Here is a 104,466-nt window from a genome sequence, read left to right as displayed (position 1 = left end):
GAGACTAAGCAGAGAAAACAACAAGAGGGAAAGCCCTGGTATAGCTCAGTAATTGCTTAGAAGATAAAATTCAAAGTACAGGAACAAATCACCAGTTCTCACAATGGAGGGAGGTGCTGGATGGTGTAGAGTTCTGCAAGAGTCAATGTTGCAATGTGTGCTGTTCAGTGTGCTCATGCCTTACCTGGGAAGGGAGTCAAACAGAAAAGTTCATCAGTGGTACTCATTTGGCAGTAATAAGAGGAAACATTGTGAAGAACTATACCTGGACATTATGAGACTGAATGTGCAATATAAGAAATCCAGTATAGGTAAATGTAAAATGACACACATGGATAAACAGCCATTAAAAATGGTGGGCTCTGAGCTGGCATAAGTAAAATCTCAGGGTTATGACAGGCCATTCCATAGAAACATCACGTCCTGTGCTCAAAAGATCCTCATGAAGTATTGTCAAGAAAAAACATAATTCTGCCACTCTATGAAGGCATGGATTGATCACATCTTACATCCTGCGTATTTCTTCAACTCAAAATTAGATCTATTAGATCAGGGTCATGCTCAAGAGTGCATCAAGGATGGTAAGAAGTACAGAACAGTCTGTGGACAAAGGTCCCCATGAGCAACCTACAGCTCTTCAGCCAGGAAGTGTATGATGCCCAGTGATTACCGTGGAGATCTACAAACCCATGAGCAGCTCTAAGAGAGGGTTAACTGTTCCCCATCTCGAGCTGCAAGAAAGGGTTAGTTGTTCTTCATCTCCAGCACAGGAGCTGAGGGGATAATTAAGTTTGTATTGAAACCAAAAATACAAGGCAGAGCTTCTTCATAGGAAGGATAGCAGGCCAATGGGAATCTTTGCAAGCATATTTGGGTTCAAGGCGATATTGAAGAAGCCCAGGACAGTCGTACTGTCTATTGAAAAAAAAAAAAAAAAAAAGCCAAACCACACCAATAAAGCGGGGAAAGAAAGAAAATCAAACCAAAACCAAACAAAAAGAAAACAGCCCGAAACCCGCGGTATGGAAAGCCCCGGAGCTGCCGGCGGAGTGGAGCTCCCACCCTGCGCGCTCCTCGGAGGCGAGCCGCGGGGCCGCGTTCCTTCCCTTCTCGACGGGGCTCGGCCCCCCCGGGCCCGGCTCCCTCCCCTCCCGCCCGCCGCGGGCATCGTAACAGGAGAGGCTCGCAGGCGGAGGGTAACCCGAGCGCGACAGGGCGGGGGCTGCGGGGGCGGTCGCGGAGCCTCCGCACGGAGCGCTTCGCCCCGCGGGACGGGACGGGCGCGACGGGACGAGGCGGGGCGGGGCAGGACGAGGCGGGCGGCGGCTTTGCCCCCCTCTTTCGGCGTCGGCGAAGGGGGCGGGCGGGGAGGGAAGTGGGGGGAGGAGGAAGAGGAGGAGGAAGAGGAGGAGGAGGAAGGGGGATCCGACGTGCCGGAGCTGCGCGCGGAGCTGGCAGCGCACGCTGCGAGCCGGAGGAGCGGGAGCGGCTTGGATAGGTACCTCCGAGCGCCAGGATGCGCGTGTGTACGCGCGGCCGTCTGTCTGTCTGCCTGGCTGTCTGTCTGCCCGCCTGTGTGTGTGTGAGTGTGTGTGTGTGTCTGTGTGTGTGTGAGAGCGCGGCTCCAGTGCGGAGGGAAGGGAGGCGGCGGTGGCTGCGGCTCCGGCGAGTTGGCCCTCGCAGCGTTGCGGGCGGGAGAGGGGAAAGCGGACTAGGCAGGGCGAGGCGGGGGAGGTAAGGGGGTGTCGGCAGAGGTGCGAGGAAGGGCAGGGGAAAAGCGAGGAGGGAAGATGGAATCGCGGGGAGGGAGCGAGGAGGAGAGGAAGGGAGAATGCAGATGCGCGGAGGGGAAGAGGCCAGGAGGAAAGAGGGGATGCCGAAGGGGGAAATTTCTGCCCTCGCCATCGGCAGCCCCGCGCGGTGTGCCCGCCAGCCCCGCGGGAGCCCCCGGCGTGCATGGCCCGGGCGGGGGGCGGCGCGGACCGCCGGGAGCTGCCGGACGGAGCGGGGGGCGGGTACAGAAAGCCGGGTCTGTGCGCGCATCCCCCCGATGTCCGCGGGTCGGGGGCGGCTCTGCCCCTGCCTCGGCGGTGGCCGGGGGCGCCGGGGGTCTCCGCTGCCGTCCCTGGGGGGGGGGGGGGGGGCCGCTGTGCATGGGAGACGGCCCGGTTGTGGGGATGGAGGGGGCGTGTGGAGGGGGTTCAGCAAGATCCTGAAAACCTGTGACGTAATTATTTTTTAATCAGCATGTTTTTTTCATGGCGATCTCAGTTTTTCCTGGACTCCCCTTTTTGAACAGAAAATCCCCTGTATCTTTGTTCCAAGTATTTCTATTTTTAGATTCCTCTGTAACAGCAAAGCATGAGTTCTAAATATTTTATTTCTTTTTTATTTGGCCTCTGCTGAAGACCACTGCAGTGTAAACTTTTTTGAAACACTGGTGTCTCTTCCAAAAAAGTTATTGAAATTATTACCGAGGTGAGCGGGCCGGCAGCTATTGTGGGTATACCAGTGTGTTTGAGTTCCTGATAACATTAATCATTAGCCGTAAAGAGCAGTCATCATGCTGAAGTTAGGTTTTTATCTCAAAATGAAGTGCCTGTCAGGTCCCAGAAGATGTACACTACGGCAATAAGTACCAGCCTAATGTTAGAAAAGATAGAGCATATTCCCCTAGTTGTGATTTTACCTATGAAATAAACGTGTTGTTTTATTATGAGCGCTGATTAACAGTTCAACGTTGTAATGATATTCTCTGATTCTAGCATTGTCTCATAGCTCTGGTATGTCAATTTGTATTCATGCTGTGTAAGTGTTTTGCAGAGGTTTTGCCTATCTGGCAGGGATTTATTTCAATTTCACAGTTACATTTTCTGATCTCCACAGCCTCAGGAACCCAAAGAAGTTGTATGTATACATCAGTATCTGTTAAAGCACGTGACTTTTTTTTCCTAAGAAATACAAGTTATTTCGTAGCTTTTATGTCTCTGCACACAACAGAAGTTACAGCTGAAATTGTGTTCATTTAAGTGTATTCATTGCAAGCATTTCTGACCACTCAGTATTGAGTGTTTTTTATCGATTTATCTTCGTTTTATATTTGAATGCCAGTCCATTTGCTGCCCTGACATAGCCTCTGACAAAGTAAGTTTTCAGAAATTTAAAATGTTACATACAGATATTGGCATTTGACAACTGATACCTTGTTTTTTATATTAGTTTTCCTCGCTATCCAAAGAGTACAGGTCCCAGGTGAGCTCTTAAGTAACTTTAGCCATCTTTATAGATACCTTGTAATAGTGCCAGTAAAAAATAGCTTTTGTGGCAACTGGTGGTTATTTCCCTTCACTGTGAATGTGCAGCCTCTGTAGGAAGGGGAGTATGCAGTTCTTTTAAATTACTCAAAAGTCCTGTTGACTTCAGCCAGAGTTTTGTTTAAGTTAAGAATACAGGATTGTATGACTTACAGCATGAAAAGTACAGCCAGCAGAACCCTGAGCAGTTTGATGTATACTTTGATCATAAGACAATTTGATTCATGCCTGGTTTGTCTTCTCTAAACTGCAAAATTCACTTTTGCTACTGAAAACACTTGCTGATTTAGCAACTGCTATTGATACTCCATTTATAGCAAGACAAGAAGAGCTACATAAAGCAACATCTAGAACTGTCCCTATTATTACTATTCACAGTGTGATTTTTCTCTCATTGATGTGCTGCTGTACTGATTCTCAGGCAGTTCTGACTTCAACTGACCAGCAGTACATTTCTGGTTGTGGGATAAAGCGGATTGTTCAAAAATGGTATCTCTCTCTTCCTCCCTCCCCCCTTTAAAAAATGAAAAGCCATGGCAGCTGTCTCTTCTAGCAGGCTGTGCTGAAGAGGTATATCTTTGTTCTCATGTGCACCCTGTTTCTTGGATGCCTAGGGTTCAACTTAAATTTTGTGTTATTTTGATACAATTTTCATTGCTTGCTTCCCATTTTTAGGCTGGGGTGGTTTTTTTTTTTTGTATTTGTTTCAATGCCAAAACTTAGTGAAGATTCCCTAGGAAATTATGGACTTACAATTCATTGAGGAAAAGTTTTTTCCAGTACTCCCACCCACAAGGAGCAAGTCCATTGAAGTTGATGTGGATAGGCTTGGCATTGAAGTTATGGGGGAAAAAAAAGTTGGCCTGTTTATTTATGATGATGCTGGCTTACCTAAGTATTGCATTAGTCCTGTAGAGGGATGTTCTTAAATTGACTGCTGACCTAGGCGACTAGAGTATAATTCTATAAAATTAAGTTTCATTTTGAAATACACCAGCAACACTGAATGAATGCCAGCAGATGCAGCTATAATTTATGTATTTTCTTTGAGCCATATGCCAAAATGGTGTTTTTTCTCTTCTACAGCTCCAAAATTTTAAGTCATATATGCTTAACTAAATGTAAGACTTTGGTGTGCATTGCTCCAGTAAATTAGTATTTGAAGTTGAGCAGAGTCCATACTCTGTGGACTGTCCTATCTGGGATTCTTCTGCTGCTAAGAATGTATTTCACAGTACGGCTTGATGGGGAGGGACCTGGAGAATGATTCTGCCAGTGAGTCTTTAGTGAGGAAGCAAACCTTGCAGTCTTCCTCTTGGGGGAAGTCAGTTAGGGATAGTTTCTGTCTCAGCCATCTGAAAATGGCAGATGTCCAGTTGTAGTTGGTAACATTAACTATCCCCATATTACAACAAATGGAAAGATTTTTACAGAGAGTGAGATTGGGAATTTTTGGGTTTTTTTAAAACCTAATGGTAACTTGTCATCGTAGTCATTTTAATTGACTGGAGGAATCTAGATGTTCACTAAGACTGCATCTAAAGGCCCTTCCAGTATTTTCTGTCATCAAGTTAGAGTTGTGGTTATTCAGTACTGAAATGTGTACAAAGCTTTCAAAAATACACATTGCACACAATAACTTCAGGAGACCACAGGTATATCTCACTGCATCCAGAAAAACAAGTGTGAATCCTCAGTGCTGAAGTTTTTCACCTGTAAAACAGAATTCTTGTTTCTTCTTTTTTCTGCTCTACATTGGACAATCTTCGGGCTTTTTTACAGTTTTTGCTCAAACACAGTATGTTGAAACTGTAATTTCAGCTGCTACTGCAGGCTTGTTTCTCAAGTAATTACATTCACAGTGCTTGGCTTTTAGGGTAGTATGACAAAATTTTAAAAAAGAGGATACTTTTTTTATGTTACAATTCTGCATTGTCAACCTAAATTGTTATTTTTGGTGGTGAACAACCTTCATTAAATCTGTCACAACTGTAAATCATGCCATCCTTAAGTTTAAAAATAGATAATTTCATTTAGGTTTATAATTAGTGAGAGTTTAGAGTTCACTTTTTGTTTATTTGATGACAATAAGATACTGGATTTATGGGAGAAAAGAGAGCTGTATCTTCAGAATAATTCCTGAGAAATGTTATTAAAATACTGAAGTGTAACAAGACTCAAGTGCTGCATTGTTTAATGTGAGACTAACATACAACGTTGTGTGAAAGTGAAAGTTTTCCCTTGATACTGTACTGGCAGAGAACGATTTATTTAATCCCTTATTAATAACAGAGAAAAACAATATTGTATTTAAAATAAATCAGATTTCCTCCAAAACATATCTACATCTTTAGAAAGGTTAGGAATATTGCTTTAAAAGACGTTCACAAGCTCTAGGGAAAACTTTGGTATGTGCTACTGAATCACGAAAGTGTATCCTGTTCATTTTGGAATTTTCTTTCCGTCTTTATCTAATTGACTAAAGAGATGAATCATGATTCAGGGGAAAGAATGCTTCCAAAGCTCTCAATTTTTTTTACCTCAGAATCTGTTGATTCTGCTGATTTCTTTCGGGGCTCTGGGCATCATAATTTTCCTATTATCCCTTGTTTCTGGGTTTAAAAGGGAAAAAGAGCAGAAAGCTTTGTGTGTAAATTACTAAATTCACATCACCACATGTACTTTGGAAGGGAAGGGTTCTCCATGTTTTACCAGCTTTTTTCTGCATGTTTTTGTGTTCCTTTATGTAACATCTGTTTGTATAATTTCTGCATGAATCAGGAAAAGTTTTTAAGGGTGCAGTGGATGTAGTACTGGCAGGGAAGGGTGGCTTATATCTGTCTCATTTATTCCCTTTCTAGCTGCTAAAGTTTACCACTTTAACAAAATTGCAAAAAAAAAAAAGCCTCCTGCTGTGGTAATTGTAAATTATCTTTAAACTGGCAACTTGTTAGGGTTAGACTCACTTACACACACAGACACGCACACTCCCTAAAACAAACAGGCAAACAAAACCAACCAAGCCAATAAATAAACACCACCAAAACCACAAACACCACTGCTTCAATCACTGAGTAACTAAGTAGGCATGACTGTTGACTGGGCCTGGATGCAAATGTACTTGAGGACATATGCAGCTTCCTTCCTAACAGTTCTTCTCAGAGAGTGATACTTGACAAGAGAGATGTTATTTTTTATCCATGAAACCCAAGAATTCAAGTGGACATCTTGTGCCTCGTTGTCTGGGACAGCTACAACAGCATGGTCTGAGTTGAGCTTAGTATAGCCACTTTTTCCCCAGCACTCTAGGGAAAAATACAGCTCCATCTGTATACATGCTTAGAGTGCCCTATTTCTGTGTCTCCTTAAATGTGGAGCAAGTTTAGTAGTGCCAGTTGAGAAGAATTCCCTAACAGAACTGCTAATACACAAACCAGATCTACCCGTCTTTGAAAAACCTTCACTTTTAAGAAGTTCCCTTTTTTTAAAAGAAGTGCTCTTCTAGGGCAGGCTTCAGGAAGATGACAGACCAGACACAGGAATCAGGTGAAATGTACACCTGTATTAGCATCCTGAGCCTAACTCTACTGGCATACTAATTAAATAGATGTACATATACTAATAAAGCTCGCCGTTTTCACACAAGTAAAGAATGAAAGATTGCTTTTGTTAAAGTCAGTCAGTTTGTACAGACCTTTTGTCTCTCTAATGCTGTTCTGTTAGGAGTGTATCACTGTACTCTTGTAGCCTTGTAAGAAAGACAGTGTGAAGCCAATCTCAAACCTTTAAATATTATTCTATCAGCTTTCCTCAGAAATAGGTCATTTATTTCCAATTTTAGAGTTCTCTATTAGCTGCTACCCTGCCCCAAGAGTGAGTGCAGGCAGAGGTTTTTGCTGGCAATGCTCTTGAGAACCCACATGCTGGTGTGGGAACCCACAGAGTCATTTAACCTGATTTTAAAACAAAGCGTGTGCAAGGTGAACAAACCATTGTGATTTGTGCCATGGTTTGATGTTCTCACTGTCCCTATATTTTGAAGACATGTGTCAGTGGCTCAGCTTGCTCGCACTGAGGAGAGGATGACTATGGCCAAAATACCAAGGAAGGTCTGGAGGACCAGGTGCATGAATAGGAAATGCAGCCACAGGAGTTCAAACACATTCAGGCCTCAACACCATGTTGTTTCAACTGTTCACAACGTGTGGCTGAGACAGGGGCACACCAGGGCATGTTCCCAGCAGCATTGTTCTGTCATGGCTTCGCTGAGCAGAGACTGATCCAGTTCTTCATTGTTCCTTGTTCCTGCTGCTGGTTGCTATCATTAAAAAGAGAAATTGAGCTAAAGTTATGGTCTGGCTTTTCCATCTGCTTGAGTATTGTCAGCATTTTCATAGAGTCATATATTCATGTAGGTTGGAAAAGGCCTTTAAGATCAACAACGGTGAAACTATTTATGACAATTCTGTATTTTTCTGTTGTGAAAGCAGTGAATATACTGAACACACTGGTCTGTGTATCAGTGGAAAGTTGCTTAATCAAACCAACCATTTGGATCATTTAGTTAGATCTGAAGAGCAGCCCTAAAGAACCTGTTTTCCTCTAAGGGTGATCCTCCTAGAAATTTCAAAATTACCTGAGCTATCTCTAAGCTAACTAGATGGAAAAAGATTTTTCAAGAAGTTTAAGGGCTTAAAATAGATCCCAAAATGCCAAAAATGTCAACTAATTAAAAGATATTTTTAATTTAGAGTGAGAACTATTTAGATGCTGTTCTTTCATTTGATAGGTGCCTGAGCTCTCCTGCATCCATTTGATGTTCCCAGTCTCCACGATGCTTCCCATCGCTATCTTACAACCTGTACTTTCACTTGCACTCTTCTGTTTCAATTCCTGGCCTTGTTTAATTTAAAAAAGTCTAACAGAGACATACTAGCTTCCTCTTATGTACATTATTGCCAATGAAAGCTTCTTCTTCCTCTCTGATTCTTAAATCCGTGAGTCCCCTCTGAATCTCTGGTGAACTGTGGCTCTGAGGAAGCAGAGCAGCAGCCACACTTTTGGGGAGTTCTTTGAAATTTGAAATGCTTTGAAAGAGGAACCAGCCTAGACTGAATAAGTGCCCATTCACTTTCTGAAAATGAGACCTTGTAACAACATTTTTGATGGGCGTTCTGAACACCCCTATCCTGCTGCCTGTTCAGTTTTCTGGAGTGATACATTTGTAAGGCCCAGGTTTCTGCTCATTTTGATGTATAAAATGTGCTTATCAACTTGGTTAATGAGAACAGAAGTGGCATGGCGCAGCGGCTCAGAGTGCATATTGACAGACTTCTAGTGAATAGTTCTCACTTTAAATTAAAAATATCTTTTAATTAGTTGACATTTTTGGCATTTTGGGATCTATTTTAAGCCCTTAAACTTCTTGAAAAATCTTTTTCCATCTAATTAACTTAGAGATAGCTCAGGTAATTTTGAAAATTCTAGGAGGATCACCCTTAGGGGAAAAAAAATCACATTTGGAGTTGTCACTGAAAAGCTGACAACAGCTACTGGCATATTTAGACAGTCTTGAAGCCAGTTTGTGGTAAGATCAGCACATAAGCAGGACTCCCCAGAATTTAGCTTTGGCAGTTAATTCCACAGACTTTTTGCTTACTTCTTGGGTCTGGATGCTGGTGATAAGCAGTACAGTTGGATTCCAAATAATATTTGGTGACTGAGCCAAACTAGCCCAGTCTTTCAGAATCAAGTGTGCTGAAGAGACTGCAGTAGAATTAATGTTTCTTGTAGGGAAGTTCCTTGCTCTTCTCTTTTTGTCAGATGTCATCAAATGCCTTCTGCTCTGAATAAAATGGTTTTAGGCTATTCTGCCTGTCATACATTCTCTAGCCCGCTCCATTATTCAGGGGATTCATCTGTATAGCAGCAACAGTTCAACAGCAAAATTGCTTTGTTTCTCTGGTTCTTGTGGGGTATGTGGAAAACTCAGAAATTCAGCTGTCAGGCATGTCTTGCCTACTGTTGGTGTTGACCCTGGCAAATCAGTGTATCCTGCTGACCTGGGTAAGGGATGTGACTTTGCTGTGGTGAGCTGGATAGGGTTTGTATTAAACTGTCTCCTGCTGGAAACCTGTTTTCTTTCTGGAAGAAAAGGATGATAGGACTGTTCTCTTGTGTGCTCCAAGACTCTGTATTATCCAAGATTTCTGAAGAGAAATCAAGCCAACTCCCTAAGTTCTTGGCAGTGTGAACTGTCAAAAAGGGACTTTCCAAGGGGATATTACCAACTGATCACCAGCTGCCTGGGATGTAGGTCCTTGGGGGCAGAGGAGCACGTACACATTTCCCTTCCTGTGCCTTTGGGACGTGTTTCTGCAGAAAGGAAAACAGGACTGGAATCCTGCAGGTGCAGATGGTAACGTGTGAATGTATCTGTTGTCATGTTAGGTACTGGTAAGAAACCCAGAGGCAAAAGAGAATAAATAAGTCTTGTCACATTAACTGCTCATTTTCTATTAAAAACAGTGGTGAGTGTGGAAGAAAGAGAGTGAGAGGAGGTTACTTATGCTAGTATTCAGAAAATTGAGAGCAAGATGGCATTTAAAGCTGTGGCAAAGTTGCATTGGCCAGAAGTGTTCATCTGCAGATGCAGTGGATCTGAGATAATTAAAGACTAAAGCACTTCTACCAGTATAATCTATGCAATCTTTTCCTCTGTGTCAGCCAGTGACACATGGACAGCACTCATGCTACAGTTCATGATCTCAAGAACATCAGGGTTGGGCTCAGGTTGAGCCCCACTCTCACTTTTGTGCGAAGAAATTGGTTCTTGAATGTTCCACTCATTGCAGATGCTGACACTTCTGCAGAAGAAGTGTGAAACATCAGACCAGGGTTCACTGCTCACACCTTGTTTTTGAGGGTTTATGTCTTCCAGGCACAGATACAACTGCTGGTCCAGACTGGGAGAGTCAAGAGTAAGCACTGAACACCAAAATGCCAAGTTACCTCTGCAGGTGCTTGCCAGCTCTTAGGCTATGCATTCTTAAGTGGCAAGGACTTGTAAGCCTAGTAGGAGTGTAACAGCAGGATGCAGTTGGATAGCTGTATTTTATGGATGGGGACTGACTGTGGTCAAAAGGCATGTATGTACATGGGTGCTTTGCCCAGTATCCCATTGGTATCAGCCATCTGTCAGAGTGCAGCTGCACTGGGAAATGCATCATTCCATTTAAATTATCTTTCTAGATGTTGGATCTAATGAATAATTTCCTTTGGAGGCAAAAGGGAGGGGAAGAAATAAAAAAAGGAGACACTGAAGGGCTTGCAGTTTTTATTGTGGCAAATGTGAGTTTGAAATAGTGTACCTGAATTTTTTAAAGAAGAAAAGGGGACCCAGTTTCACTGCAGGAGAACTTCACTTTGCTAGGCATGATGCCAAGATTTTATAGTGTCTCAACAGTTTCACTCCTCAAGAACATGGTGGTGGGCTCCTGTTGAGAAATGGTTAAAGGATCAGGGGCATGGATCATTGGAAAAGCTGTGGGAAACAGAACTTTAAAAGAGCTGTGCAAGCAAATGCCTACATGAGAAAAAGCCTGCGTGAGAAACAGGCCTGACAGCAAAAAAAGGAGTTTTAAGGATGTAGCACTGTGCTTATAAGATGTACTAACCATGAGGTAGGAGGTAGAACTCCGATTTCTCAAGCAGTAACATTAATGTATCTAATATAGGCAGAAGCTTACCAATGTAGTCTTTTATCTAACACCAATCAAGGAGAAACAAGAAAGTGTTCTCATAATTGTAAGCCAATCAAGAACTGACAAGCATATATACTAATACTATATGAAGTGCCTCTAGATTACCAATAAATGAAGCTTGCATTATCAGTCACGTTGATTGTCTTCCCTCGCCTAAGTCAGCGACAGGCTCCAGCAACAATGGAGCTCCATTTTGGAAGGTCATGCTGACAAAATTTCTCAGGTTCCTCCTAGTCAGGCAGGAACTCAGGCATTTTAGGTAGCTGGGCAGTACAGAAACAGGCTTATGCTGCTCTGTTGCATTTAACGTTTGGGACTGGATGCTGGGCGATACAGTTTGCATTGGTTTGGTGAAACAGATTTTGTGTGTATATTCTGTTACTGGACTTAAGTTAGTTTATGCTGTAGAACAATATTTGAAATTTTCTAGTAAATTCATATTTATTTTGATTATGTGGGATTGATATGGAGTTTACCATAGATGATAGGACAAAAGTCACAAGAGACTAAAACCAAATTTTTCTTTCCTCCAGCTTTCGGGAAGCCCTAAGGAATGAATGAAATCCTCTCTTACTTAACTATAGAGCAGCTTCACTGTTAACAAGTTTTGGCTAGTTAACTGTAATTTTTTTTTTTTTTTAAGCTTTAAAGTTTTAGAACATTTCCTGGACTGCAGAATTAAAAACTAACAAAGATATTTAGATTCAGAGTGTATTGCAAAGATCAGAAGAGTCAGAAAGAATGACTTCTCTGGGGCTTTTGTTGTTCTTGTTCAAATGATGAGGCTTATACCCTTCTCTGAAAAGCTCTGATATATGCTAGCCCTCCTCCAAATCCTTCAAACCCAAGGCCCAAGCTTCCAGTAATGCTAATGGGTAAGGATTGGCAGGAGAAGACCCTGTGATTTTCCTCTGTACTAACAAACACAAATAACAGAAATATGTTATTAGTCTCTCTCTGTATTTCCCGCAGTCTGTGTCAGTGTTGCCAGGGTTTCTTTGGTTTGGCTATTAAAGGGATAACAGCAAAATATAACTGTCCTGGGAGTGGCAGGGCAGGATCCTGGTTCTCCTGAAATCTGTGGTGGGAAGGAGATGGTGGGTAACATCATTGCCCTGGAGCAGCTCTGCTCAGGGGACTGACCAAGCAAGTCAGCTTGGCCAGGGCAATGGTGCTGGCTCAGGGCCTTGTTCAGCAGGAGGAGGCAACTCTTGTGTTTTCCAGTCTGGGTTGCCTTTGCGATGTCTGTCTCACTTCTGCATTTCTGGCCTCTCATTCTACAGGGGAATCTGTGTCCTCCCTCCACCTTTAACCTGTTTCTTGTCTTGCTTCTCTTCTTTTGGTGTTACATGAAGGGTTTTTTAAAGTGTTTGCTGGTACTGGGTGTCGAGAGCCTAAATAAAAGTAAAGCATATATATCCTAACTCCTTCCCAGCTCTGGTCACTTTTTGATTTGTGTGAGGTTGAGAGGAAGGTTGAGTCATTTTCTTCAGGGGAGAGGTCTGAGTGTTCAACTGATACTGTCAGTTTCTTGCTCACATAAAGCTGTGTGTTTAAAAAGAACCATGATGTATGACAGGAGTGGTGGGAGCACCCACAAGAACCTTGTCAGCTGAACTGAGTTCTGCTGCCAGCTGTGCACCAGCGAGTGTCCATAACTGCCTGAGCTGCTGAAGAGTTATTACGGATCTTGTGGTGTGACAGAGTAAAAGATTTCAATCCTTGTCACCATGACAGTCCTTCAGTCTGATTCACTGTTCACACTGTACCTTGGGCAGCTTGACTGAGGTATATTTTTGCTCCTAAGATATTGCCTACATTTACAAAGGCTTTCCTGGAATGCAGTTACTAGGCAAGCCTTTTCACTTTGCTGATACTCTCCTGTATCCACATTTTGAGCCTCAGATGAGTATACATGGCATGCATAACCCTCCTCCAGAACAGGAAGCCAGAAGGAGACCTTGAAGGCTAGATCTTACTGCTTGTCTCCTCCCAGAGTGCTGCTTCCCCTTTCCAAAGGGTAGAGCAGGAGCAGTGCCCTGGTTTGGGGGAGTAAAGCCCCAGGGTGCCACCTGACACAAGCTTATACAAGAGTTGATTTAAGCAGCCAAAAAGCACAATTCATCTATGCCTTTCTGTTTCCTTCTTGAATATAGCCTTCTCAAACAGCTGTGTGTTACTGCACTACTGTTGGTTCTTTCAAAGAAAGATCAGAGCTTCCCAAGGAAGAGCAGCAGTTGGCTTTTACTCCATCAGTGGAAATTACCAGGAGAAGCTGCATCAGAAATAGGTTTTCACTAGAGAAAACCTCTTAAAGAAATTAATAAGAGTAAGGGTTTAAATTTTGCTCTTAAATTCTTGCTCTTGCCAGTTGCAGTATTGTTGCTGCAGACCAAGCAGTTTATTCACAGGACCTTTTAACAACCAAAATTAAGAAGGTATGTATGAACCCCTGTTAGTCCCAGCATAAATTGGGAATGCTGCCCATGTCATTTTCTTCTTCCTTGTGGCGGTAAATTTGTCATCCTTTCAGAATGGAATACCTTGCTACTCGCTACTTTTGTTGTTCTTTGGTGAAGTCACATATGCATTTTCTCACTTTTAAATACAAGTTGCTCTGGTCTTGTGTTTATACATTGCTAGGATCTTCTCTGAGCATTGTGTGGGTACTTTTACTGAGATCAGTGGGATTTCTGATTTCTTATGTGATCATAGCTTTTGCCTTTCCTTTGCCTTGTTTTCTTTATAAAATTAAGTCAACCTCTGTGATTAAACTCATTGCATAGAAGGAAAAAATGTGAGATGTTTCCTGCAAACAATTGATGACAAACTCATTATACTAAGCTTGCTGAAAAGGAACTTTTTTTTGGAAGGTGAGAATAAAGGAATTTCCTCCTCCACCCTTCTGTTGTTGAGCTGTAAACTGATATTGTTGAGGGGGAAAAAAGTTGCTCTAGTTTTCCTCAGGATATTATCATGTGATTTTAGTGAAAACTTTTAAAGATATAACTGCCACTCTGAAGGTTTCAGTTTCATGCAGGATTGAAAAATTAGTTCCTGGTTTACTTTTAATTTCAAGCATAGTCAGCTCAGTTGACAGCCCCTTCTGAAGGCTCAAAGATTCCCTGGGTTAACTTTATAGTTCAGTGAGAATCAAATCTCTTTCATAGCACTTTTCATGGAACAGTTTCATAATTATTCCAGCAGATAGATGGGTTTGCAGTGGCAGAATAGTGAAGCCACACAGAGCAAAGTCGTGGGGTTTTTTAAGAAGAGCATGGCTACAACTTGGTTTTGTTAGTCAGTAGCAATTACGTACTGAGCACTCTAACTTTTTATTAGAGGCTTCTTAACCAAGTCAAGTATGACTGGCATCTGACACCTGGTGCAAGAAGTTCATTTTGGATCCAGCCTGACTACCAGAGAGGGAATGGGAAAATGCTTTCTAAGGGTGGTAGTGGGCTAGGGCATATTCCATTTTTGTATTTATCAGGCAAGATGCCTAAACTAGGGCTTGACATTACCTTTTTTTAGTTTGTGTTTAAGTCACTTTTATTGAAACACTTGCTCAGCATCAGGGTCTGAGTCCTGTGATGTCCTGTGCATGTATTTTACTTTATCAGACTGTGAGTAGGTCCACTATCCCACCTTTTCCTGTTTTCCCAGTACCCATGGGATCTCCCACAGACACAAGCTGTTGCAGCAATGTAGATCCCGAGCTCTTGTTCTGACATTTCTCTCAAAACTCAAATTGTCTTTAATTTATTTCCCTGATGGTCTAGTTCCTGTTACCATTCAAGTGAACGAGCAGGGATAGATTAATGCTGCTCTGAATATTATTAATAGTTCATCGTTACATCCCTAATTAAGATTGGAAATTGGATTTAAGTAATTATATAAACCCGTTATAAGTTTGTGTCCCAAAATCTAAAGTAGACAAAATAGAATAAAGACAGCAGATAGAGCTCATTGCTTAGTAGACAACACTGCTACTGATAAACTCCACAGAGCTCTCAAGTACTAGCAAAGAACAAAATTACCTTGTCTCTGCCTACTAGTCCCAGCAGAATTCAAACCTAAAGCATTTTTAATGGTTGTGATTGACAGGCCGCAATTTCTACAAGTCTTGGTTTAGGTAACAAGTCACCTCCTCCTCCATGCATGAAGAGCAGGAGGATGTAAAATGTGGGGTAGATCCTTAACTGCAGCCTCCTAGGTTAACTCTTAGGTTTTTTTGGCTATACTTTTAAAAGTCAGCTGTATCCCTGCCTGCAGGACCAACCAGTCCCAGAAGATAAAAGAAGCCTTCAAAGGTTTGCAGCATTTTTTTTCCTATTGCAGCACGGGAGGATCACCCATACTGCTTATTGCTTGTTCAGACTTCTACACTGCTAGAATTAGGTATTCCTTGGCTCCTGGTGGAACAGGTATTCATAGTTTAAAACATCTAGCCTTTTTTGTGGTTCTGGACTTGTATTCTTATAGCCTGAAACTGTCACAAGATGAAGCTTTGGGAAATGGTTAGAGGAAAACAGTGAGGCAGAGGCAGGGTGAAAGGAAGCTCTTATGGTTTGAGGCTGGGATGACGTCAGGAAGAATAATTGTTTTGTACTCTTTAATTGCTAGCATTTACTCATGCAGCCTGAGTTGACATGGGTGGGGAGAACGTGGTGTGCCACATCTGCACTGACTCACGGGGCAGTAGTCACCTGCCCCCTCAATTATTTTTGGCTTACCGTGAAAAGTCCAAGGATGACATAAGCAGGGAGAGTGAGATCCAAAGTCCTTCATTTTGTTAGCTTGGACAGTGGCTCAGTTACCAAATGCAGCGATATTTGAAGCAAAATGGGAGTTCAAGGTTTTTTCTCGCTTATGTGGAACAGTGGTAGGACAAGCTTTCAAACAGCCTCTCTAGAGGCACATGGATAGCAAATAACACCACCTTGTATTTGGTTCTTAGGTTTTCCTAAAGCATGCCTGTTGTCTACCAGATGCTTTGATCTATTGAAGAGGAATTTAAAGAAATATGGCACATTAAGTTCAAGGTGGTTTTTTTTAGTATAGAAGTTGTAGGACATCACCTATATATTGCAAAAATATGAACATATGCAAGTAGAAACAACCAAAAGTTAGCCTTTTTTATGCATGCTATTTGCTCAAATTGGTGTGTTTGCATTACCTTACTTGCGTGTGTCGTGGTTTAACCTCAGCCAGCAATCAGGGACCATGCAGCCGCTCACTCATGCCCCTACCCGCAGGACTGGGGAGAGAATTGAAAGAATGAGAGCTGGAAAACTCATGAGCTGAGGTCAAAACAGTTCAGTAAAGAAAGTAAAAGCCACATACACACAAGCAAAACAAGGAATCATTTCACTGCTTCCCATGGCAGGCAGGTGTTCAGCCATCTCCAGGAGAGCAGGGCCCCATCACGTGTAACACTTACTTGGGAAGACAAACGCCATCACTCCAAATGTTCCCTCCTTTCTGCTTCTTCCCCACAGCTTTATGTAGTGAGCACGATGCCATATGGTCTGGATGGTCTGGAAATCCCTTTGGTCATTTGGGGTCACCTGTCCCAGCTGTGTCTCCTCCCAGCCTCCCATGCACTCCCAACTTCCTCACCAGTGTGGAAGTACAAACAGCAGAGAAGGCCTTGGCTCTGTGTAAGCCCTGCTCAGCAATAACAAATACAACTCTGTGTTATCAACCCTGTGTTCAGCCCAAATCCAAAATACAACCCCATACCAGCCACTGTGAAGAAAGTTAATTCTACCCCAGCCAAAAATGCACAGCATGTATCAACAGTTCAACTAAAATAAAGTACTGAAGCAAGCAGATTTTGAGGCTGAATCAGACTCAGAAGATTTAGCTAGAACAATTTGGAAGGGCTTCCTGTAAACGGAGAGTTATTTAATTTCAAAGTAAGTTCCCTGTAATTTCCTTGTTAGAGGCTAACTATTACAAAATGTGAAGGGCTTCTGGCTCCTTCCCACACATATGATTTCCATGTCAACTCATCATCTTGATAAAGCAGACCACATGAAGCAGATTTGTCTCCATGTCAATGCAACTGTCTTCATACAGCTGTGTGTATACAACTCAGTTAATATTTTAGTGCCTGCTGTTGAGTACCAGTGGTTCTTTTGAGTTCAAGGAATGCAGATAAGTATTTTTTATTTGAAAGCATGTGTGCATGGTACACCATTTTGTTTGATCTTCAGAACAGTCACATAACTGGAAAAAGTTTTAGATGCCAAATATTTGGTTATCAGCATTGATAATTTCCTTTATTTATTACTCATTTCAATGTATTCTTTAAAGCCTGTTTCATACTAAAGAAGAGTTGCTTAGCTAACTGTGTCCATGGTATGTCATACTCTGGAATAATTCCCAACAGCTTTGACAGGCAGTGAAGGCTGTGCAGGAACAGTGAGGCCAACAAAAAGTTTTCTGTTGATTTCAGGTTGATTTAGTTGCCATTTCCCTACAGATGGCATGACTGATTTCAGAAAAGAAGCTGAAATTGGTGAGGGAGGATGGAAGTCTAATATCTAATTAGGGCCACTCTGCTTTTCATCAATCTGCTGGTACTCTAGATGAAAAATAAGGCTGATCAAGTTTATAGGAAGAATCTAAAGCCAGGAGAAAGTGTTGTGTCATATGACCCTTATGTTTTTTAGTCAATTAAGACACCTTACTGGCAAATTTTGGAATTTCCCTGGTGATGCATAACTGGGACATTATTGAACATGCAGGGGAAAAGAAACTTAAAGGTTGACATCTGTCAACAGAAATTAAATGGAAAATATGTGGGACAGCACTTGCAGGAGTGGTTCAAAATCCCTGGGGCACAGCTGTGAACAATACAAGTTTGGATCAGTGAGGGGTTGTAAACTTGTAGCTTTAGCAGTTAGCTTGATACGGGGAACAAGGCAGTGATGGAAAGGATTCTACTCAAATACAGTTTCACTTTCCTTGAAACTTAAGGCTTTTTATCTGCAACTTCAAATCCTATTAGATTTAATCCTCAGCTGTTTGGAAATTTCACCATTGTCATGCACATGTTTTCCAGCTCAAAATCTTACTAGCCCTTGATACCTCCATTACTTCTGAGTAGTTCTTCACAATTTTTCCGGATGGAAATTCTCCTTGAAATCAGATCTGAGTTTGTGTTCACTTGAATTTCAAATCATTCTTCCTAGTTCAGTTGGTAAAGAATATCATGGTCAGAATCCATATGTAATAAAACCTCAGTTTGACCTGGTCACCATTAACTTGGAATGTATCTAATGAGGTAATTATCTTCTGGTGGTCATTTCTACACCAATTTCTTACCATGTACACCCTACAGCTTCATGTGGCAGCATTTTTGTTGTTGATATAAGTGAAATCTGTCAGTGCTGCTGTAAAGCTAATATACTCCCTGCTTAGACAGCTAATTAGCATGACTGGCAAGCTGCCTGAGGTCTCTTGAGTCTGAATTAACTCACCTATACCCACTGCTTAAAACTAGAGCATCACTGAAATAGCAGTGTAGGGGTAGACGTGAACGACTGGGTGACAGAAGGGAAGAGAAGGTCTAGGGGAAAGGCATTAGCAGAAAATAAGCACTTTCTTGTTCAAGTCCATTTTGAAAGAGAGCAATGAGTTGTTAGCTCTTCTCAAAACGTGTTTTACTACTGTTGGTTCTTCATCTGCAGAAGGCAGGAAATAACATGTTGGCAGAGGTCATTCTTCCCTAGGCTTCTGTGCACACTGGAAGCTTACCCCTCAGGTCCAACATTGCCCAGTTTTAATCCTTGGGATTGATGATCACACTTTCTTCCACAAGCAGCTTTTGTCACTTGAGGCAGCCAAGGGATAGCTGATAGCAATGAAAAATGGCTTGCACAGGATGGGAGGGAATGTCACACACCCTAGATGAACTGTGTCTCCATAGGGATAAAGGCAGTCAAGGAATGCAGCCTGAGCACACTGTCCAGCTTTACACCGATCTGAAATGCTCACATATGCTTCCCAGGGTGAAATGGATCAACAGATGGTCCATAATCCATTCTCTACAAAGACTATCATATACATCTCCTAATCTGTTAGTGAGTGATAGTAACATGTTTCATTTGCTGTTCATAGAACTCCGATTGTGCCTTCTGGCAAGCAGGAGCAGACCCCCTGTTCTTTGCTCTGTCCCTAGGTAATACTGCCTTTATGCAAGGTCAGAAAGGAAAGAGCCATGGTGTTCATAAACAGAGATACTGCTCTGAGAACCAACCAGAATCCTTTCTATTGCTTTGTCAAACTTTTGTAAGTTTACAAGCATGCCGCTTCTCACTTCAAGCACTCTCTAGGTCTTGTGGAGCAGAGAGGATTCTTTGCCATTTATAATGAAGATTAATTTCTGTTGAATTTTGCTGCTGGTTGTGCTGCCATGACTTCAGTCAGCATCCAGCCCTATCACCCAAATGCAAGCAGCAGCCTTGCCAGGCACTGAGAGAAGCAGATGTAACATAAACATCATATTTTGTCATGAATGCAACTGCAATAGCAATCGTCCGCATGGAAAACCACTGTTCTGCCAGAATTTTGGGTTTTATCCTCTGTACTCTCTAAGGGAGGCACTCACAAGTCTGTTTCACCTGGTTTTGACCATGAATAAGTTCACAAATAAGAATGTAAAACCAGAAATGCCAAGGAGGGTGGCAGCAGTTGTTTGATGTTTTATGGGGTTTTTTCCCAAGTGGTTGGGAGTTTTCCTAAAATGTGTGAGGTTTCAGAGTGCATGGATAGGAGTGGGAGAGGTAGAGTGAGAGGTCTGCAGCCTGCTGCTTCCCAAATTGAGCTGGTACCAAGGCTTACTGCCAGCATTTGCTCATTTTCAGTGGTGTGTTAAGGAACAACGGTTTGCCTAGGTTTTGAAAAAAAGAGGTGAAAGAAGTTTTGCATCCTTCAAAAATTGGAGATAGCATCCTTTCCTACTTGGGCTTTTTTCTGTGTTCCCAAATCACTCCCAGCTTATATACTGCATGCTGTGGAGTTTTTTAATTCCTTTTGATGTGCTCAGCTTTTTAAGGATGGTGTCAGGTTCACCGTGGAAGTCACCTGCTCTGCCTGCAGGAAAGTCTGGCACAAAGAGCTATGGGAGGCATAGCTGATCATGGCAGTGGCCACAATAGGTAACTGAATGTAGACCAGCATCTAGGGAGGAATGTCTGTGAGGAAACCTGACAGCTGGAGGAGGCATGGTTGCGTTACGTCAGCGTGAGTGCTCACATGGTGCCTTTTTCCTCACTGGAAGAAACTAACAAACTTTGGAAATAAGTGCTTGCTGTCAATTATTTGGCTACATTAGCAGAGTGGGGAGAGATGAAACAATGGTCATGGTGTGTAAGAGTTTCAAGAAGGGTGTAGAAACATAAATAGGATTGACATTTGAGCTGGCGAAATCCAGATCCAAGTCAAAAACCACAACCAGAGGCTTTTATCTTGCCATGGTGCAAACAGCATCTTTCCACTCCAAACAGCCACTTCCATGAATGCAAAGGAAGAGGTTATCCCCACAGCCTCCACCCCTACTGTGTTTTCTCTCCCCCATGACAAAAGTTAGGGGGAAGCTTTTTCAGCTGCCTGATAATGCAACAGAGTTTGGACCGGTGTCATAGCTTTCATCTGGTTTAGTAATTTGTTGCTTAATTAAGTTAATACTGTGTTCTGCACTGAAGATACGGCTGTCAAGTCATTGCTCAGTTAAGTTAATATCTTGTCCTGCACCGAGGCTGTGGCTGTCCTGGCACAACCAGCACCACAGCTGATGGAACGAGCAAGGAACCAGTGTCCAAGGGGTTGAAACTCTGTGCAGACATGCTCACATCCGTGTGAGTTTGCCCTCAGACCTGGGAGATAGCCTCTTCCCGGCCTGTCACGACCTCACGCTGGGCTGTGCTCCCTGAGAACCCAGCAAATCTTCTCCCACATCGCTGATGGCCTCCGGGAATGGGCTGAGCAGGAAGGGAGCTTTCCTCCCCAGGGACACATCTGAGATGTCCATTTCACTTACTGGAATAGTTCACACCCTTGCCCCAGACAGTGCAGAGGTTTACACCGCATCGGACGCTGCTGCTGGGTTGCTTGTGCAATGTTCTCCTCCCTTGCCTCCTGCATTTACCAGCCGAAGCAGGGCCTGGCCATCCAACAATCCTTTTGTTCTCCCTCTCTCTGCAATCTCTTTGGCCCTTCAGCCGCAGGTGAAGGAAAGACTGAGCAATCAGCAAAGCCATCAAGAACCTAATCTGTGTCTAATCGTGTGCCATCATTCACCTAGTTCAACGGTACAGCCTTGCAAAGGTCATCTACAGCAATAGGTCAGGCCCATATTCCTTAGTAAGCAGGAAATTGAAAGCAAACACATCTTGCCTCAGTTACTGGAAGCTTTAAAACAAAGATGCCCCAAATGTGATTTCATTTTAAGTAGAGCAATTTCATTCTGCTTTTGGGTTTGTTGCCATGTTTGGGGTTTGATTTTTTTTTTTTTTTTTTAGTAGGTAAATATTTAAACAGTTTCTGCATCTGAAGTAAAAATTTTATGACCATTATTTGCATGTGTGCAGTTTTGAGTAAACTGTACCTAAAAATAAGCAACATTCCTTTCCCTGAGGTAGATTTAGTGGGCACAGTGTTACTAAAGGTTACACCACTTCAGTGGATTTTCTGAGACCCAAGGAAAACACTTCTAAGCCCTAAGTTTTAATTTGTGCTATTAAAAATATACAGATTTAAGCTGCAATTGTTGCCTCATAAAAACCAGTTTTGTTCCCATCTTCTAATTTTTTTTAATTAATTTGATTCACTTGTGGCAGTGGCAAATTTTAATGGGATTTCTTTTTAATTAAAGCAAGAACATGTGGATCCCAGAGGGTAGATCCTGCTTTTGTTGCAAACTTCCCTCATACAAATAGGATGCTGTTCCATTAACAATGCTGCAAGAAAATAGATTTGAGGATTATCAGCAAGGCACGATGATAGCACAGGTCTGCTCTAAAAATGTCTGAGAGAGGCCCTTCTCCATATTGATGTGCCTTTTATGAGAGAAGATAAAGGCAACTAAATATAGTGAGGACCATAGCTATAGCCATTGATGAATGAAGAAACTAAAATTAATGATCTTTGGTATTTAGGAGAGCTTAAATGCTGGGTTATCTTCTCAGTCCCAGACTAAAGGCAAACCTGAGTCAAGCCTGAGTGTCTCGTTCCTGTCCCTGGACTAATTTACATGTGTGTTTGTGTGAAGTTGTGAGAGTGAACTTCAGGACTGAGTGCTTAGAAGGCAGGTTTTAAAAGCAAAATACTGTGTCGGGGGTTTTCTTCCCTCCCCTTTCCGCAACAACCCCGCCCCCTAAAAATATAATCACTTCATTTTGAAGAGGAAGAGAGGCAAGAAATAGGTGAGTTTAGAGCTGGAGGAACGTTCCCAGCCTTCCTTCTTACTGGCTCTTGTGTCTCTGCCCTGCTGCACTGCTGTGGAGACCAACAGAAACACGAGGCAAAGCCCCCACTCTGATTAATCATCACTTAATGGCAGATACCCCATCAACTGCACGGTATCACCTGTTACCTTTCTCTGGGTATTTTGTTGTTATTACCATGTGCCTTTATGGAGCTGTATGCCACTTGTGTACATTGTTCAGCCCCAATTCCCAGAGAAAGGACTATTCTAAGCTTAAAAAAAAAAGTTTTATTAGATAAAAGGGAAAAAATCAGCTTACATATATGGGAAAATGCAAGATGAAACCTATCAAAAGAAATTCTATTATGTTTTTGTGAAGCTCAAAGAAATGTGTTTTGTATTGTGAAAACACAAAACAGTTTGCTCTCTTCCTGCACAGCTTGCCATCTTTTTTTGTTTGCTTGTTTGTTTTTAATAATGTTAGGGCTTAAAACCAGCATGTTTTCTGGAACGTTGTTATTTTACTAGCTACAGATTAAATAAATCAAGAAATACTTATCTCAGGTGCCTTTTTTACTTGGACTCTGGCAAAGTTAAGAAGTACAGTGATTCACAACCTGATTTGCTTGTATAGCAGCATCCCAGTCAGAAATCTCAAATATTTGTAAATTACTCTGATAGTGAAGTAAGTAAAAATAAGTCTGTCTGAACCTCATCAGCTTCAAGAGCTTGGTTAGGAAGGAAGAAAGATGAGAGATACTTATGTTTTGAATTTTAAAAACTAAAATCTCATCTATGAGTCTTTGCTAAAGCAGAACCCAATCTTCTTGTGTATATCCCAACGCTCATTCAATAGCAAAAACAAAATTAAGAACTTTGCTAACTAGGTGTCTTTTGTAGGTTGGAGAATAGTAAGACTGGGGGGGGGGGGTTATATCTATCATTTCTGTGACTATTCCTTGTGCCATTAATGGTCTTATTAATCTAAATTCCCTATATCTCCTTAACCAAAATGCCAGATAGTGCTTAAAAAACATAAATTTCTTCCTTGATGGAAAGAAAGAATCAGTCATTGCTGAGCCATGCCTCATTTTCCTCCAGTCCCATCTGCAAAACTGTTCTTACTAATCAAGCAAGAGAGACTTGTGTCTCAGCATGTTTAGACACTGGCAGTGATGGAAATCCTTCAATCCTTTGTGTGCTACTGGGGGATTTTTATCAACATCTCTCTACTGTGGTTAATGGCTTTGGTTGGTGTTCACAGAAAACTCACAGATACAGAAGAGACACCAAAGCAGAAAAAGTTCACTTTTGGCCAGCTTAGCATGCGGTTGTAATTATGTATTGCTGTAATTAATCCAACATCATCTGCTGCAGAATCTCACCCAAGCGAGTCAAAAGCGAGAAAAGTCACTGACCAATGTGGCCAATCAGTTGCAGACTATAGCAGACTATATATGAGCTTGCTGATGTTTCTCAGTGCTTGCCAAGAGTGGGACACAGCGTGGTGATTCCTACTCCAGCCTCAGAGAGCCCCCTATGCAGTGGAAGACCCCAAGAAATGTGGTCTACATCCTTTCTGTTGCAGGTTTAGAAGATGGGTTTGGCCTCTAATACACCTGAGGGCCCCGAGATAACTAATTTGTATCTGCCCCTCAGCTCTTGAAGAGCCTTCAGCATAACATAGGGAGACTCTTGGGGGGGAGTCATGGCTGTAAAACTGGGACAGGGAAAAATGCTGCAAAGCCATTGACCACAGGCTGAAATTAAAGCAAACTTGAACTTTTCATGCGCTTGTGTGCATGAAGTGTTTTTAACCTTCTTTGCATTCTTTTAGTGAAATTCTAGTTCATCCTCCGGTTGTAAGTATCCCTCAAACAGATAAAATCAAACCATGCTCTTGATTCAAGGATATATGAACTGAGAGCAACTTGTCACATAGGGCAAATGGTGGACATGCACTGAGGATTTTTGGTGTGCTTATGGAGCAGAATTCAGCAGCAAAATATTACCATTATGTTAGGCAATGATACAGACCTCCAAGATAACTGCTGCTCACTACCTCTGTCTTACTGAATTCAGGGGGAAAGCTTTGTTAAAGCACGGCATTATGCACCATTTAGAGGTGGGAATCACTGTTGGGGTACTTCAGCACAAGTCCTGTCATGCACTTTTTGTATTGTTCTTTGAAACTGGAGACCCAGAGTTATAGCATATGGCTGAGACCTCTAAATTTACTTGAAGATGCAGGCAGAAGCAGTTCTTGAAATATATTTGAGAACAAAAATAGGTCAAGACAAAATGTTTTGCCTTTGGGCTTCCATTAATCATTTGGTTGCATATGTTTAATATTACAAACCTGATTTTATTCCATAAAATTACCTTTACACCCTCTGGGTTATGTTCTCCTTTTGCATATAACATTCTCAGCTTCTATAAGCATGCTTTAGGTTTGGAGGGCTCAGCTTGGCCATACAGACGGCTGACGTTTACACACAGTTGATTTCGGGGTGCTCGTGAAGTCTATCTGATGGACACAAAGATTCCTCTAATTTAAGGCATGCTTAAAGCATATGCCTCACAGAAGATTTTATTTCTGGTTTGGAACATACAGTGTATTTTTAAATAGAATGGATAGCTTCTCACTGAGGTGACCTTAAAGACAAAACCTCCTGCACTTTGTTGCACAAGGTAAGTTCGGACTCTTCACGTGGAACATGTTTTCTTAGTTGCTTTCTGTGTGCCCCCAGGATTTATGACCTGATTATTACACTAGATCTACACCTATGAATTTTCCTCAAAAACTGCAGCCATGGAAGTGTCTCCTTAGGCAGGGCTTAATTGCCTGTGGAGTTGGGTTGCTTTATTATTTTCTTTTTCAGAAGGGTTTTATAAGTACATCAGATTTGTGCAAGAATACTAATGGATCTTTTGCCTTTGAGTTGTTTTCAACAAATACAACACCTGTTCATGGCGGACCAAGAGCAGTGCTTTCCTGGTGCCTGCTTCTGGGGGCATGGAACAGTTTTGAAAGGGCCCTTAATTCTTTATGAGTTCAGGGTTGACTAAATGCCATCAACAGTTACAGCAGCTGCTAGCGTAGTCTACAGAACCTACAGATGACCTTTTCTGCAAAAGAGGATGTTTGCAGCAGGTCAAGTGGATTGAATAGGGAAGGCTTGAATGTTTCTGGTTCTCTGGGGAGAATAGTCCAGATTGCACCCTTAAGCACAGGTGGTTTAAGGAAGAGTGACTTGTGATGCCTCCTTTGGAAGCAACACCCCACCTCCACCACCTTCAAGTGGGGAATGGCTGTAGCAGTTTTCACCCTGCTATCCAGTGGGACCACAGCCCCTTTCCCTGTCACACATTTCAAGGCACACTGGTCATGAGACAAAATGGAAGGATCCCATCCCTCTGTATGCATGTCTGTCCCTTCAGTTTTTCGAGTTAGGTGATAGGAGATGCTTCTGGTGCCTTTCACATGCCCTGATATATGTCCAAAATGTGTCAAGTGTAAGAATATAATGAGAAGAGGAAAGACAAGCTGATTAAGATGTGCAGCTTGCTGTTTGTTGGTCACAAGAGGATCATATCCTGCCGCATAACTGCCACATCACAAAAATTTAGATGTCCTTTGTTGTAGGAGCAAGTATGAATTTCCTTTGTGTGCCAAAGCACATGCTTTGTGGTGGATACTGTTCTGGGCTGGTAAGTGAGGAGGGCTCAGGGCCAGCTAAGGCTAAAGGTTGTATTTTGCACATTTGCATGGTGCATAGGTACACTGCAGCTGCATCCCACACAGAACACTGGAGAATGTGTGTTAACACCTTGCCATGTGTTTACCACCAGTAAAGGTTCACACAGGACAGGCAGAAACACCAGAGACGTATATCTTTGGTTCAAATGGCCTTTGTAGAAGTGGGTTTTGGTTGCTCATTGCTTTGGCAGAGTGAGGAACTATTATGGGAGGAATTGTTGGAAAATTACCGGAGCTTTTAAAGTGAAGAGGATTTGGGCTATAGTATTTAATTGGAGAATTGTTCAGTGTGTGAGAAGCAGCATAAAGTAGTTGAAGTGCTAACTAGGGGTCTAAGAGGACACAAAAAGAGCTACCACAACTGAGATTCAAGGTAAGATAGTAGCTTAAGCAGTGTGAGAAACATCAAGCTATATATATGTCATCTCTGTCAAGCAAATTCAGCCACCTTGAAGGAGACCTGTTGGCTGGTTGGAGCAATGCTTTTTGCAGATTGGAGATGATACACTGGGCATCCTCTGGATATTTTTTCCAGAAAGGTGTGTGCTGGAATAGACTCCAGGTGCTCTGGACAGCTCCATGAAGAGGCCAACCAGCTGGCAGTGCTCCATCCAAAAAAGTTTAGCTAAAGCTGGGTAACACCAGGTTAAACATAGGTTTTCCATATTCATAGTTTAATTTTTAGCTCATCTTCCCATATCTTGTGAAGGTCAGACAGGCAAGAACAATGCCAATCAGACACTGAAATATTACAAACTGTAGAAATACTTCCAGTTGCCAGAGGGCTCAAGCAATGAAGAAGTGGAAGGTTCTCTAGATGGCTTGATGCAATCTTTCAATCCTTTGGAATTTTTCTTCCATTAGCATCTTTAGCTTTCATTGTCTATATATATGTATATATAATTTTTTTTTTCTGTAGTGTATGAAACTCTGGAAGAAGCTAAGCGAGACAAAAAAAAAGCCTGTGAAACAAAATTTCCAGGCTTTTAATTCATACAGAATGGCCTTCTGCAGAGAACTTTTTAGACAAGGCAGCCAGATCACAGCCAGCCTTTCACTTCAGCCTTTGTTCTCCTTTTGTATTTGAAGATTGTGATTCATTTACAGATTTACAAAAGCACTTTTCCCGTGAAAATAATTGCACAGAAAATCAGGGAGCAAATGCTTGCTTTATCTCATCATCCTACGGGAAGGAGCTATTTACAAGCATCTGCATATCAGCTAGTGAAAGTGGAGGTCCTAGTCAGGAGAGGAGGATGTGCCCCTTGTTAGGCAAGATTTAAAAGTGCATTTGAAGATAGTTCACCTCTCTCCAGGTAAAGTATTTGAATGTAAGTCTACCAGAAGAAATAATAAAATCATTTACTGAAGATGCTTAAATAACAGCATGGAGCTTTCAGAGACTCCTTGATTACCTGTGCCTTGTTGAAAGGACCTTGAAAGAAAGAGAGACATTTTGAGGAAGATAGATCAGTCCACCCTTGTGAATTTTCTTCTGAGACTTAAATATTTAGACCATTCCTGTCTCCCCCCATTCACTGGGAGGTGGTGCTGTGCTTCAGTCCCTCACTTCTGCTGCCTTTGCAGTTCCAAGTGCTGTTATCCTTGAAGCAGACACACCGTCATCAAAGTGAATGGTCTAAGGCAGACAGAAATTGTAAAAGGAACAGGAAGGAAAATAAGGCTAAAGGAAAAGAGTCAGCCAGTTGTTTCATGCCACTGTCAGTTTCATCTTGAAAAAGAGTGGATGAAAACACTTGAACAGACAGGAAAGATCAGCAGTGCACTGCAAGGACATGCAGAAGATCTCTCCTGTCGTTTTTGGACTTATGCTTACTTGCTTTTCCTAAGGTAGTGTTGCCAACATAGGGATTGGAAATGGGGCAGAGGAAACGAGATGAAGTTTCCTTAGATCTAAGTATTATATTGATATGACCCAAGAGAAGAGAGAAGGAAACCAAATGAGAAAATATTTTCCTAGCACATCTGTGAGTTGTGAGAAAGTGTGAACCTTGTTATTTAGGCTTGGTTACTGACTGAAAATCCTAACCATGTCTGGTAATATGCATGTTTTTTTCTGTAGTGTCACATCATTTTAGTCTTACTGTTCTGTGTCTTCAAAGTAAAAAGTCTCAAGAAGATCCATCCTTTTCCTAGATTTTGTGCTGTGCTTATGACTGAGCTTAATATAACCAAAGTCGCAGGTATCTATGTGGTTGCTCTTTTAAGTAAGAACTTTTTTCTAATGACATTACTTCATGTAATTTTTCAAGAATGTTTCCTTCTGTTTTCATACCAGTTATTCCATAGAATACATTCTTTTTTAAACAAAAAACAACATATGCTTTTTCTTTAAAAGAACATGAAAAATGTCCTTTTTGAGTGATATAACTAATGTATGCCTGTTGAATTATTTTAATGGAGCTTAAGGAATCATAGAGGATGCCAAACATAAAATGCAGCATGAGAGCAGAGAACAGTAGAACATTTGTCAGTAAGGACAGTCATGTGAAATACCATTGCTTTTTAATTAACCTATTAAAATATCTTAATCACACTTTAAAAATGTTTCTCCACTTTATCTTGATCTTGGAGACAGTCACACAGGTCAGTCATATGCTTGTGGATCAAGTGATGGTTCACATTGGGGATGCATTGGGAATAATTTAGCTCAGTTTAGCATGAGTATGCGGTGTGGGGAGGAAGGACAAGCCTAGACAGCAAACCATGTGTCTCTGCTGCTGTTTAACATGGATGGACCTTTGTCCTGACCCTTAACAACATTAACAAGCTAGCATCCCCCAGGACTTGAGCTCTGAAAGGATGTAGGCAACGGGAAACAGGACTGCTGCTTGGATCCACTCCTGCATTTTCTTACAATTCTTCAGGCGTGGCTTTTCGAATCTTGCTTCAGGTATTCATTTCATATGGAAAAAACACGGTGTGGATGTGCCCCAGGAGTGCCACAGATGCTCAGGAATTCATACTGCCTTTGCCTGTTTCTCCTCTATAAAATGCGGTGAGGGTTTAGCAAAAATGCTTAGCATTTCAGCAGTGCCTTTGCTTTGTGCCCACTGAAGTCAGGTGAAGTTCTGCACCCAGTTTCAATGAGATAAACTGTGATTAGGCAAAACTGACCGATATTGGTGCTTTTGAAAAGAATTGTTCTCATAGTGCGTCTGAGATTTAGCAGATAGCATCCCTTACGTCTGGCAGGGAGATCTCTGCCTAAGCACTAAGAAAAGGCCAGTGAAATTGGAGGGATTAATAGTCGTGATAAGGAGACCATCAAAGAATGAGAACAATGGGGAGGGGCTGACAGGCTTATCAGCAGGCTTGGCTGGGAGTCCTGGGACACAGCGTTTTGTATTTCTCCCTCAAATGGGTCTCTGTCACATCAGATACACCCCGACTTTCCTGCTTAAGTTGGGACAAATCTCTGTGCTTGCTCACAATGCAGCTTGCCTTCCAGCACCTCCAGCTGCTGTCTGTAAACACAGGACCGAGTTCCACACCTTCATGCAGTGCAAACAACCAGTCCTTCCCTTGTGTGAACATTTTTTTGATAATTGTCCTTTAGAGTAAAATAGAGTAGCTTTCCTTTTGACTCACCAGCAGACCTGCTTATGCTCAAGATGGAGCGATAATACTCTTTTATCATTCCATTGTGAGAATGTGTGATGAAAGTGCTGCCCAAGTCCTTCATCCTGATAATCAAGTTGTGAAAAGTTAACAACAATGTGATAAATAGGAGGAATTGAAGGACTTACGTGTCGATACTTTACAATTTGAAGTAGCTACTGCCCCTCCTAAACAGGTGGCTGAGATGCTTGTAAAGCATTTCACACGAGTCCCTGCCCTTTGTGGCATGATGCCCCAAGGCCATCCTTAACCACGGAGCAGCTGCGAAAGAGACTGTCATTATTTATGTACAGCTCATTAGCCACCGTACAGAAAAGAATATTATCAAAACACATCCTGCTCCACTCTCCCCAATGAATGCACCATCTTAAACTCTTTGACTTTGTCTGCTGAGCCTGCTCTGTCTGTGAATTACGTGTCCTCCTTGTTCCAGTCACTTGGGCAGTGCACCATCTCTCTGTGTGGATGTAAGCAGCGTTTGCATCACCTCACTTAAGTCTCTTGAGCCATTTCCACGCTCAGGCATTCACAAAGAACCAGGATACTCCAAAATGTCTGACAGAAAAACTTATAAAATTCACAAATAGGTACAGTTTAGCCAAAAAAAAACAACCCATAAAGTGGAATATGTTCCCCATTTTCTGTTTGGTTTTCAAATGCTTCTCTCCAGTTGTCTGGTGTTCTTTAATACCTTAGTGACAACTACATACCGAATAAATTTGGTGACAAAACTGAATGTTATGGATGCTGTATCTTAATTAGTCTCTTGCTTCCTGTTTTCCTGCTTGTACACTTTTACAATCTTAGCATTGGCCTTCATCTCTGAAGGGAAGTTGCTGTGTCTGTTCCCTTTTGAGCCTTACACATCTGTAATACTTGCTCCAGTTTGAGCTTCCTCCCTCTGCTTCTATTCTTTAATTGGGACCTTCAGAAGGAAGCAGAGAAAGGTATCACCACCACATCCACAGCATCACAGACTTTTGAAATTGTTCTGCCATGCAGTAAGATATTAACCTAAGAGAAAGCACTCGAGGAGCCATTCTTGCAGCCTTTCTTCCCAGAAAGGTTTCCATGCTTAACTTACTAGAAATAAGGACGTAAGTTAGGTTCAATGACAGCCAAGGAGAAGTGCTCCAAAAGAAGTTCAAACAGTAACTTTGTTTCATGTACTTCCATTTCTTGCTTTTTCTCACCAGCACCATTTGCAGGCAGACGTGTTACTGCCTAATTGAAGAGTGCTTCAATTAACTACACAAAGAAGCTTTGCACTAACCTTAAATTTCCTTTGCTGCACTTGATACAAAAAGCACAGGAGTAAAAGCACCATTAAAAACAAGCCACAACTCTTGATGAATAAATACAGGTGGAAACACAAATACAGTTTGGGCAAGATCTGTGTCTGAGGCTTTTAGCATACGTTAAATGGGGTTGGATGGTCCCTCAGAAAGGGGATTGTTTCCTAAAATAGGGAAGAAGCCATTGAAGAAACAAAAAAAGCTGGGAAATAGCACTTAAGAACACGGTTTAGTGGTGCCCTTGGCAGTGTCAGGTTAATGACCGGACTCAATGGTCTTTAGAGGTGTTTTCCAACCTAAATGGTTCTGTGGTCTCAGAGAGAGAATATAGTGGCAGTCAGGTAATGTCTCTAAAGATGCGGGTGATTCCCTGCTGCTTGCTGTTGTGTTCACAGGCTGGCATGGGTAAACTGACTTAGGTGTTTAGCCTCATTTCAGAGGATCTGGTTCCACCAGAGAACTGTTAAGCAACAAAAATGTTTCACTTCTCCCAGGCCACATGTGCGGCGCCACTACCAAGACATGCTTCATATGGAGAAGACCTTGCTGGAAGCAGTGTATAGGGAGTGAGGAGGGAAGCCGGTGACTTCCAGGCAGGGAACAGCAGTGGGTGGGAAAGGAGGGTGTGAAAGTGTTGCTGTGCCTTCAGGATGGCCTTTGGGTGGGCTTGGCACACCTCCGTGCTGGGCTATCCGGGCGTTCCACCCAGCGCTCTGGAACAGTGCCCATGGAGCTCTGCAGGCTGAGAAGGGCTCTTCAGACGAACCCCCTGGAGGGAGAGGCTTTCTCCCTCCGAGGTCCCTGTGCCCTTGGCTTGCAGGGTCTGCCTCAGGCACCATCTGAGTGTCAGAGCACGGTGTGCAGGCTTTACAGGAGTACGAATTTGCACATAGCTGCGCAAAGCTCATTCACGTAAGTGGTGTACAAGTGAAAGTGTGCCTCCCAAGCTGGGTCTATCCCAGCAGATGGGTCTGGAAGCATCGGTGAGACCAATTTCGCAAGAGAAATTCCTAGGTGGAGTTACGTGCCGAGAAACTTGCTCAGGCTGCTACATTTATCTTGTTTAGATGGTATTTTGTTTGGTGGTGCTCCTTAGAAACCAAATGTCTGCTTCCTTTCTGGCTTAACAAGGCACTCTTAAACAATGCCAATGAAAGAGTGTCAGGGTTTCCTTTTAAATGTTGCTTTTGACTCTTAAGAGGTGGGCTGCTGCTCACAGCCAGCACCCTGGCTGGTTAGTTACATCCAAAGGTGCTGCAGTTAGTCAAACATCTGTTTCCACGCAGCTTTGACTCTCACCTGTCCTTGGCTGTTGTTTGCAAATTACAGGAGGTAGAAATGTTGGTGTTTTGCTTTCCTTGACAACGGTAGGAGCACGCAGCACCCTCTCCTGCAGGAGGGCAGAAGTGTCTGATATAGATTGAAGGCATCTATGAGCAACTCACAAAACTGCAATGCTGCATTTAAGATTAAGGAAGAGAGATCAGTGAATTGACTTTTTTTCTTCTTTGTAACCAACCTTTCAAGTGAAAACGAGATTAAAGTACTTGCATTTACCTCATGCTTCATCTGTGCTCAGTGATTATTGTGTTAGCTACCAGATTTTAAAATGCGTGTGTTTGGTTTCGAATGAGTGTAGCTGAATGATCAGCAGCAGGTCTCTTGACTTTCATGGATTGGTACTTTAGGATTTGTTTATTCTTACACCTTAGAGAATACCTTGAAGTGAAATGTAGCTGTTTTCTAAGGACAAGGGTTATCTCCATATACAGCACCATCAAGTTTGGATCTTACCAGAATGTAGGTGGTTGTCTGTGAAAGATAAGTAAGATCAGTCTCTGTCTAAATGGCTCTAACCTAGCACATCTTCACTGTCTGTGTTACACCCCTCACTGTGAATGGCAGCTGCAAGTCTGCAAAAAGCATCATACCTCAACCCAAAACTGTTGAATGGACAGAAGCAGTATCATGAACTGAATCTGGGGTTTTAGACTCAGTTTTCAGCATCTCTCTTCACATGTGCTCTTAAGGCATTTCAAGACATGACAGACCTCTGTGAAAGGCACAACTGGTCTCAGTGTCTTGAGCCAAACGAGCATTTAATGCACAGCCACTCCTCATAGCCCATACAGCCCACCCACCCAGCCAGACGGACGGAGGAGGTGGTGCAATAACCATATGGCTACGAGTTCAATACCAGTAGCAGGTATTTTGTCTTAGTGCATGGTGGCTAATCAGTGTGGGCAAAAAAGCAGCATGTAACAAGTGATTCCAGAAATGCATCCTAGTATGGTATTAGTCAGAGAATTAGTCCCACTGCTGGGTTTCTAGGCAGTTGCAAGTGACTGGAGTGCTTTCATCCTTGAAAGTGCTCCATATCTTAAGTGAGATTCTTGCACAACAGCAGCCTTTATCCATCCTGGCAGGGACAAAGTGACATTTTGTGCAACATGAACTTATTGTTAACAGTGCACCACCAGAAACCCACTTGTGGGTCTACACAGCAGGAATATATCTCCTTGTGCACCAATGCAGGCATACACGCACACGTGTCTGCGTGTTTTTGTGTGTGTGTGAGCACTCAAAGACATCTGCATGTGCACCAAAGCGGCCTTCTGCCTCCCCCTCCCCCCCAAGGGTTATTTCCCTTAGTTGTGCCCTGCAGCATCGACATCTGGCATAAGAGAAAGCTGGGACAAGCTCAGTCTCTGCCTGATCTGGGCAGACACCCGTTAAGCACGATTAACACCAGGAAGGGAAAACTTCAGTTGCCATAAAGAAAACTCAGATTGTGTGGCATGTTGGAAACACTGGAAGTGGGTGAAATGAGTGCGACAGTCTCACAGTGTCTGTCAGCAGATGGGAGCAGGGGTCTCTGCACAGATGTCCATACTTATTGTCAGAGAAAGCCTTTTAGTAGAAAGCTTTCAGTGTAAGAAGAGTTCAAGAGGCAGTGCAGTAACTTTTCATAGCTTATATATAAATGTTGCTTTATTATAACTAATTAATTAACAGAAAATAAGGGTATTTGTAGAAATCCAGTACAAAATTTAACCGTTTTTAAAGGGATTGAGCTAACAGGAAGAAGAAAAGAAGCATTGTTTGGAGAATTCAGAGAAAAAGAGTGTGCCCTGGGGCAGTTGAGTGCTTTGCACGTGATGGGAGGCTGTTGTAGCTTTTGAGATTTAAAATGGGACAAGACTTTGTGAATTCATAGAAAATGAAGGAATGACAAGAGCAGGCTAAGGTAATGCTGACCCTTCATCAAAACTCTGCATAAAATACCTGACACACCTGGAGGGATATTTGACCAAAGTAAATGGAATATTTATTAATTGAAATGACAGGTAAGAATTTGACACAGCTGGAATTAAATAGGTGTTTCTCCTGCTGCTTTTTACTTTTGTGAAAACCAGGCTACCAGAACCGTGGTGTTCTCATCGTATCTCTTCTTCTTGAGATGTATTTCTATATGCAGCCTTGTCGTGGGGTGAATTCATGGATCTTTGTTCTTCATCCACCAGTGGTTCTGCAGTGATCTTTATCAGAGGATACAGTGCCTGAATATGTCCTTTGGAGTCACAGCTTGTCTTCCGAAGACCTGAGCAGGGCACAGACCATTAGCTGTGAGAGTGCACTGCTGAAAGGACAAAACCTAGGCAGTAAAAGATACAGTTTTGTAATAAAATGGAAGATCAAAGCAAGGTGGGAAGAAGCTGTAAAGGACTTAGGAGGGATGAGGCTAATACATTGCAAGTTCCTAAGATTTTTTGGATTGAGTTGAGCTGGTCCCCACTCACCAGACTTATCCAAGTTGCATTTAGAAACTGTTTTTTATGTAGAAGGACACAACGTCTACCTACTCCAAGGAAAATCAGATGAGTTTCACACTAATATTTCAACTGGCAGTTTTTTCTCCAATCATTTTGTCGTGCGACACCTTATTTGGCACAAATATTTTTGGTATTACTCCTATTCCTAAGGAAAAAAGAAAATGTAACATAAAAGCCATGATAAAGCCATGCCATATAGCTGCTGAGCTTTCTCAGACAAGCTGGTGAACAGGAACATCTTGGTGTGGCTGGGGCTGCTGGGGACTTTCTAGTTGGGACTGTGTCTTTTTGTTTTCCCTCTTCCCGTTGTAGTGCAAAAGTCAGTGCATGTGAGACCTAGATGTAGGCTTTATAAGAAGTTTTAGGAGGGAGGCTGAGACTTGAGTGAGCAAAGAAGAGCAGTTTTCCTCCATACCCAGTTTAGCAGCCATAGCTGCAAAGAGTTTTTGCCAACGGGTGCTGTTCTGAAGCGCCAAGATCTGTGTACCCGTGCAGGGGTAACCTCTGTTAAACCTTCCCAAGGCTGTGCAACCCCAAAATCAGCAGGACATAGAGCCTCTGAATGCCTGCAGATAGTGCCAGCAGTGCCCCAGCCATGCTCAGGCATGCAGAAGAGGTGCTGGCAGAGGGGCCGGGACACAGCAGGGAATGGGGTGCCAGGAAGAGTGGAGCTGGTAGGGGGCCAGGATGTAGGGGGGTGCTGGTAGCTGGTAGCAGGGCAAGGGGTGTGACGCACGATTCAGAGAGGCTTGGATCCATATTTCTGAAAATTGTTTGTTGCATTCTGCAATTACTTGTGTCAGGGCAGTGCCATGAAACCGACGGTCTGAGAGGTGACCGATTTTGTGGTTGTGGTGGTACTGACTGCTGCAACACAAAGAGTTAGAGCACGGTGCAAAGGGAGAAGGGATTTTCTCCCCGAGTTCCCCACTGAGTTACTGAAACTTTCTCTCCTGTAAACAAAGTGGTTGCATGAGCATCCTCAGTTTCGTTTTTCCCTTCTGATGACATTTCATGCAAAGGAAATGAGCTGCAAGTGTTTAGCTTGGCACTGTAACTTTGGTAATCGTATCCAGGGCATAGAGTAGCATGGGCTGGTGCTTAATCATTCACTCATTAGCTCAGTGTCGCTTTAGCTTGGAAGACAATTAGAGGGTAAAGAAATTGTGTCGGGCCGTTTGAGAGGAGCAGGTGTAAGACAGTCCATGAAGGACGACATACTTTCTGTGTTTGGTGGTGCACTGACTCACTGCCATTTCAGCACAGCTGTTGCTGCTGCTACCAGTTTTGGAGAAAACGTCTATATTTGAAATGCCCATCTGCTTGCAGCTATTGTCATCTCTTAATTGGTGTAATCCTGTTAGATGAGAGGGGTACAACTGTGAGCGGCTCCTGCACTGCCACCCACTGCCAGCACCTCCTGTGCTATGCACCCTTTTTTGCCCATATGCTTTCTGTATAAATACCTTCCTTATGTGCCCAGGTGTTTCCCTGAGGGCTGACATTACTTATGTGGCAATACAAAGAGGATTTCTTCCCTCTTTGGTTGTGATTACTCACCAGTCAGGGCATTTCCAAAAGGGATAGGAGCATGACTTGACACTGAAGTGGTTGCACAGGGGTCTGCATGGACAGCCAAGAGATGAAATCCTGACATACAATTTGAGATTAAAGGAGCTTTACTTGTTTAGTCTAGAAAATTGCAGACTGGGATATATCAAAAGTTTATATATGCATCAGGGAGAGAAACAACAAGAAGGGCAATAGGTTACTAATCAAATGGTCAGTACTGGAAAAAGAACAGAGATGAACTAGATATTAGTAGATGTAGATTAGAAACTAGAAGCCAGCCCTTGAGGATCAAAACTAAAACTGCCATGGCAACAGTGGGAACAAATTTTCTTTGTTTTTTTAAAGCCAGAGTTTGAAGAATTCCATGAAGATGATAAGCTGTCGTGCTTTCCTGCCGCAACAGGTGATGGGACCAGATGCCACAGGAAATCTTGTTTCCTTCTTCTCTCAGTCCAATTCATAACATGCATTTGTTAAAGTTCCTGAAGCAGTTTTGCAGTGGGGTCTGAGATACTGCAAATGGAAAGCATATTTGTGAATTTGAACGGCACACAAACATTGTTTTGAACTGTGCGCTGAACAAATTTCACAGGATTAGGAGGGGGGATGCTGAGCTGGTGGCTCACTAGCTGACCATTCAAGGTAAATATGATGGTTAGGATACTGCAGTGTCAATTTATGATGTGTAATATGGGTGTTTGTTCAGTTGGAATCTGAATTTAGACAAATATGAACCACTCTTTCCATTCTTTTTATTGAGATTACTCTTCAGCCATATCATCAGACAGACAAGCAAACCCAGCATGGCCAGGGCAGAGGTGGGCAGGATAGCAGCAGCTCCTTTGGCCTGGCTTGCACTGCCCTGTAACTGTGGCTGCCTGCTCTCCTTGCATCAGTATCAAAACCACAGTGCCAGCACCTTTCAAGTGCTGTTGGGCTAGTGAAAAGCCTGTTTTTCCATGGTGAGTTACACATGATCCCAATTGTTGTCATCTAAGTGCTTGTGATATTTTCTGCTAAACCACAAGAGGTTGCAGTTCCATGATTAGTACATAATTCCTTGTGTAGACAGCCCAGGGACACACTTGGCATATTACCTAGACAGGGACACCCTAGAAAAGCTGAAAAGGAGAACTGTTGGCCAGTTCTCAGTATTTTTCAGGACAGACTATGTACTATGTACTAAATCCCACTCTATCTTCTGTTCCTGTTGTTCCTTTTACATTGTGTGTCTCAGTTAGGATGATCTCTCTCTCTTTCCCCCCATAGCTGTTCCAGTGAAGATTTTAAGGGAGTTTCCTCTTCTCCTAATAGTTTCAGGACTTTTGTCATCTTTCCCGCTTGTAAAAATGTTTGGCTTTTGGTCTTTCAGAGGTTAAAAGGTGGTCAAGCAGCAGTTGTATTTGTTTTGAAAAGAATGTGAGTGAAAATTCAGGATTTCCTGCTTAGGCAGAGCTTTGTGATTACCAGTGAATGAGCCCAGTCTAAAGCTCATTGCACTCTACAGCCAGATACCCACTTAAATTCCTTGTGTTATGAGCCATGCCTTAGCAGCTAAACTAGAGAACCTGGAGCGAAACTGGGGGTTGCATGATGTCTTCTTCCCGTGATTTTGGTGGTAGGATTTGTTTCACAACATGCTAGGAAGCACCAAGCCAAGTAATTTTCTGTATGATGTGAAAACCTCATTGATCATGCCTCGATATCATCACTAGTTGTTTGCAGTGCACAGACTGATGTATTCAAGGGAAGTTTTGCAATCAGCGACTGTTAAGATCTTAGCCTTCATGATCTCATGCATTCCTTCTGATAAATGCAGTCAAGAGTCACATTCATGTATAGCTGCAGAGCATTCGTACAAAATACCTTTTTCTTACACCCTTTCTTACTGCTTTTCCTTTCAAACGGAAGGTAGAAAATTGTGGTCCTCAAGTTTCTTTTGTTTACTTGAATTAATCTTTCTAGACAGTTAGTCCAGCCTGTAGTCACCTAGTTAGTATTACTTGTTCTCACTTTAAAATATTCTAAAAAAGTCTTTTTCTTGTGATGAAACAAGTTTTTCTAAGTATTGAGGAAACAATTTAGTACTAGGCATTTAGTACACTTCTTGTATATGCTCTTACTGAAATAGTCCTTATGTTATTACTCCTTGGATCACCTAGTACTAGCTGATGGTGTAACCACTACACATTCTTGTTTTCCCAGAGATGGCACGTTTTTGTAAGGAAGATGGACATTGAATAATAGCAACAGTGTTATATCCACAGAAGTTTACCAGAAAACAGTGGAGATGGGTTTTGTAAGAAGAAACAGTTTATTAGACTGACTAAAAAAAAAAACAGGGGGGGAAAAAAAAAAAAAGAAAAAACCCTAATGTTTTGGGCTCAGCACCCAATCATTAGCACACCTGCATAATAACTTGACTTTTTTTCACAAAGCAATAGGATGTTTTCTAGCTTCTCATGCTCCAGGCTTCACATCCAGGGTCCGGATAAAACTTTCCTGCTTTTTTTCACGCTTCTCCATCTGTGTATGAAAATTTGCTTAGCCTTTGAGATATATGATTGGAAAAGACAGGCTTCTCATGTTGCTGATACTACATGTTTTGGTGTACTATCTGACATCTTGCATATATTGTCTGATGATAAAGATAACTTTGAATCTGTCTTTTATGTCACATATAAAATGGGGATTATGAAATGTGCAACAGAAGAGGTAAGATGAACAAAATGATAAATTTAATTCAGGAGATTTAGAGACTGGCTGCTTTAAAATTTCTATCTTACTCCTTTCCGACCTGGAGGCAGGAATGGATAATGAGGTTTTTATACCTGTAGGAGGATTCTTGCCATAGGAAGGGAAGAGCAGCAGTACAGTAGTACAGAATAACAGTAGTAAAAATAATAATAAAAAAGCAACAATACTAAAAATACCTGTCACTCTTTCCTTGAGGAGCTTACCAGGCTGAATTCTTGAACTTTCTTGTTCAGTTCTGCAGTTCTTGTTTTTGCAGTAAAGTGCTCATGACATTCAGTAATTACAGATGGAGACTATGCAGAATTAGACTCCCAAGTACTTTTGCCCAAATTTCATATCATCAAACCATGTATTTTGCAATTGTCAAACCTTGTGGTTATTTAAAGTCTTTGAGTGCTCATGGCCAAGACTGAGAGAGCCTCTGGCTTCTATGTGGCAGTGGCAGTGGCAGTGTCCTTTGCCAGCCAGGCTACATTCTGTACGACAAGTATGAATTGTTCCCTACCTTTTGTAAGGGAATAAAGAGCACAGTGATGCCTTATTCCTCACACCACTTCTGTGTTTGCACATGCATATAGCATGGACAAAACCAAAGGCATTTCAGGGAATTTCAGATTCCCCTCTGTCAAATGTCAGAAGTGGTGAGCAGAGGAATGGAAGCGGAGGTCTTCCTCACACTTCTGGGACTGCAGTACACTCTTCTGCATGAGCCATTGCATTTCAGTGGGGCACTGAGGGACCAGGAAAACTTAATGAACCATTTCAATGGGCAGTAAAATGAAAAAAGAAAGTTTAAAATCTTGGGTGCCTTTTCTTCTTGGGTTCTTTGGATACCAAAACGAAAAAGGTACAATATGGATCAGTCTCATTCACTAATGTTATGTTAGGGATTAGTTCTGAAGTCTTCAAAGGAGGAAATAAATTAGCAGATGTCCTCATAAGCACACTCTTTGCACACAACTCACAAAATATGCTATAGATACCTCTCTGATAAAAGACACTGAAATTAAGTGATTTTTTCCGAGACGTCAGAGCCTGGGATTGAATTTGGTCTCCTAAATTCCAGTCTAATATTTTAGACACATGAGTTTTTCACAGCAGGAGGTTTTATCTCTTTGATGCAGTGTCTCATCTTCTTTACTCTTGGACAACTGGGAGATAAACAACTTTCCTGGCTTCATCAGCTTGAATAAGTTCTTAACCTTATCCTAAGGCTCTGTATTTATTGGGAAATAAAAGAAGGGGTGGAAGTGCAGCACTAGTAAATCCTGTACTGTCAGAGTCTCACAGGAAGTCGAATGACCCTTGCTTGAGAAACAAAAACCACATAATGTGGGTGTGATATTTATTGGTACGTGCTTTGCATTCTCCTCCAAGGACCAATTGCATTTTGCATCGCTACTGTAAATCTTGCCTACCTTTTCCAAGAAGATTTCAAGACTAACTCTTCTGACAACAACCTGCTGGAGGGAAATGCTGTGAGTGTTAGTATTTTGACTTCTGAGCCCTAGAAAGCTCTCCCCTGGTGTTAATGATTTTTGGTGAAAGGGAAGAATGACGGGCTTTCAGACACAGTAGGCATTCATTAGCATGTACTCTCTGTCAATAGATCCTGCTTGGATGGCACAGTCCCTTCTAGTGTGTCTGTTTGTTCGCTGTTTCTCCCTGAAGACAAGTCAACAATGGCATTGGCTTTCTGATCTTCATATGCAAATGTTTTTATTAACATCAGCGGCTCTGTGATCTCACTTAAAATTGGCTGTGGGCTGGAGATGTTTTAGTAGACCTGTTTTTTCCTAATTTAAAAGAAAGGGGGGAAAGCTTAGAGTGAAAGGGGAAAAAAGATGGCTTACTTCTGCAGAAAATAAGCAAATTATATTTGTATGTGTGTAAGGTCATAAAAGTTCAGATTATGCATTTTTAACTGTTTACTTGCATGAATTCTCTTTTCTTAATGCAAAAGATGTAAAAGCAGCTTCAATGTGTTGTTCACAGTTAATTAACTGTTCTAAATATGGCTGATATATCACCATATTTCCAGCTAGCTGGTTTCTGAGCTGTTCAAGAGCATTCAGTTGTTCCACTATGAAAATCAAAGATCAGAGGTCTTCTTTTTAAGAAGCTTGATTAATATTCTATGTTAAGGTAAAACATTTTGTCATTAGTATTTTCCTTACGATCTCCTGGGTTTCAGGTATTTTTGCAGACTTAGTTCATTGTCAAGTCTGCAGAATTGTATCTTAGTACTTAGGTTGATCCATTCTGTATCTATATTCTCATTTAAATTCGGAGTTTAAATGATGTGGTATTTAGAGTTAGATACTGTGGTATAAACTTCATCATATAGGTAATGAGGAAAAAGAAAGAAGAGGAAAAAAAGAAACTTACTAAGAAGGTACAAGATGAAGATGCATGCAGACCGGCTTGTTTGTTTGCCACATCATTTGTTTGCAAATCTGGCCATGAGAAGGTTCAAAGGATGTGTATAATGACCATTTCTCACCAAAATCCACAGTCCTACCCTTGGCTGTACTGAAGTAACTTAGTGTTGCTTTAGCAGAAGGCAGCATTTCCTCTATCTTGTGTTTTAACTTAAGTTCTCCTGTATCCATGTTAGTCCAGACCTCAGGTGTGTGTGTTATTGCCAAGTACTTGGTCAAATCAGTACTTTAGTAGGGTCTGGCTGTTTTCAGTGGCTGTCTGTCCCTGCACTGTCAAGAAAGACAAAATATTTATGGGGAGGAACATTTTTTCAGAGAATTTTCCTCACAGAACAGTAGTGTGTGCTCCAGTAGGACTCGCAGAACTCTGTTATGACTGCTTTCTGTGCATTGAGCTGAAGGGGGAGCAGTGCTGAGCCCAGCCTCTGTTCCCTGGTAGGAGTGGCTATAGAGACAACTCTTGTACAGTTCTTCCTGCATCCCTGTAATTTATTTGGGTGGCATTGCTGCAGTACAAGTACTGGAGATAAAATACTGAGGTACACTGAGTCAGATTTGAGTCGATATAAATCTAAAATTACTTTTTCTTTCTCTATTGAAGCTAAAGAAAGAAACCAGGACAATCTAGTTGCATGATCTGTTTGTATGGACTTGCATCTGTGATGGTTTGTGCATACAAACAACTGCAATAAAAGAAAAGCAGATGTGGCAGTGGTATGTGTACAGCATCCCACTGTTTTCTGGGCAGGAGTAGGGTTCACAAGTGTCTTTTCAGTTCATCATTGAAATAACATAAAAGTAGAAAATAACTGAGCTTTGCTCTTTTACCAGTTTAATATCTCTGAGAATAGGCCTTATTTTCTAATTGAAAAAATGATAACCATTGAGGAAAGTTAAACCATGAGCAAGGCTGCAGTATATCTTATTTTCAGCGTTGCAAAGACTTCACTCGGAGGGTATTTTGGAGGAAACCTTTCAGTCTAATTTAGGGTGGTAATTTTATTTAATGTAGTGACTGTAACATGAGAGTGATCATAGCAGCTTCTGTGTGAATTTATTATTTATTATTATGCCGATTGCCAAGTAGAGGTCAGGATGCCGGAGACAGGGACAGGAGGGAATCCCTCCTGACAGGAGGAAGAGGGATTTCCTTTCAGTCAGGCTAAAAGGTAATAGCAAAAATAAAGAAGGCAAAGCTACAGATTGTCTCTGATAGCTGCTTCTGGACTTGTGAAGTAGAGTCAAATGCCTGCAATGGAAACACAAACAAACCCAAGATTTGCAGGAGAAGGAGCGACCCTGCCATGACATGCTGTCCCCCATCCTCTCCTCTGAGAGGTGAGGAGTGGGAGGTTCAAAGGTTGTCATCCTATTTATGCTAATTGAGTTTGAGCTAAGCTCTTCCCGAGGAAAAAAGCCTCTTACTGAATTAGTTATTCAGTTCCTCGGGGTGCAAGTGGAATGGCTGTAACACTGTCTTAGAGTCTGCTCGAGTGGCCCCTTGAAGAGTACATCTAAAAATTTCTCTTTATTTAAGCATCCCTCAGATGCAAACCAACCCGGAGACCTGAGAGACTTGTGTGCCTTTTGCTATTTGTCTGTCTTCAAAAGGGGCCAAACATGTTCAGGTACACAGCACCCTGGCAGGTCCTCTGCTTGTCCATGGAGCAGGGTTTGAGGGTAAGAATGATTTATTTTTATAATATTGTTAAACAACCATAATTTGTAATTTCATGAATGTGCTGTAAAGGGGAGGCAGCATTAGAGCTACTTACACAGAAAATGAAGGATCTGTAGGGATGTGTCTTGTTCATTCCTTCATTGCATATTTTCAAATAGCTGTAACTTGAGGGAACAAGTCAGAAGTTCTGTGAAAACATATCGTGTATGTTTATATGTCTCTGCTTTTGTATTCATACATCAAACATACATCACTGTGTACCTCTGTGTAGGAAAATATTGTTAATAATTTTAAGTTCCATTGGCCCTTCTATCCTTAAGCTTTTGAAAGGTTTATAGGGATGGATTAATGAATTAAACCTCATAGCAGTCTTAGGAGACACATGTTAAGGTAGGATTGCAGTCTGGGTAAGTTTTTCATTCAAGGTCATGCATCAAGTCAGCAGCAAATAGGAGAGTGAAATCCAGAACTTCTGATTCTAAGTCACTCTAGTTGCTTAATAATTGTTAGTTGTCTTCTAAGTTGGATTTTCTTCAAAACCTTTAGTCTTGAGGATTCGCGAAAGTACAATTAACTGTAGCAGTAGAACAACTATGGTCAAGATTGTCATCTGAAAAGTGTAACCTTAAATTAATTTGGGTGTCATTATTTCTACACTTATTCTCACAGTACATGGCAGTATTCTTTTCCATGAAACCAGTTTACTAGTCTCTGATGGCATTTAATATGAAAGAGTTAGTTTGCAATTCAAAAATACCTATTGCATTTCCTCAGCTCTCCTGATTTTATCACAACTCTTGAAACACTTGGTACGGGTTTTCTTTCCAAAAGTGCCAAATGACAGAAGATCTTTAAACTTTGAAAATAGGTTTATAGCTTCAGAAGTTGCAACAAAATACTGGAAATTATGGTTTCTAAATAGTGTCTCCTGATCTGTCTTTTTCTGTCTCCCTCCTTGAAAGAGGTGAACCAATATTAAAATGTTATCTGCACCATTTTGTTCTTACAACTAGCAAGACTTGTATCTCACTAGCTTTTATGATATCTGAAGTTTGATTTTTTCTATCAGTCTCTCTAGAAAGTGCGTACTTAAAAACAGAATGAGCAAGACCTCTGTACACCTATATTTTCTATATGAGGACAGTTTGAATTTGTTGTTGCTAAGTCCATTTTGACTATTCCCTTTCTAATCCTTTTATCTTAAAGGATTCAACTATACAGATTGTATAGATCACTTATCAGTCATTACATAATCTTCTTTGGGATGGAGGTGGGATTTTGTGCTGTAAAAAGGGTGGCCCAGGACTTCCAAAGGGCTGGTATTTGTGAAATTTTCCAGCTGGAGCAGGTTCTCAGCTGGGTCTGGGATCCCTTTCAGCAGAGACTTTAGTTTCTCAACTATTCCTTACTATATCATGAAAGCTTACTTCTGGATAAATATGAATCTGCAATGTATGGTTTGCAAAATTAGCAGTTATCTAACCACAATTTCTGCAGAAGTTTCTCCCTTTCCCCCCTGGTGTCTTAATCAAGCATTACTGAAAAAAATACTCAGAAAGTCCATGAAGTGGTTTTTTTGTCCTGTTTCTATTTTAACATAGACAGATTCACAGTCATAAATTACAGCATATCTGAGACACCCAGTATATTACCAGAAGCTATAGATGAAGAGAAAATTTGGCCATGTGTCTAGTGGGTCCCTGAAGGCATGGCATTCTTCATTGAATTCTATGCTGTACAGAACTATGCAAGTACTAGAGCAATGATAATAAATTTTGGATGTTTAATCCAAATGCATTAAGGTGTCAGAAAGCTGCCAGCACTGGCTGCAGTTCAGTGTCTGGGCTTCAGCTCAGGGTATTGCCTAAGCCAAAAATTAAATAGGGTGCCTGGGGAACACTCACATCAAATGAAATCAAGTGCCCACTTGCTGTCAAAAAAAGGTTAAAAGATTAAATATATTTACTGCCCTTGCAGGACAATATTGTGGTTGTGATACCAGCTCAGATAGGAATATGTGTATTTCTGTTCTAATTGCAATTCCTCAGGAGGATGGCCACTTCATGGAAGTAAGTGATACTCTCAGTGATACTCTCAGCTTTCTTTCCATAATTGCTTGCTCAAAATCAGCCAGAGATGGCTTCTCCCAGAAAAGTGGTACTGCATCCCTATATGGATGAAGTAATGACTGCTATGACTGTGCCAGGCTATGAAGTCGTAGCCTGCTGTCTGCATACCAGCCATTCATTGCAGATGTGCATGGACTACTAGCCAGGATCAAGCTGTGAAGTGTTTTATGTAGAGCTGTGCTCAGAATGTCTGAATTCCACAGGACTTTCTCTGGGTAATGCTGGACTGGTTTAAAACTTCAAGTGTGGCAGCAATATGGAAGGTGTCCATAGCCCCGCATGTACAAATCTGCCTTCTATGTGTTTAAAATAAACAGTGCAGTTTAATATAAATGTTTGGATTTGTTACTTATTTGCATTTCTCTATTGCAATGAGTTAATCTAGTCAAGCCAGTGATAAGTTTCATATTACCTTTTGCCTGTGCAGACACTGTTGTACATTAATATTTATTAAATCATATTAATTAGACAGCTGATTAAAGTATACTGTCGACCTTGCTGGAGGAAGACTGCAGTATTTCTTCTCTCTTAGGCCCAGCCAAAGTCACCATTTAGCATTTCATACTTGAAAGACTGTCCAGCTCACCATTGCATGTGATCAGCATTCAGGCTTACAGCATGCTTCTGCTGAAGTCCACAGCAAAATTCTCCTTGATTTGGACTAGTGCAGGGTTGAGTGTACAAAGATAATGTGACGGTAGTTTGAAGGTACTATTTATAGTGATGCCAAAAATGGAGAAGCTTTGCCGAAACATTATTGCTGGGGGCTTTGGAGTTAGCACAGGTATGATCAGTGAAAAGGCAGGGCTGCCTCTAGTCTCCTGGTACATAGCAAACTGCTCTAAGACTCATTAGGGGCACATCCAGGCAGTGCTGCAGTACAGATAATTTGTTTTAATGAACGCTGCTCATTTAAAAAGCTGTAATTTGTGCAAAGCCCTTAGGAAGTAAGGAGGAACTGCAGGAACATAAATTCCCTAAAGCAGAGTCGCAGTCTTTCCAGGTGTGTGACTAAAGGACATCATAAGCCTTACAAGAAACAAATAAAGGCTGTAAATCATCAGAGTTCTGCAGTTGCTCCATCAGGCTTGGCATTCTGATTTTTACTGAACTGTTGAGTCTGTATGTTTGCACTAAATTGTTTTGAATTAGATCAGAAAAAAAATGGAAAGGTCTTAACAGTAAAGGTAGATGTGATCCTTTAATATTGTCGAGGTGCATTTGGCTGGGTGGGGTGGTGCTTTTCTTTTACACATACATCTCTTAGTTCTAGCGTCTCTAGATTTTTATATTTTATCAAGTGATGTGGTAAAGCCAGGATTTGGAAGAAATACTCATTATGATTACTGGAAATAATAGTTTCTAGCTGGTGGTTCCTGGATTCCAACTACCACGTATTCCTAACTATGGCACTGAAAGCCAATACTTAACCAAAAGTGTTCTCAATATGTCTCCAGTGATTCAGATGAATCAACTCATGGCTGCTTGTCTTCAGACTAAAGAGCTGATACAATTTCCTGACATTTTTCAGGCAGGAGAAGCTTGAGCGTGGTATCTAACATAACTCCCTAGCTCTTATAAGAACCTGTGTTGCCAGGCAAATAAGCAGAGCACTGCACAGTGAAAAACAATCCTCTTGTCTTACATCTGAAGTGGTGTTTTCAGACTGATAATCTGTCTTGATAGCAAGTAGATACAAAAGCATGCTGCAAGGAGCTGACTTGCACTTAATATAATGCAGTAGCAGAAGATGACTCCAGTTGCATAGACTTGGATCACATACTGTCCGTTCTCTTCTCAGCATAAAAGGTCCTAGCAAAGAATCTCAGTGTTCTATAAGGTAAACTTCAGAAGAGTGAGCCGTGAATGCCCACCATGGCTGGATGGTGCTTGCTTGCACAGAAGTGTTTTTGTCCTCTCTGTACTGCCTTTTTTTTTTTTTTTTTCTTTCTTTTCTTTTTGAGTGTTGGAAAGTGAGCATTTTGCTGGAAATCAGAGTTCATGTGACTGAAGGAGCATCGAAGAATTTTTAAAGAGTAACTATCTAAAAGAATTTTTAAAAGTAAAGAAAAGATTCTAGCTTTTTCTGGTAGCAGAGAAAAGCTTGGAAAAAAGTCAGACTCACTGTTAACAGCTTAAAAACATGAGGAAAATAAAAAGGCCTATATAACCACATTTTTGTGCTGGCAATTCTTGGCTTCCTGGGACTTTAATAATGGCATCTGAGCAAATGGGATTATTTTTATTGCTGTTTGATTAGGGAGCTTTAGTTCCATCAAGTGCCAGCAGTACCAGTTTGTGCACATTATTATAGTAACCTGGGTCATTTAATCTCTATTAATTGCTAGTCACACTGCTACACACTGCACTTAAACCACTTCTAGGCTGTTGTTTCTGTTCCTATGTGATGCCCTTCTGCCTTTCAAAAGTGTTCCCGGTTCTCTTCAACTTCTTTTTCCCTTCTTAGTTTTCAGTCTTTTAATGCTGACCCAATGGAACACAGGTCTGCTCTCACTGCCCTTGGTTTTTCATATGACTGAGAGATTGGAGACGGCCGAAGAAAGGAATGAGATAAATTGGGGAAAGGAGGAGTGATGATATCACCAAATTCCCTGACCTGTAAACAGAAGCTGTCCAGCAGAAGTGTCTTAAGCTGTTTTGAGCTGTCTACCATGTTTATTGTCCTTGTTCAGTGAGAGAGACTTTCAGGACTCCTTTTCAAGAGAGTTACAATGGTTGTGTTTGAGCTGCTGTGTACCTTCATTGCCGTCTCCTGGCAGTAAATTAGGAATTCTGATTATGTGTTTATGAATTTATTCTGGGCCATTTTGGTATAAATTCTAAATAATTAAAACTTGTCTACACTTCCCATTAGAATATCTTTGCTCATTTTGTGCTGGGAAAACATACATGGATATAAATACAAAGACATTGAGCTTTTGCTGAAGTCAATTTTTTAATCATAATTCCTGGAAAAAGAACTTGTCCAAGCCATGGAAATCATCAGGGAAAACAGTTCTTGAGCAAAGTCATAGTAAAATATATCATTAATCATAACCCTCCCACATCTAGGCATCGTATCACCAGACACTTCACTGGGGGAAGGAACAGTACTGTTGATATTCATGACTCACTATATTCATGGGTTATAAAGTTAAAAGCATCAGCTGTGATCCCATTATGATTGGCATTGTGACACAGACTAGTGGATTTCCCCAAATTGATTTTTGTTTGGATTACATCTTATCTTTTAGAAAAACATCCAGTTTTGATTCCACATGTCCTATAAGGGAGTATTAATCACAGCCCTTAATAAATTGTTCCCTCCATTAATTATAACCACTGCTAAGGTCTTCCTGTTAGAAAATAGGCATTATTTTACTCATGCTCTTCCTGAACACTCCCCAGTGCAATCAGAAATGTCTTGTGCTCCTTCCTGCTCTGAGAGATAGGCTTTGTCTGAAAATTGCAGATTGGGAGGCTTTTTTGTTTGTTTTTTACCTTGCATAACCTGTGAGGTTGGAAGAAGTTATGGCTTATGGCTTTAATTACAGTCTGTCTAACTACCTGGAAAACATTCTCACTCTCTTCCTTCAAGTCTTACCCTTGTGATGCCAGCACATACCTGTGGCTGAGAAGAGTAATGTTGATGGCATGTGCGTGACCTCCACTTTTCATTCATACTGCTTTCATCTTGTTGTCACCTGATATTGCAGCCTGCCTTCATGTGTCCACCTCTTTGCTAAGCTCTCGTTGGAGGCTGTGACGAGGTTATTATTGCTGGTTTAGAACTAGGTTTTTATCAAGAACATTGAGGTCCCCATCTGAGCTGTGCTGAGAGCTTCTGAGCATTTATCAGATTTCCTGATGAAATGGTCAAGGTGAAGTGCCTTAGTTAAGAGTTCTTTTCGCAGTTTCAGCATAGTTTAGGGCTGTACTTATATTACCATTTCCACTATGAAATTGCCGTGTGCGTTGACATCAGACACATGCAGACTCTTACTTAGGGTTGGATGAGGAGCACTGGCAGCCACTCACACCAGTTCCGAGATGAACCCAGGATCCATGTGGCCTCCAGCCTGAATTACTAGGCCAGAACGGTAGTTCTCCCAAACCCAGGAATGAGGCATCTGTGTGCAAACCAGAGCGGTGGTGGGGTCTGCAACACAGAGGTGTGAGTCTGGGTGAGCTCTGCTTTGAAGACATTCCCTTAATTATGCTGCAGGTTTGGGCAGTGCTTCTGTCAAATCACCTCACAAAGCTATGATCTTTTCTTTATTCTTTTTGAGACGCTAATTGATAAGAAGAGATGTCGTTGCTAACGCACTGATAAGCACATTAGCCATGTTGTTACTTAGTTGCTGAGATGTTCACAATTCCTTAGTTGAAGGCATATATTTCCTTTGGGTAATTTCTGCTTAGCTGACTTACTCAGCAATGCTCTGTCCACATGTGTTTCCTGAAATTATCAGCTGACATAATATGAAATACTGCTTCATGCATGTCTATACAAAGTTGGAAGGTACAGCAAAGCATGATGGTTTCCACTGAACAGAATACCAGGATGGTATGAATGGCGTTTCTGGGTAGAAAAACAAGACTCTTTCCATACCCTCATAGAACAACACAGAGGTCCTACTCAGGGCCTGCCTAGGTCAAGTTGAATTATCCTTCTACAAGCTGGGTATTTTCCCTCGTAGTGGACAATGTGAATAATGATGGTCCTTGGTTAGGAGAAATGTCAGCCCTTGGACTGTGGTATGGGTGTTTTAGACTCAACGATCAGCAAACTCTTGAAGTAGTCTTGGCAACTTTCCTATAACAGGCTGTGGTGAAAATCAAGTAGTATTGTACTCCTTTCTTTTCAGAATCTGAGATTTTTAAGCACTGTAAGTTAGCGATTGGATTGGCATTCTAGTGTATATTTTATTTTTCCTCTTGATGGGACAATGACAACCTCAAATTTGTCATTTATTGAATACTTGAAATTTAGCATTCAGATCTGAATGTATATACATCAGTAACATCTAGATCTATCTGTCCTAGAAACAGGTGTCAGAAACCAGTTCTGGGAGTTTGACTTTAAGCATCAGGATTCCAGCAGTTTTCTTTTAAGCGCCTGGTCTGTAGTGTTTGTGGTTCCTAAAAACAATGAGCTCTGCTTTCAATACATCTGGAGCTGGTCCAGATCTCTGCTGTTGTCCATGTGCAAACTGCCACTCACCATTCCAGAAGAGAGGCTGATTCCCACGTTCATCCCACTTGCAAACAGCAAAACAACTTGGTTTTCCTTCAAGTGGCTTTTTTTTCAGCAAGTGACTTTTTAATGGTACACTTGTATCCTTGTATTCACAGAATTGTTCAAAGTTCGTGGTGATTCTGAAGTGGTGCTGTGATTATGAGTTTAATTTTATTTGCCTTTTAATACTGCTAAGAGGATTTTTTTTCACCGGTGATGTAAGAAATGTTAAATGCTATCTGATGAAAATGCATTTGTTATTTATAGGTAAATCCAATTATTTAGTTAGTTAATGGATCTTAAAAATAGCTATAAGAAATGGTCATTCATATATTTGCCAACAACTGCTTGCTATTTCCCTCCTGAAAAACATCCATTGTGATTGATTTGTGAGTATTCAGCTTTGTGAAAGGAAAGCCAGACCTGTTAGCATAGCTTTATATTGCATGTCAGAGAGAACAGACAAATCAGTGCTTATTGAGCCACCCTGTAATTGCATTAGTCTGTAAACTTCTGGTGGCCTGGTTTCCTCTCTTATTAAACGGAATGAGAAGGGCTGGAGACATGCTTGAATACTTGCACTTGTAGATTAGACATTTCCTTTTTTGGAGGTTGGCTTTACTGGCTTGGGTTTTTTTCCTTAAAAACGAGACATGGCTTTGGTCTGGTGTTATTTTTTGTTCTGCCAGAAAACTGTAATGCATTATGCAAAAATGTTCATTTGTTCTAAGCTAAGATTATTTATAGGTCAGAGTTCTCACATGATGAGTACTGCCAGTTTTAGGTCCTCATAAGGAATACGAATTCAGTTTTGAGATTAGCTGTTGTATTTCTTTTTTTAGTTACAATAACTAATTTAGGTCCCTGCCTCATTTTGAGTGTGTCAGTTTTGATAAATGGTATTCACCTCACAAAACTCTGCTGTCTGTCACTTTGTGAGTTACAAAGTACATAAAAAGAAAAATAAAATAAATTTTCTTCTTCCTCATAAAAGTTCTTTTTGAACACTGAGTTCTTGTTAAGCTGTCAGTCAGAAAGGGAAACCACCTAATGTCAGTCAGGGTGGGGAGGAGGTAGGGGGCAGGCAGGGATTGCTGTGATGTTTTTGTTGTGTGAAAATCAGCTTGAGTTTTTTCCCAGTATCCTGAGTTTCTAAGGTCCTGCATTAAAACCAGAGAAGCCAATTGGGGGCAATAAAGTTAGACAGGTGCTTAAGCATTTTTTAAGGAACCTGCAGCAGGAGGAAGCAGTTTTGGGCAAGGGGAAGGAGTTTCTAATGGGATGCCACAGGCATGTATGGCTGCTTCAGCTGAGAGCTGCCTCTCTCCTAGTCTCTTCCCCAGGCCCTGTGGCTGCTCCTGAGAAAGTAAACAGCCAAGGTTTGCCCCAAATCTGCTGTATGACCTGTTCAGACCAGAGCTAGGCAAACACCAAACAAACAGCTTGTACTCCAAATGTTAGGCATTCAGCCTATAAGTAGTTAGAGTTCCAGCCCTTTTACAGTATGTATTAATAATGCAAAACAAATCTCGATGTTAACTCTCTCTAGCAAGCTAAAGCCCTGTTTACGGCCCAGTTGTTCAGAGAAACAGCACTTAGAAATGAAAGCAAAGCTGAGATACTGTCTAAGGCTGTGATCCTGGAAGGGCAGATGGTGTCCTTGGAGTGCTCCATGGTTACACTGTTGCCCTTTTCTAAGGGTATATGTTCGGCTGTGGAAGGAAGAAAGATCAATACAAAACCCCAAAAAAGGACTGATTGCAGCATGAGTGTTTAGTTTGGTAGACAAAGGACAGCTGTCATAAGATATTTCTCACATGCCCCACACTGTCTCTTACTGACAACAGTCCTTGCCCTCCCTATGGTTGTGTGCAGAACGGTTGTCTGTGGGGGAAGAGGTTTCAAAATGGACAAATGTGTTCGAATTTCATGCTAGAGTAACGATCTTACAACAGGAGCTGTGAGTTGCATGGTTTCCCCTGTTGGTGGCTCCCTTTCAGTTGGTAATGCTCCACAAGTAATTCACAAGATGGTAATCCAGTTCTTCCTCTCAGAGTTTGAAGCTGCTCTGCCTTTCCCCCTGAACCGTGTTACAGTTTTGTGTGAAATTTTGGGCCAGTTTATGCTATGTATTGCAGGAAAGGACAGCTACACTGGAGGGTGAGGAGGTGTTGTCACAGAACCATTCACCAGCAGCTCCCAGGTAAAATCTCAGAGCCTTTACAAGGCATCTTGGGTGCGGTGTCATACTAAGGCATTAATGCCCAGGCATCTAATTCACAAGTTTGTTTCCTTGTCATGAGTCAAATATTTGACACGCTGCTTAATGCTTATTATTTTTTCAAGCATTTCACCAGTTTTAGGTTGTCCCAGTTTGGTGACCTCCTTAATTTTACAAAACCTTCATGGTTTTGTAAAATGGACTGAGAGGGTGGTCTGCTACAGAAAATATTTTTTAAAATACTGATTGCAAATACTCTGTGAAATTAAGGTAATTTCCTGGCATGTTGTGAAACACCTAGATGCCTACAGTGTGGTTAGAGGTACTTGTATGGTGGGACTAGAAATACACAAGGTGTTGTTCTGCCCATTATCCCTGTAACAGCAAAAGAATGACAGAAAGGCGTTATGTATTTCTTCTTGTGCCTACACTTTCCAGACTGCATCCCTTAATACATGCAATTGCAGTGCCATCCCATGTTTCTCCACTTGCCTCTGTGCAATTTTTCCTACAGGAGTATAGGCTGGGAAGACAATTCAAGCTGGGCAGCCTTTCCTTTGCTTAGAATTTGCCATGAGGTAGGATGTATTGTTAAGTGCATAGATGCAAGAGATGAAGCTCAGCATAAAGTCATCCTCTGGCCCCACAGTTACCATAGTGAGAACTGCTCCCTGTCTGTTTCCCTCTAGACATATAGATAGATATAGATGGATAGATGGATAGATGGATAGATAGATAGATAGATAGATAGATAGATAGATAGATAGATAGATATAGATAGATAGATAGATGCCACAAAGAGGAAGGGACAAGCTTGTTCTCCATGCAGGTGTGATTACTGCAATTCGTGAATGTTCACTGCAGCAGAGAGCTTCTCACTGCTCCTACAGACAGCTGTAGACAGGGGACACAGGCTAGAACAACATTTGCAATTACTTTCCAAAACCCTGCATTCTTGTCATTGTTAGAGCCCTCATTTGCTGAGCAGTTGATTTGAGCCCAGGAAATCATTATGGGTTGATTTTATTGTTGCTATTATTGTAATAGGAGGAGGGAATTAAAAGCAAATGCCTCAGTGCTGATGTTTGACTAGAGTGAGAGACTGATCTGTAAACCCAGATTGTAGCTGAACACTTGGAAAAGGCCGGGCAGGAGGACTGCTGGGCAGTTGATGAGCTGTGTTTCAGCATTGTGTTCTGAGTGGGATCCATACACAGAACCTCAGTGGAAGCCAGCTTGGGCAGAGGCAGGATGAATGGGCTCAAATCACAGGATGTTGCTATTACAAGATGCTACATGGAAGGAACGTGGCTTGATGCACTTAGCATGACCTTTTTTATAAAGATGCAAGTAGGCAGTGGATAGAAGCCAGAGGAAGAAGAGGAACAGCTGACACTGAACAGAAAGCTTGGAGAAAACCAGTATCAATAGAAGGAAGAGAAAACATTCTGGAAAAAACTCAGGAAAGAGAAATTTCAGACGCACAAGTTAACATGTGTAATCACAATTGCAAGTTCTCCAGTCTCCAAGAAGGAGCAGCTCCTGTTTGTCTCTCACAAGTGATGGAGCAAAGAAGGCCTCTGGCAGATGTCCCCCATGGAGCATCTGTAATACTCAAGGCTGGCCAAGAGTGACAACAAAAGAGTTTCCTCTTAAGTGACAGCAATGATGGGAGGCCTCCTGTCACTGATTGTTGTCTCAGGGTCTGGCCCATAATTGGCAAGTGGTGAACCTTTTCATTAATAAATTAACTTGAAGATGTATCTTACAGCACACTGACGGGGCAGAGCACTTGGAGGGTAGGCTCCAGCAGCTAGGGAACCACTGTGTGTCTTCTCATCTGTTGCTTTAAGCAGTGTAGACTGCTGCAAGTGCATTTGCTATGTCTTGCAAGCAGAGGTAATGAGCTTAAGATTAGCAGTATAGCAATATTTGGAGAGGTAATTAGCAATATATGGAGAGCTTCAAAATGAACATTGTGTGTTCACAATGTGTGTTCACAGTGTATTTACAACTGCTGCAATGTCTTTTTGTCTTGGCAAAAGATGTAGGCAAGTCTTAGTGTGAAGGAAAATCAACCCTGTAAAAAAAAATAAAAACAAAAGAAAAAGGAGATAAACAGTTGCCCCAGATAATTCTGAGATTAGTAAACTTTCAACCAATAGCACAGTATTTATATAGAAAGATTTGAAGTCTGTCAATACGTAACAGTTTGCACTGTCCGTGTATAGGGCCTAATTCATATGTTTAATTTCTAATGACAAGAAACTGACAGATACTGCAACACTGCCCAGTTAGGGTATCAGCAACAGTCCTAAAAGCTCTCTATTTCACACAAGAATACAGATTTACAGAGAGCTTTTCACTATCAGTTCTTAAATGAGGACTTAAATAAATTTGCAGGAGGATAATTTTTAGAAAACGAAAATCATGTCATTAAGAAATCATGTAATGTTCTTATCAATAAAAATAGGCTCTTCCACATGTGCTGTGAATTAATTATCACACAGGTAAAAGTTATCTGTAGCCAGCCCTTTAATAAGGCTTTGGTATTACACATCTTTTATTCAAATTGATATTTCCTTTGAAGTGCACATGAGTTTCACAGTCTCAGACTTCAAGATTAAGTATGTGCAAACCTGTATGCACATGTGTTGATTTTCAGAGTGCCTTACCTTTTCCTTTATTTATGTGAACTTGAGCATCTACCTTGTCCTAGGACAAGTTGTGCTGCTTGGGAATGTCTTGTATTTGTGAGGGGTTTCTGCCTCACTACAGTAAATCTCCTTCGGCATTCTTCTTCACTTCCCCCTCCAGAGTGTGAAAGACAGTTCAGATGTTTCCTACCCAGCATTTTTTTAAATAAGAAAATATTATTGCATCAGAGGAGTATGCTTATAGTGGAACATGGTGCTTGTTTCACTGCATTTACTGTCAGCAAGCTCATTCCTATTCTCGCCTGTTTAATTTTATAGTTGAATCTTGTGTCTCAGAAAGCAATGGACTTTCAGGGGGATCCTGAATTTCAGGAGAATTCATGTTGTTGTATTGCATTTCACTTGCTTAGAGAGAACCTAATTATTTTAACTGATTAATTACTTGAAGAATGAGCTCAGTTTTAATGCTGAACTTATGTAGGATATTATGCTGCAATTGTATCTACACTTCTTTGCACATTGCCATCAATTCAGTGAAGCTTAGTTTTATAGCAGGGAGCATTAGAGGAAGTTTATAATGACTTGGAAGATAAACCAGCCTGACACAAGCTTATCAGTAAGACACTACTGGAAAAATTTAAGTAATTGCCTCTAAATGCTAGAAAATCACTGTGATCGGGGAATGCATGTTCGTGTTTCTTTTGTAGTTGAAGATGCCTTAACATTTCCTGAAATGTCATTGCTCATTTGATTAAGCATCACAGTTCTTATCTTTGTTTGTGTGGAGTCTTGCTGGATGGCATCATCCTCCGCTGTTGATAGATGTATGTCTAAGACTTAAGCTTGTGACCAGTAGACATCTTCCTTGTGCTTGCATTTCCCACATCTTTCTGGAGTCATAGGAAAGCAAGAATATTCATTTCTTGAAGGTTTTTATGAAATGAACTTAAGCTGTGTTTTTAGACCAGAAATGGCCTGCCTGCACCTCCTAAGGTGTGTTCAGCAGTTCTTCAAGGAAAATGCAATTGTTTGAATCCTGAGCTCTTGCAAAGTTTAGCCTCAGAATTCGCTGCCTGTCACAGGAGAAACTTAACATCAGTTGGCCAGTCAGCATCGTTGTGGTGCTATGCAGGATTCCCTCTGAACACTCTGCTGGTGCTGGGTGATGGTGATGGGCAGGGGGTTCAGGGTTTGGGGTGAGAGGGAGGAAATCAGGGGAAAAGAGTTTGGAGGATCTTTTCCCTGGCATAAAGTAATTTTATTGCTGCTACTGTTGTTCGATAAAGAGAGCTACCCTGTTTAGAAAAAAACAGCTACCCTATTAATGAAACAAATGAATTGTTATAGAATAAAGTTGGGTGTGTTTTGACCAATTTGCCAATATTAAGTGTAGAAGAAATAACAGCTGAGTAATTGCAGCAAAAGAAGCATTAAATGCAGCTTGAAACACACACGTATTTTCTAAGCTTGGGGCCGTTTGCCATTTTGTAGTATTAATCTTGGTTTGTAGTAGACTGCTCATAATCAATTTATGTTGATAAGCTGTCCTGTGCTTCTTACTGGTCTCCTTTAGGCAAATGGCAGATAGCAGTGAGTGCTGTTATTGTAAACAAGTGTTCTTTTTTGTTCTAGATGGTCGAGATCTCTCCTTTCCAATCTTCTGTGTATGTGTTTAGTTAAAGTACTGTGTCTGTTCAAAGCTACAGCAGCTCGGCGTCTAGAAGATCACCACATGGGAAAGAGTTTGACTCCACAAAGAAATTATGCTTCCCATAACTCTGAACATTACTCTCTGTTTTGCAAGTGCAGGACATGTAACTTCGCAAGATGACAATAGTTAAAAAGCTTAAGATTTTGGCTGAATTAATAGAAATTAACAAACATAACTCCATCTTGCAAGACTGGGAGTCTGGGAGTTACCTAAACATTTTGTTCTGTTTAAAAACAAACATTTTTCTATCAGCTTTTTCAAAATTCCTGAGGATCTTTGTTTCCAGCCACCTTATCTAAACAAATCAAAACAAACACTGTGCATAGGTTCCTTGCTACCACAATAAATTGCTTGTTTTAACTGGGGTGGTTGTGGACTGGTTTGATTTGGGATATTTTTCCTTGTCTTTTGTGTTTGCCTGAGAAACAGCCTCAGCGTGTAGGATGACAGGTCATCTCAAGTGCTAACGACATTTAAAATCATTCCAGAGAAAGCTTCTTCAAATTACCTTGTGTTTAGGAGAGGCAGGAGCCTGCACAGGACCATTCCCATTGGGCAGCTGATAAGAGGACTGCTCAGTTATCCCTTTGATGTCCATGCACAACTCACACCTAGAGCACAGAGCAGCTATAGATGGCTTGCAGCAGGGCAGAGTGGCTTCCTACTCCTGCTGTGAGTGCAGGTCAGGCCAGCTTGGGTTATCTCACCTTGAAGACTAAGGAGGCACTCAAATGCTTGCATACCCCTCCAGTGAGAGATGCTTAAGTAAGCTTTAGACTTTTAAACCTCAGAAGAGTGGAGGTGAAGAGTTTACTGCAAAGTGACTGTAGTACATGGCCACAGGAATCACACTGCGAGATGACAGTGGTCACATGTGACGTCACAGGTTGTGGAGTTTTCACCCACCTCAGTACCCACAACAAAAGTGTGTGGGTAAGACAGCACTTTTGAGAGGCGCTGAAAAAGTGGAGAAAAGACAAGAGGAAGTCCTTCCCCCACTAAATGGCTTGCAACAAACCCAAGTAACTTTTTGTTTCTGATTCCTTGTTTGCATGCGAAAGCACATAAGGAGATGAACAGCTCCTTAAATATTAACTGTCAGTATCTGAGGGAAAGAAGTAAGTGGGATGCTGTATAACCTTTCTCACTTGTTTTTCCAGCCCTCATCTTTTCATGACACGTAGCATTCTCAGCTGATTGGCATTTATGGCTCCATCCCTGGTAGTTTTGACGAGGTATTTTATGTTTGCTCTGCTGGGAGTAGTAAACATGCCACATGCCACTTTGTTTTTGAATGGAGAATGCCCCCAAAGCCCCAGTTTTCAGAGCAATCAAGTGTGAACACATCTTTTAAGAAGTTTTACCTGTTCAGCATGGAAATACAAATGAAGACCAGTTTTAGCATTGGAAATGAATTTCAATCCAAATGGCATCAAGAGAGGGCCTCCAGGTATTCTTTGGGTTATGTTGAACACAAACTCTTCGTTTTCACCAGGGTTAAAGGTTTCCTACTTACGTTACGTAGCCCAGCTTCCAGGGTGAGTAGACATTCATGTGAGTACACGTACAGACTGGAGGCTTTTTTTTTTCCAGAGAAGCTGTAGTCTTTTTCTGCCATAAGAACACACAGCCCTGACAGTAAGCAGTGTCAGAGCAGTAAGCAGTGTCCCATGTGAAAGTGGCAGCAAAAAACAGCTACTTTGCACCTTCTCGTTGCAAATCATCAGAAAATGCAAAGCACTAGTGAAATGTAAGAGCCCCCTCTGCTCCCTCATCAAGGGTTAATGTGAAGGTTTCCTATTGGAATTTATTTTGGTAGCCATCCTTGAGTAATTCATGCTGAGCAGTTATTCTCCTGCTGCTACAGAGGCAGTCAAGACTTTGTCTGAAACACGGGTTTCAGGTGGGGGGTCCTCTCTGGAAAGGAGAGGTTTGAGGTGTGAGTGTGCTGTCCATACTGCCAATCTCAGAAACTGGTTTTATTTCTCTCTTACACTGGTTGTCTCATACTGTTCTTCTTCATAAGATCAGCAGGTCTGGTTACAGTGCCAGGGGAAATTAAACTGACAGAGCCAATTTGTACTCATAAAATAAATAAAAGTGGCCTTTGGGTTTAAAGCGTGTGATTTCCTCAGAAGGAAGAGGAAGAACAATTAAGATTGCTCACCAGATTAAATTCTTTGTAATTGCTTGTTTTCAAATAGCCCCTTAAACATGAGGAAATATCCAAGAAAACTATTTATTTTTAAAAAGTTTTTGTTGCAAAAAGGAATTCTGTCAAACTGCCTTCCCTGGCTGTTAGGAGCTGTCTCTGCCAAAAAATTGAAAATTAGCTTGTGAGCAAGTATGATTGGACTGGCATCACAGGTGAATGGGCACCTGCTCAGAAAACTGCATCCCCTCTCCTGAGATGTGCTCCCTGCCTCTCTTCATCCTGGTGGGGCCATGCAGAGAGGTCAGAAATGTTTTACCTGGAGAGAAGGCTGGGGAATGGAGCAATTCACTTAAAAGTGAAAAAGCACTGAACCAGCGAGTGACAGGCTGGCATTAAAAGCCTTACCAGATGTCCTGTGTCTTTGTTGTTTTACTCTGGTTCCTTGCACAGGATGCCCTCTGATATTCACCACCCATATTTAATCCTCTGCTGGCTTGGTAAGGGTAGATTTGTAGAGGAGGTATTAAAAATGAGAAGGAGAGCCTTAAAATGTTTAGTAAACTCCAGCAGTCGCGTGCTTAAGCACCAGTTTTGCTTCAAGCAGGCAGCCTTCTGTGGCACTTCATTTTACAGTCCCAGAGATGTGTGTGGAGATCATAGTTTGAAAATATTGAGCAGAAGTTGTGACCCTGGGCCTGTCAGACCTTCCCTCACATGCAGGCAACTTTGCTGTCATACAGAGGAGAACAATAGCACTTCCTCCAGTGAGGTATGTCATGAAAAGACTGCTGATACAGAAGGGGGTAAGGGAAGAGTTTCGATACTTGTTTTTTTCTTCTGCTATTGCACATCATTAATTTAATAGCCATTTAATAGTCATAATGGTGGTAGTCCAATAGACTCAGAAAGTCAGGCAGGGTATTTACTCCCTGAACAGGAAGGGGATGCACAAGAAGATTTGTTTCATTTATGTTAAGCTCTTATACTTTCCATGAAGAGGAACACTTTTTTTTTCCTTTTCTTTTTTTCCCTCTTTTTTTACCCTTTTCCCACAAGTTAAAAGAGCAGAATTAACCCTTTACAGGGTTGTAACAATGACTGTGGTTCAAGTGGTACAGGTACCTCCAGTGTGGGAAGGTGTTTGGGCTGATAGGGAAGCATCTGTGGCCTGAGGTAACTGAAAGGGCTTGTGCTGTAATTTTGTTACTGCTTAATCAGAAGATACAACACTGCAAATCACTGTTTCTGCCACATTTTTAAAAAATGTGTGTTGAACCAAAACCCTAACCTGAAACCAGCTGCTAAAATCTGGTGTGTTCTCTCCCAGAAACAGTCATAGCGTAGCTTGTGCCCTACATTCAGCGCCTCATCATGTATAATGAAGAGGGTACATGATGTATCTCCTTCACAGAGGAGGGCTGTTTCAGATTAAAGATGCCTCCCAAAGCGAAGGCCCTGGCAGAAAACTTGGTGCCACCTACATATTTTTCCTTGACTGGTTGAGGTCTTGCTTACACGCCTCATCTGCCTCTACAGGTGGCCTCTTGGCATGGGCAGAGCAGTCGTGTGGCCGCTCAGCACCAGCATTCCACACGACCTGCGAATTTGGCTGCAGACCTAAGGATCCTCAGAGCTACAGAAAAAAAATAGGAGTTGCCTGCTTACACTAACATTTCATACACACAGATTTGGCCATGAAACCCAGCATGCTTGGATATAATGTGCTTTTGTGCTGCAAATGTGGAAGATTAGGGTCTGAAGCAGGTAAATCACTTTGTAAGGGTCCTTTTTTTCTCAGATTCTGAGGCCAGCACTCTGTCTTTTGTAGTCTTGCCCTTGATGTCTCTAGAAGATAGTATTTGCTGATGGTTCAGCAGATCTCTGATACTGATAGAGACTCTTTACCAGAGAAAAGCATTTCGCTCTTGTAGACCTACTTCATTTCAGTATGGCATGATGTAGGGGACCCAGGGGATTACTGCTTATAGTCATGAAGAAGAGCTGGTTAAAAATTCAGATATGTCAAGAATCTTTGCACTTCAGGAAGTTAAAAGGAATAATTTTTAATTATTCTTGGATCATTTTGAGTTAGATTTCTTCATTTTTATTTGTTTCTTGATCGTTCAGCTGTTTCAAGTTTCTGTTTGAACTTTTTGTTTCAACCAAGAATGCTACAATTTCTATTTATTTTTAAAAATAAACTTCAGGTTCTTTTGGATGGGACTGATGCTTTAAAGGAAAGAAAAACCACAAACAACAAAAAGTAGGAAAAACCCCAACTTACTTTAAGTTGATGGCAATGGTGAGTCTGAATTCCTGAGGGGAGAAAGGTTGTTGGTTTTATCTGAGACCAGGAATAGCAGAAAAGGGTTTAGCAGGGTGTATCTGCTGCCTTTGCTACTGAGCTACACTGCTATACTGAAAACACTTCATTACCACTAGCCCATTCCTTCTTGCAGCATACCAGTGTATTTTCCAAAACTAGTTGGTATGAGAAACAGGTCTCTTAAAAAAAAATAAAATTATCTAGTGCAGCTCTTGTAGGGTTCAGTGAAAACTGAGCATTTGCATGTCCAACTCCCCTGAGTCTGTATCAAACAAGGGTCTTGAGCTCCATCTCCTGCACACCTGGGTAGTGCTCCAGTTACAGCTCTGTCCTCCAGTGACCTCCTGGGCGTGTGGGGTTTTAGATGGCTGGTATGAGGGAGAGCACCAAAGATAAATATCCTGTGACCACAGGTGAGGCAAGGTTACCTAAACTTCATATTGAATCAATAATCAGCTATAGAAATTGCATTTTAAATCTGTTTGCATTTTAAATAGGGTGTTTTATTTCTCCGTGGGACACTTCCCTCTTCATAGTGTAAAATTCTGGGATGATCCAAAATAGCTAATACTGTAAAATCTGTAACTGCTTATTAAAATATCTACCCCTCTACTGTGCAGACATTATGGCACACAGTATTTCCTGTCACTTTAGGCTCACCAAAGTCACTCTTAGCTTAGGACAGGGATGTTGAGTGCCTTTTTTTCTTCTGGTGAGAACCCTATTTACATTCTCTTTTCACAGATTCATTCAACAGGTGACAAAGAGTTTCTTACCTACCCATTTTAAAAATGTAGAGGCTTGACTTGCCTCATTTAATGTGGCTCAGGCAGGTTGTGGAGTGTCTGGTGAAGTGAACTACCACTGCCTTCAAAGGTTCTCCTGTCAAAAATGTCACTTTCATTTTCATCATTGCTGGTAAAGAATGGCTGATGCCCTAGCAGCCTAACAGTAGTAAGAAAACAAGTCAATATCTTATGTAATTCCTCAGGTGAATAAATTTGTTTGAGCTGTGTCATCTGTGGCATCACATCTGACACTAAATTCAAGCCATTTTAACCCAAAGTCCAGAGGCCCTTTGCAGGGGATGTCTGGTCAGCATAGCTCATGTTTTTAGCTTAAACTATGAAGCCTCCAGGAAACTTAATCCAGGGGTACTCAAATGTCACTAGCCCACAGGCAGCAGTAATGAACAGGTACTGTGCTGTAGAAAATGTGCCGCTTTTTTTCTCCATCACCCTACTAAATTTGGGTGGGGGTTTTTGGTTTGTTTGTTTTCATGGGTGGATTGTTGTTGGGTTGTTTTTGCGCTCCTTGTGTCCAGTTGTTTTCCTTGTGACTGATACTTTCCATACAAGCTGTGCATCCCTACCCTGACCTGAGTCTTCTGAAACGGCTTACCAAAGGTGGCCTAGGCACTTCAGGTAACATTTCAGCCTTCCCTGTGGAAAGAATGTAGTCAAGTCTTTTTTTGTTTCCTGATAGGTAAAAATTACTGCTAATTACAGCTTGGAGCTTGTGTCTTTCACAGCAGCCCTTCATATAATTGCTGATTCTTAGTACTAAGCCAGCCACATGCTGTGTTGTTAGGTTGTGGCTCTCCCCACCAGCCCCTTTCCACCCTCTCCCCTCAAAAAAAACATAGCCAAACAATCCAAACAGAACCCAATTAAAAGCTCCAACAAAGCAAAACAAAACAAACAGAAAAAAACCCCAACAAAAACAACAACAAAAGCAACAAAAAAATTTAAAAACCAACCAAACAAACAAAAAACCCAAACACACCTAGCCACAAAAAACCTACAACAGTAAACTCCTGCTTATGCTAGCTGAAAACAGAGCTTTAGGTCTGTTGCCAACACAGTGTTTTTGAAAGTGTCTCTAAGGAGGTGGCTCCCTTACAGGTTAAGTGAAGCCGTGCTCTTTCTAAGTGGTGTGAACTGGCATTTTCCTTGTAAAAGAGACTCTTTGTGTGAATGGACTGAGGGTATGGGCTTCTTTTTTTTTTTTAACAGCTCTCCCTTAGCCTGTGACATCACAGTACTGTAACGAGCTGGGGAAGGAATTTGACTTAACAAGCCAAAAAAAGCGAAGGCCTTTTTGGAAAACAGCATTTTCAGGGTTTGCTTCAGAGTTTACAGAAATGGAGAGAAAGCTAAGATTTCTGACCTGACGCGTGTTATCTATCACATTTAGTCTTTATCATTCTGTATTGGGAGGAGTATTTAAAACACCATTTTTCCAGATGATATTTGTGGAATTCTTTGCTCTGTAGCTGGTTTGTTCATTGTGAGCAGTAGTGAAATTTACAGCTTTCTACTAGGTGTAATACAGGAGGATATTGATCCTAAGGAGAAAAGATAATTTTTTATATCCTGTGCACATATTAACTAGGAGAAGCACCCAGCACATTCAGTGTCTATATTCTTCAGACAGCACTTGCAAAGTCTTCTGGCTGAGTTTTTAGTTGCTCTGACGGGGTATGTTTCCCACTAGTTATCCTTCTTGTGTGTTATCCTTCTTGACACTGTAAAGCAAATTTCGGTTCATAGAGAGGCTTTCGAGGTGTCTGTTCAGCGTCATCTTTTAGTTGTTTAACACTGAAGGAAATTAGGCATGGTACTGTGAGCAGTCACATTTAGCAGCAACAGCATTCCTGCGTTTTATGGCATTTGACGCACGCTGTGACACTTAGTTGATACCTCTGTGCATACACCAGGATAGCATATTCTTTAACTCCTGAGAAATGGGGAAGGGTATTTTAGGGGAAAGTATCTGGAAGCCAAGGTGACTTGCTCTTTCCTTCTAGCCTGTGCTTTGGCTTTTATGTACGCAGACTCCATAGCTGAAGTCTCATGCAGTCAGATCAAATACTGAAAACCAAGCTATTGCTTGTGTGATGTGCTAGTAAACAATACTCTCTTGAGAAGGCCTGGTCTTTCCCCCTTTCTAAAGCAATTTGATCTGGAATGTGTCGAACTTCTGTTTCTACAGAAATGTGAGGTGCTGCTTGCTGTTAAATGCTGAGCCTTTTTATGACTGTTTAAAATTGCTCCAAGCAAGCATTTCCTATCAAATAGCAAATTGTCTGAGAAATGCAGCAACTCTTAATATTACAGCTTAGTGGGCTTTAGTGATCTTGCCAACAGTAAATGAATTAACCACTGTTTATTTCCATTTTCTGTAATTAGGTAAAAAAGAACTCACAACTGAGGGACTGGGCAATCTGAAGGAGTTTTAAAGAAGAGGAGTCTATGAGCTGAAATAGCCAGTTTAGTTAATACCATTTTCCTCCACCATTATCTTAATTCTCCACGTGCCGAAAGAGCAAGTGATGAATGCCTTAATCAAATCATATCCTAATGTAATCCAGATGTGCTGTAGGTCATTTTAATCAGTGCCTTTTCAGCAGGAAGAGAAGGAATAGTGAGTTTTTGCCTGGAAGAGGGGAGGGGAGCAGGGGCAGAGGGACAGGAAGTGGTAGTTGCTGAAAGGAGATGTCCCAGGGATTTCTCTACTACCTTTTTCCCAAATAAGGAATTTTCAATAAAATCCTAAGCAAGTCTCACTTTTAATGAAATACTCTCCTGCAGGAGATAGTGAGATGACGGAAATGCATAGTTTTTGTTATGAGCAAAGCATAGATGAAGTTGCTAACTGTTCACAACCCCAAACTCACATGGTACGTCATATTTATAGCCTAGGAACAGCAATGGCATGTGGAGAATTTAGCAACATCCTCCTTCTTGCAGACTGTACACATTTGGCCTCTCACCAGCAAAACTATTTTGTAGACTCTGTAGTCTCACCTTCTGTTAAATATTACTTATTTGCTGGATATTTCTTGAAATGGTATGTCAAAAGTCCACTGAAATGGTGTGTCAAAGTCCAACATCCTGTCTACATTGGATTCATCATTCAATGATAGCGAGTTTAATTTTGTGGGTATGTGTCTTTGAAGGGGGATTTTTCTACGTAGACAGTCCAGAAAATTAAATTACATGCATGCCCTTACAGGAAGAACCCTGTGAATTCACTCCCACTAGAGTTACAAGGTTTTGGCTCTTCAGCTAAAATCTCCAAATACTGTTGTCTCCATGGTATGTTTCTGGAAAAAGGGACTGGGAGTGAAACCATTTTACGTGACTCAGGCAGGAGAGGTGATGTGCCAGGCTCTTGTTGGAAGTGGCTTCTCTTCCCACGTGGGTGCATAACACAGCTAATGGCAGAGACTTCAGTTATATGCTTGGACCACCATCATATTTCCCCCCTCTTCACTTACATAAAGTGATTTTTGAGCTAGCACTAGGCTAGGTATTCTCAAGTACTTTCAGTTTTCTTTTTATAATGTTCCAGTCATGAGCTTTTGCCTGAGTCTGGAGGTAGCAGCCTAAAATACATTTTGGGTAGAGCTAATTCTAAATAGGGATCTTTTTAAGCCACTACATGCTCTCTCTTAATAGAGTTTTAGAGGTCTCTAGCTTTCAAATAACTCCATTTCCTTGAAAAACTGGGAAAACAGCAATTTGTAGAGCTGGCTGGTTGAGCCCTCGGACTGTAACCTTCCCAAGGCTCACTGCTTGCAGTGAATAAACATCGTCCTGTTCTTAGTGCTCCTGGCAGAGCAGGCTACCTCTGGGTGAGACACACTGCACTGTGCACGGTTACGTAGGCATACCTTCATTAAAGGAGATTTTGTTGTGATGGGTCTTAATCTAATGGATGAGAGCAGCTGTAACAAGTCTTACTGATAAAGACAAAACATCAACAATAATTCTTAACCTTCTTCTGCTGTCAAAGAAACAGATGTTTGGCCTTACATTTCTGAGCATAATTTGTTCCTTTAGCCCAATAAAACCTCTCTGGCAGTACTCCTGTCAAACTCCAATAGGTATTGAACAGCCATGCCTTTCAGAAGTGCAGCAAGTATTAATTAGGCTTTAGAAAATCGTTAAAAGCAGCATGATCTCCAACAGTTAACATTTGTGAAACAGAGAATTGAAAGTGAAAAATCTTAGTCTTCATTCGCAAAGGTTTGTAGGTGGTTGCTTCAGCTGAAGCATTCAATTCCTACTCTATTGCCCTTGAAAGTAAGTGAGAAAGAAAGAACTCCAGCACAGAGATCGTGTATCTTTTCTCAGAAAAAGCAGTTTAGGCTGCCATTTATGAAAGATTTATCGTATTGTACCAGCTGCTGAAAGACTGTGTATCCTCAGAAGACTTTAATACTAATACATCTCAGAAAGCCTATTTGTTTAAGGCAGGTTTATCTCTGTTCCTCACATTTATTAAAGCAGGTTTTCCTAGCAACCATAAGATCTGCTCAGAGAGCAAGTGAACTGCATAGCCTTTTGTCTTCATTTACTGCCTTCCTCCTGCCCCTGCCTAACCCAGATTCCTTCCTCAGGAGGTCCCTTTCTCATGCACCAAAATGATTAACATGCCAGTATTTTTCTGGAGATCGCTCATTTACATAGGAGAGTTATAGATCCATTCTTTAGACAGAACAGGAACCCTGTGCCCCCAATGAAAAGACTAAGGAATTTTCCCCTTGTCTGTATTCTTTTTCGTGCAAGCGCCCGTAAAGGTCACTCTTTCCTTGTGCTGACATTATCTAGATGGGTTAGAGAGTATTAAGAGCAAGGCTTAGTTTAGCGTCCTTTCCCCTCCCCACTGGGATTAGATCATGGTTTATCAGAGCAATTGTTCCATCCTCGACATGTGCAGGGCAGATTTCGACTGCAGCATTTTGTGAAACTGATTTTTCATGCGTACATTCAGAAGTCATGTTCTGCTCAACTCAGTATCTGTATTACGCACTCTGTTAAGCTGAACATTTTTCTGTCCTTATTCAGCTGGGATTTCTCCTCTTTCATTTAACATCAAACCAGGGGCTGAGTGTGAGAGAGTGCTACTAACAGCAGAGCCATTCGCTCAGCTCCACCAGCACCAGCTGAGGGGGAGCCTACCCAAGTGGACTCTGTAAATGCAATAATACAGGACCTCATTTGTAACCTTCAGTTGTAAAGAAGAAATTCTCCTTCTGTTCCTTAAGGACTGTATCATGCATTGAATTCCCTGCCAGGTAGTGGACAGTTTTCTAATTGTGTACTGTTCCCCTTATGTGTTAGTTGGATGGGATGCTCTCTATTTCTCCCCCAAACCCTTGCACTTCCTTAGGCAGCATTGGAGGCTGCTTCACGAGATCAAATTTACCATTTTAAGTGACTTAGCACCACAACCTCTTTAAATCAAGTATCCCAGCTGTTGGAATTCAATCTTGTTTCAGCAAAAGGAGATTTCAGAGACAAGCCATGGAAAAATAAACCTTACAAAAAATCTGTAACATAGTTAAAAAGTACTAACCATCTGTGGTGGTGCTCTTGATTAACACTCTAACATGGTTTTTATTGACCTTAAGTCCAGTGCTGTCCCTCAGCAGCACTGGTTTGTTTCCCATGCCTGCACATGGGTTGTACTTTTCTTTCTGTCCTAGGGAACTGAGTGAAGCAACATGAGAAATAATAATACTTAGTGGTGCATTTTAATTTGAGGTAGAAATAATTTTGCAAGTGAAAGGAGCATCAGAAGTGGGATTTGAACTGATGAGAGTGATGATAAAAACACATTTTTCTGGATGAAATGCGTTCTTATGCACGCATTTACTGCTCTAATTCAGTTGCACTTTCAGGCTGACCTACATTACAAGAAGCTAACAGTGCAGAGAACAGGAGAATGGCCTTTTGAATTCAGATTCTGGTACCTCAAATCATCACCAGTTTACTGATCTCTTGGGTTCTTCAAGCTCCTGTTTCTTCTTATGTGCAACTGATAGAAAACGGGGTGTGAGTGTGGAGTGTGGCAGCACCAAACAGTGCTGCACTTTCTGAATGAGAGTTTAATCACAGCTTCCTGTAATTTCAGATTTGCATCTTGATTATGTAAAACTGATCAGAGGTTTCATAGCAAAGCTAAACAGCCCCACACAGAGTAGTATCTGTGTCTACACCACTTGTATGTTGCTTTCCCTACTACCAGCTGTGTAACCATCATACTCGAATAAACTCTGCATTCTTTCTTCTTTATCAGAGGTGGTATTTCTTTTCACTCAGCAGCTAGCAGTGTTTTGTCCCTAAATATTAGTTTTTGTATATATCCCTTTTTCCATACAGGTGCTTTGTGCAGTTACAGTTCTTTGCAGGAATTAAAATGTTTTGTAAAAAGAAGTTAGTGTTTTATTATTGCTTTTTTACAACAGCTGCACTGGCATTCAAGAAGGAAGATTTATTTTCTTGCTGCTGTAGCAGTAGTTGAAATCTGGTTATTAGGGTTGCAAATTCTTCATGGAGGGACCAGACCTGTGTTTTTAGGAAGCAAGAGAAAATAACTGGCATACAAGAACAGGTGGTTTCCTACCTGTAGAAAACCTCTTCGATTTATGTATCCTGGAATTAGTAGGAAATAGTAAGGTTTATTACAACTTTGGATCCTGACTTACCCAGGAAAAACTTCACCTATTTGTTATTGAGGGCGTAAAAAATGCTGGAGCTACAGAGGCACATACGGAAAAATACAGTGTCAATTGATTGTGTCTTCATCATTAAAATATCCTGTCAGACAGTATATGTTTATCATTAAAGTATTCATAGTTCTTGTGCCATTTGTATCCCTCTTTAATTTTTTACAGCAGCAAAAGAAGATTGGAGTTTGATTTGATAAAAGAGCTTTCTAGTGTATCACAGGGGGAAGCTGAAGCCTGTGGCTCAGATGGAATGAAAAAAATATTGAAAAGCCTTTCACGTGTTTTCTGAAAGAATGCAATCACAACTTCTTTGCTAAAACAGATGAAAAAAGGAAATAGGAAAACCACATAAAAAGTGTCACACAGCAAGCTCTCCAAGTAAGCACTTTTTTTGGCACTGTATCCCCACATCTCTTATTACTGTCTGTATTCCAAAAGAGCCCCTCACTGATTCTTAGGGGAGGTAGTATGAAGTTGCAATTTTTTTTTTTTTTTTAGAACCACTCTTGTGATTTCTGAAGTGTTTAGGAGACAAACCAGCATTTCATAAAGAAAATATTGTACTGTCTGGCTCCCTCAGAAAAGTCACAGAGGAGCGTAGAGAGCTGCTTGAGGAGAATGTCATCATGACATTTAGCACTAACACATTTTAGTAACCAGATGTTTTTTCAGTCTTTGTGTTGAAGACACTGTATAATGTACTGTGGGAGGAACAGGCCAGGTTTTGCTTTTTGTGTGCAAGTAGCATTGTGAACGGAATTACTCAAGGTAGTGTCAGCATGTGCCTGACATGTCTAAAATTCAAAATTTGGTAACAGAATTTGAGGATTTTTTTTTTTTCTGAAACTTGAATTTTATTTCTTTGAGTGGAAAGTTGTAAATTTTTTGGACAACACTTCCCTTAGCAGTTTAAAAACTTTTAGATATCGGTATAAAATACTTTATGGAAAGGAGAGGCCCTTTCACACAGGAGCGAGAAGACAATAATTTGGGTTTGGATTTTGGGGGTTTTTGTGTTTTGGTTTGGGTTTTTTAATGAAAATGTATGGTTTCTGTAGGTGATGTGGGTAGAAACCCTTTCTTTCCTTGAGTTCCATGTCATCGTCTTCACCCCTCTTCCCCCATCCCATTTCTAGGATGTTTCTGAACTTTTTTTCACAGCTACTGCTTTCTCTTAGCTCACCCAAATAGGAAGTTTCCATAACACAAATGTTTGGCCCATTTCTTCAGACTGCTTTGTGCAAAGGCTCTCACTGGCACATTCTTGTCCCTCCAGTGTCAACCAGGGACAATCACATTTTTGGAGGTGTATGGGGTGGCAGCCACCCCATGAGGTCCTGCTAAGGGAGGAAGGGAATGCAGGAGCTGTTGGGAGACAGGAGCTGCTGCAGTGGTTTGGGCTGTCATTCCCGCCTGGCATGGGGTGGGATGGTGGCACCTGTCCCAGCACCTGTTGTGTGGTAGGGAACATGAGCTGTGAGGGATGGGTGCTATCACCATTTACAACTGTAGCTTTTCTGGTTCATTAAGAACTGCAACACTTCATGTCCCTATCATCCTTATAAAGAAAATGAGTTCTGCAAAGGCTTACTGTCACTAGCAAGCCTGGAGCAATACCTGTGCTGGCTAGGAGTTTTGTCTCTGGACAGGGTAGGTGTCTGGAAGCACAAAGGTTCAGCTGACTTCTGTGTCTTTGTGGTGTTTGGGATTGGCTCAACCTGTTACAAAGGTGGCGGCTGTGTTCTTCAAAAGGGTGAGGTGAATGAAAGCAGCTGCCCTCTTGAAGATTTGCCAGGATCAACCTCCTAACAAATCCATCATTTGCTTCCTTCTTATTTGGAAATAAGACATCAGAGAGGCAGGCCAAGACAGTAGGAGAAGAGGGAGAGGATGACTGACATCAGCAAGGAGGTATGGATTAGCCACTCAACCACCTGTAAATGAGGTTTTACTACTAAAACTTCTTGATGTATGGAGGGCCCAATAGTCAGATCCAAGAGAAGAGTGGAAAGGGTTGAAAAAAACGCTGGTTCAGTGGGAGGAGAAGCAATTAAAGTACAGGACATCTCCAAAAGAATATGAAAACCAAAGAAATGGAAGGTTGACAATGCTACCGAGGCCAGGAGACCAACAGCATCAGAAGCTGTATTGAAACGTGGCTGGAGTTGTTGTAGAAGCCCACAATGAGAAAACTTTTGGGTTTTCTTAAACCATGAAACTTCTTAGTAGTTCAGTACTTTCCCTTCCCACCACTGCCACTGATGCTTCAGAAGAATGTTGATCTAGCTCAGAAGGATTGCCTCCCACTTGTTTCCGTAGGCATTTTGTGCTGCATCAAACAAAGGAGGGCACTGGCAGCACGTTTGCTGGGTCTTACTAGTAGCACACCCACAATTTTTTTCCTTCTAAAAGAGCTGATTGCCCAAACACTTACACTTTTGTAGATGAACAATTCAGCCAAAGAGAAAATATGCTAATAATTTTCTAAGCTGCTAATAACTGTAGTTTACTAAAGTGCAGCAGCATTGTAGAAGTGACACTGATTGCCCTGTTGCATCTTGACTTAGACAGAAATGAATGCACATTCAGAGATTGTGTAAATGTAACAGCAACTTCTGGAAAATCTGTGTCTAGATGAGCAGTTTAAGAGCATCACTGTGAATGCCGTATTGCTGACTACAATTAGGTTTCAATGCAGCCCTTTTCCCATTCACAGGTCTTTGTAATGGTGCAGGCTTTGAAAAGCCTCCTCCCTGTAGGCAGCAAATACAAAGCTGCTGGCACAGACTTATCACCAAAGAGCAAAAGCAGCCCCCTGGAAAGCTCGCCTCCTTCTGCCAAACAGCTGAGCAGGGGGTCTGTGTGTATCCCACTGCCCCCCTCCAAACAGCCTCCCACCTGTGGTGGCTCATCCCAACATGTGCCATTTTCCCACACCCAGTCAGTTATCCTGGGCAGGTGCTGTGGCCTGGATTGTATCAGAAAGCTTTGTTTTGTCATCTACTTCTGTCCTTAGTTATCTCAGTTCTCTTCTTCAAGTAATTCATCAGTAGATTGATTTCTGCTCCTCACAGTAGTGTCTGGAACATACTCTTTGTTGCCATGACCTCACAAAGTTGTCCCCAGATTCTCACAGAATGTTTTGAGGAAAGAAAAGGGGTGGTTCTTTTAAAACATTTTTTTTTTCCTCTGCTAGCAAGCCTCACTGGCTTCTCTGCCATGCTGGGAGTCCTTCTTCATGTTCAATTACTACTCCCTAGCACAGAAAGTCTCCTCCAACAAGAGGCAATGTTTCCTCATAGGTTTTACTGCTTAATTGTCTGTTTTGCTACATAATTACATGTGCCACACTAATTGCATAGACACATGCACTTCCAGAATTACATGCTGTAACAAATGTATGCCCTGATTAGACTGTTAAGTGCATGTGCCTTAATTGTGAGCTGTGGGTTGCAGCTATGGTGAGAGGATGGGCTCTTACTTGCTAAGATTTAGGCAAAACACTGCACCTGTGGTTCTGTTACTGAACTTGAATATCCAAATACAATGTGAACTGGAGTGGTTCACACATTAGAGAAGTGGTGGAAATAGACATGCTTTAGTGACTGCGGTCTCTGGGACAATCAGGTGTATTCCCAGCTCCATGGTGTGCAGGTACGAGAAGTACAGGAACAGGGGGCCCTTCAGCTGTTTCAGTGGCAGGAGAACGCGTCTTCATTAACTGATTTTCTGTGTCCGTTCAAGATACGCTCTTACGGTTACGGAGGACACGTGGTTAGCTACCAATGTCACTGGTGGCTTTGATCTGTCTGATTAGAAGCAAATATTAGCAGGAGCATAATTGCATACCCATGGTTTGTGTTCAAGGGGACAGCTATCAGTCCTGCACTTTGCACAGACTGCTCTAGGTGCCTGCATATTCCTTTTTGCACCAGCAAGTCAAGCAGAGAAGATGTTACCCCAAGTATCAAAAAGGTATTGCAGTCTTAAATCCTATCACCTGAGTACCTATTGTGTACATAGAGCTCTGCCAGCAAATCAAGAGCAGTTCTTGCCCTTTCAGGTTAAAAGAAACCTTTATCTATGATACTTTAATTCCATCTGTGTCTACTTGAAAAAGTAAGCACTTTTTATACTCACTCTGTGTGCACAACATCTGACTTCTTGAATATATCATTAACAGTACGGAAGAAGAAACTGGCCACATTTAGATATGTAAATGATGAAAAATACAATATACTTTAAGAAAAGAACTGCTAGAAACTTCAGCCAGAGTATTCCTTAGTTCAGCAGAAAGTGAAGAAATGAAGAGAGTAAAACCAGTGAAGTTTGTCAAGTAAAATATATAGACAAAAGCAGGTTGTTTGTTTTTAAACATTTTTTTCCAATGTTTGAGCACAATTAAGAACAAAATATCTAATGGCTGAAGCCAGCATTGTCCTCAATTGTGTACAACTACATAATTGGACAAAAAGCTCTTCAGAGTGTTTTTAGAAAGAGCTCTTCTGGGTGACTGGCTGTAATTTTTTAAGGTGTGTCAAATGCACTTGCCTATGTAAATCCAGCAGCAATGTGATTGTTCAGGTCACCAGTAAGTGCCATTGTGCTCCTTGTTGATCATCTGCTGCTGCTGTGTATATTAATAGCATGCTGGATAAGGGACAGCCAGACGGGGGTGAACACCAGACAATGGTGCTCTTGTTGGTAGCCACTGAGTTCACGGGGTCTGATCATTGCCATTTGCTTTCAAACTCCATGCCTTATAGAAACACATAAGGAAAGCAAGAGAGAGACTTCAGATACCACCTTTCTGTTTTAAAAGGCGAGTCAAAGTGAATAAGGTATCACTTTTGGTTTTCATGATTTAGGAAGTCAGCAAGAGTTAGCCAGTGCTTTTTGAAGAACCATGTTTAAAATGTTCTCATTGTTTTTGGCGTTTTGGATTGGTTTTGCCTTTTAGCAGTATAGAATTACTGAGAAGGTAATTGATGTGTTACCAACTTAATCAGAAGTTCCTTCAGACTTTACTCACAGGAAGTTCACTAGGCTGCTTCACCAGTAAAATCTGCCTGTATATGAGCATAAATAGTATTTCTTTCAGTAACCTCCTTGTGACCAGAGGTAACACATCAGGGAGAAACATGAATCCAGTCCACCTGCACTACAGATCAAAGAAGTGGGAGGGAGGAGACCATGACTGCCGTCCCTGTCATGCTCCCTGTGTTGTTCTTCATGCTGTGGGAGTTGCAGGTGTATCCCAAGTGCAGGTGTGTGTGGGTTTCCATGTGAGATGGAAAAAGACCCCCTGTCTTTAGAGCACTATGTAATTCTACTCCGTGTTTGATGACCAGGATTGAGCCACTGAGAATTGAACATTCCCTTCCGTTGCCACATCCTTTTTCCTAACTTGGTGTGAATCACCAACTCTTTCTGCACATTAGCATCTGTTTCTGCAAAGCACAGGCGGTAATACTTTTCATCTGTAGAAGCAGAGATTTCCTTTAGGTGTGGAAAGCATTTTTAGAGTACCAAGATGATAGTTGTTGTATACTGCATGTGCAAATCTTTGAAGAATCTAAACTGCCAAGTTACTGTTAACTTAGAAATTCAAATCTTAGTCCTAGTCACAGACCAAGACACAGGCATGAAATGGTGACAAAGTGAGGATGGTAAGTGAATGGGATATTCTTAAATGAAAGTTTGTTGTTGTTTTGGTACCTTTTCCAGCATATGGTAAGGTAACTTCCTGTTTTTTATGTTAATGGCTTGCCTTGCTTTCCCATGTTCTGGGGGAATGCTTTAATCTCAAGTTTAAGAAGCGCTAGGATTTGTTTTCCAGATGGTGCTTGCTCTGCAAAAAATTAAGTGTTCTTTTTTTAAGACTTCATCATAATTTTGCTCTTTTATTTTAGAAATCTTCCAGAATCCCTGAGGATGACATCAGGTTAAGAAAAAACAGAGACCAAAACTGTGCCAATTTCTTGGAGCCAGCTACTGTGCTTGCTACAAAGGAAGAGAAAATGGAAATTGAAGTTCCAGTTTCTGAACACAAAAGCATCACCACAGTGGCTTCACCACATCCCATAGACAATCCAACCCACTTCTTTTCCCCTGCTTCCAGCCGAAATGGACTTAGGGACAGGCATGAATCCCTGGACAGTGAAGTTGCTAAAGAGATCAGATACCTAGATGAAGTGCTGGAGGCAAATTGCTGTGATTCTGCTGCAGACAGTACATTTAATGGAACATCCTCCCCTGAACCAAGTGCAGTCTCCATTATGGATGGCTCAGGAGCATCTGCTAATGTCAATAAAGAGTCAGTATCCAGTGGAAGGGAAGAAAATGTAGCAGACAAGCAGCCATCCTTGGAAGTTGAGCCATGTGAAGCTAGTATAACAGATGAGAACCTGAAATCTAATGGCCATTCCTTGGGTGGACTGAAAGAAGACATTAGGGAGAGTCTGAAGGTGCCAGGAAGTCCCACTTCTTCAAATAGTTCTAGAAGATCCTCTAAGGATGGAGAAACAACTCTTACAACCCTTAAGAAAGAGGCAAAGTTTGAACTGCGAGCCTTTCACGAAGAGAAAAAGCCCTCAAAGCTCTTTGAAGATGAGGAAGAGAAGGAAAAATACAGAATCCGCAAAATGAGACCCTCGGAAGAAATGATGGAACTTGAAAAGGAAAGAAGGGAACTCATTAAAAGCCAGGCTGTCAAGAAAAACCCCAGCATTGCTGCCAAATGGTGGAACCCTCCTCAGGAGAAGCCTCTGGAGGATCAACTGGATGAAGAGCATCTGGAGTCTCACAAGAAGTACAAGGAGCGCAAGGAGAGGCAGCAGCAGCAGCAGCAAGGCACGACACCAACATCCCCCAAACAGGTCAGCTGCTCCTTTGTACCCCCAGAGCCAGTGAATATCAAGAAAGAAGATATTGTCACAGAGCAGATTGACTTCTTGGCTGCCAGGAAGCAGTTTCAGCTGATGGAGCATTCGGGTCCAACTCAGGGTCAGGCCCCACCAAGGCGATCAGGAACACCCAAAATGTTCTCCATCAAACCCTTCTATAAAAGCCTCAATTCTCCACAGGCGGACAGGCCAATGTCCTCTGTGACTAGACCCATTTCAGTGTGTGGGCAAACTGGACAGCTTGAGGGTAACAATGTCATGGTTGTCAAAACACAGAAAGTCTCCTGTAGCTCAGAAGATGACAAAAACGCTCAGACTGTCACGGCTGACATGGCAAGAGAGTTACCTTGCAGTGATAGTCCCAGAGCTGGACCAGCCTCAAAGCTGTGGGCAGAGGATGGAGAATTCATGAGTGCAAAGGCAGTCTTCACAATGGTGAAGGATGATGGACAGGGAATTCTAGACCACTTCCCAAAGTCAGGCAGCGCCTCTTCTCCTCCAGAGGAGCTTGACTCCGGTTTGGATGATTTGTCTGTCAGGTCTCAGGATACCACCGTCTTGGAGACCCTTTCCAATGACTTCAGCATGGATAATATAAGTGACAGTGGTGCCTCCAATGAGACCATGAGCGCCCTGCAGGAAAGTTCTCTAGCGGATTTCTCCTTGCCACAGACCCCACAGGCTGACACTCCAGCAGAATGCAGGGCTGAAGGCATCTCCAAGTCTTTCAGTGACCCAGGCTGTGATTCACCCTCCTCTGCCTTGGCAGACTCCATGCTGATGGACGACCAGCTGGAGTACCACGCTGGCCTGCTGGTTCAAAACGCCATCCAACAAGCCATAGCTGAGCAAGTGGATAAAGGAAACTGCAAGGAAGAAGAAATTCCAGAAGAGAAAGAGGTCTCAGCCAAAGAGCAGCCAGCTGGCACTGGGCCTGCTCCAGCCTCCAAGGAGCATCAGAACCCAATGTTTGAGCCACCGCAGGTGTCTTCACCAGTTCAAGAAAAAAGGGACACCATACCAAAGACTTCAAAAGAGGAAGACTCAGGACTCAGGGAAGGGAAGAATTTGCAGCAGTCACCCATGTACTCAGCCAGCCAGCCATTCCTTGTGGAGGAAAACAGGCATGAAGTCAGCTATTTCAGCAAGTATTCAGAGGCAGCTGAGCTTAGGAGCACCGCCTCCATCCTGGCCACACAGGAGCCTGAAGTGACCGTGGGCCCTTTCAAGTTACGGTCAAGGAAACAGCGGACTTTGTCGATGATAGAAGAAGAGATCAGAGCTGCCCAGGAACGAGAAGAGGAGTTGAAGAGGCAGCGGCAGGGTCTGCAAATGGCACCAAGCCCTGTTACAAAGAGCGCACCACCCATGCCCACCAGAACTGTGTCTTACAAAACTGCACCAGGTAAGAGCCCCAAGTGTCAGAGTGGAAGTGAAATGTGACTGAAGAGTCACATATGGTTTAGTTTTATGTCATTTTTAAATGAAAACATTGTTTTGCAGGGGGTGGGAGGGCAGATGAGTTCATCTGCCTGGAAACTGCATAAAACAGCTTAACTTTTTGTCTGTGAGCACACTCGCGGAAGGTTCTGATTTTTCACAAATGTAGTGCAGAGATCCTGATCATCCTTACTAAACCCTGTTCTGTATTTACACACTGCCACATTGTAGCGTGACATGTCCATCCTCAGTGCTGCTCAGACCACCCACTGAAACTTAGGATCATCTCAAGGAAGGACAGCAGCAGTTTTTACAGCTGTGGCTATTCGAAAGACAAACATACAAGGCATTTCTTAATAGGCTTCCTGTTCTCTTCTGATTAGGGAAGTGCAAAAGTAGTGGAGAAGTGCAGATTTTGGAGTTTTGATTTCTTTTTTTGTGTGCTTTGCTTTCTGTTTTCAGGTCTTGATCTTAATGAACTTTGTCTTGTAAAACGATAATGGTGTAAGTTGCCATGTATTTTAGCTGGTGTCATTTGCTACTGAATTAAACAGGCATCACAAGCAAAATGTTCAATAGATTCAGTGGAAGTCTTCTTGACTGATCAGTTTCTGGGTTCTTTTGGTGACATTCACAGCAGTTGCAGCATATCTCTCTCCCTCTTCCCCCTCTCAAGAAATTGAGTATCAAACACTGATGCCTTCTAAATATAATACAGAAAAAATAATTTTAAAAAACCCCAGAAACACATATTAGGCTTACTTCTGTATAGTGATTTTATGAGCATATACCTACATATGCTTTGCTAGTACTTACAGAGTTTATTAACAATGGTCATTGTGAAAAAGTATTCATTTTACCAAGAGTACTTAAATGCTGTCTTTATTCCCACTGGTGTAAATCTGAGCCAGTGGTAGTCATTTCCTTTTGAAAGTCATGGTAAGCTTGAATAAGATCTAGATTTAGCCCATTACTCAGTGTGATTGTGGACTTGAAATTTTATGGAGCACATAAATAGCGAATACTTAGTTTTGTTTTCTTCTATAAAGAGGATTATCTTAACGTGTGTTTTTTGGAAAAAAATGTAGCAAATATCAGTCATTTCTTTGAAGTGCTATTGTTATAACTTCTCTAGTACAGCATTTTTTCATAAGGATCCCCTCTAATCTTAAGTGTTCTGAGAAATGTCTGACAAGATGTGAGATACAGGGCACCACAGACGTCATTTAGGAGGACTTGTTGCGTAACGGTGTGCTCATGACTGCTTTCAGCATCATGTGTAGCTGAAAGTGCTCAAAATGGGGCAGATAATGATTGTATTTTACTCAGAAGTGATGTTGGATGGGCTGCTGACACTAATGCTTATTTTAACAGAGCTTCTGGGAGAACAGCGTACTTCTGCTTTCTCTACACAACAAGGCATTTACTTTGTGTCTGTAAAAATGTTTGTCATAAATTACATTCTAGAGAAAATTATAAACTTCTGTTTATAATGAATCACTCCAGACAGTTTCCTTTAAATGTCCAACTGCCATATGTTCAAGAAAGAAAATTGGGATCTCTTAGCCAATGACTCAAGCTACTGCAATTTACAGCTGGTGACAAGGCAAAGAAATAATTTCTAGGAAAAGATGAATATGTGGCAGTGTTTAAGAATGTCATTGATCAAAAAAACCACAAAGAACATTTGCCAAAGTCATTCTTAGTTCTTCTACTTTTGGTGCTTTCTGAACAGCGGATGTGCTCAGCATAGCTCTCAGCTGCAGGATGGCAGCTCAGCACCCTTAGCATTGGAAGGTGTATAAACCTCAGCTCATCTCTTCCTTGCTGTCCCTTTAGCCAGCTGTATTGCAGTTAAAGCCTGCAGGCATCCTTAGAAATAGGGTGGAGGAATACCATGTAATCCCTTGCAGGGTTGCAGCAACTTTCCTTGTAATAGTTACAGGATCTCTTCAATATTTGCAAAAAAAGGCAAAATGTGATTTAGCAGAGCCACAAAAATCTGGTTGTTAGGATGTACAGAGGAGAGGTGACATACAGAGCAGAAAAGAAAACCTACTTCTGGTGGGCACAGTAAGGAGTATGCTGTAGAATGTCTGGTACTGTAATACGTTTATCTAGTTTCACAAAGAAAAATAGTAGTAATTCTACTACTGATGATAATAATAATAAAGAAGAAACAGAGGTACTTTTGTCAACAAATTGCCTTTTCCAAAGAAAGAATTGGCACTAGCATCAGGATACCTCAGCAGAAAGGGATTAAATATAGGAAGGGGTCAAATATAAATTTGAAAAATCTGGTTTTAATCCTTAAGTGTGGAAGTGCAAACTCACTCTTTTGAGAAGGCATCATAATTAACTTAATTAGCAATGGCCTAACAATCAGGCTGGTTTTAGGTGATGGTTTGGGCAGAGTAGCTTTACTAGGACTCCTGGTGTTCCCTGGTTATTTATTACTCCTGCCCCTCTTCACTGCTTTGAACTGTGTGAATACTTTTGTGGGTAGCAGAAGGAAAAACCACAAAAAAGGAGTGAACTGCAGTGAACTGCACTGTGATTTAACTGAAGTATGGTAGATTAACACAATTAATGTAGGTGTATGTGTGAAGTAACTGCTAATTACTTGGGATAGCAAACAGGCTGGCTTTACTCACCCTGACATGCAACTTTCATACAACTGATGGTAACTCTCAATTTGTATGCCACAATCCAAAAGGTCTCTTAGTAATAAACTTCTGTACTGCTAACAATTCTCCTTTGAAGTTGGTTTTGATGCTTTGAAGCAACCTTTCAACCCATCTCAGATCACCGAATTGAGACACAGTGGAATATGTACACAGGAGAACTTCTCTAGGGTACTCCTGGAAAGGTGAAGAACCTATGTGAATTTTTCCAAAACAAGTTGGGTTTCCTGCATGAGGAAACTCAAGAAAGACCAAAAAAGTGCCTGAGCATGGCTGTATGGATAGTCACCATGGATCCCAAAATATTTGTGGAGCCCTATTTAAATTTGAATGCTTCCTGTGTCGCTTTGCTGCAGCTCCTGCTGCACTTGGCATGGTGTGAGCAGCTGCACAGCAAGACAGTGGTTTCCTCCAACAATGTGCAGGTGGTACAGCATCTCTCCTGGGCAGAGCATTTGGGGCTGTCTGATAGTTTATTTTGGAGCAGGTTGATGAGACTGTGACGTGAGAGGATCCAGTGTAAGGTTGGTGATGTAATTCCCATTTCTGTTACTCCTTTTATTAGGAGTAACTTTGACTATGAAGGACTTGTATCTAACTTCCTATAGTGTCTGGCTCTGAGTAACCCTGTTCCTCAACAGAGGTGCGAAAATCATTACATGAGAGGTCTTGGTTCAGTGAAGGCTTTTCATCTGGAGCCAAACCCTTTGTCAGTATTTGCTGTCTCATGATGAGGGATGGGGAGTACCTAGCAGAAGAGGCCATGCCTGGGAGACACTTTGGGAAGCTGCCACATCTGCCTTTTTGGTGCTTGCCACTAAAGCATTGCCAGGTGAGGCAGAAGGCACATTGTGCTTATCTGCAGGCACTCAAACCCACTTGCACAGGCATCAAGAGGAAGTGCCCACCGTGCTCATCTTCTGTTGCCCTGAGCTGATGAACTAATTGAGAAAATTTCAGTGGGTGGCGTAAGCCCAGTGGGGAAGTTGCAGCTCAGAGATGCAAGCAGTCAGATACCTCTAAACTGCAGGTAACTGTGAGGGACGTGTGTGCTGCCCTTTTCTTTCTTCTCCCTACTTTCTTACCCTGAGTGGCAGCTGTGGAACTTAAGCCTCTGTCAGAGCAACCACTTCAGCCTGAAAACCATTTTCCACCTCAAATTTTCTCTAACAAATACCTATGTTAAGGAGGCTTTAGGAAGGTTCAGCCGTAGTCTGACAATACTTTTTGTGTGGTGGGAAGAGAAGCAGAAACTTGGGGGCAAGATATTTTGTGGGCATTGCAAAATTTTTAATGCCTTGTATGCGTGCACAGAATAAGGATCAGATGTAATACATATGCATGAACTCCTTTTTAAAATCAGAATTTTGAGAAAGGCTAGAGCAGAAATGTTTATGGAAGATGCTGTTTCCTTACCCCTTTATAGGCACTGGTATGAAGAAGAGAAAGTTAATGATCTTCTCCAAGGATTCCTCTGGAGTGCTCATCTGTCACCCCCAGAATACTTCCAGAAGTGCCTTAACAGTATACTAACCCAGCTCATTTGCCCTTTGCTTTCTTACTCCCTCCCTAGTGGAGAATGCCTATGAAGTGAGAGACTCTTTGAGAGGTTCTTTATTTACTGTTTGCTTGTTTGTGATTTTGGCATATTCACATTGCTCACCTGCTGCTCAAGAAGAGCAAAGAAGCCCACGTTTCACCTGGTGTGGTAATGAGGCTCCCCATTACTAGAGGGGACTTTTTTTTGATGTACTTCAGCAATCCCTGACTCCAGCACAGACTGGTTTCCTAAAACAATCTGTCCTGCTGAAATGTTACATTTTGAAAAGTTTTCTCTGATATGCAGGTGCCTTAAAAAATTTCAGCAGCATCTCTAAGTAAAAAGTAGATGTGTACATGTAGATTTGGGATGCTATAGCCTTTATATAAATACACGTATGTATAATATGTGTATATATATTGTATACATATAAAATATGTATATACATGCAATACAAAGCTTGCAGTCAATTATTTTGAAGGTCTTTCCCAGCATGAATGGTTTTTTGGTTCTGTGAGTATGAAAATTGATGGGCCTTCCCTGAAGAACAAATGGAGCTGCTTGAAGATACCCCTTCCTAAAATGGAAATCCCCAAAACCTACAATTTGCATTGTTTTCCAGGGGAAGGGGAGTGGAAGGATCTCTCAGCCATTAGGCTTGTTCATAGGTCTGAGCATCCTGTGATGTGTCAGTGTCCCTGGAGGAGGTACAAGTTGGGCAGATATCTGAGAAGCCTCATTCCTCCTCCATTGCTTACATCCATCCAAGGCAATTACTAGTGTAAGAATGAAGTAATACAACAAGATATCTGACCCTTAGTCAGGCCTTTCATTTTCACCACACTTTTTTACCCACTGGGCCTAATTGGCAGGATAACAGTAGTTTCAAGTCTCTCCTGCTGAGCAGTCTAAGCTGTCACACATGGGTGCAGCTGGACAGCTCAGGACCTGCTGTTGGCCTCTGCTTTGGCAGCATAACTCCTGTTTGTCTGCAGAGCAAGTCCTGATGCAACCCAGAGAAAACTCTGGGCCCTTAGAAACTCCCCCCTTCAGTCTCTGGTAGGGTTGATTTAAAGAGGATGAATTCACAGCCTCATCACTGCACTGCCCAGCTTAAATTAAGCCTGTAACGAGAAACTTACCATGCTGGGTTTTTCAACACTGATGAGAAATGAAACAAGCCCGGTAAGGAGATTTCTTGTAAAAACACTTCTGCAGTATTGGCTCAGTGTTGGCTCACTTCTTTCTTCAATAATAAATCTTTTTGATACTTACAGGAGACTCCAAGGCTGCTCTCTAGTGGCTGCAACTGTCATGGTGCTTTTTGAAGGACCAGCTAGGGTTTTAATTTGTTTTAATTTGTTTCAAAAAAGTTTCCTGAAAAACAGCATGATCCTTCTGATTATTTCACTTATTTTTAAGGGCTTTGCAGTGGTTATTTTTCTCTTTTTATGGTATTTTTTTACATTCATTGAAGTGTCTTATTTCAAAGAGTTGATGATGGTCCCATGGAAAAGGAAATCTGGTTTTGGTTTGGCATTTCTTTCTCCTGTCACAACTGAGAACCCCCACAGATCATTCCCACAAAGTGCCCCTGTCACTCTTCCCACCAGGACAAGGTGGGTGGTTCACCCCAGGCCAGTGCCTGGTGATGAGAAAGGCAGGCTGTCCTTCCCAAAGAAGCATGGGTTGTCCACCCATGAGCTCTGCTGCAGCTCGTGGCAGTGGTCTCTTGTTCTGGTGTGCCTTTTACCCACCTTTGGGTTCACTGTGCTCAAAATAGTATCCTTCCATGGGGTGCGATGGGCTCAGCCAGAGAGAAAAATTACTTCCCTCTGGCTTTCCTTCAACCAGGAGAAAACTCAAGGGCCCTGTCTGAACCAAGAGTTTATAGGACAGATCCTTCTCTGCCACAGGTCTCCCTCCAGGAGCACTCTGTGCAACCTGCAGGAAACTGCCGCAGGGAAAAGCAGCACTGGGGATCACTGCCTTTCTTGCTTACAAGGCAGATATAAAGCATTGGAAAAAGAGAAGGTCGCTGTGTTTAACAAGACACTTTCTTTGGATGTTTCTTGCACATGGTCCCTGTGTGTTGTATTGGCTGAGCCAGAAAAATGTCATGTTGCAGTTTTCCAGAATTTTAAAAAAAATTCCAAATTGCAGAAATGTATCCTGTAGAAGGAAACACGGATATTTCAAGCAGGTACTTTTGTAAACAGTGCTGGTTTTATAAAAAGATTTTGTAGTGTTTTGGTGTAGTGGGTTACAGGTAGAGGGAGAGGTTTTTTTAAAGTCCATGACCATCTTGATCTACCAGATTCTTTCATAGACTTCATTCCAAACTGTTTTTTCTTTCAAAACCTGTTGAAAATGCTTCTCCAGCTGTCATCTTTGGTAAACAATTTGTGAGTCCTCAGCTAAGGAAGGGTCATTCTTTTTCATGTCATTGCAGGGAAGATAGAGAAGATCAAGCCTCCTCCATCCCCCACCACGGAAGGCCCTGCCTCACAGTCGGACCCTCCATCCGAGGAGTCTGCAGGAGCTCAGCGACCCAAGAACCTGATGCAGACCCTCATGGAGGATTATGAAACACACAAAACCAAGAGACGAGAAAGGATGGACGACAGCAGTGTAAGTGCAATTCTCCTTGTCCCTTTTTTGCTCTGTGGTAGAGACCACAACTCTCAAGAACCAACAGACAACGAGAAAGATTATTTTACTGGAATCTGCTCAGATCACCTTACAAGTGTGTAACGATTTTAACACATTGTAAAGGGCAGGTGTTCAAAATGGAAGGATGTGGGCCAGTGAAGAGCAAGAATGTGTCACTGCAAATATTAAAGGCAACTCGTATTACATTTCATTTTAGTTAATTATGTTAACTAATAATGAGAGCAGTGGGTAGCTGCCCTGTAATTGGCAGATTCTGTTAGTTCACACATCACCCAAGACCCTCCAATGGGTTATTTTAGTGATGCTTTGAAATTTGTGGATCAAGCATATATTTGCACCTGTGTTTTTAGACCTGCCAAAGTCCCATCCAAGTGTGCTCAGTCTTCAGTGTAAGTTGATAACTTCCCCAGAAACTGCCCGTTGTGGAACTGGGCTGAGAGTGTTTCAGAAGTTAACTTCGATCCTTCAACAGCCAGCTTGTTGTGTCCTGCTGGATTTGTTGTCATTCTTCCACACAAGCAGTAGTAGAGTTTAATTGAATTAAGGTGTTCTTTACTAAAGACACTAATAAGAAGAGCTATGAGTTTTGTAGCTGGAATCAAAATTCAGGAAAATCCCTTTTTCCTAACAGATCATGAGCTGTTTCTTATTCAGAGTCATTATTACTGTGCAATGAGTGCAGAAGATAGTAAGATACAAGTTCAATGTCAAACTCTTTAAGTGGACACAGTGTTTGCTGAAGCAGCCAAAGTCCTCTAGACACTTCCCAGATATGTCTGAACGATGACCCTATTGCCAAGGATTCTCCAACAAACTGCTTTCTAGTAACATTCATTAAAGGCATGTTCTCAATAGGCGTGTAGAAGTGAAGGTTTGTAACACGAATACTGCACTAATCTGGCATCTTTTAATCATTACTTGTGAATATTGCACAGTAACAAAAGATACTTAAAATCAGAGGGAACGCACTGTGGAGGGGTCCTGTTGCACTCTTGTTGGCTAACTAAAATGCAGATAGATTCCTGCACACCAGAAACCTTCTGGTCCCTTTTTCTATTGAGACCATTGATAAACAAGGTTCCATTGTCCATCACACTCCTACAGCCACATAGGAAGCCAGCTTGTGAACAGGAGCATGTTTTGTTCTGGCAGTGGCCTCTTGGGGCCACATCTTAGGAAGGAGCTACTGTCTGGTTTCCTCTCCCTCCCCAAAGCTCCTAGTGAAACAGGGTGCCCCACCTGTTCTGGTGAGTGCTGTTTCCTGGCATCTCCCCAGAGCATCTCTCCGTGAAGGTGCTCAGAGGCTTGCAGCGCACATAGCACAACTCTCATGATTTTTGCAGAAGCTGAGAGGAACACAAAAAAGTTGGTTATAAAACTCCCACTGTGCAAACCAGCACTGGTCCTCGTGAGTCCCACACTGAGGCCATCAGCCTGCTGGCCGGAAACTTCAGAGAAGTTGCTCTGCTAATGGGGTGACTCTCAGCTTTTTCTCACTGCACTCTTCCTCTACCCCTGTGATGAGTGAATGTGACTTGCCCAGCCTGTGAAGTGGTGGCTTGTGGCTGAAATCTTAGATCCTGCTCATTTGCCTGAGCACAGTTCCTCAAGTGCTTGCAGAGCTGCGCATGTGCTCCCTAGAAAGCAGACTGGCCACAGTTGCCTGGTCTCTGCTACAGTTTGAAGTGAGCCCTGATGTCCTGACCAGAGTGCTGGTCTGGGCAGTGTCTGACCAAAGGAGGTGTGCTTTGGGTGCTATATCAGCTCTCTGCTGCTGCTAAAGCTGCCCAGGCACTGTCTGCCCAAAGATGCACTGCCAGAGCATTGGTGGCACTCAGACAACCTGTTGGATAGATCCTCTTCTGGCATGAATTTTCAAGGCTTCAGTGAATTTGCGAAGTCCCAGTGCACACCAAACTCCCACAGTGTTGAGGTTTGTTGTCATTCTCCTCTTCTGTAAGCATAAAACCAAACAAGATCTACATTCTTGCTGCTGCCCACCCAAAATCCTATTAGAAGTCTGTGTCCTGCAGAGCCCAGGGAGAATTTCCTCAGATCAGCAGGAGTGTTTTGTTTCTCTTCTCTGGCTTTTTCCGCTCTCCTTTGGTAAACAACTCCTGCCATTGACAAGGGAAAGATAATTTTACTAAGAAGTGCTGCACTTGTACCACTGTCAGTTTGAGTGAATATTTTGCAGTCCAGGCTCAGCAATTATTATTTAAAAAACAAATAGCTTTGATTTCTCAGCAGAGAGCATTTGAACAGTGTTCTCAGGAAAAAGGATTTCTGTAACTAAAGAAACAAAAGAGAAAATCACTGCACTATTTAAAAAAATACATTAAATACAGTGGGAGAGGGAGCATAAGTGACAACCAGACAGGCAGCTGCTACTTGGAGCATTACATCCTGAGAGCTGAAAGTGGCTCAGCATTGCTCTTTGTGAGTGAGGGGAACGGGAGACATCCTCAAGTACTGGGAGCAGTCGGGGTGCCTGGCACAGCAGCCTTGGTGTCCTGAATGGAGAGATTTGTGGAAAAGTTTCGTGTCCATGGGAGCTCCCTCTTGTGCTGAGGACACCAGCAGTACTGAACTACAAAGATCCACTTTCTCCCTGCATAAGCCACAACAAAAGACAGGAGGGTGGTTTCAGTAGGACATTTACCCTCTGTAGTCTCTCCTTCAGGCATCACCACCTTCTGTTTTGTGTCTGGCTTCAGTGTCTACAATGTGGCCTCTCTGCTCAAGGCTTGTGGGCTGTGCCTTTCAGAAAGTGAGGGCAAATCAAGTGCGTCTTGGAAGAGTGTCACTGCTCAGGAAAGGGGGCAGTTTCTTCCAGAGGATGTGCTACAGTACAGGTTTCAGCAGACGAGTAAAAGAGAAAAAGCTGCAGCAAGGAAATGGGTCAAGCACTGATGGTAAACAAGACTGAGACTGGCCAAGCAACGTCATTAAAATAACACCAAATTGACTTACCTTTCTTTTTTATATGACACTGAGTTGCTTGAAGTCTTATACTTTGGAATGTGCCAGTTCTTGGAATTTCTGTAATTTGTTCTTGTTTCCTAGTTATAACATGCTTGTTCAATGTACTAATGCTGGTCTTTTCCCTTTCTACCAGTACACCTGTAAATTACTGTCTAGCAAGGTTATTTCTGAGGTACTTTTCAAGTGCTTGTTTATTTTTGCTTCCTCTTGCATGGTCATTCCAAGTGCATGTTGCTGCAGTTGGCATTTTCACAGTGTGTGCCAGTGCCATTTCAAATCAAAAATGTGTGTGTGTGTGATATTCCCTTATATCTCTCGTAAACAAATATTTGTGTGGCTGTTTTTCTAACCCTTGGATTCTAGTTACAATTTCTGCCATGGGAGGGGTTGTAATTAAAGGGATGGGAGCTGTTGCCTGGGACCAGAGCATTCCTGAGGTGAGAAATGAGAACTTCTCCTTAATCCCTCTTAGCATTTAGCTGGCAAAGCTAAACCTGGGATCCAAGCATCCTCAGATGCTGAGTGAAACTGCTGTGGCTTTCCTTTGTCTCTGATTACAATGTATTTAATACTATCAAAATCTCTGGTATTTTGTAAAGAAACCTGCACACCAGCCTTTCATCTGTGAAAGAGTCAGATCCAAGTGCACAGCCTCACTCTGCTTCATTTTGTGAACCTTTCTTTGTCCCTGTCTGTTGTGATGTGATGACTGATCACAGTCCCACAACTTAGCATCAGTGTTTGTCTCAGAGTAGAATAAACCCAAATCTGCCAAATAAAGGGTATTTACAGTAACATTTGATATTTTAGCAGAGGAGTAACTTGCACGGTCCTTATCCCCACAAAGCTGGACTTGGCCAAAGGCAGTAATTTTAAGAGCAGGTAGTTTAGCAATGTTTGTTAAGAACAAGGTGCTCAGTAATGTGTATATTTTGAATGCCTGTAATTTCCTCTGCAGATTGTGGTAATGACTGATATTCATTTGTCCAACATCAGCACTTTTTTATAAACCTGAACCTTGAATTTTTTTCCTATTTCATAATATATTTGACCGCATCAGCTACCTCAAGACAAGTACATGAATATTTTCTGACCTGGAGAGTAAAGCAAAGTCAAGTCTATGCCATTTCCTATTTATTAAATAATTTAGAGCGGGTTTTATCGCACTGATATAAGCCAGTGATTGATCTTTGTGTATTTATAGATAGTTAAATCAGTATAAGAGCAGTGTGCTTTCAGAGTCCTGGTTTTAAACACAGGTTGTGCCTTTTCTCCTCCATAATATCAGCACAATAATCTAAGTCAAGATTTATGAACAGCAAGTAGAGATCAGAGTGTTTGACGTTGCATGAGAGGCAGTTCAGTGTTTACATGGCCAGGCCATTGTCTTCTGCTGGGAGGAGTTTTGTGTCCACCTTGTGCAATGGTAGTGATACAAAGAGTAAGGAGCTGGAAAAGAATGTGTGTGAATTGGAAGGGGGTTAGAAATAAAAAAGTCTATGGGACCCAGCAATTCCTTATGCAAGTGAAAGTATGTCCTCTGGCTATTTCCCAGTATCCAGACTCAGACTGAAGAAATCATGTGATTTTCACTGGAAATCTTCAGCTGAAACCAGGCAGGTTGTTTCAGAAGGAACAGCAAGGCTCAAGGCACGATATGCCCCTACTCTCTACTGACCCCACAGCTGACCCATGTCTCCTCATTACCAGAGCCTTCCAACATGCACTCTGGTGCAGGCAGGTGGCTGGCTCAGTTTTAATCATTGTTGGCAGTGCTGTACCTGCCCCGTCCGTGCTTGCAATGGCTTGGGAAGCAGCAAACAGCCCCCCAGCAAGGCACTGTAACTGCTGACGTTCAGCTACTGCAGCAACTGCATCCTGCTTCATTAGGGTAATGTCTTGCATCACTCAGACATCATTCCCAAATTCCTGCAGCCTGTACTAAAAGTACATCCCTCTGCTGTTTAAAGAGACCTGTATGTGTGCCCCTATATGGATGTTTTTATCCTCAAAGTCTTCTGCTTTTGGCCTTACAGCTAAACATATATTCAAGTGTACAGGACATTAGCTTGAATTTCCTTAATACCAATCATACTGTAGGAGATAACTGCATGAAGGTGACATTTATGCTACATTAAAGGCTACTGCTGAAAAATTTTGTGTTACAGAACAGAAGATGGAACACACTGGATTTGATGGCATAGGGCACATAGTTTATGTTTTAATACTGACAAGCAGCAATTTAATACTGCCACTGTCTTGTTTCAAGTAAACACATTTTAATCTGAGATACCCAGCTCCTTACTGTGTTTACTAGCAGTCTGGGTATTTAGTAAACAGCATTAAGTAGGTACAGTAAGGAAAGTACCTTCATACTGGAGAAATAGATGTTTTCTCAGTAGTTCCAGTTTTATTTAAAGCATTTAGTTTATCATTCCTGAGCAGGAACACTCACATCTGCAGGAGCAGGCAGCCCTGCATTTGTGCTTCCATCTCTTGGTGCACACTGGGCTCCATGAATGTGTTTCCTGCAGTAACTTTACTACATGGTACTCACAGATTTTAGACACCCAGACCTTTGCATTGTCTCTTTTGTTTTTTTCTTTTAGTTCTTCCAGATTCAGATGGGAAGAATCAGTAAAACATTAAACCTCAGAAAAATTGTTTCGCTTCCACATCAGTTTTGCTACTACTGTTCAACAAAAATTAGCTTGTACTGTATAATAGTCAGCTTTCTGACTGCTCAAAAAACACCACTACTTCAGTGGTTGTGATAAATGTGTTTTGGGCTAAAGCATATATATATATTGCTTTTTATTGTTGTCAGTAAGAGATCAATTATTAAATCTGCTAACTGTGTACTGGAGTTGTTAAATCTGATGGAGGGAAACTGAGGATAGGTTAGTCCCCATCTCTAGAATTGATAGAAAAATTATTCTTACACCTAACAGTGGCAGCTATCTCAATTTTTTTTTTATTTGTTGTTTCAAAATCCTCAAAAAGAAAATGAAATCTGCAAGGAAAGAATCCTCTGCAATTCTTAGTGAGACCTCGAGCTGCAACCATACCATCCAGAAAGAAATTTTCTGCAGAAAGATGAGGAATAGTTCTTACAGCCCTACATATCTTTTGTCTTTCCCTCACACCTACTTCTGCTCTCCAAGTTCTTCCTCTTCTACTACAGCTGGTATTTGAATCACCTCTGCCCAATGAGACATTTTATGTAACGCTTTTTCCACTGGTGTGGCCTTACATTAGGACATAGTTCACAAGCTGGAGAAGCCTAGGCTTAAGTGAAGCATCTGCTCCATGATCTTCCTGCCATCTGCAGTTACAGCTCTGGCTGCCTTAGGACACCCTGAGCACCAAGCCTGGCCCTGTGTGCACCCACTGAGCTGATGCAGGGCATTATGAAGCATTGAGATAGCATTTTTGACCTGCTGTGGAGAGCCTGGGGGTACTGGACTCATTCTGGGTCTAGAGTCAGCCCTGATACCAGCCAAATATATTTTAAAATGGAGATTGTTGGCTATTTTTAGTCAAGCAGCTTCCTGGGTCATGAATTCAATGCTCCATTGAGGAGTCCCAATTCCCCACTCAGTCATTCCAGTTGTGTGCTATAATTATGCCACTGTTTCCTCTAGCAGGTCTAAAACGGTCACAGCCTTGTAAAAACAAGGATTGTTTTAGGTCAAACATTCTTTTCAGTAGATTAGAAGAATAATTCTGGAATAACTATTCAAAGGGATCTTTAGTTTATTTTCTGTACCATTTGGTTTTAATATTGAGCCAGACATCACTGCTTGCTTTCCTGCAAAATCCAGGTCCACATTCAATGCCCTCGTACCTCTGATATGAATCTGGATACAGTTTTGCTTGAAGAGTGAGCAGCATTTGTAGAAGTAGACAAACTTTGGGGTAGGTGTGCAGACCAGGGATAAATGGAAGAAACCCTATTGCCATCTTTTAAGACAAATACAAGCTGACTGATACAAAGCAGGAATCTTCAAAGTTTAAGTGTCCTGAATTTTGCAAGCCATCCCCAGAGACCCTCACAACGCTGTGATTTCCAGCAAAGAACCTGCTGACTTCAAACTGTTCCAAGTTACATAAAATCCATTTTCTTTTCAGCCAGCATACTTTTTTGCAGGCCAAATTCCACAGACCTTATTTAAAAACATAGTGGCAGTTTTAGTTTGAAATTTATGATGAATGATGCACTGATACCCACTCCCAGTTTTGCTTCTCCATTGTTCAGTTTGGGGTGTCTTTTCTTGATTCAGGCATTCTGCAGTGGGAGTAACTCCAGTACACAGCTTACAGGCTGATGTCTCAGACCAACTTTTTCCTACTGATTTTTATTTTAATTTATATTTTATTATTATTATTATTATTATTATTATTATTTATTTTTGTTGTTGTTGTTGTGGGTTTCTTTGTTTTAATAAAATGTTAGGTTTGTGAGCACATTTGCCCTCTACTAGGAAAAACGGAAACCACTCAGACCTGATCCCTCCTTCTGGTGGTTGTTCTGGAAAAAGAGGAGGCATGATTTTGGGCAAAACTTCAGAACAAAATCCCTCTAGTGGACCTGGACTAACTGTAGCCATGGTCAGTGCTGAGAAGGAGCTGGAGCTTTCATTAAAATTTGTCTCCGTTGGCCAGATTTTGCCTTCAGTTCTTTGGCTTGCTCACAGTCATAGTCAAAAGAAACTAGGACGGCAAAGAAATACTAATGCTGGCAAAACTCCATCCTATCTTCAGCTCCTGAATGGAGGTCTGGAGGTTACAACTGGCATAAATGCAGTAGTGCATTCTCATTCCCGTAAGCAAAGTTATGGTGGCCAAAGTTATTTCAGCTGGTAGCTCAGAGCTGATTTTCTGATACTGCCTGTACAAGAGCCTTGTACTGTGTGCTCTTCCAACCACCGCTTGTCACAAGCTGAAAGAAGAATTTCTTTAGTCTTAAATTATTTATTTTTATTCTAGTCAAGGCTTAAGTCCTCACTGCATCTGACTTTCTTCACAGAAGAGTAAAATAGCACCATCCTATCTCAAAAGGCCAGCTACTCTTCTGCAGTCAGGGAGTGTGCAGAGTGGCTTGCAGGAAGCATTACAAACCAGGGATGGCCAGCATTGTTTCAGTGAAGAGTGATGTATTTGTTGTAGGATTTTTTTTAACTGACATAAAAATTTTCAGTTTGCTTCTCTGGGAGGGATGGTTAAAACACACTGATGGCAGTTGACATTGCCAACTCTGTAGTTTCGTCATGGAGCTGTTTGTTCAGTGTTGGTCAGAAAATAACATTGTCATGTGCTTCTGTAAGAAGGCTCCAGACCCCTTTATATCTCACTCTGCTGTGTGGAAAACACCCACAGCCATGCATTATTTGCTGAGGAGTACCTCAGACACACGTCACAGTAACGCCTTTTGGTGTTGTCTCATTTTCTTTTTGACTTTCTCAAAACAGGTCTTAAAACGGTTTCCTACATTTTTATTTAACTGTTTATGTACATACGTACAAGTAGGTACACAGTGTGTGCATATAGCTGTGTGTATGATGTGTATATGAAATACATTTAAATGTGTCGGGCCCATGTTGAACCGGGCTTTGCAGGCCTTCCTTGTATAAGTCTCATTTCCCGTATGTGTAGAGTGGTTGCACTCTACACATACGTGCAGTGGAACACTTCGATAACTGTGCACAGTAGCTGCAACCCAAAGACCACAAGAAGATGCAGGGGCCAGGGCTGGGGGCCGGCTCTGACTACTCCTGCCTGAGAGGGTGATGTGCTGCAATAGGTGGCTCTCTGCTCCCTGGGCTTCATGCACAGCTCCAGAGCAGCCTCTGGACAAAGCTGCAGGGGGGCTGCTGGCTCCTGGTACTGAGGGTATGCAGCTGCCCCTAGGGAGAGGGCCAAAACCCTGGGATGGGGCAATTGCCGCTGGGCTGGTAGAGGTCAGCTGGGGCTCCCCTGGAGAGAGGTGGATGCTGCCAGACAACTCCTACCACTTCTGTCCTCCCATGGTGTGGCTTTGCTCCTGTGTGCCATCCCCCCACTTTCACATCAGTGAGTGCTTCATCGCATGAGTCTTCTTGTTCTGCACAGGGTGCGGCACTGGAGCCCCATGGGGAGCGCTGGCCTGGCTGGTCCCCCCCCACCTGGCTGGTCTCTGCCTGCCTGGGTGCACAGTGCGGGACACCCCGAGGGCAGGATCAGCTGAGTGACATCCTGTGCTTTCCTTTTCTCTCCTGACCAGGTCCTCGAGGCAACCAGGGTGAACCGCAGGAAGAGTGCTCTGGCGCTGCGCTGGGAAGCCGGCATTTATGCCAACCGAGAGGAGGACAAATAACCACACTGCAGTGTGAAGACAGCAACCAGGCATGCCGGAACCAAAAAAAAGAGAAAGGAAGAAAGAAAAAAAAAAAGCAAATACAAAAACCCACCATGAAAGCAGCAGCATTTTAGTCCAGTATTTATTAAATACACAACAAACTCAATGCACATAGACACAGAAATGATCCAGCTCCTGGCAATCCTAAAACTACAGGAAAACACACCTAGAAAATAGCCCCTTCTTCTTCCCTCCATCTCCCCTCTGAAATAATGCAACGGAGAGGGTGCAGGGGGTGGGAGCCCTTGGGGGTGAGCACAAGGGGGTGGTTTTGCTCACGGACCGGATAGGCTGCAGGCATGTGGCAGGATGTCAGTCATGGAGGAGTCTGCAGCCAGGGCTCACACTTGTGTTTCTCACTGACTGAATTGCCAGCCCTGCCTTGCCCCTGGGATCACAGTCCCCCAGCAGCTCCTGTCAGAACCTCCTGCAGTTCCTTCGCCTCCCACAGCCGCTGCACCAAGACCGTTGGCGTTAATTCGGCGTACTCTTATCCAGCCACAAAACACAAAGATACTGCCCTCTGTTCTATTTCTTTGAGGAGACTGAAGGGTTGGGTTTGGGATTGGGTTGGTTGTTAGGGGAGCATGGGTTCTGCTCCCCTTCCTAGTAATTTACCTGTTTAAAACAAGAAAAACCCAACAAACAGGGAGGCAGTTACTGCAAATGTACAATCCAGCAAACTCAGTCGAACAGTCCTTGTGTTGCAAACACAAGCCATCACAATTTAGGAGTGGAATAGATGGGGATGAGAGCTAAGCCAAATGGATTACCTTAGCTTTAGGATCCTATATGCTTGCAATATCACCTGAACTCCAGGTTCTCGGAGCATATTTACGCAACAAAGTTTCTAAGTAGAAAATCTGTATTTAGCGGATGACAACTATTTTTTGATGGTGGGGAGGGAAAAGAATGGCATATGTGTAAAATCTTTGAAGATGGATAATTTGAAGTAGAAAGGTAGTGGGAAAGGGATACAAAAAAAAGACATTTAATTTTTAAATGAGGCAATAAATGAACTAAGCCAGACTCTGGCCTAGAAAGAGGTATGAAATAAAGAAGAAAGATAGTTATGTCTTCAACTATATTTATACAACGTAAAAAGGCTTTGAAGTAGAGTGCTTTGTGGAAGTCTTCACGTTTCCAGGCAACAAAAAAGCTAAAGGGCATAATGAGTTGGAAGGAATGAGCGAGGAAGAGCAGACAAGGGAAGAAAATATTATTTTAGCCATTCAGCCAGTGTTTTCAGCGCTACAAGCAAACCATAGAGCCTTTAGTTATTGCTTAGGCTTGGGATCAGCAGTGAAGGATTAGTGTGGATGTGTGTGCGTGTGTGTGTGTGTGTGAGGGTGAGTGCATGAGGCTGGCATACCAGAAAGTGTATGGCAGTGTGTGTACTGAATATTTTCTCCACAGCTGTTTACCAGCTATAGGGGTGAGTGCTGTTTTTTTTTTTTTTTTTTTCCGAAAGGGGATATAAAAATAAGGCACTGAGTTAATGCAGTATTTGTGATATTAAAATTTGACCCAACATGGTATTTGCATGAGTCACAATTGCAAAGTATTGACCAGTTTTGTAAGCTGACGATTAGGAAAAGAAATGTGGTATTTATTCTTGTGCTTTGTATTTGTATGTAGTATAGAGGCTGCGGGTTTACTCTTTCTTATCACCAAGCAATACAGTAGGAATATTTTACAGCTGAGAACCATAATTTCTGGACTAGAAACCAACAAGTTTGGGAGGTGACAGGAAAAAAGACACCAAGCCTTTTTTCTATAAAATTATTCTGTCTTTTTTATAATCAATTTTTATTTTGACATCTTTTAAAAAAATCATCAGCCAGGATACTGTGTCCTCCCTAAGCCTTTCCTTGGTTTCATGACCTGCTGTGCTGTTTTATCCTGAAACAGTAAGCTCATTTAAAATGAGTACCGATACTGTGAACATACTTCTGGTGCTTTTCTTAAACAAACACAGAGCTTGCAACCAAATTACTCACTACCACCCCCCTTCAGTTCCTCCAGCATGTGATTTCTGTCCATGGACACTTACAGTTTTGAGGCTTATTTTCAGGGAATTGTAGTACATACATTTATATATACCCATTGACTCAGTTCTGTCAAGTTTCTCCAGAAGTGCTATTGAACTGGAGAAAACCCTGCTGAACCGAGAGCTCATCGTGATGAGGGCAGCGAGCTTATCTCAAGGAGGCACCATGGGGAGGCTCCATGCCTGTGAAGGAATTACATATCTGATGAAGTGGACCTGTTTTTCTGGCATGGTAATCAAGGTGAACTGTGATTCATGTCTCTAGGCGGGTTGTTACCGTTCGACTGTGGGAAAAGCACCAGCACCAGTGCAGCACTAGTGAGACCATGTGTCATGTAGCTGCAGCTGTGAGCTCCACGCATCTGTGTCAAGAAGATTCCTGGCCTTTGGGGAGAGCTTAAGAGAGACTAGGAAAAACAAGTTTTCTGAGAAGAGGAGATGGCCTCTGTACTTGGGGTGTGGTGGTCTTGCATTAAATGGCACTCTTCAGAGTTTCCCCCAGTATTTGCTCCTGAAAGCTGGGTCAGCCCTGGACTGCCTTCCCAGGAACTTGCATCTTTATTTCCTTTGGCCTGTAGGCCTGTTTTTCCCTCCAGCTTCCTCACTGGAAGCCAGTGACAATAACGACCCATCATAACACATTTTCATGCTTTGGTCTCTGTGATAGAAACATTTGCTTTCAGCCCCTGCCACAAAAGTATTTCAGTGCAGGACAGACAGACTTTTCACCCAGCAGAGTTTTTCTCTTCCAGAAATTATGGACACTTATAGTCAGCAGCACATTCAGTGCTGTGGTAACAAGAGTGAGATGCAGTTTACTTGCCTCTGTTATTTCATTTGCATGCTACCAAGCTTAGGTGTTTATAAGTATACGCCAGTAATACATATCTATCTATATATGACTATATCAAATGCAACAAAAGAGCACTATTGCAGAGTTAACTTTGTCTCCACAAAAGAAATGCTCAGATCCTTTCCCGTGGCAAAGACTGGTTTTAATGAAACTGTGTATTGAGAAATAGTTAAGCATTAGCATTTGTGATTATAATTGGTTTGGGGTTACAGTGCAGGTTTTCTGAAAAATTTATTTTTAAAGCTGCCAATTTGGACTTCATCTTGCTCTGTACTGACATTTCTGAGGGAAAACAGAGTAGTATTGACATGTTTGGCAACCGAAAGGCAGCATCTTTGTCATGATTTATCAACCAGTTTCAACAATACCTGGCTTTCTGTATGTTAACCACTTAAATGTTATCCTGCTTCTGTTTTATAGTGACTGTGAGGCCTACAATGCAAGTATATAATTATTTTCTCATTAAAACAGAAACCTGTGTTGTGTTTCTATAAATCTGCCTCTTTCTTCGTGTTATTGCAGGAAGGTGTGCCCCTGAAAGCTGCATGTGGCTGGAAGAGAGTGGCCTGTGTCCCACCTCCCATGGCAGTCAGTCAGTCTCTTCCCGTGGTTCTTCACTCGGTGTCGCTCTGTTTGTCTAGAGATGGGAGAGGTCTTTCTCCACACAGTGGTGTCAGTTGCGGGAACAAGAGCATCCCTGCATATTTCTTTCCCATTATCATGCTCGTGGAGGTCGGCAGAGGCCAAATCTGCTTTATGATGAATCTCATGACCTTTCTTTCCTTGCTTCCTCCACACCTTCAGGAACCCCACAGTCCTGCCTGGCAGAGCACACCCTTTTAAATGTGTCCATTTATCACACACCTGGCTGCAGCAACCAGCTGCTTGCCCATTGCCCCTCACTCCCCCTTCATGGACAGCCGGACTGGGGGAGATCCCATCCCTCACCCCTGTTAGGAAGCTGGTGCCAACTTTTCCCTGCGAGAGCTGGGAGGTGCTGGAGTGCTGGGTGCACCTCAGAAGGGCCACAGGGACTTGTTGGGATCTAGCCAGCTTCATGCCAGCCTCTGCCCCTCCCTGTGCTGGGAATAGTCAGGTATTTAATTGCAACCCTCCCATGGGAAGCAGCAGAGGACACCGGTGATTTTGGTGGGAGTTGGCGAGGGACAAGTGCTGCCTTTAGTGCTCTCCATAACACCAGCCCTCCTCTGCTTGTGCAGATAGTATAAGAACTACCTATGGAGAAAATGAGATGTGGGTTTACTTTCCAGTTAGGAAATACTACTGGAAGTCGAGATATGGGCTAGAGAACAAGCTTGAAAATTTATCCATCAATTCCAGTCTTTGCAAAAAAAAAAAAGGTGTTGCTGTCTTCTCAACACAGGAGAGGCTTTCTGTCTTCCTCTGCCTTGCCTTGCTCTGTGCCAGGAAGGATGATATATTTGACTTAGTGGCACACAGTGGGAAAAGGAACTCCTAGGCATCATCTTTGGATTTTATGTGAATTAAAAGTGAAAACTGGACTCTTGCAAGGGAACATTTAGACATTGCAAAGTAATTCAATTACACCAGTGGGTGGCAGCAGGTCGGGAATTTTGCAGTTCTGCTGTTATCAGCTGTTGTTACCTGTTTTATAACACACTCAGGACATTTAAAGTCCCTGTCTCCCCACTGCAGTTGAAATGGCATGTATCAAACTTGAGAGTTTTTTTGCCATGTAGGTGAGTACTATAAAATAGCATTTTATCAATAATTTCTGCCGTAGCCCCATAGGTGAAGATACTGTACCTCATTTAGTTTCAGGTGGCTTTAAGAGGCCCCAGCACAATGGGAAAGCAAATGGAGAGGCAAAGGATCTCCTCTGCAGAGACAGGTTTGATGAAACCGCATTAAAAGGAGAGAGAGCATTCAATACAGTGTTTCCAGCTGAGAGTGGGCACAGGAGATTAGAACACCTTACAAACAGGAATCTGTAGTGTAAGGAAACCAAGTCAGAGCACCACAAGCTGAAGCAGGCTGGAGGGACAGGGCTAGGCTGAGCCAGAACTACAAATATAAGCATGAACTTTAAGCACTAAAGACTTTCAGTTATGTTCTAGTTGCTGAACTGACTGAGGTGGGCAGTGCTGGAAACTATTAGCAGTGTGTGTGTCCAGCCCTCCACTCCTTCCCAGGTCAAAGGCTGACCAGCATCCCAGTTTTTCACATGTCTCAAGACTGAGGGCAAAGGGCTATCCTGTCACTTCAGCAATAGCATAGGGGGGGACACAAGCAAAACAAAAATACTAGACAACAAACAACCTAAGCAGCAGCAGAAAAATAACCAGAATACCATCCAAACCTCATGGTCTGCTGCTAGCTCTGGCTGAGCACTGACTAATTGGCATCTTAACCCACTACTTTATCAATGAGGTCTTCGGGAAGAGAGCTTTTGGCAAGCAGTGTGAGAGCTCCTGCTCCGTTCCAGGCATGTGTCAGCCCTGCGGTGAATTGAGGGTGGTGTGCCACCAGGAGCTGGAAATTATTCAGGCCTTGTTCCAATCTAGAGTGTGGGAGCAGTGGCAAGAAAAATCGATGAAGGAAGAAAAATGTGCAAAGCTCCCTTGTCGCATTCTCTGTTGCTGCGGACGGCATGGGGAGCTTTGCATGGTGGGGATTTGTGTGGCAGCAGTGACATCTGCAGGGCGGATTGCACTGACCGTGGTAAATCCAAGGGTGGCCCCTGGAAGGCCAGATGCTGGGAGCAGCCAGTACGTGGGAGGGACAGGGTGATGGATGCCTCACTGCGGTAGCACCCCTTTCACTTTCACAGAAAGCCCTCCTGCGGCCAGCGAAGGATCAGGGAGAGAGCCTTGCCACATCTCACAAGCTTCCCGTGGGGAGACAGTTGGGATGGGGACCCAGAAAAAGCTGATGTGCTCAGCATGCATACCCAGGGCCCTGGTCATGCCCCTTCCTATAGGAGGACCTGGGACACACCAGCCCTGCCAGGAAGTAATCACAGACTCGGTGTTGCCTTGGCAGGCAGCTTGTTGCAGGAGCGTGGCTGGACACACAGAACACTTGGCAGGGGGCCCTACTGCACTGAACTCCTGCTGTGGGGACTGTTGGTGGCTGAGGTGGATTCAGAGAGCAGGGGAAAGGAGCAGGAGGCTGGAAACTGCTTCACAAAATGGGGAGGATTTCATACTGCAGCAGACAGACCAGTGCGACGCTATCCGCACTGGGGTGTCACTGACAACAAGAGGCTGTGGCTCCGAGTGAGCCAGGATGCTTATGTACCAGTGACCCCCACAAGTACTTCTTCCTCGTAGTATGTGAGAAACCTGAACTCTCTCTGCCTTATATGAATATGAGCATCAAGTCCTCAAGCTGTAACTGAAATGTAAGAAACCAGGAAAATGTTAGCAAAAACAGGTGGATATTGAAATAACCTTGGTGAAACAGCTCTCCACAGGACTCAGATCAGGCTTCCAAAGTGTTTCAGGCAACAATGTTGCACTGTTCAAAGTGTTGCAATCATTAGAAAAGAGGAAAGAGGTCTTTGCAAGGCGTTATCTCCATGGAGAAAGGTGTTTCCAGATACACAAAGGGAATTGACTTGCTGGACAGCTTTGTAACCCCCACAGTGTGTGGAGGTGGCAGGAAGTATTCAGCCCTATTTAATTGGAGTGAAAGGAGGAAGATGCTAAAGTAGGGCACTTGCTCACTCTCTGAGAAGGCTTGTTTGCTTCTAGGAGCATGGGGTACAGCACCAGCCCAAGGTGGACCCAGAGTTTCACAGTATTACTCTTTCCTGTTCCCTGCCCTCTCCTTGCCTTCTGCTGTTCCCTTCTGGTTACCACATGATGGTACTGACACCCAAAACATGGCTGGTTTTGGGCACCAAGATTAGATGGTTTCCACGGGCACAGATGTGTCTCACCTTCCCTCCACTGAGCCTCCTCACTGACACCACTGCAAGGCCCCATCAGCTTCCAGACAGACTCCCTCCCAGGCCCGTTTCCTCTCCAGGTATTTCACTGGATTTACACTTTGCCAAATCATCCCATTATCTATCCCATGGAAGATGGATAAACTGAGAACCATGAGATAAACCTTAAATGGACTGAATTCAAATGTACCAAAGCACTTAGATACCTATATACCTCTAAGGACCTTGCTCTTTGAGGGCTACACAGCACTAAACTCAGCTGGAAGCTCATGGACAGAGCTTGTGCCAATATACTATATTGGATGTGGATATGTTAGTGGGGCTGACTTGAAAGAATGTTAGGGGAGAGCCATGTGAAACAAAAACCTCTCAGGGTTGCATTACTCATGCCAAAAGGGCATGATTTCAGCTTTTATTTAATGCTGTGTTTGAGGAAAACAATTGCTGAACAGAAGGCAGACAGAGCTTGCATGTGGTGCAGAGGGTGGTTTTCAAAGTTAGTTTCAAGTTGTGGGATTTGATGTATAGAGAAAGTGAGGATTAGTAAGGCAGGTCAGAACAGAGTGGTATAAACAATGGAAAACAGAAAGATAAATAGGGGAAGATGTTCCTGATGGGAATTTTTCATGGAGGGAGCCATTTCTGAAGCCAGCTGAAAGCATGATCAGGCAATGTTTGAGTAGGTGTGGAAAGTATATGGCAAAAAGCGTATTTACTTAAACTCTCTGGAAACCACATAAAAACCTCTTCCAGTTACAGCATGAGTCTTACCTGCTGCCAGGACTGGACTGCTGTGGTACAGGACAAGATTCAGCTCAGCTGTCCTTCTTGGGCACTGTTTGCTGGGTCAGTCTTCAGCAGAAGGGAATCAGGAAATAGCTGAATGATATCATTGTTCATGAACCTCATATTTTATGGACATGAGAACTCTTTGAGTTTATAAATTAAAAGGTATGTCAGTACAGTCAGCTTTGCAGAGTGTTTCCAAGGAATTTATTATCAAGATGCTCAAACACTAAAGGATCAAAACAGCATTTTAGTACCCCAGCGGGCTTTGTTTTTCAAATCTTGCTTAATCTCTTGTTCCCTTCCTGTATAGCAGTATTAAATCAGTGTGATTTTAAAATGTCAGGAGCTCAGTTTGTTCTCCAGGCATCTTCCTGCTTTGCCTGAAGGCTGCCCTGGTTATGTGTCCTTGCAGAGGGTGCCTTAAAGCTCATGGCCAGGCATGACTTGCTAGCTGCTAATAGTTCCCACTGGCATCTTGGAGGTGACCGCCAAATCCCTGAAAGTGACAGCTACTTACCCTTGGAAAGTGGGGGTGTGGAAGTGCATCACACGTGGGAGTGAGAGGCTCTTCTGGTTTGGCCAAATTTAGAAATACATCCTCTGATAGAAGACAGGCTGCAACCCTCCCTCCCCCACCAGGTTCGGGAAAAAATAAATTTTCCTCAAAGGAAAGTGGAAGAGATGAAAACTAATTATTTAACAAACACACAGGAAAAGGATAATAATGCTAAATAATAAAACCTCTTGCTATGCTGAGAGAAACCTGGGAAAATTTCAGAGTCCTTCCATAGATCTCTCTCTCCCCCTCCTTGGAGCTGGGACGGGGTAGTGGGCCCACCTCCAGGGCCAAGGCCTCGGTGGAAATTCCTCCCAATGTATTCTGATGTTGAAACAATCCAGCAGAGGAAAAAAGGAAAAACCAAAGTCCCAGGAAAAACAAAAGTTCAACTCTCTGTCTCTCTCTGGAGAAAGAGAAAGGAGCTGAAAAACTGGCCTAAAGCAAGTTGGGTGCCTTCCCCACTCTCACTCTCCTGCCACAGCTGAAAAAAAAGTCTCTGTCTCGGTGTGACCTTGAACAAGCTGCAAACTGCTTCGAAGAAGTTTTGCTCGGGTTTTCCTCCCCCCTCTCAGGCTCAGTTTAAAGGCACAGAAAGGCATAAAATGAATTTCTGGGCATGGGGCAGCGATAGGGGATACACATCACAGAGTCACCCCAAGAGAGAGGTGTGATCCCACATCACCCACACAAGGCCCTGGCCCTGTGGCAGGAAAGCAACCTCACCTGCAGCAGAGCAAGAACAGCACGGTCCTCTGGAGGGAAGAGCGTACGCTTGACACGACCCTCAACTGTGTCCTGTTGGTCTTCAGCAAACAAGAGTGTCTCAGGTCCTGCAATGACTCATGTTAGCAGTCTGTCAGGAGGTGAGTGTAGCTCGCAGTCCTCCTTTCAAGAGCATCACTGGTTCTCGGCTGCTGACCAAGGTACAAAGCCATGCTGAAATGGGTAAAGTGGCTGGGAGATGTCTCCTGATTGCCCACATTCTGTTTAAGCAGGAGCTTTGAAACCATTGCCCAGAAATGCAGAGGTGATAGTGGGAAGAAGAAGTGCTGCTCTCAACCACTTCAGCACAATGGGGCGTAAAAGCAAAGCTTTAGTTCAGCAAAGCCTTGAATATTCCAGAATGCTGGAATGAAACGGCAAGGAAATAGCAAACGCCAGTAACAGCCACTGTCTTGCCACACAGTTTAAAATTTACATTTGTGCATGTATGTGTATTTATATTTATCTGTGCTTGTTAGACACTGAAGAAATGCAGCCTGTAAAAAAGTTAGCAGCAGCAATATTGCTGGAAAGCTGCCTGGACTTTCTTGCTTCCCTAGGGCCCTTTACCCAACGCCCCTCTTCAACTCCAAAATTTCCTGCAGATGCAACAAGATCCTTCAAAGAAAGGAGAAGAAATGCAGCATTTAAGTCCCTTAAATGTCTTTTTCAATGTCTTTTTATACATGTACTGGAGCCCTAAGAACACAGAGAATCTGCCAAGGCTGTTCATTCACTAGCTGCCTGGGAGGGTGCTAGTTAACATTCTCCAAAGCAGTATGCACCGTCTAAATGAGCTTTCTCCAGAGCCTGGAGCTTTCTCCTGGAGCACTTTGATGCAGAGTTGTGGGCCTGGGGAACTCCAGACACATCTTCCCTGTGTTTTGAGTGGAGGTGACACCTCTGCATGGGTAGCAGAGCCTCAGCAGCATTTGCTGCTTTCTGAGTAAGGCTTCTCCAGCACCAGGACTGCAGCTTGGCCACCCAGCCACAATTCTGCTCTCTTGTCTGAAGATTACACCAGTGATGCCATTTTTTCACTGGTGCCCTGAATCAAAATGGGTAGGGACATGCTCCCCCACAGCCTCCCAGCCACCCTCATGGAGGATGCTGGTGCCTTTCCCTTCTGTCCCAGGGACCTCTCCACCCTGCCAGCTCAAAACAAGCTGGATAATTAGCCAGGTGTGGCTGCAGCACATGTTATAAACAGGGTTATCCATATTATTTGCTGTGCCTTGTTGCACAAGTTGTCTGGAAATCCTCATCTGGCATTGGAGTCTGTTTGCAGTGAGACAGTGATAGGCACTGCCCCGCAACCTTGTAGCCCAAAACCACCTCTGGGTGGGCTCTGCAGCCACCACCACCTGTGCTGAGGGGCTTGCGAGTGGCCCACAGAGCATCAGATGGTGCTCTGTAACCACGGAGAGCTTGTTACTGAGT

General features: G+C 42.3%; 1 protein-coding gene across 1 annotated transcript; it reads left to right on the top strand.

Annotated features, from left to right (window-relative positions):
* The first annotated feature begins 1,425 nt into the window (after positions 1-1,425).
* Positions 1,426-97,469, top strand: LOC309585120 (PALM2-AKAP2 fusion protein-like). Its single transcript, XM_082301644.1, has 4 exons — positions 1,426-1,498; positions 75,368-77,765; positions 84,477-84,655; positions 93,945-97,469. Exons 2-4 carry the CDS (start codon positions 75,476-75,478, stop codon positions 94,035-94,037), a joined length of 2,562 nt encoding a protein of 853 aa, XP_082157770.1. The 5' UTR covers positions 1,426-1,498; positions 75,368-75,475; the 3' UTR covers positions 94,038-97,469.
* The last annotated feature ends 6,997 nt before the right edge of the window (positions 97,470-104,466 follow it).

The sequence above is a fragment of the Coloeus monedula genome (assembly GCF_965178545.1).
Source record: "Coloeus monedula genome assembly, chromosome: Z".
Lineage (NCBI taxonomy): Eukaryota > Metazoa > Chordata > Aves > Passeriformes > Corvidae > Coloeus > Coloeus monedula.
Note: the sequence above shows the minus strand (reverse complement) of the source record. Positions and strands in the feature narration are given on the sequence as shown.

Bases quoted from the DNA above. Each gene is read 5' to 3' on its own strand.
- LOC309585120 (XM_082301644.1), top strand. From the start codon at position 75,476: ATGGAAATTGAAGTTCCAGTTTCTGAACACAAAAGCATCACCACAGTG. The intron at 77,766-84,476 runs GTAAGAGCCCCA...ATGTCATTGCAG, and splicing joins GTCTTACAAAACTGCACCAG to GGAAGATAGAGAAGATCAAG. The intron at 84,656-93,944 runs GTAAGTGCAATT...TCTCCTGACCAG, and splicing joins AAAGGATGGACGACAGCAGT to GTCCTCGAGGCAACCAGGGT.